Source organism: Lichenostomus cassidix, chromosome 6 (assembly GCF_008360975.1).
Source record: "Lichenostomus cassidix isolate B80296 chromosome 6, HeHo_3.0, whole genome shotgun sequence".
Classification (NCBI taxonomy): Eukaryota; Metazoa; Chordata; class Aves; order Passeriformes; family Meliphagidae; genus Lichenostomus; species Lichenostomus cassidix.
This window is the reverse complement of record NC_139487.1, coordinates 31,140,223-31,278,041: the sequence shown is the minus strand read 5'-3', so window position 1 is coordinate 31,278,041 and position 137,819 is coordinate 31,140,223. Positions and strand designations below refer to the sequence as shown.

The window sequence follows — 137,819 nt, the reverse complement described above, 5'->3', positions numbered from 1 at the left end:
TTGTAGCTACAGTGATAAATCAGGAGAAAGAAATCAAAATTAGTCATAGGAAGTAAGGTGTGTGAAGCAATCCTGCTAGCTGCCAGGGTGTCGATTCCTTGCGGAGGGGGAAAGCCGAGCAGAGCAGAGCCTGTCCCGAAGGGGTGCCACTGGCCTCACGCTGTCTCCTGCCACCAGCACGGCTCCATTCGCAGAGACTAAACCCTACTGCTGAGCCCACAGACAAGCACACCAAGTAGACTGAGGATAGATGAGAGTCCTGCAGGACACAGTCAGAGAACCTTGGGTTTGAAGGAATTTTTTTAGTAACCAGGTGCGTGTCTCGTTCATTTGCTTTGTTTGCTAGCAGGGAAGGTGAAGTATGCTCTAATTTCTGTGGCACAAGTGGGAAACAGTTCCCAGAATTACAGTGTAAGACAGTCATGTCCAACTGCAGTTCCTATTAGAGCAACACAAACCCTTTCCAGGTCAATGGCATGGTCTGAATGAAAAATGCCAGTTCTTATTTTTATTATCACAGGGACACACAAAAAATAATTAAAGATGAGGGCAAACAAAATACAAGTGACCTCTCCAAACACTATTGTCAAAAGTTTTAACTAACAGCTTTAATTTAGAAACAGCCCCTCTGATGTGACAGTCTGCATTTACAGCATGCTTACCTCGTTACACGGGGAAAGTTTACAAAGCTCGTTAAAAAATAATCAAATATTCAAGACCAGAGTTAGATGAAGTAAGGAATTTTGTTGCAATTGTCATTTCATTTATCCTCCTCTTTGCATTGTTATTTATACTTTTAGAATTTGACAGGAAGCTTCATCTTCTTTTCAGTCCACCTAAAATAAGATAATTATTGGAAGTCAGACTTCACATTCCAAAAACGAACTGAGTTAGCTTAGATTTTAGTGCCACAGATGGCATTAGTACAAACAGTCAAAGTCACCCTCTGAAATACATTTTGCTAAAGATTTTAAGTGTTCATGTCCAAATAATACATAGGAAACGTGCATGGAAGAGTGCACAGCCAACAGCTGCTTAAGGGAAAGATTAACAATTAGCAGAATTCCCTTAGAAACTGTAGTTTGTTCTTTCATATACTGGCTTCTCAAGGTGACAGTACACATCTAATGAGGACTCCAGTGGTTTAATTATCCTACTCATTTAAGTTTTTAAGAATATGTGTTGCTGTTAAAGAAATGGATGTGATTTTTCCCTCAGCATTTTTAATGTAGGTTCTTGTCAATTTAAGTTTTGTAGGTCTTCACGTACAACTACGTAAAAGATTGTTTCATACCAATTTATTTTCCATTAAGGGACTTTCAGGTGTAATTACAGGCAAAATGTACACTATGAAAGCTCAGGTTATACACACATTCTCCTGTCTATTGAGAGCAAGTCAGATCTTACTTTTAATTTTTACTGTATCTCTATTCTTTATGTACAGCTGGAGAAAGTATGACAATATCTAATGTCATATGGTGAGATCTATGTGAGCTGAACCTGCCTGCTAACAGGAGTTTATCAAACACTGTGTTTCTTAAAATTTCTGCACTTGGCCGTCTCCACCTGCAGGACAGAGCTCATACTGTTTTCTTGCCTCATGAAAACAAATGCAAAATACAAAGAGCAGCATTTGTATATCTGATTTTGGGAGAATGTTCATGTAAAAAGACTTAGCAGAACTATACAGTTGGAGTATTTCTGGATCATAACACTGAAGTTTTAAAAAAGAATAGGAATTTCATTGTTGAGGAGGGGGTTTACAGTTTACTACAACATTTCTGCCTAAATCTGTTGGTCAATTTGAAGATAAAACATCTTAGTTTCATGTGTCTTCTTACCGTGGGGAGTCAATTCCACTGTCTCCTGTATTGCTGTGATTTTCTGTCCCTTCAGAGTTCTTATGTTCTGGGATCACAGGGCATATATTCTTAAATAACAGATCTTTTTTTCCTGGAGAGTTTCTCACTTGTTTAATCTGCGAGCCCAAAGCACAGTGTGCTACTCCTTCTCCTTCGCCCACTTGATGGGTGAGGTTCTGCAAAGTGTCAGCATCAGAGTCAGCCTCATCAGCGTAGCAAAAATCTGCCACAGCTGAGCCCTTCCCACATTCAGCGAGGCCAGTTTCTTCATCCTTCCTGGGACCTTTCAGGAGAACCTGACTGTGCAACCAGCTTTCTTCTGTGAAGTCTGGGTTTGGATGCTCCTTTGAGCCATCTGTTGATTCTGCTAAGCTAGTGCTTCCTTTATACCCGTGCTCTCCAGAGTCACATTTATTTACTGTTGTCTTGTGCTGGGTAGGACAAATACTAACCTTACAGGCTTCTAGGGACACAGCTGCCCCCAGCGTTTGCACAGCTGTACTCCAGTCTTTTGTGTCTGAAAGGTGACATGGTGCATGGCCTTCAGAATTGTCATCCAAACATGACAAACTACAGGTGTCACTGTCCTGTCCTGTTTGGTACAGAAGATGGAAGTTATCAGTAAATCCGTTGCTTTCCAGCTTCATTGATCCAGGATGGCTGGCACAGTCATAGTTAAATATAAGTTCACCCTTTTTATCAGTCTTTTGTCTGTATTTCACACCCTTTTTTTGGACCAGGTTAACACTGGCAGTGTAATTTGAAAGATGGAGCTTTTGAAATTCATTTGCTGTTCTATCTAGCAGCTCGCATACAGTGTCAGCTTTGCATCTGCGATGCTCATCTTTCAGATAAAATGGAAATTTTGCATGTTCTTTGCACACACCACTATTTTCAATGTAGGAGCAAGGGGATTTTTTTTCCCCTGTTCTTCCGTAGACATTTTCTTCAGAAATATTACTCTCCAGAAAGTATTTACTTTTGTTATCTATTTGCAGATTACTGCCTTGTGGATAACTACCATTTTCACTTAAACTATCTTTCTTTAGTTGAAGGCCACACCTATTAGCATGGAGTAGGTTGTTTTGCTTAGCTTTGTCAGCCTCAGTTTCTGCAGCCAGCTGTTCGGTTTCACAGCCAAAGGGTCTGGAGGAGGCCAAGGACTGTGGCCTTTGGAAGGCCCTGACTTGCTTTTGAGTTCGGTACTTTAGCTGACTGTTAACAGCACCTTGGTACCCTCTTGCATGAAAGCTGCGAGGTCTCCATGGCAGACCCTGAAAGGGATTCTTAATCTGCTTCTTATATATCACATGGGATTCCACTGCTGCATCAGGTGGCTCTTGGTTTTTGATGGGCAGTGAAATGTTCTCTTCCAGTTTCACATTTTGGGATGTTAGCTTCTGTATGTCAGATTTCCTGCTGCTTCTGCTAATCTGCTTCTCTTTCTTTGATTTGGTTTTCCTGGTGTGTTTTGCTGTTTTACTTGGTGCCTTTTGAATATAATCCTTTGAAAGACTGTTTTGCCTGACTATTGGCACTTCAGCTGAGGTACCATTACTGGTGTATTTTTTCTCTTTACTGATATATTTTTTCTGCTCCTCAAACTTCTCCATTAATATTGTGTGTTTAATCAAATTATCAACTGTAAGAGTAGGGTTGATACGCTTGATGATTTCATGTTCAATATCACGTGGAATATTGTCTAAGTCATCTTCATCCCTGACTGGCCACTCCTGGGGAGGAAACTGGGCTGAAAAAGTGGAGTACTCCTTGTTGTGTTTTTCTTTTTTAGAAGCACTTCTCCATAAAAGGCCAATGCCAAACCATTTGCTTTTCAGTTTTGCCTTCACAGATGCCAGGGATTTGGTGGTGTCCCAGGAATGGTTCTCAGCAGATGTGGAGATCCCTTGAGTTTGAACTGGAGGCTTCAACTCACTGTGGCCTCTCTTTCCCTCTCCCTTAGACACATGGCTCATTACCTGCTGATGTCTTTGTTCACAGAGCATATTTTGGTCAGGGAAACAATGGCAGGATCTGCAACAGAATACTGTAGGAATATTTTCTTTTGCTAGGTCTGCACAGGGCTTAATGTTTACCAGGTAAGTGATGGAATGTGATGAGCAGCAACAACTGTCCTCCAGCAAGACCCTTCTGTTGTCTTCCGTGGCATCATTTGTGATAAAGTATGTGTTGGGAGTCACAGTGAAATACCCTTCTCCTGTATGATAGATTTTTCTTTCCTTAATTAGAGTGCCAAGGATATTATATAAGATATTGTGGGAGGGCATTGCAATACCTACAACAAAGAGACAGATATTTCAAATCAGAAATAAGTTTTCAAATAAAATGGGTGCTGCCCAAAAAATACCTCTCATACAACAGTCCTGAAGACAACTGACTATGAAATACCCAAAGCATTTAGATAAAGGCCAGCTGTGTCTCTGCTTGTCACTGCAGCACTGCTGAGAGAGAGCAAGGATGTTCTCTGTGTCTGTCAGGATGTGATATGCATGAGAGAGACCTTCTGCCAGGTACAAACCAAACAATGTCTTGTTCAAAGCATTTCCCTTCAGGCGTGTTATTTAACTGTGACTTTCATCACTCTCTCTGAAGCTTCTGGTCTAGTTTGGTCAGATGACACTTTATTATCTCACTGAGACTGGTATCAGCTACAGGTTTTCCCTCAAGTGTCACAGTCTCAAAGTCCTTAGTCTAGCCACAGCGGATCTCCTACCCACAGAAATAAAAACTTCCAGTGAGGTGAAAACGTAGCAAGAAATACCTTCAAGGCCCTACAAACTTTGAGAGTGCTGTTTCTGGCTGACCTCCAAATTCTACCTTGTGGTTATCTCAGTGCACTTATTGACTACAACACACTTCTGGCATGGTTCAGTGCCAGTTTGTGGGGCTCCGTTAATATTTTTCCCACTGGCTAAAATGCCTACCAGATCAGCCTATAATATTTGCAGAGCTGTAAGGTTAAGAGGACTCCAAAGAAGCAGCTCAGTATCAAACACAGCAGCCTCCTGAGAGGGCCATAATGAGCCTTTGCATAGTCTCAAACACACTCACACTTCAATATTGCAGATCCAGGGGAAATTGGACATTTTTCAGATGTATAGAAAACATTCAAGGGAGATGGCTGCCAACCCATCAGAATCACAGAATATTCTGAGTTAGAAGGGACCCACAAGGATCAAGTCCAACTCTTAAATGCATGGCCCATATGCAGATCAAACACACAACCTTCGCATTGTTAGCACCATGCTCTAACCAACTGAGCTGGAAGGGAAGGACTAAAGGTCACTTAGTGTAAATAATTCACTTTCAGGAAGGAAGGGGTTAGAATATGACCAATAAACCCGAATTTGAGGCTGGTTATATTTTTTTATAGCAAACACCAGATGTAGACTCCTACCCAGTCCCTTTGCAGTCAAAGTCAGCCATGTTCCTGTCTCTTAAAGAAGGAGTAAGAGTCTCTGTGATCTAACACACAGTCTATTTTATGCTGTTTCAATCTGGCACCTAAATACCATTTCTATGCTTTCCCACCCTCCAGAAAGAGCATGCTCTTAACGTGCTACTGCACTCAGTTCCCTCTTGTTCTCAAAGAGGATTTATGAAAATCTGTGAAAAGGATTACATTCAAGTCAATGTAGTAATACTCACAGATTGATGAGAAGTATGCACATTCATGTACTCTACCAGTTGCCTGCTAACTTACATTCCTTCACCTTGCCTGCTTTGCTTGTAAGCATTCAGTGATGCCTTGTCCAGTATCAGAAACTCAAGCTTGATGATACAGCCACTTTTTAAAGGAAGGAGAAACAAACGTGTTACCTGGATAATTTTTCACTAACTGCTCCATTAAAGTTTCCTGTGTGACCATCACATGATCTGCATTCATGTCTGATATGGTCCAGCATATTCCTTCTGCCAGAGGAACGGAGCGTGACTGCGAGAGAGGATTCATGAGAGCAGGGGTCACATCACCTCAAAGAAAAGAAAATTATTTGAATGGAGTAGTGTTTCATTTTTTCTATTAGCTGTGAAAGATTTCCACTGAAAATTTCCCTTATTCTCAGCTAATTTTCTTTGGCAAATTATTGGAAATATTCCTGAGGGGAGAGAAGTGGTGCTAGCATTTGTCAAGAGCCTTTGTAATGAAGGAAACAGAAGGTTGCCTTAAGCACATTAGTTTGTTTGGTATGAAATTCCAGCCAAAACCATCATTTAGATTAATAAACAGGGAGCTGAGAGAATTGTTTCTGATGACTGCTGACTTTTTAGATGATTACTAACATGTTAAACCATGCAGAACCTGTATTTCTCCAAGTAGCTAATGGGAAAAGGTCAACATTCAGCAGTCTAAGTACAAAATCTTTTCACCGAGTCAGAACAGAAGGAAAAAAAAAGACAAGTAATAGACTTTGCCCCTTGTCTAGCACATAAAATTGAATAGAAATGGTTAAATAACACTTTCAGACTGGGTTCTAGACCTAGAGATTATTTAGTATACCGGGCAGAGAGCAAAAATTCTTATTACAACTGCATGCTTTTTTTTGGCTATGTCAATATCTGTCCTGGCAAGAGACAAAAACATTGTCCCTGTTCTGCATGACAAAAGCATAAGTTTGGAGGGGCTGAGAGTGTGGCCCGGCTTCCCCAGTAACTCTGTAACCCCAGCACAGAGGGATGAAAAAGGTCTTAGTCCTTCAACTCTACACCTCTGTCCATAAAACACAGATAAACTCTGTCCTCTCCCCGTGCCAAGATGGCAAAGCCAGTAAGGACAAGCCCAGCAAGTACTTCTGACACAGTACCAGTGAATGATGTAGCTGAAATAAGTATTTTTCCCTGAAGCTGTTGATGACAAAGCACAAAGCAGGAACTCACCTGAGGTCTGTGCACCCAGTGAGACAACGACCGCATGCGCCTTCTAAGACAAGACAAAACAAAACAAACCCCCCTAAAAAACAACAAAAAACCCCCAACCCCAAAAAAACAAACAAAACCCCCCCCCTCCACCTTTCTTCTATTTTTTAAGTTAGACTAATGGTCTGTTCCCATGACCAGATAATGTTCTGTGCTACCCTATTCCTGCTGCACAGAAAGCCCCTGGCTATGCGCAGCTGCCAGAGCAGGGAGAAGGGATTCCTGGTTGCTTCACAAGGCACAACCCTGTGTTAAACTCTAACAGGAATTTTCCTGCAAGTAAAAAGTGACATTTTAGAATACGCAATGTTCACGTTTAACTAAACTGAAGTTGTCTATTGGATGACACTGTAACCCAATATTTATCCTCTTAGGCGGAAAACTACAACACAAACACTTCTCTGAGTAAATGAAATACACAACATTGCTTTGAAGAGCTTAAGTTGCTCTTGACCTTTGTTTTACAACTGCTGCTATATTCAACAAAAAGAACTCTGAAAAGAAAATCCTGGCATACAGTTTCCTGAGTGATGTTGCTAGGAAACTCCTTGCAGGTGCAGAAACCATTGCAAGCTTTCTTTTTCTATGGGAAAGGCCATCAGCATTCAGTAATGACTCTTGTGAATAGTTTGCTGTCTGAAGTCTCTGCTGTGGGCACACCGTGCTGCTGCCAATTTCACAATTTTTTCCTGCAGAGCACCAGACTGGTGAGGAGTAAAATACCAAATGTAATCAATATGTGTTCATTGTTTTTATTATTATCATCTTGCTGTGGTTGTCTGTATCTGTTCTGCAGCCTCAAATCCAGTGTGCCAATTCAGGGAAGGCCATTTCAGAATAATATTTAAAACAAAGCATTAAGCAAAAGCCAGCTTGATACTGAAGGAATTTAAAAAATCTTAAATCATGTTTGAACACAACTCTAAAATTATTGTTGCAGATCAATAGTGCACACATGCTAAAAACACAAATATTAGATATCATTCTCTCCTGACTTTGAAATAAAGTCCGAAATTGTGAAAGCAAGAATTAGATCATTGGCAACATTGACAAGCAATGTGGGTAAAGGCCCAGGCAGCACCCTATGAATGTCTATCAAGTTATTATTAAAAACTTTTTACAAACTTTGTAGATTTACTTCCCATAGCTAAATAAGTGTTGTCACCCTTCAAATGTTCTCCCAAATTTGTTGGAAATACATAAAAGCTGCCTCCCTTAGATTTGCACATGGAGCAGACGTAACAATTTGTGCAAGCAACGTCTCATAGGCCTGATGCAAAATCACCAGAACACCATGCTCATTAAAACTCCTTAGTATCTGTCCTTTTGCAGCTCAAAAACCCCTTGTAGAATCCCCTGCCCACTTCCCTACTCTACATAAATTTTATGACAATCATCTTCCTGCTTTCTTCATAGTCTTAGGAAGGACTGGTTTATACCTTTGTGCAGGGAATCTGTCAGCAGTCAAGGAATTCAGCTTCTCCCTTGATGGTTTTAATACAGCCCCATTGCCTTCCACACTCTGCAGGTCTTGCAAAACCATGTTAACTAAAGCCAATCTCGGCAGCTGGCCAGGGCTCAGACATTGTTATCCTCCAGTTTGCTTTACAGGTCTGTTCAAATTCTGCTCATTACCTGGACACCTAAAACCCAAGAATACCCTTTTTGGAGCACTTACCGATCACAGTGTGGGAAGTCATCTGTAATATGAGCATTGGGTAACAAAACTCAGCACACAGAAAAGCCTCTGAGTATTCTTGACTAGCACAAAGTGATTTTTGTTCAATCTCTGTAATGTGAGCATTATCATTTTTCACTGAGTTGTTTAACAATTGCAGAGGTTTTGCATCTTCAGCCTCTTCAGAAAAATTACATACAAGTTTTATCTGGGTCTGAAACCCAGGCTGATTCTGGGGAAGTGAACAGAGAGGCATTCGTTACAACAGTGCTCAATTTACTTCTTAAAAGTTCAGGTAAACTGTTTACAGAACAATAAAGGGCTAGGAGTAAATCCATTCCAGAAGAAAAAAACAAAACATCTGTTGAGGCAGAGAAGACACAACTTGTGGAAACAGAAGACTGATGTTTCTGTTTTGTAGTTGGGAGACTCTATCATGGAATGGATTATGCAAAAGATGCCCCAAAACCTGTGCCTCTGTGCATGAGAGCCTTGGCATATTTTATATAATTCACTTTTTGCAGAATTGTACCAGGAAGATCATAAGCAAGAGTAGTACTGCTACCAACTGCAAGGCTTCTGCTTTTCTACAGAGTAGAGTGCATCATGGTCACATTTTGTAGCAACAATCACATCACAATTAAAAAGAGTTTTAAGGAATAAAATGTTAATAAGAACATCATAGAAAGTTGGGAACTCTAGCAAAACCCTTTTTAAACATTAATGATTTTACAAGATGAGTTCTTATTAAAGAATAAAAATTCTATGTATATTACAAAGGCAGTTAAGATTAACATTTTCAATTTTAAGTATATAACAGAAAAACTCTATTTTGGCACAATTACTGTGTACTAGGTCCTGTTTTCAGAAATATCCTTTTACTGAAACAAAGAGTAAATAGTTCAATTAAATGAAACTATTAAGTCTTGTAATATGTTTAATCTATTACAGAACCAAGCAAAAGCTCTCAGGAACAGCAAACAGTATCTGTTGTTTGATTATTTTGTACAACTCTCAAAGAGAGAAACAAATGTCACTTTAAGGTCACCAACACTTCTTCAGCTGACATCAAAGAAGAAGCTGCAAACACATGAAAATGTCAGATTTCTGCACCGACTGATTCCTGCCAAGACAGACACTCCCAAATCAGGACAATTAGGTAAAGAGTGCCCTCCAGTTGGTCGCAATTTCTGGTTTTTACAGTTCCCAACTTTTGGTGATTAACTTATTCTTACTAAGTTCTTAATAACTATTTACTCCTTAAAACTTTGAAAGAATGATGCCACGCAACTTGATAAGAAATAACCCAAACAAAAACCAACCACTTTTTCTGCCTTCCCAGCAACACCCACAAACCTATTTCCAAACGCCAGTGTTATGAACTTTTGGAAATATGACCTCAGAGTCCTTTCTGAGGTTCCTAGCCAAGAGCCATCATAAAATCCTTACTCTAATCTTAGTGCTAGTTGCAACCCACAGTCATAATTTCTTTCACCAACTATTAGAAAACCCCACAAGCAGATATGGTGAAAACAAAGCAAGATTCAGAATGAACAGAAAAAGCTCTCTCCTGCAACCTCTTCCCAAATCCCTGGATAGGAGCAAGTCACACAGCAGATACCAGTGCATTCAGTGTCTGAGCACAGTGGGTAAGGTTTTACCATTGAAATGGGTATCTCTGACCCTCAAAGAGATGAACCCCTTCAACTCTTAGCAAGGCCACTGACTTGCCCACTTTGATGCTCCAAGAGCATCTTGGGAGTAGGTTTCAAGCTCCAGAGGTACTGCAAGCAAAACTGTATAAGTGCATCTACCTGTGGGGCTTTAACTGCATTACTGGCAGAAAAATTCAGCTGTGAGGAACAGCACTGCAGAAAATTATTTTTCATATACTGTAGCATGCTGATAGCTTTTAAGTCAATTCACGTATGCATGGAACATACACAGCACAGCTGATAGCAAGGAAGATCATCTTAAGCACTTCAGCATTCAGTGTCAGGCTTGGTCATAAACCACAGATTGATTCTAAAGAGTCATTGCAAGGAGATAAAAAATAATGCAAAATCAAACAGACCCAAGCAACTTGCCAAACAACAGAACAGGAATAAACAAGCCACTGGCAATGTCTCTGGCTCCTCTAACTGTCCCAAGGTGCTGTCCCAAGGTGCTGTCATCCACTGCTACAGGAATTCGACACAAGCACAGCTTTTCCACTTGGCCTCATCCAAAAAATGCCCTTAGCAACCCTGGTATTTCTCCACTAAAACTGCTCTGCCTTTTCCTTGCTTCCAGCTGTGCCTTCTCTTCTGCAATAAATCTCAGACATTCAAATAGCTCTTTAATATCCAAACTTTTCTTCTAAGGGGCAAGAAGTAATGGGGGTTGGTTAGGTACTTACCTGTACAGTGCAAGATTTATTATAAAAGGATCAGGATGAAGTTGTGCATTCCTATGCCTGTATAGCTAAAGGTCAGCTCCAATTGCTGCAATATCCCTGCTGCCTCCTTTGCCTGGAAGTGTGCTGTCACATAAAAGGCAGCCACAAAAAGTATGCAAAGGAATGCTTAGAAGTAGGATATACCTATGGTCATGTTTCCCTTCCCCGGAATGAACTGAAATTCACTTTGCACATTCCCTGGCTTCAGCTCACATATGCCCCACCCCGGGAAGTAATGTACTAGGCTTTCAGAGGAGCAGCACCCACAGAGTTGTTCAAAAGAGAGCATAGCTCCCTGCAGAGGTTTTCCAACAAATCGTGGATCAGGAGGACAGAGCTAATGACAGCTCACTCCCAGCAACACCTGTCCAAATCCCACCCTATGCAGAAGAAGCTGTCAGAGAGCTTGTGCAGTTGTAGCTTCTCTTGGACCCAGGCCCCTGGCTTGGAGTAAGGACAGGAGCCACCATTGCACAAGGCAGTGGAAGGAAGCAGGCCTCATATCTTGTTTTAGGACAACTCCCACTGCAAGGTTTTTCATTCAGCTGAGAACAAAACTTGAATGGTATAGGGGTAACTTCAGAGCTGCCTGGGAAGCCTGGGATATTGATGGATGTGCACAGCCACTTTTCCTTCCATTCTCCCTAAATGGATATCCAACTTTAAAGATGTTCCCTATGCTAGAAAATAAGTTTCTGCACCCTTTCGTTAGGCTGGAGTTTATGGTCCACAGGGAAAAACAAAACAAAACAAACCAGGTTTGAAATGAAAAGCAGCATCTTCACCACCACAAGAGGTCTCAGAGGAGTTGTTTGGACACTGCAGTTTAAACAGCACTAGTCTGGACTCGGGACTTCAGTGCGCAGTTCCCAGACCTGTCTCCATGGATTTAGTGCTTTAAAACACCCTTTTCATGTTTCAGTTAATCCAAATTTCAGTCAAAAGGATGTCACAGAAGACAAACAGAGCAACCAAGCAACTCCACTGTATTACAGAATACTTAGTAAATGTCTTTTCAAAAGCCAATTTAGCAGAACCCTTACAGTGAAGATACTGTGCTGTTGAATCCCACAGAGCAAGGTGAAGCCTCCAGTGGAAATTGCAGAGGTGTGCCTGTGGGATGTTGAAAATGCTGAACAATTTCGGGGGGGGGGAAATTAAATTATGTAGTTTATGAAGCACCTAAGGAATGGGGGCAAATTCAGCAGAGGGACACCACAACGGGCAAGCCTGGAATACCTGCCCTGGCAGCCACAGCTGAGGGAATGGCTCTTGTAGAACCTGGAGAAGAAATAGCCTTGGGGGGACCTGACAGCAGCCCCTTGAGAAGACAGACCCAGGCTCTGCACAGCAGTGTGTGGTGGGACACTGAAACACAACAGCGCCTGCTGGAACAGGAGAGGCTCAGACTGGCTATAGGGAAAACCTTTTCACCTTTAAGGACAGCACAGCTGTGCAGCAGTATGCCCAGAGAGCTTGTGCAGTCTCCAGCCCTGGGGAGTTCCCAAGCTGTGACTGAATAAAGCCCAGAGTAACGTGGTCTGACCCCACAGCTGACCCTGCTTTGAGCAGGAGGTAGGACAGGCTCCCAGGACTGAAAAAGCACAGCAGTCATCTGGTTTAGCTTCAGCTGGTACCTGTACCTCCCACAGCCACCCTCACCTCCCACCCGGACCACCCTGCTTTCCGTAACCCAATGCAAGGGCACTTTTGACCTCCATGAGCTGTGAAGTTTTCTGGGATTACACCAAGTTAAAGAAACAAGGTTACACTTTCCTCACACTGTTAATGAGGCCATGCCAAACAGCGTCCATGTGAGAAAACTACTGGTTTTCTCTTCAGCTCTCAAATAAATAGCTCCTGTATGCATAACTTTTTTTCCATAACTGAACTCCAGATGTATGAACTCCAGAGCTCATTGTTAGGGCTGCTGCTCCTCGCTGCAATGGAGTGGACATGTCCTAAAGCAAGATGGCAGTATAGAAAAAGCTAAAAGCAGCCTTGAAATGAAGTCTGATTCTGAAACCATATCAAAGGCCACAGCAGAAGCACTACTAATTAATGCAATTTATTTCATTAACTACAGGATATTAACACGCTATTGTCTTTTCTGACTGAGACATAAAAAATTAAGCCTGTTCAAATTACCCTCATCCTAAAAGGGCATTAAGGCAGTTAAGATCTGTTTCTCAGGATTTGAAGTGCAAGAATTCAAAATATTTAGGATACAGCACAGCTCAGCCTAGTTTCTTAAATCTTTTTCTCACTCAAAAGACAGAGGCAAGACCTTTGCTGCTGGAAGTCTTTAGCACCAAGAAATGCACAATACATACCAAGTTCTTCACAACTGATCTGGTTAGAGATTATTTTTTTAAAAAATCAGAGTAAATTAAGCTGAATAGGCTTATTATAAAAAATTACACACTTCTGTGTAATTGTTAAACAGTGTGATTAGAGACTACATGCTGGGGTGGTGTGAAAAAAATTGCATGCACAAATGCTTTTACAGATTACACCTTTCAGGTAATTAATTCAATCTGAGCAGATCTAGTAAAGGCATCAAGATTTTGAAGAACATGACAGGCCCCTGTACCTTGCTGCTGTGAGTTCAAGCAGTAGCTGGAATATAGCATTTAGGGCTGGTGCAATACACATTCCACTGAGAAAGGGGTTTTATAATACAGGATTAACACCTTAATATGAATTTTATATGGAAATGTATTGAATGTGCAGGGGTATAATCTCATGTGAAGTCAGTGGTAAGGGGCTGAATGCCAGCTAGAATTATGAAACAATGTCAGTTTTGCATAGTCGTGACACAGATAGAATTAAATTAGTAAGCAAATAACAGCAAGGTAGATAAAAAGCTCCTTCAAAGAGCACAGATATTTTCTTCCCTTTCTCCTCCTTAACATATATCAGCAGTCACCACTGGAACAACTGTGATAACTGGTAAAACCCAATTACAACAGAATATGCAAGCTAGTAAGTCCTGAATCAAGTACCCTACTGAAAATAACTTTTAATTTAATTTTTGACAATAAAACATTTAAAAACTCAAACTGTTCTTCATGTTTGGCAGCCTATACACAGCAGTGCAAAATAAAGCACCATTTTACGTCATCCGCTCTTTTCAGGCCTGATAAAAATAAAAAGGCACAGAACTCTAAATAATCCTAAACAGTTCAATGCAAAGCATGACCACATGCTGTGAGTTACACTTCACAGAAGCCAGCACCATTGAAATACAAAACTATTCTCCTTTGACTTGTAAACCTACATCCCTGTTTGTGGGACAGGATGAAAGACACTGGAAGAAAAGGACTCCAAAAGAAAGGAATCCCATGAGGCACATGCCCAGCCTCTTGCTGAGCTGCCATCCTCATTAAGGTTGTGTGTTCCTGTGTGTAACTACAGTGCCTGACAAACAATATCCACTCCAGAGTCATGACCTTTTGTAGGCCAAACAGAAATTTGCTACCCACAAGGCCATAATTTCGTCTGTAACTTCACTAGACATGCAGCAGAACCGTGCTGATATTGGCATTAACTGCTGTAAACAAATTTAAATTACTCAAGTAGAAACAAATCTGTCCTAAAAGCTTGCCAGGTAGATTTTGGATAACAATTTGTCTCTCATTTTAAGCAACGTTGAGAATTGCTAAGAAGTAGGAAATGCTCAAATACCCAGCTGCAGGTGGACCCCAGGTGTACCGGTGACACTTCAAAATTGTTCTTGAAAGCTGATTGAAACATGCAGAGAAGCTGATCCTGTGAGGACCTCCACAGCTAGGCAGCCAGCACCTGCTGAGCTCACGAAATAAGTTACACTTGGGAGTCATCACCCAGGAACAAATATAGTTCCCCAAAGCTAGGCCTGCTCTGAAAGGTGATTACTGCTCACAAATACAACAGAAATTTTGCTCCTTATTCCTCAAGCTGTTGCTGAACCTTTTCAGGAGATTCGATTCCATTGCTCTCCTACCAGAGGGATTCTGTTTGAATATCAAATCAGCTTCAGGGTCTTTCTCCCTATTTTTTTAGCTGCTTCTCTGAGCACTTCTCCTTATGTTCTATGGGAGGCTCAGAGAGGGAAAAGTGAGGAGCTAGACCTATCAGATTACTCTACAAATGCACAAACAAGAGCACAAAACAATTCCTTGTCTGATCTCATTCCAATTCATTAATTGGAATACCTCCAGCAAAAGCGTATAAAACCTGACACTTCACAGGAAAGTGTACTGTCCTTTCAATGTCACTCTTCGATAGGATATTTCCCAAGAGATATAAATTTCCAGCTCGCAGCAGAGACCTCATTGGAAAAGGTGACCAGCACATCACCTGTCCATAGGAAAGTCACTATCTGCATGCCCATCCCAGCTTCAGCCTAACTGGAAAGGGCAGTGCTTTCTTAGCTTTCCTCGTGAATAATTTGTAGCCCTGCAACAGAAATGCTGAACCGACAGCAAATTCAGCCTCTAAAGGCTAAGCAAAAATGTTTCAATTTGATATTTTCTCTTCTACTCGACAGGAACCACGAAGAGGGAGTCAGGCCGTTCAGGCACATGGAAAGTGATGCTGTGACAAGAGGAGGCAGGCTGGGATGAGAGAAACGAGCTGATGACGACCAAGGACGACAAGTAAGCAGCTGCTGAGATGCCTTCTCCTGGACTGTCACCCCCAGTTTATCTCTCCGAAGGCTCTGGAGGTCAGTGCGCTCAAATCGAGTGTTTGTATCTAATTTCAGATCAGAGTCCCCTACTTCTCTCATAGCAACAGCCCTGCATGCCTCCCCCCAGGCTGTACAAAAAAGGTGGGAGGGAGCAATTTGCCCCTCGTTTGGTGAACAATTGACTGAACAACTCAGCTAAGCACAGGAGATAGTCCACAGAGAGATGTTTGCATTTCCACAGAGTCTGCTCAGTTATCAGATCAAGAGGCAAAGTTTTTAAAATTAGCCCCTGCTTTACCCTCTCAGGGAAATTTTAATTGCTGTGATTTTCCCCTTTTCTTCCCCTCCGTCTCTCAAGGAGAATATAAAATCTATCCATTCCTGGGTGTGCCATGCACCCCATGAGATCCCATCAGAAGGGAGGAGAGAGACATTTTAGATTTTATTTGGGAATAAACACAGCAGCACAGATTGTGTTATTTATAAGATTTTGGGACTGAATTTTCCCTGTATTTGACTAAACTTCTGGTGACCAATATCAGCCAAGGTGTAATCTGTTAAGTAAAATCAGGATGTCCAGCGCCCCAGTCTGTTTCTCTAGAACAAATTTCATTTGAACTACTGGGATAAAGAGTAACAACGATCTGTGGGACCACACTGTCTTCTGATGACAAACAATAGCCAGGAAAGCTCCTAGAGAGAAGCAGTGAGGAGGAGTTCTGAGTGCCTAGGGCTTTAAACCCAGCATGCAACAGAGTCTGGAGCATGCCTATACCCCAGGATAATTCTTCACTGAAATGTAATTCGGCAAAATTAATGCTGCAGTGCTGCATGCCCGTTGCTTCTCACTTACTGCCCAGCAAACAAGCGATTGTGGATTTAAAAGGAAAAAACTCAAAAGAGTTGGCTAATTATTCTCATGAGCCTGAGAACTCATTCTCAACTCTATTTATGTACCACAGCCAAGGATAAAGATACTAGAGGCCAAGTGATTCCCATCTCTGACAGCTGGTACACCCAGATATTTGTGAAATTTTACCAAATGCTGCGGGAATTTGCAGACACTGCTTTTGCTACATGTGGAGGAAATGTTTCCTAAGAACCACATTGCTTGGTTCCCAAAATCCCAGCCTTTAGTCAGGAAGCATGATAAATCCAAGTGGCTCAAATTTCTCATTATTGCAAACAGTTACATGAGAGCAGGTATATTAAAAATGCAGTCATATCTCCCTTTATATAAAATAAAGACAGCAAATGTGATACCAGTAGCTTCATTTTTAAATACTGTCAATTCTTTAAAAAAACCCAAAACCCAAGAAAGCATTGTCCTTTGCATTTTAGTTGTCTGGCTTGCTACTTGCTTTTCTAGAGTAAAATATATATAAGAAATGGGAGGAAAATAATCCAGAGCAGAAAATGGCCATTATGATAACTTTCAGAAGAGAAGGCATAGAATACGTAATTTTTAATCAGAAAATTACCTAAATAAACACATTCAAATTGAAAATTTGTTTCAGTTAGGCTTCCAGAAATTGCAGTAAAATAATGAAAATGTCACTTCAACATTAATTGTCTAAAAAAGTGAAATTCACAAAGACAAGTGAGAAAAGTCTAACTTGTTAGAAACCTCTTTGGCTGTTACTGCAGCAATAGGCAGGACGATTATTAGGGAAATAATCTAATTAATTTACCGAAGTAATTTATATTTGTATTCAACCAGCCATGCTCTGCATCAGAAAAGAGGTTACTGGGAAGGAAGGAGGTAAAAACCAATGAAGTCAAGCTCTCTAAATCATCCCCAGGAGACCAGCAATAACGTATCATTTTTCATCAGTGATATATAACTTAAATATAGCAAGAGACAACCCAACGTACCTATAGCTGTTACAGATTTTTAGGTGGAGACCAGTAAACCAGTTTTCTTCCTTATAACACAGCTCCTGCATTGAGTTAAGAGGTCAGCAGGTTACTTGGTGATTAAGGAAAATGAACTCCAGCTGGAGCAGATGTTACCAGTTTGGTAAAGTTATCAGAGCGCCCAAGAAATGAAACTGAATGAAGAGATCAATTTTCTAGTTAGAAAATGGGGCTGCAACAGGGAGTGGCTATTCTATGCAAATTATTGGGAAAGAAGGGTAAATACCAGAAATAGAAAAAATAATTATGTGATTTAAGCGTAGGTAGTGTTAGGAATAAAGAGGTTGAGCTGACCAAGGATAACACAGAGTAGACATCCGAAATTTTCCTGTTACAAATTTTGAAACATATCATTAAGAATTCCTCAGGTCTTCCAAAAGTTGGCTTTTTTGGTTTTTTTGTTTTTTTTTTTTTTTTTGCTTAGAGAAAAGGTGCAGTTTTGAATTCTTTCTGGAAGAATGGCTAGTTAGCTTCAACAAAAAGCTTTCTGTGATCTAATTATATCCAGTCCTGCTTGAAATGAGGTAAAATGCACTTCTAACTTAAGCTGTAATTCATGCCTATACAGAGAGGATTGCAGAGCTACAGTCAGGGAAAAGTAACAATAAACCTCTCAAATAATGACAGCTATGAAAATCCCTGCTAACCTTAGCAAATCCAACTTAAAACAGATTGATTTGAACCTCACCAAGTACCTAGCAATTACTACAGGGCTGTACAGCTGAATGTCTCCACTGCAGCATCTTCTGGTCTTTGTTAGCTGCATTCTTGCTTTGATTGTTAATGCTTCCTGTCCTTTAGTCTTGGGAAAGTTAAAGCACAAAGCAGTTCACATCAAAACGTTAAAGCTGGTATCTGAGCTGCCACAAAGCAAAGACTGCACTGCTCAGGTATCACTTACCTGCAGTAGGATCCATAATTAGAACTTGGTACTCCTATAGTCACCTTCCACAGAGAGCAATCCTCATTTACCATGCCCAAACCACACAGAAAGTTGCAAGAACTACAGGAGTCGTGTGGTAATGTCTCCCTCTGCTAAAGATCCATCAGACGAACAGCCTTCCGGGATGCTCCACAGGACAAACCGACACAAGCCCCACGGGGCCAAGAGTAAAGGAGACTCCAGGATTAATGACCCCAGCATAAGGAAGTCTGCCCCCTTTCCAGCAACTGCAAACAGCAAAGGGATTTACTGACTGAAACCGACGCCCCGAGTGAAAACTGCAGAGCTGTGAGGCAGCAGTCAGTACCAGGAGCAGAAATTTAATCTGACCCTCCATTATCATGCTGGCAGGTGTACGCTGCAATCACATTTCAGAGGGCATTTCATGGCAAACTTGTATTAAGAACACTTGATAATCCAGCAGCCGTAATTCCTTTGTAGACCAAGCCCTTCATTGCAGCCTGGCCTCATTAGACTGCAGAGGTCGCTAGAACAGTCAATTGCATATGTACTAATTGCAAGTAGGAAATGAGAGTAAATATTTACCAGTATGATGTAGTTAAAATTAATGTGACTAATTAGATATTTAGAGTAGCAACTTGAACACGTGTGAGCCTGATTTCTTCTTAGAGTTTTCATCATGTCCACTCCTATAAATTTTTAGAAAAGGTTTAAAAGATCATTTTGTAGGGCTGGGGGGAGGGCGGTGTTTGGTTTTTGTTAGGTTTGGGGTTTTTTTTGTTTGTTTTGGTTTGTCTTTTTGTGAACGTTTCCAGAGGAACTAAGACTAAAAGTAGCTGCTGACTTCAGCCGGTCACATCCACATTAGGCAGCACAGTGACTTCCCCGGCAGGCAGCCGTCACCCCACCCACGGTGCCGTGTGCCCCCCACCTTTACCTTCTCCAGTAGCAGCACATCCTATAGCTCGTTCTCAGAGGAATCTTTGGGCTGACTCAATCCGTAACATCCAGCCCCAGCGTTTTTTCCATGCATCATCCTTTGCTTAAAACGTCCATGAAGAATGAAACTAATTTAGTCTTCCACTGGTTATGAATGCACTTTCCAATTTATTCAAGTATCAAGCTCCAGAGACATTATATCCAGCCACTTCTTCCAGGAAATATTACCTGCAGCAGAACACTGAAACCAACTGGCACACCCCTGCTTCCTACCACATTTTTCCTAAATGCCGAGTGCCCAGTCTACCTTGCAGTGGACTCACCAGGTCACCACTGACTTGGCTACAAACCAGGCTATCAGCAAACCCAGTTTGCCCCAGTGTCTGACTGATGGGGAGGCTGTGCCTTTGGAAAAAGCCTGTGGTGGTGATGCTTGCTCCCCACTTTTCCAGCAGCCTTTCTGCAGTATTTTTGCCTGCCAGGATTTACATGGCCAGTCACAAAATGCCACAGGCAGGAGTTAACCTACCCTGAGAGAGTGGTTTAGTACTTCCAGTTGATAAGGCGTCTGATGGCAGCTCAGGCTACTCTGCTTGACTCAGCCGGCAGCTCTGCTAGAAGAGGATTTCACCCTCAGGATCACACAGGCAGGCAGCAGCGCAGGTAAGAGTGTCAAGATGAAAGCAAACAAATTCCGTAGCACCCAAGGGCTCCAGCACTGGCTCTGTGCCACTGTCACTGTGGTCAACCTTGTCCCAGCTCCCCCCTCCTGTTCCTGCTACTCGTAGGTCCAGGGCAGGGCACTTTCCCTCCAGAAAATCCCACTCTGGGCTGGAGGAACCTGCCTCTACTTTGCACTAAAATTTCACAGAGACAAAAGACTCCCTCCCCCTTCTCCCTCAGGATTCAGGGCTCTTGCCCTGTCTCAGATTACACTTCCATGGAGTGGAGGGCTGGCAGAGCAGGCAAACGAGGCACCAGTGCAGATGCACAGGCCATGCTTTAGGCCTGCCCTTGCGCACTGGTCACAGTCACTCGCACAGCTCATTCCTATTTCTGCAGAGCTCTACATCCTCTCATTCACTGTGCTATATCCTTGACCGACAAGCTAAGGGCACAGCTTGCTTTAAAACCCGATGCTCACAGAGGGATCTAGTGTCCAGTTTGGTGCACTGTACATCATCTGCACAGCCATCTCTTCCCAACACCTATTCTGGGCTACTGCTACCTGAAAGTCACACTATACCAATTCTGCTTTTGTCCATGGATATTGTGTATTGTATGATCCCCACAAGTACCCTTTTGTGCTGTCCATCATTACATGCCCAAATCGCAAGACTGAAAATGCTGACTGCACATTACTTACAAGCATATTACTGGATCCCATGGATAGTCTGAGAATTTATAGATGTGCTGTCACCCATAGACATCCCAGTACTAATAGTCACCTATTTTTCCTCTCCTTGTTATAATGAAAACATCACCACTCCACCCTCCCCCCAAGAAAAACATAGTTACTAGCTTGATTTCAGAAAGAACACTAACGCAGAAAAATCAGGTTCAATAATTCAGGTTCAGGTAATCCGTATTTTCATGTTTAGTCACGTTATATAGGGCTTTCTTGTACCAGAGGAGATACTTGACAAGTGCAACATTTTCTCTATTTACAAATACCCTAAAGTTGCTTTGGGAAATCCCTCCCCAAGATTTTACAAATTGCAACATGAATATTTTAATAGTTACGTTTAGTGTTGTGTTTTTAATATAAGTATTTAACTCACCTGAACAGCACTTTGATAAAACAAGGCATTAGGAGACAAGCTGAAAAGTCTTTAACTGGAGATGTAGACTACCTCTTGTGAAACAACCAGGAGTCCTTCCAGATGCTTAAGAGTAGTTCTAAAATTCTCATTTCTTATTAGAGCAAAGCTGAAAGTGTAACAACCCCTCTACCCAGCATGGACTTGATACTTAAGAGAGAAAATTGCCTTCTCTCCTTTAACTTGTCCTCGGCAGACATGCCATGAACTGTTTCAAAGTGGAGGAGGTTGGCCTGTGAGACAAGTGGCTTGGGACCAGCATTGCAAGGTACTTCTATCTCCAGCTGCTCATTCCTACAACACATGTGGCAGCAATTCCTGCTTTTTTAGATGCTGATCTACTGGCTACCATCCAGCCCTGCTAAAAAGGGATCAAAAATGAAGGTTGCTATTCTCCAGCTGTCTCTGCCCCTTGCATGACAAAACAGGAATGCAACTGCATGACCCTGTGTCAGAAAAAAGATTTAAGCAATACAGGAAAAAAATCCAACTGACACTCAAACAAATCCTGTATACTACTAAAAAAGCTGCATGGAAATAATAAAGCAAATTAGTACTTGAAAAATATCTGCTGAAAAGCAGAGAGGAGAGTTCAGGCTGGGATCCTTTGCATTTTTTCCTCCTCCCCTCTCTTCCCTTCTACCCAGCTGTTTGTGATGAAACATGAACAGCAAATCAGTCAGCAGGATCCTTTCACTTGTGTCCCTCACTAGGCTGAGGGGAAAATATTGTGGGAATCAGTGTCCTGTCAAAACACCTGGCACTGGGAATGTCACCTTGGCTGGAATCCAGCTCAGGTAATTTACAAGAATAAATATCAAACTGCAGCATGCAACAAATGAATCTATCCAGTAGCATTATTCTTCTATCCTTTTAAAGAGAAGAACAATGAGAGCTGAACTAATATTTACCCAGATACAACACTGCAGCATTACTGCAGCATTATTAAATCACACCTGCAAAGGTACTGATTCTTTCACCTACAGTGGGGCACCTGATCCAAATCCTCACAACACTTAAAATTCACTTGTTAGAGACAATTAAAAACCAGCAGGATACAAGAAATCAAAAGCAGCATCACTTTTTCTAGAAAAGTCCAGGTATTAGATACCTAGAAATTCAAAAGCAACATTCCAAAACATAATTACACCACACACACACCATCAGGTGAGATTTGGTGTGTTTCCAAACTCTTAAATTTATAGTTTGTGTTGTGATGCTGTGGATTATATAGTGGATGAATAAATAAGGGAAATTTGTTTTACTTAGAAGCAATGTATTTTGTTATTAGAGCTTTTTACTGTAACAACTTTTGTGCAATACATCAATGAAACTCAGTACGCAGAAACATAAAAGCTTGCTGGAAAACACTGGAAGTTTTGATAGCTGAGTAGAAGTATCTATTATTTACAGAATTTTTACTGTCATGCTCCATGGCAATGCAAGTCCCAGCTGAATTTCTACTTGACCCATTTCTGCTTTCTGGAAGATACAAACATAAGTGTCGTGCCCGTGCTACCTACACATTTTGCAATCTATTGCTGTCCGTAAGACTCAGTCACTCAAAATGAATTATTATGTCTTTTGTATTTTTAAATATAAACTGCACTGAACAAATCCATTCAAGGTAAGAACCTGACCTGGGTACACAAACAGTACAGAGAAGGAAGAGAAAAAATGCATTTTGTGCACATTCCTGACAAAATTATTAGAGAAAGTTAACTGGGTTACACAAGTCAAAACAGATATTCACACAGCTCATTACTCAGCAGAAAGATGGACTGGAAGCCATTCCTCTCTCTCTCAGAGCAATCAAACATCAAAAAAGAAGTTGTGTTAAAGGACTAGGCTCTATAATGTTAGATACTGAATAAACTCAACTGTAAAAGCTGGATCTGTGGAAACCCCAGACAGAGAATTCCAACTTCTCCACTGCATAGTTCAGGGCACTCCAGACGGAGCCAGACGACATTGGAAAAACCAGCAACTGGGAAGCCATTCTGCAATCCAGGAGTCCTTTTGCAGCAGTGCCCAGGAGCTATGAGCACAGGCATCAAGCACTGGGTGAGTCAAGACAACACTGTGTGTCTTCATCATGGCACAACGTGCAGCAGTGCTGGCAGCAGCTCCATCTCCTGCATGCAATCCTCAGCACTACAGAAAGCTGGAAAAAACTCACTACTGGTCTACTTGTCCCTGTTTCTATATAGCAATGAAACTACAGATTTGTGCCTTTTCACTGCCTGAGCAAAAGCAAAGGGGCCTCAAGAGAGTCCATTTTATTGTAGGTCAGTTTGTATGTACCTGTATCACCTGCATCTTTCTTCCCAGCCTCACTGACAGACATTCACTCATCTGAGTATCACTTTTTAAGGGTTAAACTTATAATTTGCTCTCATCAGACAAAACACCAAAGGGGAGGGAAATAAATCTATGAACAGAGATCAGATTCCCTTTATGGAGCTGCTGTAGCAGGGCTTTCTCTACAGAACAAGGCAGTCCAAGGTTTACTACTTTCTGTAGAGCATCAGTGATGATTTAAGAAGTCCAATCAAATGGGATGCCAAGGCCAAGTACGACCCAGCTCAGGTTCACTTTTAGCAGCCTTTTGCCAGCAACTGGTACATAACAAATGACTCAGAAGTGCAAAGACCATGAGGTGGGAAATGTGAACATGAAATACAAAAACGTCATTCATAAATCAAATCTGACAAAAGATTGCTTCTCCAAACCTCCATTACTAATACTCTATTCAATTTTCCTAATAATTAGTTACATTTCTGGGAATATTACTCAGAAGCTTTAGCTAATACATGGCATCAGCATGGGTTATATACAGAACCTTGTGCTGTTTGCAACTCATGCAGCCTGTAAGAGGTGACTATTCTGCCTCAGATAATTTGTGCTTCAGGTGACTGGTCAAACTCTGTATAAGTTGTAAAACTTTTGCTTGGGTTTTTTTTTTTCCTTTATTCTTTACCCATTTAATTTCCTTTCCAACATAAATGCAGACTGTACATAGTATCTGAAACACTATTACATCAAAGCAATACAGAGAAAGATTACAATCATTCTAACAAATACCTTTTTTCTTAAATATTGTAAAAATCTGTATCACTCTAACAACTGTCTTACAGGGTCCCTCCCTGAAGAATGCAATGAGGCCTGCTTGTTGTAACAACTGCTTTCAGCTCAACGGTTTAAGGTGAAAGTACCCCAACAAAACATTTCAGACATTTCAGTGTGCCTAAAATGTCGTTATCTTGAATTCTAGGCTCATTTTCCTGTATGTTCACATGTAGTGCTGAAATTCAGGAACAAACAATTTCAGATGCAATTCTTTCAAGTCCATTTAAATAAATGGTGCTCAACGTCAAAAATTAAACATGCTGTCAACAATCTGTACAAAGGTAAAAGTGAAAAATATAATTTGATTACAAAAGAATTTTAACACCATCTGTACACCACAGATAATGCTTCTCATAAGATAAATTTATCACCATCCTCATTCACTCTGAGGTGTTATCTCCCAATTTTTAAAACATGTATTTTTTGTGTACTTATATACAATTAGTGTTTTTATAGTATTTCCTACTTGACTGTGAACAGTTCAGATATTATACAATGACTCAGCTGAGATCAATGAGGGGGAAGCTTATGCATGTTACTTTAATGAAAGATATTTCACTTGTCTAGCTCCAAAAGAGCTAAGAAAGGTAAGTGATAAAAGCACCAGCTTAGACTCTTTTGAACATAAATTCAGGCATTTTAATGTGTATCTCATTAAAGCTACATGAGTTTCCATGTAGGGTTATTCATACATATTATGGCACTTGGACTTTCCTAACAGGTATTTAGTTACCTAGGACATCTAGGCTAAAAAAGAAAACATCTGCTAAAATTAACCCTTTCTGTAAGAAAACACTGTCCCAACTTTCAAACCCCTTAATCTTCCTGAAAGTTGCACCAAAATACAACTGCTGGTATTTCACATGCTTTGAGTAAGTTGCCTCTGACAAGGATGTCACATTAACTTGTGAGTTTCGATCTCTAATGTTTTTTGAACACAAAGAAAGGCCATCTTACCCATTCTCAACAAACCAAGTTGTGTCCTGCTCCTTTGTAATTATAATATGCAGTATAGATACTTGTGGATCCATTCTTTTGTTGGACTAAAGTCTTAGCAGTAATTAGACACTTTAAGAAGTCAGTCCAAATTTAGTCCAAGGCAATATACACTGGCAGCTTTCTCTCCATGTAAGGCATTATTCTGACATCTACTGGCCTGGCATCCAACCATACATCTTAATACACTGCATTTGTTATTAGAAAGGAGTATATATATTAATCCAAAGATAAGAACAATTTAATGAACACAAATGACACACATTTAAAACAGGCCCATGTATTTTCATATAAATCTCACAACCTTACCAGTATTTTGGTAGGTTTCTATTGCTTTCTCAACTTATCTGAACTACTGTATATTATGCGGCTTTAATACAAGCAGCTTTGGGGAAGAAAGTTATATTTGGAAGGGGAAAAAAAAGTTGTGACAAGTGAAAACAAAAAAAAAATCCAAGAAGCTTTTTTAAAAAAAAATCTTTACTTGTAAAATTAAGCAGCATGCTATTTTGTGATTTATATTTGAATTTAAAAAGACTAATTAGACCGAAATAAAGACAAAAACCTAAAAATGGCAAGTCTATAAATAATGAAAATTTTGATTTCACTAGACTTCAATGAAAAACATTTGGTAATTAAATACTTGCTACTGTTCATTACGTTGATGAACTTTATTAGGGTTAAAACTATAACAAAGTTCATCCTAAAACTTTTTGCAATGCAAAATTATTTTCACTCAAGGAGTGTCTCAAATCGAATGCTAAGAATTACAAGCAATCTTCAGGAGTAGACACTCACATTCATAAAACTTTATACATCTTTTGGAACTAAGATATTTATACTACTAAAATCAAACATGCATCACTTCCCATACATTCTGGTATCATGATTTATATTACATTATGTAACACCATTCTTCTAAACAGCAGCAGTTTATCATACGTTTGCTCCATTTTCTTTGGATTTCTGATCTTTATCTTCAATCTTCACAATGTCCTTCAAAAGGAAAAAAGGGAGAAGATGACAGAATTGTAGAAATAGTATTTCTCACATGAACTGTAAAGCAGCATGAGACACAGATATTATTTGTTGTCAACTTTAAATACTGTATGAACTGGTATCCTACTCAGTTTACTTATAACCAAGTCCAGTATCTTCCTGAAAAAACTGAGGGGTAGAAATGCTCTGGAGCTTATGTGGTCTGCTTAAAACTCGTTTTACTGAGACACTCCCATATACTGAAATATTTGAATTCTGCCCTGCAAAAGTACTCCTCACCAGTCAAACAGAGGAGAGATTTGGACTGCTGGGGATGGACAAGATCAGGACAGGAAAACATTCAGATGGTTTGAGATCTACATTAATATTTATACCTTTTAAAAATCACTGAAGTCAGGAACATACGTTGCAAGTTAAGAAAAAAAAACACATTTAATCTGCTATCTTTAACTAATCAATCAAACACTAAGCCTCTTCTCTGTATATGTTAAGATACTGCTGCCCTGAATTCATGTCAGAATTGTTTATATTGAAGTGTTTGTTCCAAGAATTTAGTCTACAGAAGTTTGCATACAGTAATAAAAAAAGGAATTAAACAATTCTAACCTGTTTAAGAACACTCTGTATTTCATCCATAACAGTAGCTAAATTTTTGATTGTCTTATTCAGCTGACCCTCAAATTGCAATTTTTTATCATCCGAGGTCTTCAAATTTTCTTGCAGTTGGCCAAGGTCCTTTTTTACTTCTTTGAGCTCCGCAGATAGACTTTTGTTAGAATTCTCCAGTTGTAGTATAGTTTTTTCATCCTCATCTTATAGGAAGGGAAGAAATGAAAACGTCAAGTCCCTTGCAATGCTGTGTACTTTGCATCTTAATATTCTACTTATACACAACACTGTAATTCTAATTTATAAAGAACGTTAAAAACTGCATTGAATTACCATCTGATAGTGCTTAATTCTGACTACATTTGGAAGTCTTGCATTCAACCTGAATAAAATTTAGATCAGAAATATTACCCAAACTAGATTTATCTACTTAAGAAGTCTTGCATTCCTGTAAGCACTGCCTTGAAAGTAATGTCCCACCTGTCTTTTCTTCTAGTAGCTGCAGCTTTTGTTCTATCTCTGCCCGCACCCTTTCACTCTTCTCCAGCTTCTGTAGAAGGCTCCCAACATCCACCATGGCTCCGTTGTACACGATGAGCCCAACATTCTCCTCCACTGCTTTGGACTCCTGCTTTACTGTAGGCGACGGCAGCAGCAAGCGGTTTCCTGCATTGGATCAAGTAGCATCAGGAAAGAGTCAAAGTCATTCTCTAGTAACCAACCACAAAAACTTCTTGCAAGAACAGACACAGGTTCGTTTGCTGGTCTATCCCTCACATTTCCCTCCTTCCCCTTACCCCAGTTCTCCCCCCTGCCAAAAAGAAGCATCCTCTTTCAGAACATCATTCTGTACCTCTTTCCTGCAGTAATTTGTCTTCAAAACTCAGCCTCTGTTCTACTACCTACAGCTCTGATCCTCCTGACTCCAAAACTGATAACGAAAAATTATGTTCATCAATATTAAACATTAACCTCTCTCCTCTTTCCTGTTCCAAGATATTAAGATTAATGCTAGAGTTGCAAGAAGATGTGTTGTAAGCAAAATAGCTGTTACTTTTGAACTGCCAAAGATTTACTTTTCCAAACTTGCTCAATTAGTTTCTGCAAGAAATCAAGTACGTCAGAACTCTCATCATCATTCACATAGAAACAACTCTCTTGAAGTTTGCAGCATAAAGAAAACAAACAAACAACCACCTAACATATCTTCCTGTAGCTCTTCAGACTCTTCCTGGTTTTCTTCATCTTTAGAAGTATCTGTTAATCTTCTGTAAAAGCAAGATTCTCGAAGCACTACTTTATTCAGCAGCTTCTTGACCTACAACACAGCCATAGGAAGAAATAATGGTGTTATTTAAGACACAGACATCCTATTACATGAACAAGAATGGTTTAACTTGGAAAACTTAAAAGAAATTGCACAGTTTTTTGAACTTTAACACAATGGGGCCTGAAATACAAACAAACTTTTATTATTTTAGGAAAAGAATAAAAACACAAATATGGGACAAAAGCTACATATACAGTATGGCCATATTACGAATTGCAACCTTCACCTTTTCAATTCAAGACAATTTACACAAGATTAAACTATTATTTCATTGTAAACATTAAGTGGCTGCATAAAAATCAGAGATCAGGTATCTAAGGAAAGCCTTTAGAAGCTAAATTACATTTCTCCCACTTACAACATTCCTGAAATATTTCCAAGGGGTTTTTTAGTGCTATACAAAACCTGAGCACGTGACAGGTGCAGTCCAAGAGTGTACAGGATCTCCTCCATGTCCTTCTCCAATAGGTATCCACAATGACTTTGATCAAAATAAACAAAAGCCATCAGGAGATCCCTGTTAACAGTTACCATCTGGGTCTTGTCTTTCTCCTACAGAAAATTGATTATGGGATCATTACAGAGTTTAAACATCATTTCCTCAGAATCTACTAAAAAATACATAACCTTCTCCACAATTTTTTCTGTCCATTTTATCATTACTTTCAGTCAAGCAGTTAATATTACTAGCATTTACCAACTGATCACATTACTGAAGACTAATTTAAGCTATATAAAACAAGTAATCTTTCCATATGTAAAAGGAATACAGCACAATGGATAGTAATAGCTGGTAGACACAATTTCCTTTTGTTCATGCTAAGTGTAAAAAATGGTCATAGAATCAACCTAATTAGACAACAGGAAACATTCCTTCTCCCCTCAATCATTTACTTAACAGGGGTTTTCAAAGTGAAAAACAGGTCTTATAATGAAAATAAAGCTAAGCTCTAATTAGGACCTCTAACAAAGTCTATATAGTTGTTAAGAAAGGTGTTAATTACTTTGTCTTTAGATGCTCTCTCTTTGCAATGCTTATTTCCCTCTCTTCTGTCCTCCCGTTTGTTCATTTCCTCTTCATCTCGGTCTGCAAAACAGAAAGAAAATTCAACACAGCCGCAGCAAATGAATGTATAACCATTACCAGAATACATGTGGCCACTAGAAAAGTCCACATAAAGCCCCAAACATCTGCGATATACTTCCCTGAAAAATAATAAAAAATGCATTGAAGTGAGCCCTGTTAAATTCTGATTTTTCTCTAGCTTTATTTTAACATAAGCTGTTTATAATTTTTTCCCTGTGTTTGTTTCACACACAGGATAGAAGAACTGAAACAAATGCTAACTAGGCCAAAATGAGTTCTGCCAGCATCTCCATGTATTTAAGTGGTGTGCAGGAAATTACCACTCTTCTCCCTACTGAGGCTTGGCAGAGTCTGAACTCAGCTATGATAATTCTTATTCAAATTCAGTATTATTTACTCTTGAGTATTTCATATAATAAAAGCCATATAAACTATGTAATTAAAAGCGTGTGTTTGTACTCATGTTGGAGTGAGAGATTACTCTTCCTATGATTCAGATTCTCCACGAAATTACAGATCACATAGTTTATTAGATGTGAATTACAAATGGCAGGTTTTTTGTCTAAAGGTAGACAGTACAGTAAAACTAAACTGAAAGAGAGAAAGGGATATGACAACTGCTGGGATGGATTATGGCATGCAGCTCTGTACCTTATGTGCAAATTGGGTCAGAGAATCATGTGCTGAGTTCAGCTTTAAGCTCAACTTCCTTGTGAGGAAAACTTTGCAAAGAATTATGAATTACAATTAATTTTGGCTAATTTTACCAACCCTTTTCTGAGAACCAATTGCTTTCTCCTGCACCTCCATGGCTAGTGGGTTTTCTCAGCAACTCTTGACTGGGAATGGCAGAAGGACAGAATATGGGAATGAGCAGCACTGGCACTTAACAGACAAGTCCAGGCACTCTCACAGACAAATTATAAGCAAATAGGAGTTATTCTGGAAACCACAGATCAGCACCAATTTTTTAAAGCTGGTGCACTACTCTGCCAAAAATACAACTGAAAATGCTGGGACTGCAATATCCACACAGTTCAAACCTGCATTTCTAGCAAAAACTGTCCACAGAAAAGCTGCTACCCTGAAGTGCAAACCAAAAAGCACACAGGATGTCTTAAAACCTTTCTGAATCTCTGAGCAGGGAAAGAGCTGCTGTCACTGCCTGGAAAGTTCTCCAGACCCTTTCTGTATTTCTTCGGGCTAACACTACTCCACCCAAACAAAAACAAGCTTCTTGCAATATTGGATAAAGAGCACCCCACACTACATTCTGTCCTAGCAAAACCAGGATGACATTCCAGAACTGAGGAGTAGGAAGTTAGGCACGTAAAAGTGGTTTGGTTTTTCAGAGGTGCGGAATACTCACATCTCCTACTGACTTCAATGGGAGTTGCGAGTGGTCTGCATTCTGAAAAAAATAAAACCACTTCTATATGCATGCCTTACTTAGAGCACCACAGCTAGTTTATATTAACTATGTTCATACAATGCCTAGCATAACGGTACTTACATTTTATGTAGAACTGGTCAGAATTACTAAAATAGAATTAGTCTAATACTGCAGTTTGAAACTGTCTAGTTCCAGTGCGTTCTCCAGCTTGAAAGAACATAATCAGTGATGAAAAAAAAAAAATACAAAAGGTCACAAAATTCATAGTTCAAGATACCTTCATCTTCATCTTCAGCCTCTTCTGCCTCCAGTGGATCATATTCTTCTTGATTATTGTCATCTTCAGTTTCTTCTTCATCTTTAGAATCATCTTTCCTTTTATCTTCCCTCTGTAACAGAAGTTCCCGAATAATTATCTAGGCAGAATCAAAAGCCAACAAAGTAAAAACCATACTACCAGTCAGTCAAAATTGTCCTGTATTTATGCTTAGTCACTTAAGAACACAGATAGAAACCTACTGTGATACAGCTAAATGTTAGAATACTCCCAATGCACCCAGAAAAATTTTAAATTGCTGAACATAATTGAAGCATATTTAAATAGATCAAAAAGTCAAATCAATTAACTAAAATTAAAAGAGCTGAATTTTTGAAAGCAATAATGTAAAATTTAAATTGAAACACTTTAATATTGATCCCAACAGGATAGAACTGCATATGAGCTAACTGCAGACCTTCTTTTCATCTCTCTCTTCTTTTTTATCTTTATCATCTCCAGATTTTCTTCTCTTAGGTTTTGGTTCATCCGTTTCATCATCTTTTTCTTCTTTTTTTTCTTTTCTCTCATCTTTTTTGCTTTTTTTGTCCTTTTTGTCCTCTCTCTCTGGGAGAGAAATCAGTGCTTTGTAAATTCTGACACCAAAATCTCTCTGAAGCATTTCATTGAAGAGTTCTGCAAACAATGATACCTGCACATAAAGAAGAAAGGAAAGTGACAGAAAGTTTTAAAACATGTATTAAAAATGTATATAATTATGATAAAATAGCTATGAGGTGCCATGTTAGCAACTTTCACCAGATCAGACTTCTATGGAGTGTCATATTTCTTACTATCTGCTTTGAATATGGAAACCTTAAACAGCTTTACAAACTCCATTCCATATCTGAACACCTGTGTATTCCCCTCTGGACTCCATGCAGTGATTATATTGCTATTGTAACCCATGTACCAAAGACTTGACAATTTAAAATTTTTCACACAAAAATTAAAAAGAAACAAGAATGGCTAACTGTAAGTAGCACAGCTGAGTTACCTCAAAGGAATGTTCTTTATTATCTTCTAATCTGTAGTCCAGAAGAACACTTAGAGACATAATGCTGCAGTCAAACTTGCCACTCTTTGCTGCCCAGTTTGGGTGCACAATGATGGCTGGTTCATCCGGCAGGATATAGCGTCTCTCCCGCCGCTGACGTTCCAGTTCCTCTTGCCGTTTTCTTTCCTCTTCCTAAAAAGGGGCAAAAAAACCAACATAGAGCATATTTCAAAGCTCAAGGTTCAGCCTCTACATTAGTTTTTAGGCTTCACTGCTTTGAGGAAAGCAAAGAGTAGGCTGCTGAAAACAATGCACAACTGTACAGTACAGCAAGCTGTTTATTCCTTACAAAGGAAGAGAAAGGCTTCACACATCATCTCTCCAGAGATACCCAACACAGCTTTAACAGCCACCACATGACAATTTACATAACTCTTGATTATGGGAAATGCAATCTCCATAGATACACCTGATGCAAATGAAACAAAGGGTTACAAATGGTAAAATGCCACCAGCTTACTCATTGCCAACAGAGAAATACTAAATTCTCCCGACTACAAAAACAAGTCATGGCAGAGCTTTTGCTTTATAAAAATGCCAGCACAATTAAAGCTTCCTGCAATCCTAAAGAAAGCTGTGGCAAAAAACCTCAAGCTAGTTGAAGCCCATCCAAACTGTGGGAGAAGGCAGCAGCAGCTGACAGAATTAGCAAGCACATGGCCTTTATGCCTCAACAAGGCTTACAGAGATATATAAAATTTCCAATCATCCTATAAAGGCTAGCAGGTAACAGAAAAAGTCATGTTTAAAAGCAACTAACACACAATTCATTCTCCAGACATTTCTGCCCTTTTTCTGTGGTTGAGCTTTGGCCGTACTAAACAGGTCTTGTTTATCCTTTTGAAATAGCAAACCAGACTAAGTAGCACAGCAATTACCAACTACAAAACTGAGAAACTCCAATACACCGCAAGTATCCAAAAGCAAAAAATAAAGCTTCATAAGAAGGGAAAATAAACCCAAGCAAACCAACTGCCATGTGAAGAAGCTGAAGTGTGAGACACAGAGGCCAACACAACTAAGCAGCTGCTTTTTATGTAGGTTTAGGGAGTTAAGCTCTTTTTAAGTGTGTTCATTCATTCTTGAGCATGGTTTTTCTCACAGGTCTGGAATTTACTTTTCCTTACATTTAAGGTCTAACATTAATTCAGACACCCTTAATGCAGTTGCACATTTCAGCTGACTTGGCTGATATAAATAAATTCAAACTGCCCAAGGATTTCTTTCCAATTCAGCAGCTCAAGTTACAGCAAGAGGTCCCAGTACAGTCATCCCAGAACTACAAAATCCCAGCACAACCAGACACATTCCTCTACTTTTTATGCTTAGATATATTTATACAAATTTTTATATAGTATTTTATATATTTATGTATACTTGAGACTTAAATCAACTATTTCCAAGTCCTAACCTCTTTATCATCTTCAGATTTCCTATCCTCCTCCTCTTCCTCTTCTTTCTCAGACTTCTCTAGTTCCTTTTGCTCTTCTTTTTGTTCCTCTACTTTCAGCTGCTTTGTCAGGCGAGCTATCAGCTGAGATTTCAGTCCTTTAGAGCTAAGGGTTCGACTTTCTAATTCTTTGCGAAGGTCATTTACCTGGTAAATAAAAGCTCTGTGAGTGGTATCAGGCAGTGACATAACAAAACATTTGACTAGCAGAGGAAGTGAAGTAAAAATTAAGAATATTGAAAAGTCAACTCTATTTTTTAAACATGTGCTGAAAAACACTAATAGTTACGGATAAAAAAAATGTATTACATTTAAAGTGATATTTTCCACAAAAAAATTTCTGAGGAACTTTTCAGAGGCAGGGAAATGATTTTACTATAGTAAAATAGTTTAATATTATTATTCATTTTGGGGAAACTTTTTATCATGACCGACATATATTTGTACAATTATTGCCTTTTTAAATTATCATTTGAGCATTTTAGACCCCGCATTTTTTACTGCAATTAGTAATCTAGCAGATTACTGCAGAAATCTTATTTTCCAGTTAATGTATCATACGTGATATCCTTTAATTGTACAAAGTTCAAAAGTTCAGAATAGATTCAATTAGCTATATTCATTTACTACAATCAGGAGTCATTCCTGCATACTGCGGTATCACATCTAATACCTATACATTCAGCGAAACACCACTGAAGTCTTTTTTTTCTCAGTTAAGGAAACACACAGCTGCATTTCAAGTGATGTCTTAAAAGTGAAAATGTATGATGGAATCAGATTTTAAGAAGTATTTGTTACCTTCATCGTTTTTGGATCCAGTTTAGACCAGTGTGTAGGCGTAGAGATCTCTTTAGCTTCCCCATCATCCTTTTCCTCTTCATCCTGACAAAAAAAATTTAGAAATTATCCTTCAGAAAGCTTGAAAGCATTTCAGTTATTTTTTAAATTCTGTTGCTGATCTGTGCAAGGTCACAACTGTTTCAGATAGTCTTCTCCTAAAGTTATTATTTAGACAAGTTCACACACACATTCTACCACTTTATAAATGATCACAGTGCCACTCAGCCAATACAAGCCAGATCTGTGGAACACAAAAGGGTGATAAGCAACACCACAAAGGATATTGGGGTTACACAGACACTGCTGGTCTCCAGTAACCACACAGAGGGTGATCTTCCCCCCAGATTTTAAATCCTCCAAATTACTCTTTGTTCAGTCAGACCTTCCCTTATTCCAAGATGTTGATCAGCCACGTGGCCTGAAATTCAGATGTTTCAGACTAGTGTTTGTTCAATTTCAAGTATCACAATTAGAAATGGCCACAAGAGAGAATTTAGAAATTTCAGAAAATGGCAAAATGTTCAAAGACAGCTATTCATAAACTGATTCTCACTCAACAACTGGTCCCAGATTCCAGCAACTACATCTACGATAAAAAATTTTCTGCGCATCATAAGCACAATTTAATTCCGTTTGTGATATCAGCATACACATTTAAAGTTAGTGAACTAGCTGAAATAAAAATAAAAAGCAACATTCACTACACTGCTGAAAGCTGGTTTACCAGTCATTGTTACCAGTTATGTTCCTCCTATGTATGTATGTTGTGTAGTATGTGGTGTGCATTTTGTGCCTGTGTTCCTGTGCCTGTGAGAAGCAGAAATAGAAAAAGGGATTAGCGTTCAGTGCCTGTTCTCCATCAGCCTCCTTGCGTTCACCCTGAAGCTTCTCGACCAGCTGCTGCTTGTATCCTCGGGAGAGGGTTTCCCACTCTGAGCGGGTGGGAAGGCAATGCCAAACATCCGGGAAAAATAAAACCACTGTCTCCACATGAGCTGGAACTGTACGCCCCTTGTGGGTCTCCTCAGGGCGATGGTAGCGAATCTCTGCAAAACGGTACCTGTTGCAAGGGAAGAAGCATGTTGGAAAAAAAATTCTACAATACATTTTAAAGAGCCTAGATCACTTGTAGCACATCAAGTAAAGAAATTTTGCTGCAAGACCTTGAGGTTTGTCTAAAGAAAAAAATTATGGAAGCCATATTTTCTCTTTTGGAACGCTTGTAAAAAGGTATCGCAACTGAAATGGAGGAAAACCAACAAAATGCTTTTTGTACAACCTGTTGTTTAGCACACGTAGGTTTTATGTGCAAATAGAAGTTGTTGAAGCACTTCGAATTTAGCATGCAGTACACTTTCCTGGTACTGGTACAACTAAAGTGAGTGTTAACACAGGACAGAAACTCATCAAGAGAAAATATGGCTGTATAACAAACGGCTATTTATTTATAACAAAAGAACAATGAAATGAAGTTCTCTTGACGATCCTCTCCAGCTATGCACAAAATGAAAAATATTTTCAATGCACGTTCATTAAAAAAATTACAGTATAACATGTCAAAAATAAATCCAGAATTTTTAATTAGTTCTTAATGCAGTATTCAGCACAGTTGGCACCAATCAAGCTTATTACCAAACAGAACATCCTTGGAGTAGTTTACCTGAACTACCAAGAGCAGTTGACAAAGAAAAAAGGTTTTTCCAGCTTTTTTTTTTTTTCTTTTTAACTTCTGGTAACAGACAAGTATTTCTACAGTGCACTTGGCTTTGCAGTACAGTACTTACCATTGTGTGCACACACTTAAGTCAATCCCTGTAAGAGCCTTGCAACAACGAATAGCCGTCTTTATCAGCACGGAAGGGTCCTTTTCTGGATCAGGTCCATCCAGTGATGGGGACCAGTGTCCTCCAATAGCCATAGCTTCATCTTTGCCTTTCATACCCACTAAAAACTAGACAAAAAGAGTCTTCTGAATGTTCCCCTGCTAGGGGTAAAAAGTCATTTTCCCAAAGTGCAAAGAATATTTCATAGTATACACACTGAAATCCATGAGTAAACCGTCACATTATTTTGAAATCTGAAAATGAAAATCAGTCAAGAAAGAGTTCAGTTATTTTTTTCCACAGGTTATTTCAGCAATGGAATAGGTTTAAAACATCATCACTCATTCTTGCTTTCATGATTTTCCATCAAGTTCATTTATTAGTACAGGCTTGCTCCTTTGCAGTTAAAAGCTTTCTAACTCAAAAGACAGAGAGTAATTTAAATGGTGTCTTAACTCTGATACACATGTGCCTGCCTAAAAGCAATAAAAGAAAAGCTACAAAAGGTGAGACCACAAGAGCATCATACCTATAAATGAAAGTATTCCCATTTGCTGTAAGTTAGAATTAAAGTTGAAAACAAGTCTGTTCTGAAATACGACAGCACTTACAGCTTGTTTGGTTTAATGGTTACATTTCATTTAACAAAACAGCTGCTTAACTGTTGCTTCATGTGTACTCTCTTCACAGTTAAACCTTTACAAAACAAGAAAGTGCTTGTAAAAAACAGCTAACAAAGTTAATCGTTGGAGCTTAACGAAGTTGAACAAAGCAGTAAATGTGAAGCTCCTATAAACTGGAAAAAGAATTGACATATAAACTAAGTCTCTTCAGAGGGAAAATGAAACCATCGTTCATATGTCTACAAGCTCCTCTCTTATTGTCAAACATGGTAAAGCTCTATAACCAACCTTTACTGCCAAAAGTGTCTGGCAGTGAAGCATATTTACCTTTACAAGTCTAGCAGGATGCTGAAATCCATCACGAAGCTCTTGGGGATCTTCAGCCAGAGCACATGACTTGTGGTAGAGATCTTCCATGCTAGGACTGGCCATCAACATCACCTGTGGTGCAAGTCAGAGCAGTCTTGTGAACATCTTACTATGACTGGTAAACAATGACCACAATTTGCAAACACACATACCAAAATCTAACAAGGTTGCTCTATACCCTAAACAGGGTGTATGATAAAACAGGATGCTCCTTCTCAGTTACTATGTTTTGAAAGTCAACTTTCTAAAAGACAGCTCTTGCTCTGCACAAACAGACTGAAAAACCAGTATGGCTGATACTTGAGCCAAGGCTTTAAAGTTTTTGTACACAGAAGGGCAAGTAAGTTAAGTAAATAAGTAAGTTAAGTTATGTAATACTTCTAACACAGATTACCCTAAAAATCTGAGACCTATTTTAATTAGAGATCTCAAATAAAACAGGTTTTAAAAAAATGTTTTGATAATGGGATGTTTTATACATTCTGATTCTGCATATTTTGATATTCAGATAATCTCAATATACTTAAAAAAACCAATAAATATTGAGATAAATAGTAAAGAAGGAAAGAAAATACTACTAAACAGAATAACACAAACAGCATAGAAAGAATCCTTAAAGGAATAAAAAGGACTCCATTAACTATTCAAAATGAACTGCCTAAGAAATCATTCAGAGATCTTGCAGGAAGCTAGCCTTTTTTCCTATAATCACTGCAGCTGGGTGCAGAGAATGGAAGAGCCCTCAGTAAACAAGATTTAGGACAGCTCTAGTAACAGAAAAACAAACTGAATTTCAGTCATGATTCTTCAAGCACTACATACTAACTTTTTACCAAGAAGTTTAAAACACTGTATTTTGCTGAATTGGCTGTAGAATATTTTCAGTTCAATTACACTCACTTCTGCACCCTATTGTAAAAAACAATTTCTAATGCATAGACATATCAGTGAAAAAGCATACAAACCTTAGCGCTGTAGAGATGATCGGCATCAGGTGGATCAAGGACAGCAGCGTTCTTATCTATAGGATCTACTTCTCTATGCATTACATAGAAATTACAGTAGTTTCCCAGCTGAAATGGTCTAGACATAGGAAAAGCATCCACCCATGTAAACTGAGCATCAAAGAAATCGCTTGGGATATACAAGTTCTGGTAACGCCTCCTCAGCTCCATCATATCACAGCTACGGCTGAAAGAAACAGCAAAAAAAAGAACCATTAATAAAGTACATCATTAAGAGGTAAATTAATTGGCAACACAACCATTGTATATTTGATACTGTATGTATACTGCACATATAAAATCTCAAGAACACTATATTTGAATGTCATGGATGAAGTTTAAAAACAAATAACTATTAAATATTCTTCCAATTCAGGTGTCTGCATGTTAGGGAGAATTTTTTAAACAGGGTTATAAACCTATTTTGCAATAGCATTCCAAAATAATGCAGAACCTCAAACAAGTTTATCATACAAGGTTCTCAGCCATGACGTATTTGATCTTCCTTTAAAGTCAAGATTGTCATTCAACACCCATTTACACACATGGGCTGACATGGCTCACGGTAAGCTGTGTCCATGTTTACCTACAGTTCACTTTAATCATCTGGCACTATAAACATACCAGTCCAATGAAAACTTGGAAAACTGAACCGTGTAACGAGGAACAACGCGCCGGGGTCTTCGAGGTGACCTCTCCCTCTCTCGTCTGGGGGATCTCTCTCGGGAGCGTTTCCTCTGGGGAGATCTTTCCCGGGATCTACGTCTCTCTCGTTCTCTTTCACGACTTAAAAAACACATACAAAATACAAACATTTTTGCAGGTTGGTAACACAAAATGTTTTCTAGCATAACAGAAGCCAGAGCTATCAGAGATGACTCACAAAAAGGGGAGAAGTTTCCATACAGTCTCTTTACAAAAGGAACTGATTACAGAACTCCTTAATTTCAGCTAGACAAGAACTCTTCGCTAATTCCTAAGGCTAACACCACTTGTGGGTCTTGCTGACTCATTCTGGAGCAGGCAGCTCAGCTCTGGGAGAGGACAGGCCTTTATGGAATGCTTGGATCATAGTCTGGTCTACATACCTCCTGTCATCTTTTCGGTTTGGCATAGGGTCTCCACCTCGGTCATTCCTCCCAGAAAATCTGGATGGTGGGTCTAGTCTTCGAGCTGGTTGAGGCTGTGAAACCAGACGGACTGGGGGCTGTAACAAACCACCTGAAACAAGATGTACAGGATCAACACAGAACAGGGGGGCAACTATCTACACTTGGCAGACACCACTGCTTTACAGCTTTTTCACTTCTGTACATTTTCTAAACTAACTTGACAGTCAAATAAAACTGTTATTAACACCCACTCAAAGAAACTTCAGAGACCTGAACTTTTCTTCACTAATGCAAACTGAGACTCTAGTTAAGTGAAATTGGTTTAAAAGCATCTTAAGATGGAAGATAATATAACCTCAGCACAAAGAAGCTATCCTAGTAAATAGCAAAACCTTTCGGAAAACTAAATTAAGACAGATATACCACCTACTCATTGAACTGAAGGAAACTGAAATCTGAAACATCCATGAACAACTAGAAGCAGTTAGACTGTAGTAAGCATTTATACAAAACAACTCTACTTAGGTTCTTTTACGCTTGCTTTTACTGTGTTAAGACCAGTCCTAATATTATCAATTCTATTACTGATTCCTCAGCCACTCAAAGTTCAAGAGACTCTACAACCTGTGCTTCTGATTTGCCATGTTTGGGAGTGTTTCTTCTCTCAAAAAACAATCTGGCCAACCGAAATGAGTAAGCAGAGAAATAACAGCTTTAACAATACAGCTGCGTGAAACCTGATTCTGCGGAACACTGCAGAGGATACTGAAGGACTGCACTGCTATTAATACTTTCAACTCCCTAACTTGTCTGTGAAAGAACAAAAACTACATTGAATTCGCTTTCAGATGACAAAATCTTAACATGAACAGGAGTCCATGGGGATTTCACTAACCAGGTGATTCCTGAGCTACTGCCTTGCACATAGCTGCAGGAAGACGTATTCAGTCTGAAAACTGAATAGAGTCCCTTCCATACTATTTCAGCTATTACTTCAACCCTCTGATTAACAAGAAAATAACCATCACCCTCTAAGCATCAGAGCGACCCCGCCCAAAAGGTGTGCACTGAAGGAGCACCTTTCTGCTGTGGCTGCTGCAGTAATGGCTGAGGCTGTGTCTGAAGCAGAGGTGTGATTGAAGCTGCCGAGATCTGTGCCTGCAGCAGGGACTGTGGCTGTGGCTGCGCCTGGACCCCGAAGGCGGTTTGCTGAGCAATGGGCTGCAGGACGGCCGGTGGCGTCTTCAGCAGCGGCTGCGCTTGGGTCTGGTTCTGACAGCAAACACAGGTGAGTCGGGAGCAAGCTTAAACCAGAGTCAGGCACTGCCACTAGCTAACCCCACATACCTGGTTCGGAAGGGTCTGTATCCTTTGGGCATTCCATTTGAATGGCATATTAGGATTGTAAGTGGCTTCTACCAAAACTCTGTCACCCACCTGAGGCGTCTTTCCTTTAACAGCACTGCAAACATTGCAGAAAATGTACTGTGAGAGTCTTTTTTAGCTAGGTTTACATTTGCATGTTACATTTAAAGCAGACAGAAAGCAGGCAAAGTTCATTAATAAAAGCTTACAGGAAGAGCATCTATCCTCAAATTCACCAGAAGTACTACCTGCTTCAATTCAGGGTATGCACAGGAATTTAATAATCCCCAATGTCTTTGTCCCAAAGGCAAAAGCTCGCCAAACAGTATCCATTTAAGACAGGCAGACAGCAAGTTTTATGCTTTTTATCACCCACACATTCTACGATTTCCTATTATAAGGAGCTAATAACCTCTGAGTCTCCCAGCTTTGGGCTTTGTATTTAAAAAAAAATAAAAAATTTACATGAAGTACCTCAGACCTAGCATCTATTAACCTCTGACTTTCACTGTTGAATGAAAACAACAAACTAAGTGCAGGCCTTATCAGTGGAGTCACAGAATTAGCATGCAATCACCTAAACCTTTGATTTAGTGAGGGTATCCGAGTACATCTGCAGGCGACTGTTCACAGCTTACCTAAGCTGAAAAAAGACATCTTCATCCACGAAGCCAAATGTATCATGTAGCTTAGTCACCACACCAGTGAAGACACGCTGCTTTTGTGGCTGTGTTTGCTGCTGGCTGGAGCGGGGAGCTGGGTAGGACACAGTGATCTGTGCTGCCGGCTGGGGTGTGGACAGGCTGAGGCTGGTCGGGAGTGCGACTGCCGGCTGCAAGCAAACAAAGCCAACTCTAAATCTTGTAACTAACTGGCAGACTGACAGGGAACAGGTCCTTTAGCCATGGAGACAGCAGTTTAAAACGGCTTTTTAGCAAATAAGATAGACATTTTCAGATGGTGGAAGTTTTTTGTATTTTTTGTCGGGTTGTTGAGTTTTTTTGAAGATGACTTTTTTCTTACTTTGAATGAAGACTGGCTTTGTTTATCCTTCTTTTTGACAAGAGTCAGCTTCCCCCAAAAAATGCACCTTGTCCAGACAAAAAGCATGAAGACTGCATTATTGTCTACAGGTAACCCATACAGTGGGCTTGAAGAGGAGATAAATTCTCAGCTTTGTTAGGAATACAAGCTTAAGAGATCATTTTGCATTTATATCCAACCTGTAGTGTCAGAAGTCAGTAAAGGTTGAGGCCAACATGAACCCTTCCCTAACTCAACAGTTCACGTACTTGCCTTTTTAAAAAAGCAGAACACAGCAAGATACAGAAATCAGGTCAAACATTTTTACCTTTTTAAAACCTATTTAGAAGTTCAAGTGAAAATGGAACTAGAGCAATTTGCAGTGTGTTAAATGGCTGCATGTTTTAAACCTGTCAAGCTCAGGAAGGTTCTTTTTAAACCTCTTGATACACATACTGTTAACACAGAAAGTTAAATGCCTTCACAAAGAGGAGAAAGATTTTCCCCACTTGTTACTTACTACGAAACAACTGGACACTTGAAGTTCAAACAAAAAAAAAAATTTAAATATAATCAACACACATATTCCGTTCAAGATTGAGGAAAAGTGGTTGCTATTAACTTTTGAAACGAAGGCTATGCATATTTTAACATCTGGATAAAATAAACCTGTACCAATAAAATGTCCACTCATATTAGTTCATTTTATAGATTAAAATACGCAGGATGTCACAAATTTGCACTCTTGCATTATCTGTGTTTGGGGATGAAGACCAAACAATAAAACCAAACTAACCTGAGTTAAAAGGGTCTGCTGAGGTTGCTGCAACTTAAAATAAATAAAGTTATAAATTAATTTTATATGCTTAAGGAAATTGTACAATTTCAACTCCTCTTTACAATTAAGAGTTTTTGCTTAACCTGAGTCAGTTAGTTGTCCTTTGGGGCTTGGCCATTTCAGCAGTTTGCATATCTGTAAAACTGTGCTTGTGGGGTTAATTTTAAGATTGTATTGCCCAGGTTTATTCAGGAAGGAGAAATGCTAAATTTTTAACTGACAGTTAATAGCAATACCAAAAAAATTTTGGCAGCTGAAGCAGCTTAGGCATGTTATTCCCTTGTACATTTATTCTTTTTTAAAATCCTGTTAAGTTTGAAGAACATAATAAAAATCCAAAAGGGAACTTTTTTTGGACAGCATCTTTCCAGCAGTTAAAATACACGGCCCTGTTTGGAGCAAAGTTCAGCAGGAATCATTTACACATGGAATAGTATGTATTTTTAAAATTCATTTTTGCATGAAGGTAGGCAGGTTTCTGTTCTGCACACGTCTTTCCCAATTTATGAACTTCAAGTTCTCTTTCACTACACAAAATATTACTTAAGTTTCTTTAACGACTTCCCACATGAGGATCATTTTGGAGACAAATCCTACAAGACACACAACTGACATTAATTTTAAAGTTATTTGTGATGTACACAGTAAGAATCAGACAAACCTGTTGCTGTACACTATAGAGAGTCTGCTGAGGTTGTGAATATTGCTGAAACAGATAAAAGCAAAATATATCATAAACAGGAGAATTATTACCACAATAATACCAAATAAAAGTTATCTGTTTAGCAAGTTCTAGATAGAAACAGTAATTTAAAATTTTTAATTAAAAAGTCCCAAATAATATCAACATATATAATTTTCCTAACAAATATTCTGAGCCTTTAGAGTGGACCCTGATGATCTCTTTCTAGCTAAAGTCAGCAACTTTTGTTAAGCCTGACACTTAGGTATTTAGGGCACATGATGAAACCATGCAAAATACGGTAAAAGATATATATAGTGATGTGAGGTACTTGAGATTCTCAATTCAGATGCAGCAAAACTCGCTCTCCCGAAGGGCTTTCCACAGACAAAAATCAGCCCCTCCATAGCCAAAATTCCCACCTTCACAGACTAATTCAACTACTGCTAGCTATAAACCTAAAATCCCCCCACTGTTAGGACAGGTTGACAGTGCAACATCCACCATTTCCCATTCTCCTTTCCCTCTGGATCCTCTCTCTTTCCGCAGCTCGGGGAGCGCTGGCTGCCGCGCCTCCTTTACCTGCTGCAGGGCCGCGGCCGCGGCTGCCGCCTGCTGCTGGAGCGCCGCGGTCTGCGTCAGCTGGTAGTTGGTGGGGGTCTGCGTGGTCAGCCCGGCGGCTGCCAGCGCCGTCTGCTGCGTGTAGATGGTCGGGGAGGCTCCGAGCAGCGAGGGCTGCTGCACCCCCAGGGCAGCTGCGGAGGGAACACAACCCGTGAGCACTCGGAGCACCTCGGGCACCCCAGCTTACACGGGATACGGGGCGCGATGCTTTACTCCTGAGTCAAGCTCACCAAAGAGGGGAATCAAGTTCCAAAATGCAGGGTAAAGGATCACATCCCACTAGCTTCACTTCTAAATTCACCTACCAATAGTAAACCACAGTAGGGGCACAGAGACCATTAAATTTCCTTCTCTTGAGCTGCTCATGATTTTATAGCTCTGTAGCTGTCACCCCCACCTGCACCCACCACAACACACCCCCCTGTAATTTCTTCAAGGTAATTCAGGTTCTGGATGAGCCAAATGAAGATTACTGCTCTGGTCTGTAAGTTAATACATTTCATTCTATCTGAAAGCAAGAGAAATCTTTACTGTAACAGCAGCTATGAAACAGAGGCTTATGGAACGTGTTCTCTGAAATCACACAAGTTTTTGCTTCACTCAGTGCTGTCTTTGTCCCCTGTGAGCTGGAGTTGTAGAAGTGGGGGCTAGTGGAGAAGGAACAGCCTTGTAACAACAGAGAATTTAATCAGTCCCCAAGTATGAGGGGACTCAAGCTCTCTCTAGCTCTTAATAGGAAGGGCTTGTGCTGCCCAGACTCAAACTGCCTAGAAGGAAAGATTAGTTTATTTTATTGTCATACCAGCTTTTAATTCACCACAGAACATAAGCAAATCACAAGGAGCAGCTATGCACAGTCTATGCTTCTGAACAAGGTACGCTTGAGACTTACAGATGGAACTTTTAGGTGACAAAGAGCCCTGCAAAATGCAAATCTCAGCAAAAAACTGCAAAGGTATCTGGAAACCTGCTCCTTCTTCAACTGGACTTTTTAAAAAAGTTATCTGCAGCTGCATGCTCAAATATCACTTCATTAAGCTATCAGTCTAGTCCATATGTTTAAATAAAACCAAAGAGAAACTCAGCAGGGAAACATACTGCCAGCAAAACCAGGTCAGCCAGCCATCTTCAGAACTGAGCAACATTCAAGATGAACAGGGTTCTTCCCTCTTCCAAAGCCATTAAAGACACACAATGAAATGAAGAACAGATTTACAGTATTCCTGCAAAGTTTGTGCTCCACACTGTTCTTACTGATGCAAAATGAAGCTTTCATTCCTGATCCAGGGAGGCAGTAAAACATAGCTTCTTGTTGGTGACCATCACCATAACGCACACAAAAATGCTGCACCAAACTCAACAGGTCCTGAATGATGTAATCCTTTCTACCACACTGCCCTTTACAGCAGAGCTCCATCTTCACAAAAAGAGTTGATGGCACTGATCATCTTAAAATGTTGGCATGAAACAGGAAAGAAATACATAAGCAACAGCGAAAATAATTGCTATCACTATGATCTGTATCAAATATTGTCACATAAGCATTCCAGGAAGTAACAGTATTTTTAAAGTGAAATTAAGCATTCTGCAGTGTACAGCATTTAATTAACTTTTCTCTCCTGGAAAATTCCAACATTTGCATTTCTTTAGAAGCCAGCAAACAAAATCTGAGGCTTCTCTCATGACAGACCCTTCATTGTCTTGATCCTCTTGCCTCCTGCTTGATCATGAGCTTCAATTTAAATGTGCAGTTTGGACTATCCAGAAGCACACCCTCATCTGGAACCTCACCAACATCTCACACAGCACACCTTACACAGACCTTTAAATATAATTCAAAAGCTTTGCTGCTGTATCCTGGAACAACTTTCACTTTTTTTGGCTGCAATACTTTGCTGGCTCACTCAAGGCAAATAACCAATGCATTCATCTTTCTCCTCTTACTGCCACATACCGAGCAGAAATTCCCATTAGTGCAGAAACTCACTCTATGCTGTTACCTTTGAATCTGTGTGACTATGCCAGCTACTGTCACTCAGTCTGAAGTTCTCACCTAATGTTGTTCCAACAAAGGGGGATGAAGTTGGGAAGCATTACCAAAAGCAAATTTCACAAGCTTCCTCCTACTTTTTGCGCCAAGGGTACCCACAGAAATGCTTACTCCCAAAACCAGACCTTGGGATTATGCAGTTCTTCAGTTTCACTACAGCAAATTCCCTTTCAGCACAACCCAGAATTATCTCAAGCAATTCCCAGCCCATCCTAAGACCCTTATCCCATTTTGTCAACTAAGGAAAAACAAGAAACTTTTTTTTGCCATCTCTACTGTCACTTTTTTGAGCATTTAATATTAACTGGGTATTTGTCATCTGCAACACTGCACATCAAATTACTAAGAAAGGGCAAAGACAGCCAAGATCCCCTCGAAGGATAACACCTGTAGAAACAAGTTTTTCAAAGCTGTATCTTGTTCCCACTGATTTGCCCCGAAGTGTTCCAGGACTTTCATCTGACTACCTTTCATCTGTGTACTCATCTTGGCCAAACAGGCTCCAATTAATTAGGTAACTGAGTTTGCATTACTAGTTGAAAAAAAAAAGGAAAGAGGAAAAAAAAAGGAAAAATCCCACAGAAAAACAAGAGACAGAGAATGAATCACAGACTGAGTCTGGAATTGACATCTGACTGCCATATTATTATTACTGGCAACACGCATCTGCAGTGGCAGACAATAGCTTCTTAGGATTTGTAATGATCTCAATAAGTACAGTGATGGAGATGCCTTCCTTCAAATGCAGTGCAAACAAGCCCCACTGGCACCAAATACAGCATGGCACCGCCAGCTGAAAGGGCTCAGACAGAAACTGGAGGTCCTAGGCTGCAGCTCTGGTTAGCTAATAGACATTTCTGATGTAGCAAACGCAACAACAGCATTTAGTAGTCCCTCTTCTTACTTCTAAACCCTAAAGATCTTTAAAAATTAGGGAAACATCTTCAAAGTACATAGCTACATATGTGTCCTTGGTAAGTAATGGGTTTATTAGAATTACAGCAAATGAGTACCCTGTGCAGGGCTTGGGACACTTCTCAGAGTTGTAAGAAATGGTGAGATTGGGGCCTTGGGTTTTCAAGTTTTTCCAAGCTTAACACACTTGCAATAAAAACACACACAGCTTACTCCAAAAATACTCCTTTCAAAAGGCACACACTCGAAACCAGGCTCAGCGTATTTGTCATGGGACATCTGTTTACAGCAAGCCAGCAAACTGTGCACCAGCTACTACTATTCCTTAGCAGCCTGAGATCCACCACGTGCTCACCCTATTCTTACACACTGCTTTAGTCACCTCACAGGGCCACCAGCAATAACACTGAGCTCCATGCACTTCAGCTCTCATCAGCTGCACCGTTCTTCACTCCAGTGCAATTAAGTCTTGATACAGCAAAGATAACACCACCAATCAGGCAGAGCACAGCAAAGCCAGGAGTTCCCCTGCACTACTGTTCTGTGAAACTAGGCTTTTCATCATAACCCTGAAAACAGCACAGGGCAAGCACTGCGACACAAATCAAAGATGTGCCAAAAATGAAGAGCTAAAGAGGAGGAGGGAATCCTCCTCTGCAGGCATTTCAGGAGTTTGCACATCATTATGCAAGTTAAAAGTAATTTTCTGTAGTAGGCATGATTTAATTTATGCTTTAACAGTGCTTAACCACCATGGTGGGGGCTTTATTCTGGTTTTTAGTCTTGTGATGCCTAAAACCACGAGATGAGGAGTAGAGAAAAAGTCACTGTGTTACATGTAGGAGTTTCTCTTCACACATCGATCTTTGCTGACACCTGGAATTGCCCATCTCTCTTCTAATACCACAGACACAGAGAGTAATTAGTAAACCCTCCCAAAGGGATCACAGAACCCTTCATTACACAGCATGTCAGTCTACAACTAGTGTGTCACACCTTCTTAATTAAGAGCTTTAACTCATTTAGTTACTTGTTCACCAGGGATGGCCAAAAAAAAAATCCCCTCACCGAAACAATGAAAAACATAAACCCCCAACCCTGACATTGCCTTCTTCACAAATATCAAATTCCTTTTATAACAACATCACTCACTGCTTCTGACAGCTTGAAAAAAAATACGAATCATGTTGCCTGTGTTACAAAAATCAAGATCTCCTTCTCTCATACCCAAGCACCTCGATGCTTTGTATACTGACACTTGGAAAAAACCAGCTGGCATGCATAAATTTATGTAACAGCTTTGGCCAACCCTCTAAACGTATTTTTTCAAAATGAGTTTGCCAACACTGAGATTCACAAGGGTAATCCAATATGCACAATTTCTTGAGTGCAGGCACAGGTGAGGAGCAGTTCAGGCTGGTCAGCACACCTGAGCACAGACAGCACTTCTTCCTTAGGAAACAGCCTCTGGACAGCCACAGCTTCACGTTGGAAGAGGCAAGTTCAACCAGAAACACTGTTCTTCAGCTCCCAACAGTGCCAAAGAGCACTGCTTACCTTCCAAAAGATGCTCCCTGTGTTCTGTACTATAAATCAAAATAGCCAATTAAAAAAGCAGGGAACGAGTATGTACCAAAACAGCAGCTGGGCAGAAGAATCCCAGGGACTGGACTCAACAGTGCACACAAGGAGGAAAGAGGATGCAGACACAGTGACTGTGTATTGCAGTAGGAATAGGAAAGGACACTCCAACACAAAGAGGACACTACAAATACTAACGTGGAGCTAGCACAGGAGGAAGGCAAAAGTGCAACCAAATGTTATGCCTTTAATGGCTCTCACACTGGAGTCAGGTGCTGCCGGGTCAGATAAACACCTCAAAACCCCTGGAGATACTGCCCTCATTGAGCAGTTGAAAAATCTCTCCAGTGACTGATTTGGCCAGTCCTATCCCAGTTACATTTGCACTTCATTTAATTTAAGGAGGCTTTGAAGTAGGCTAGCCCAGGGCAGAGTCACAAGCATAGGAAAATGGGTAAGAAGTTGATGTATGCTCAATCCACTCCTACTCCAGGGCCCCATCCTGGTCCTACCTCAGCAAGCCTAAGATGACTGCCAGCTCCTCCCCTTGGCAGGTTTTGTGCAGCTTTTCCTCTGAAATAGGACATGGAGCTGATCCTTCACCTTCCACTGCTACTTCTGATGTATTAGTTGTCACATCAGCCAACATATCAAGAACAGTCCAGCCCAGATGCTCCCATTCTTTGACAGCTTCAATGTATCCCACAGTCCAAAATGAGAACCAAAGGCAAAGTTTGTCTCTCCCACATTCCCAACCCTCTCCAGCTCTTAGGGGATTTCTTACAGAAGGAGACAGTGCCATTTATATAAGGGAAGTGGGAGCTATTCAGAGAAACAGTGAAAAACTGCCTGTGGGCGGCTAGTTAGGTACAGCAACAGTTTAGGTAGGGAATGGAGCAGAATGGGCATGGGGGAAAAGGAAAAGGCACGCTGGGACAGAGTACTGGGAGGCACATGGTGGGTGGCCATTCCCTGAGGATACACAGTGTGATTGGATCAGTGCCCATGGGAAAAACTGGGAGACAGAAGATTCACTTCAGGAAAGAAAACTGAGTCAGGAGAGGAGAAAAACTCCCACCCCAGACATGCACCTCCAAAGAATGTCATACATTCCCAACCTTTGCTAGGCTCCCAGACACGAAGCCATGGACAAAGGAAGTGTGACATTGAACTTCATATCAAATGAGAACAACTACAGAAACCACACACATCCTGAACCCTCCAAGTGCCACAGCTTTGCTGAAGCCTCTTCACACTGCACAACGTAACTTCAGCATTTAATTAACAGTTTGTATTCAAGAAGAGCAAAAGGCACTCCAGAACTGGAAATGGATGCATCAAAATTCATCACGTACCAAGCTTCACATTCTTGCCTCAAACCTTTTCTGCTGTAAACCAACATGAAACATGAAAATGGAGCCAGGTAGGTTTTTAAATAGTGGCCTGCAATTAAATAACACTTCTTAGCTAAATCAAAGGAATCCCTCTACCTTATTAGGGCAATACCTCTGGTTATAAAGATTTTTAAATTCTAATTTAGCCTTTTATAAAAAATACCCCTTTCTCACCCAACTAACAAACTTCAGAGACCTTTCCGCTATGTGACGTATGTCTAATATATTAATAACAGCAAAGTAATTTGTAAACATTGATTTAGGCTACCCAAGAAATGAAACTCAGGCAGCACTTAAACAATCTGCAATGCCTAACTAGAGCTGATATTATTTAATCTAGAAGCACGTAATTTGATAAAAGAGAATTTGATTTACACTTCGTTGGATATGAGTAATTTGATATGTTATTTATTGACTGAAACAATCAATACAAATTCACCTGGGATTTTACTTACACCCCTTAGGAAAAACAAACAACAAACAAACCCAACAGGCAGTATTAGGCAGTGACTTTTAAAGTCTCTATTGTAGGAAAAAACTCCCAACTTAAACCACTTAAATCGACTTTAGATAAGTTAGTTAGTTAGCATGGTGCCACTCTGAAGTGCATACCCAAGTATGGAATCTCCACATCTACTAGATGTCAGGGTTCAAACACTGAGTGATGTGTAAACTGACCTGGCTGAGACACCGCAGTAGCTGTAAACTGAGTAGCCCAAGGGGGATTTTTCTGTCCTCCAAACTGAGCCATGGCAGAAGGTAGAATCTCCTGGGTGTCTATCTTCTGTAACTGCAATCTAGTAAAATAAAGCGCAGCTGCAATCTTTGGAAACACATACCGTCAGGCTATTTAAATTCTGCCCCCCCCCCGAAAAAAAAAAGCAGAAACAGAGAAAAAAAAGTACTGAAATATTCTTTTTACATCTCAAAGCCTGGTGGGCAACATGTGTCACATATGGGAAACACAGAAAGTTGTAAGGCAAGTTATTTTATTTTCCTAAGGCACAAGCTCCATCCCCCACCTCTTAACAATGGGACTAACGCGACTTTAAACGCAAAAATGTATTCCCATGTCCAGAAAGACTTAGGGAAAGGTGACTCCGCAGAACCAAGGATTTGTATTTATTTTTTGTTTTCTAGGGCTGCTCTGAGCCGCCGCGGGAAAGCGCTGCCGGCAGCACATCGCACGCGTTCCCCCGCGGCCCGTTTCCGTCTCCGCGCACAAGGGCACGGAGCCCCGGGAGCCCCGGGAACCACGCGAGCACGGCCGGGCCGCGCAGCAGCTCCGCCGCCTCCCTCCCGGCCCTCCCCCCGTGCCTCGGCCCGCGCCCGCCCGCGCCCGCCCGCCACCGGGATCCGTGAAAGCTCCTTTACCCCCTCGGCAGCCTCTGCTCCCGGCCGCGAGCCCGGGCCCCGCCGCCGGGCGGAAAGCGCTGCACGGGAGAAAGGCAAGGGGAGGCGGCGGCGGCGCCGGGCCGGGCGGGCGGGAAGCGGGGCCTTCCCGCCCCTTCCTCTTCCTCCTCGTCCTCCCGCCGCCCCCGGTGAGCACCTCGGGCGCGGCCCCGCGCTCCCCACCCCGCCCGGCTCGGCTCCGGGGCAGCCGCCGGACCCCGCGCGCCCCCGGCCCCTCGCGCCGCGCCCGCGGTACCTGCGCGGGACCGCGCCGCCGCCATCGCCGCCCGCCCCGGCCGCCCGCACCGCGCAGGCGCCAACGCCCCGCGCACACGTCACGCCTGCGACCGCGCGAGGCGGCGCGCGCCCGGCCCTGCCGCGTGCGGGGCCCGCGCGGCTGTGGGGAGGGGCTCCGCCGCCATCTTGGGCGAGGCGGGGCGGGCGGGGCGCGGCGCCGCCATCTTGCGGCGGGGATGGCCTGAGGGCGGCGCGGGACCGGCCCGGTGTGGAGCCTCTCGGGGAGCCTCTCGGGGTGCCCCCGGTCCCCCTGCCCCGCCGACGGCTCGGCACCGGTCACACACACCGCGCGGTGCCGTATCGCTGTAGGATATAGCAGCCCTCAGCCGCTCCCGGCCCCGATAGCCGGCTGTCCGCGCACAAACGTGCTGTGGGCGAGTCTGTGGGGCACACGGGGTCAGCTGAGGGCAAGGCACAGCAGGCGCACCAGAGACGCAGCAAAGCTCTTAAGATGCTTTGAAACGGAAATTGCAGTCAGGAGTCAGTGCAGTAAGTAGTTTGGTAGTTCTGGGCAAGAGTAATTTCCTTAGTCTGAGTTGGAAGGGACTCAGAAGGATCATCGAGTCCAGTTCATTGAGTGAGTGGCCAATTCATGTAGGCATTGATCGAACCCATGATCTTGGCCTTGTTACAAAAAGCTTTCCGTCCTATAAATAGTTTTTTACATGAGTTGGTTTTGAAGTGAAATAGACACATTAATTCCTAATGCGTCTTGAGAACAAGTCAGCAAGACACACTTCATAAATGAAAATAGGATTTTGAAGTGTTACATTGTCATTAAAACCAGAAGTTGGTGATATAATAAAATCCTGAGAAACGGCAACATCAAACTCACTCGCAGTGAGAGTGGGTTATGTTGTAGGACGGCGTCTAGATAAAGAAAATCATCAGGTGAAAGTTTCTGCTAGCTTTTGGTAGTTAATAATATATAAAGACAGATCTGCCTTCGCTGTTTAAAATATATTTCAAATTAGATGAGGGTTTAGATGTTTCACACTCACACACACAGTCCTTTTTAAGTCTACGCATTTTAAACTTTATCTCTTCCTGGCATAACTCCATCCAGCTCAGTCAGTTGACTAGAGCAGAGTCTGTACCCTTTAACCTGGAAATAAGATTAAATGTTAAAAACGTTGTGGGACCTTCTCCCACATTATAGGTGAAAAGGACAATCGCAAAATTGTATTGAAGGAGAAACTACTTATCAGTGAATATCAGAGTATTGTGAAGTAGCTCTGTTTGGCACTTTTCTGACCCAGGGCCTTTTTGTCAGAGGATAAAGGCGCTCAGAATTTCACAGGAACCACAATCCTGATTTTCTGTACCTCAGGTAGAACATTTAATGTACTTTCTCCTTTCCAGATACTTACTGCTACCACTACCTGGCAGATTTTGCCACTGTCATTTATAGTACATTAATGATTGCTTTTGAATTCTTTAGGTCTCTTTATCCTCTACTCAAGACAAACCACACTGTTTTTATGATAAACAGTTGTAATGGAAGTGAAAAAATGTGTGCACTTCTAGTCTTGTTTCTCAGAATAATTCTAGGCACCCTGACTACTTTTTAAATGCATTGGACAATTGAATCCAAAATTGATGAGGGGACAGAACTGTGAAATACATGAGATTTCTACAAGTTACCTTAAAATAATGAGGGGCAAAACCCATAAAGCATTTTGTTGCTTCTCGCTTTCTGGGTGGTTACAGGAGGTAAGAATATGCTGGGGATATTGTGGGGAGAAATTACAATTTTTAGAGTTTATAATCAAAGAACATCACACATATTTTCACACAGTCCATACATTTAACAAAATCAATTGGAAAAGCACAAAGAGAACTTAGTACCAGGAAATTCTACAGTTCAAATAGTGTATAATTTGGATCTCTGGCCTTTGCCTGGGAAATCCATTGAGTTCATCTGTGGCACCTTCCACAGTGCTGGACAGGCTCTGTCCTGAGAAGCAGAGACATAATGGCATTTGTCACTGAACAAATCTTTACTGTCTTCAAAGGGCTCCTGAGGTGTCTCAGAGCAGTAACTGTGTCACGAGCTCAGCACAAAGCACAAGAGTTTGCTGCAGGGGGTTTGCACTCAAAAAGGGATGACTAGGTGCCAGCTGCACATCACCTTAGTCGTTGCCTGTGGAAATATGTTCTGCCTTACAGCCCTGGAAAAGTGGAAGTGCATTTTTGTAAGAATGTTTTGTCTTTCTGTTGAAAATGAGAGAATGGTTAAGGCTGGTTGTAAGGAAATTTTAAGAACTGTGTGCTTTAGAGGGAAGTTCCTGTTGACTTACACTAGCACAAAGTGCTTCACCACTAATACATCTCCGTATATTATTGACATTGTGTAGAGAATTCAACACCATAATCAAGGCATTCTGACTGCACACCTGCAATAGAGTGTCCTTTACATGAAAAAAAATTAAACACCAAACAGTTGTCCCTGTACAGCAGCAACAGATCTACTGTGATATTCTCTTGCATTCTTGGTAGAATGAAACTAGTTTCAGGTATCTTAGATGTCTGCTATGAAAGAAAAATATAGAAGGAAATGTGGAAAAGGCTTATTTTTGGTCAGAAACACCACCCTCCCCCCCAAACTGATTTGATTCTATTGTGCATTTCAGGGACAGAATTGGAAGAAAAACTATGATCTTCTGATGAACATGCTTTTGACAACCTGTACTATTGATAAGACACAAAAATCAGTGTTTCATACCTAACGTGAAGCTGCTGGAAAAAAAATGAATAAAGATGCTATATCTGTTCAGCTAAATGCTAGTAATAGGGAGATAGTTATTTCACTCAATTTTGATGATGAAAAATCTTTCTTCCTCATATTCTTGTTGGAAATACATTTCTATGCATCCTGTTCAATTCCTGAATTAACTTTCAGATCTGTACATGTCACTACTGGAACCTCCTTTTTGGAGCTGTTGTGGGATTTTTTAATGTATTCTCTTCAGAAGGCCAGAAGAGATCATTCAGAGAGAGTGAGACACATTTTTACCTTTCTAGATATCCAGGAATGGTGGCAACAGTCCAGTTAATGGCTTTTTTTATGCTTAAATTGTAATACAAGTGCAGCATGTAAGCATCTAAGCAAATTATCATTGTTTTTTTTCTGCACAAAAATTTCTGTTGTAGTCCTCCTTTTGACTGAAGCCATAATGTACTTTACGCTTTCCCAAACATGTGATACAGTCAGTACTGAAGTTTAGAAATAAATATAAAAACCTGAAGTTTATTACATACTGCTATACCAAGTGTTTGACAAAAGTATTTCTGAACTGGTCAGAATACAAGAATACAGGAACAACGGCACAGAATTAAGTCAACCTGCTCAGGTTTAGCTGATCCCAAGTAACTTTTGTTTGTTTTTAAGAGTCCCAGGGTAAGGAGGGAAAAGCTTTTATGGTCTGCTGTATTGAAATTAAAATTAAATGCATTGAGAACAGACTTCTGACAAAGTTTAAAGGAGTAAAAATGTTGTAGCATAAATAAAATAATTACTTTGAAGGTAATAGATACCAGAAGCATAGAGAGAAATTTTCATCTTGATAAAAGGGATAAATTTTTTTTTAGTGAGAGCAACTGAGAGAGTCCCCATCACTGGAGGTTTTCCAGACACAACCAAGCAGGGTGCTAGAAAATCCCACCTAGGCTTCTTTTTCCACAAAAGGTGGGACTGGGTGACATTCTGAGGTCCCCAGTGATCTATGAACTTCACGTACAAAAAAAGAGATGGCATTCACATTGCCCAGGAACCACAAGAATAGTGGCCTTTTGTAAAGTCCTATGTTTTAAGGATTCCTTTTTTCTTACCCAATCTGACTTGCATGCAAATCGTCAGTATCTTCTGGAAGGCCCTATTTTAATAGGTGTATTGGGTTTGACTGCCACACAGAAAGAATTTCTCAGCTCTCTGCTTATAATTTTGGGGTAACTCAGCTATATGAAAGCCAGAGTGAAGGCACGTCTATAGACAGGCAATAAAGAAGAGCAATTAGAAGAAAAAGCCTGACCACCTTTAAAATCTTAGTTCCACTGCTTGAGAAGCAGGAGATGGAGAGCTGAGAACCCATTGCCCTTTCAGCACTACCCTCAGTGTTCAGCCTCTGCCCGTAACAGAGCACAGGCCTCTCTGGTCTGCAGGACAGCTGAGTGCAGAGGTACAGAGGTTTAACTCGCAGGCTGCCATGTACAGGAAGAACAGGGAACATCTGTGGCTAGCACAGGTTTTTCCCATGAGAAGTTTTCTTGTGTTTTGTAAATAAAGTTTGGATGTTGTTGGAACAGTGTCCCAGAACTTGGGCAGTGCAGGCCTTGCCAATCAGGCCTGGGGGAAGGCTTCTGACTGACCAATCTGGGTGACTTTTGAGAACTCTATATATGTGATGAAATCAAAACAATAAAGGTCATTCCTTCTTGCCACTGAGAACTGATGCATTCATGACTCTGCTAGCTGCTCAACAGCGACAGAACATCCTGAGAACTTCTATGTGCAACATGAGCCCCAAGTAAGGCCTCCTTCAGTGGGAGACAACAAAGGAGCATGACTAAAACTCTGATTTCTACTCTGTTTGCTCAGAGGCGATAGAAGTTGTGTATAAAAGGAACACTTATCTGTATTCTTTGGGGGTTCCAGAGCCTCAGGCACTTGACAGGCTGGCTGGTGAACACTCTACACACAACACTTCTGGGTTTGCTTTTTTTTAAAAAAATTTTTGAGTACCTACCTAGTAAGAGCTATGGCCTAAGGAGGATTGTTATGTTGTGACACCGCTGAACTACTTACTGCCCCTTACCCTCACAGAACAAGATAATTTAACAAGAATAGATGTTCTTTAATAACAAGAACAAGATAATAACAAGAACAAGATAATAACAAGAACAGATCAACAAATCCCACCCTTAAAATCTGGAGGAGCCTAACCCAGGTGACTCCTTACAAGGCTTTCTGCTATTGTGGAAGTGAGCTAGGGTCTAGCACAGAAGTGGTTGCTTGACAAAGCAGTGGATCAGTGCTTCATTTCCCTGAAGGGATTCTGCAAGTGAAGGGAGTCAAAGTCATCCTCATGCAAAAACAGTCTGTGTAAAAGAAAGTGGTCACAAGAAAGTGAACTGCAGACTTTTTACACTACAGGAAACAAAGGTTTTGCTGTTCTGAGCTGAAAACAAAGGCTAAGTCATGCCTCTAGCAGCAATTTAGGACTCCTTTAGCATCAAACAGCATAAAAGTATTACGTAGTTATGTTACAAATGGAGATGTACACATGGTATGGCGGGATTGTAAGCAATGTTTGGCCTGGTGTAAAAAGACATGCACATTTTCAAGAATTCGAGTGCTAAGAATTTTGCATATAGTAGTATATATCACAAAAGCAAAAGAGTATCCAGAAGTACACAGGCTGGACATGGAATTGGAGGCTCATCTTGGGAATTGTGTTCCAGCCAATGGTTATTGAAATAGTTTGGTTTGAATTTCCACATTTTAAATATTTTTTTAGTTTTTCTAAGATTAAAAACACAGATGGGTGTTTTATTTTTGCTGGTGTTTTATTGTAGACTATCTAGGCTGTTTCTTGAACCAAAACACTAACTGAAGCATTGCCTTGCTTGTGTTTAAATGACATTTGAATATGTTGCTTGTTCTGATACACAGAATGCACAGAAAGTCCAATATTTTGATGAATACCCTTTTGAATGTAAACTAATACTCTGTGTTAAGTATTAACTATTAACAACAGTAACCAGCATTAGCATTGTTGAACAGCATTCAAACCCTGACGTTCCATGTTCTATAGCAGCACAGGAGTACTACAGAAAACTTTTGACTGTAGCACCAGCAAAAACACTTGTTTTGCAGCTAATTAATTAACAATTAATACCATTTTAATAGGCATTGTAATCTAAAGCTTAAGAATTTAAAAGCAACCAACTGTACTACATCAATATCCTATTACCTTGTATAATAGGTATATAAGAAATCCAGGATATAAAAAAAAGCACTAAAGCGATCTCCAGATGTTAAACTCACTTTTGGCAACAGGGATGCCAGGGCAGGTAAATTTAGTTTAGTTTTGTTCCCAGAAGGTAGAGGCGAAGCTGTGTTTTAAAATCTTTATATGTAGTATACTCCATAACCTATGAGGAAATACAGTTCTGAGTGGAACACACTGCCTGGGGGGGAACGCAAAATGCAGTTGGCTGGCAGTACCTTAAAAGGACCTGGGAAACGTTTGTCATTGATTGCTCTTCCTCAGTAATGGCATTCTTGGGTCTGGTCCAAGTCTTGAAATGCCTTTTAAAATCCACATGCTTTCTTAAGATACCTATGCTGGGGATTCCTGACTCTAATAATGAACCCTGGAACATGTGACTGTGTCAGAAGACTTAACAGTACAGTTCAGAGATGGCCTGGGGCAGCTTGGGAGATGTTGCTCTAAAACCCCAGTAGTGATTATCTTTAAAAGAGCAGCAGCTTACATGGGAGGGTCAAAGCTTTCCTTTCAGATGATCACATCCACCTCCCAGGAATTAGAAGTACCATATCATACAACATAGCTTCCTTCCAGGGCATTAGTGAAGCCAGAGGAGAGCAGCATTTTTCTGCCCTCTAGGAGATTCCAGTTACCTGGAAAATCGTTTTTGCTTATTTTGATGCTGTATGTACTGGAGGAGGAAAAGAAGCAAATACAAACAAAGTTATAGTCCTCCTTTTCCTCAGATCTAAACAACAGGAATTCTGTTTAGTATTGTTGTTCTGCACTATAATGTCAGATAGCAAAGGAGGTTGAGGTCTGTCTTGAGAAAAAACCCCAACCATACCCTCTGCTCTGTAGCAAATAAAACCTGGACTGCTTCCAGCAGCTGGGAATTAAATGCCATAGTAAATGATTCCCATAAGCTTGCTCTGCCAGGCAGGTAGCAAATAGAGACACTGTGTAGATGTGTTCACAAACTGTTTTGTCTCTTTTAGTCAGAAGATGAAGTTCAGATTTTCTGGCTGTTTCTCTTGTGTGGGCTCAGTCAGTCCAGCCTGAAGCAGAGGCAGACTGGTAACAGGGACCAGATTTATGCCTGTCCCTTTCCAGTGCAGAAACCTCGTGACTTTTTGGGTGAACCCCCTGTAGTCCTATAGGTAATTAACAAATACACTTCTACACATGATGGTGGTTATTAGTAATAAGAGCAGGAAAGAAAAATTAGACGACTAAGTGCAAAATAGAAGTATAAAATTTATTTAAAACCACCCACAAAGTTTTGTGTAATCAGGAATGATACAATTTGTAATAGTCTTTTTAAAAACTCATGACAAGATTTAAAATATATTTTCAATTACAGTATTCATTTAGCCTTATTCAGTTAGGACAATAAAAAAAAAAAGAAAGTTTACGTTCTAAACAGATGAGACACACAAGAAAAATAGAACAGAACAGACAATTTCCACAACGACAATTTTTACATGTATGTTTCAATACTAGTATCAACATTTCAATGCATCTTGCTACATAAACATGAAATCATGTACAACAACTGCTTGCACCAAAAAACATAGCTTAATTAGATCTTTCAAGTAACATGCAGTCACAACTCACAAGTCTTCAAGTACTGCTGGTAAGGGTTCCCTTGTCTGCAAAGAAGATTTTAAGGTTCAGTTTCTCAGCTAGCATAACTCTGCCCAGCTCCACCAGTCTCAGGAAGCTACGCTCAGTTATACTAGGAAAGAATCAGGCCCCAAAAGTTTTTTGAGGAAAGAAGTAATTTTTGTATTTTCTCCTGTAAATACTGACACATAATGAAGTGCTTTTTCTTTCTGATTTTTTTCTCCCTGTACATCATCTTTTGCTTAAGAATGTTAATTTTATGTTCCAGATTTCAATACAGTAGGTTGGTAACTGGAAATAAAACCTCAAATTCGAAGTTGAAAAATAAATATCAAATGCATCCCAAGGAAAGAAAAAAAGAGAGAAAAGAAGAGAGGAGGAAAAAAATTCCCATGACCTTTCTTTCTTCTGCTTTGGCATTTTGTTAATCTTTTATCTTCCTAAAGCAAGAAGGAATTCATTAGCCATAGCATTTCAGTTACAGTGTGTCCTTACGTGTTAATGTTCTTTCTTAATGACAGCAAATTCCAATCAGTACTTGTGACCTGGCATGATATTGTCACATTATGAGGAGCTGTCTCTTACAAAGTGAACAAATAATTGTAGAATAATTAAGTGGTAAAGACTGAAATGTATGAATGTTTGCATTGGTTAGAACTGGATTTCTTTTAGCAGTACTGGGATATCCCATTTGTTCTTCTTGACTACAATTATTTTTTCATGTAGAGGACAAGAGACTGATGAAATTCAGCTGCTGCCTTTTGAGTTGCATGGATTAGACAGGCATTCACAAAGTTGGTACAAAATCTGTTCTAGTTAGGCTCTGCAGCATCACTGCAGTGTAAAATTTTAAGAAGGAAAATATATTTCCTTTTCCTCAAACTTTTTTTGAACGAGAAGTTTGCATTGCATTGCATAACTTCAATGAAGCGGGGCTGTTGTTTACATAAAACTTCCATGGGCAGCAAGGGGAACTCTGCAGGACTCAGGCATGCAGAGCAATGCCAGCATTTTCCCTGGCGAGCAGTACCACAGTCAGGGAAGGCAGAAAGTGTTGGCTTTTAGCTTTGTGTCCCCAAACTCACCAGAGTGTGACAACAGCACACAACACTGCACACTCTGCTGGGTGTGAAGTCAGGACAGAAGGGAGCTCAGTAGATTGTCACAACCCCAGTTTATATAATCAAGTAAAAGGGATCCAACTTATGATAAAGGGAAGCAAGTATTTTAAGAAACGTTACCAAAGCTTAAAAATAGTATTTTTGATGATTTTGTGGGATTTCTGAGCTGGCCATTACCTAGAGGTACAAACCTTTTACCACATTGTTGTTGAAGACAGCACTGGGCAAAGGATAGCCAATATAAGCAAATACTTAAAACCTGATAAAACCCAAGCTGGTCTCTTTTCAACCTGTATTTCTAAACTAACAACAACCTGGATGTTACTGGCCAGTATGTGCACAGTAGGGATACCATGAAATTGATTTCAGATGACTGTACAAATCAGTCATTTGGTAACTGTTTTGATTGATACTGACCTTTTATACTCTGATCAGTGTGATGGGACACTCCGAAGGATCTAAGCTGAAGTGACATCCATTTAAGGCTTCTTTATCCTTTCAATGCAATGCAAAGGGCAGTAGTATAAATAAGAACCAGGGCCTCTATTCTTATTTTAAGACAACTCCCAAACCCTAGACCCTTTTCCATTACAGTATAATAAAAATACAGATATACATGTAAAATATTCATCAGGTCACAAAACTTTCCACAACAGCATTAAAACATTCTGTGGCAACAACTGCACTACTGAACATCAAAACTAGCAGTTCCCTTGCTCCACTGCAACAGCACCTCTTTGTAATACAGTTCATCTGCTGTAACTGGTAACTCTCTAGATTAAGTGCCAAACTTGTCTGCCCTAAGGAATACAAGGAATGTGTGTAAGGTGTGCTAACTGTTGAAAACAGCACCATTGATCAGTCGCACCAGAGCAAGTCACCTTCATGTTATTTAGCACCCCAGTCTTGCATTCACTGCAAGTATGTTGTTGGAAGATTCTAGCATTTGAATGTGTGTGTGGAAAAATGTCATATATATAACGGCCCAGTAGAAGAAGAAAGGAAAATACACTGTCTGGAAGAGTTAAGGATACAGCATCAAGAAGCATCTTGTATCTTAAAACTGAAGCTAGCAGTACATGGTTAAACACCATGAGCAGTTGTTGGGATGATGGGGGAACTGGATTGGAAAAAGAATCCTAAAGTCTTTGTGTCTCAGAAAGACATAAAGAAACAGTGATGCTGACATTTCAATACCCTTTAATAAAAGGCAGTAACTACTTAATGATTTTCTGCTAAAGCTCTTTCAATTCCATTTTTTGCCAGAGGAAGAACAGCTTTTTTCCAAGCACTCCTAGGTTTGTTCAGGCATTTAACTTACATAATACTTGGTTATCTCACAGACTGTAACTGATCTAACCAGATGTAAATAAACACTGCTGCTCTTGCAATCATGCAGGAACTAAGCACAGCTGTTAAGAGTGACTCAAAAGACAAGAGGCCATTCCACAGAGATGCTACCAACATGAAAATATTCTGTTCTCTGAGAAGGGATGACTCGTCCTTCTCAGGGGATTGGTTCTCTAGTCTTGCAAAGTCTCTTTTGTTTGGCTACTTGCAGATATAAGAACAGATTGTAACAACTACATCAAAACAATGGACAATTAACCAGAAAACTGATTATTTTATTAAAAAGTAAGAAAACAGTGATTGTGACAGATAATGAATGAATTGTCCTTCTTCACTGGAATTAGAAAAAAGCCCACCCAGCTGTAATGTTTTAAGCTCTGTATGAGAGAACATGAAGTAAAGGCCCTAGAACTGTCACATATAGAATATAAGATCATGGAATCACAGACTGGTTTGGGTTGGAAGGAACCTTAAAGTTCACCTCGTTCCAACGCCCTGCCAGGGGCGGGGACACCTTCCACTACACCAGGCTGCTTCAAGCCCCATCCAACCTGGCCTGGGGGACTTCCAGGGATGGGGCACCTCCACAAGCCCTCTGGGCAGCCTCTTCCAGGTGACTGAAAGAAGTGGATTTTAGGGGGAGAGTCCCAAGGAAAATAGCTTCATATGATATTCCTGAGATGAAGATGGCTGGTTTCCATACTAAGCAGAACAGCATGCAGGGGGATTCATGGGCAGGCTGACAGCTGTGCTGTGCTGCTTAAGTTGAGTGCTGAAGCAGCTCTGCAAAGGGAAAAACTTTTGGAGTAGTTACAAGCATTGAAAGCGTCCAGCAGCAGATGACAAAATGGGCCAGCACAAACTGTGACCATAGATAACCACAGCTGATGATCCAGAAAGACCATGGAGTAAGAAAGGTGGCTGGAGCATCCAGTGTCACCTGTACAAAGTAGGAAGTGATACCTACTAATCAACACTAGCCAACGTGTTCTTCAGGGAAACAACACAGCAACATGTAGAATTAAGTCTTCATAATTTAGTCAAGTATGTGACAGTATTAAACAAAGTTTTGCCTATTCTCTAAAAGAACCAAAAATGTTTTAACAGGGAATAAACACAGCATATTTTCAACCACTTCTTAGAAGAAGTAATCTGTACATATCCTGGTGCCTGATCAGGTTCCACTATTAGAAATCCTTGGTCTTTCAGGAAACCTCAAATGTAAAACCCTTTCCTTTATAATTTTGTAGCAAGCAGCATGTAGACAACTGGTAAAGAATGACTAAACATCAGGTAATCCCAGAAGAGTCTGAAACCACTTCCTGAGCTGTTATAGTAATTAGCTACATCCCCACAACTTTTGACACTGGTCACTGTTTTAGATTCAAGGAGAATGTGTGTCACAGACTAAAAAAGTCTGTGACCAAAAGAAGTGTTAGTATAAAGAAGTACCCTGGCAACTACATATACATCAAAGGGTGAATCAAAAATCAATTGTACCTTCACAACTCTGCCTGTGACTTATGCTGTGCAAAGAAGATATTCCCTCCACACTTCCTCCTGCAAGTTAGATCAACACCTGATAAAGTAACACCAGAATTCTCAAATGTGATCTGAGTGTTCCTTATCTTTGTTACTTAAGACCAAATCTAACAGGTTTGAGACAGTTGGCTGACAGTTTTCACACAAGAAATGGAACACCTTTTTACGGAGTAGATGTCACAAAGACCTTAATCTGAATTTTAGTGACTACAATAGATCTGAAAGAGTTTGTCCCACACTGCCTGAATGTAACTGCTGTTGACACACACAAAGCATGGAAGTGGCCATGCAATTGAGCTTTTCATGTATCTGAGGACACAGCTATTTCCTTCTGATAACCTAGAATTGATAGGATTTCTATGGAAAACAACCACATATATGAATGGATTATAAACCTGATGACTGCTTGATAAATGGAGTTAATTTCAACATGAGAGAAGCTGCATGGGAAGTGAAAGAACAAGACTGACCTCTGAGTTGGCACAGACTTTGGTCAACTGTTGTCCATATCCATCCAGTTAAATATGGAAATTGTGAAAAAACTTAATGAATGAGCACTTAATGAATGAGCAGGGCTGCAGGAGTGTGAACAGGACCCAAATCTAACCCACCAAATTAAGTTAGTACTGCAATGAAATGTAAAAGGTCTTTAAAAAAACCCATACAGTTGTGTGTTACAAAGAATTTTAAGTACTGGACAAGTTGTTTACCCATGCTTAACAAAAAATATTGCTCAAGATACTACAGTTATTTCCTGTTCTACATCTAGAAAAGCACTGTCATAGGTATGACAAAGACTTTCACCAGCAGTTAAGATTCTTAAGTTAGCTTAGAAAGTCCTTAAAAAAATCTGAATGCAACTGTTAGGTTGGAAGCTGCAAGTATTTCTAAGTCCTTATAGAGCTTCTTGGATCTTGTGACTGAAGTATTTATACAAATATTTCTTTCTATTTCCTGCAATACAACAGCATGTGAAAATCCAGTAAATTCGCTGTTTCACTGGACACAACTGCAGTGACTCCCACAGGGAGTCAAACAGAACCAGTTCCTGCAACAAGCACTGCTCTTCCGCTCCATAGGGGAAGTGGAGTTGTGGTACTGGACTCAGTAGACAAAGGGATGAGACAACATTTCTTCTGGAAAGTCAGAGGTATCCTACATTGGATCATGACAGTTTTTGCTAGCATACTGTAAAAAATGATCCAAAGACAAGTACACCCTCTACCAGCCCACACTGGAATCCATGTGCTGGTTTTCCATCCAGAACATTGTCCCAGCTGATGGAAATCAAGTAAAACATGTGGGTCTGACCTACCCAGCTACCTTAACTTTAGATCCAGCTCCTGGTCTGGCTATCCCAGAAGGAATTAGTTAAGACATAAGAGCAAATTACAAGTGGTTGTGTGGGTGGCAAAGGAAAGAACAGACCCACAGAGTTGAAGATTTTAAGAGATAAATACTGTTATAAAATGATAACCGTACTGAAAACTATGCAATTTGTGAACAAGACTGATAACTATTCTGAAGTGTTACAAGAAATAGCACAGAGTTGTAAAACCAGTAAATAGTTGCATTTTCTATACTGCAGTACAGCAATAGAAAGCATCAGCTTCTCAAATCACAACCTGCCAGCATGTCCAGCAGGAAGTGGAAGTGGCCAACCTGCCTGGTAGGACATGTTGAAAAAGCAGTGACAGACAGTCAAGGAAAGAGCACCGTGGGTGATATGTTACTGTATCGATGATATATTTCTCTCATGTAAGTGATATTAATGAAGTAGTAACTGTGAGTTTAGCACCTATCAGTTAATAGCATTAATTATGTTAAGATACACATTTCTTTGTTAGAATTGCCATTTCAGAAAAAGGTAGACCTAGACCTGGCTACCTGTTTGAAGGGATCCTTTTAGATCTACCCTTCAGTGCCTCACTTCTTGGAGGGGAGCTGCTGGTTTTTCAATGGAACATTTTTATCTGAAGTTTCCAGTAAGTTAGATATGGGCATTTGTAGAAGATTCAAGTAACAATGATCCGCTTTAATGGTATGAACATTTTAAAACATAAAGAGATGGCCCTGTAACTTACTAGCTTTGTGTAGAAAATTTATCACATGGGAGTGCTCAATTACAGCATTATTGAAATGGAAGTTGTCAGGGCAATCAATGAAACCAATAAACAAATCTGTACATGGTATAGGACAAATACATAACTGGAACAGCTAGGGAATGTACAGTACTACTGACTGTATGGACAGCTGCAACTCTTGCTAATCTTCGGCTCACCAAAAATATACAAGTTTTAAAATGGAAATCTAAGGCACACAAAATACCATAATGATTTGATGTATACTGTATATTACATAGTCAATAAGCATAAAACTGCTGGTACAAAACAATGGCATAATATTGGTTCTGTTTTATCATTATTTACAATCCCTTCATATCCTCTCTATTTGAACTAATATTAAGCTTTGAACTAAAATTTGCAGCATACCCGGTTTTTACAAGTTTTACTTAAAATAGGTAAGATACAAAGAACTGGTTCAATTCCTCCATCCTCTGCCATCAATAGCTTTGTTAATTTGAACAGGAATCTGTAGAATTGAACCCAAGATCATTACATAGTGATGGCTACTTCAGATCTGGCTCCTGCAGACACTGCACATGGCTCCAGGAAAACAGTCTCATGGATCTACAGACGCACCAAAGGATTTGTAGCACCAAGGTCCTGACTGGTACTATGTGTTCAAAACTCCATTGATGTACTTTTCGTACCGAAACTGTAAATAGAGTTCTTGTACTTCAGCTTTTCAAGGAGAAAGCACCTTATCTGGGTTTTAAATAAAGCAGATCTAGATAGCTCATATTCCTCTATACAGCACCACTACAATATAGTATTATCAAGTATATTATTAGTATGTTTTCACACTGGAAAAGTGACTTCATTCTGCCTACAGGTTCCCCAGCCGGGGCGGGCACCAAGGCAGAAGGAAGGAACAGCTTTGTCCGTGGGCCTGATCCTGCAGCGCTCGGACCCCAGGGAAGTCCTGGCATCACTGCTCCTCCTGGCTCCAATGGGCTCGCATGGAAGAAGTTGCAGGATGAGGTCAGTCCTTAGCTAATGTCATTTGGTAATGTTTAAATAAATAAGTTTTAACAAGAAATACATAGGAGAGGAGAATCAGAAAGAAGAGTGGGATGCTACAGTATTTAAAAACAATGGAGTGTCTGGTTTTCTTCTGGTTTAGCAAATACTTGTCTCATGATATGTCACTTTCTCAACAGAAATGAAGAACATAAATTTCAAGGAAGGATACAACCCTTTCCATGTGAAATGTATAAATTGCTTCAAAAATTTACAAAATACTTTTGTAAAAAAACTGAACTCAAAGTTGGTGAATATTACACATAGGTTATTCTTTAAAAATTTGCTGTTAAATATTAGAAATTTGGTAGTTTTCCAACACTTCCTTTGTATTTTTCCCAAATTATTTTTTTATCAGAATAGACTAAGGCAACTCTAGGGGGTATTTTTTATCCCAAAACAATCTTACCCCTGAGGCATTAGGAACATTTGGTTGCCATGTTAACTTAGAATGCTGCAAACAAATGAGACGCATGCACTTATCGCTCAAAGAAACCGTAACAAATGCTGCCTTTAAAAAAACCAAGTAATATTCCTAACTCCCAATAGCAATACAACGTATTGACCAGACATCTCCTCATTTCATGTTTGTACACTCTCTTGAGAAAGAATAAAAAGGTTCTGCAATTCATAGCTGTTTGTTTATATGCAACATAAAATCTTCAATGAAAAAGGGCAAGTTAAAAACAACCATATATGCTATCAGCATACATCCTGCAGCTGTAACACTATGGAACTCTACACAGCAAGAATAAAATAATTTCTTCTGTAGAGTATGCACAAACCTTAGACAATATGATCCTTATACTATACTATTTCAAGTTAATTTTAAAAATAGAAAGTGCTTTTAAAATATATATTTACAGCTTAAAAACAACTTCCAGCCATCATTACCAGTAACTTCATTCTATACATAATGACAAATCTAAAGAACAAAATTCATTGGTTTTCTAAAAGATTTATCTGTAATTTGGACTATATAGCAATGGTTGGAAGTTGTTAAAGCAATGGCACCATGAAGTAATAATTCAGCTTATTTATTTTTAACTGTTTGATGTGGTTAAGCACCAAGAGCTGTGTAGAGCTATAACTTTATAACTTGATTTAACACCATAAAATGTGAACCTGTTAAAATCCCTATAAATGATTTTTGTAGTAAACAGACGATTTAAAGCACCAAAATATAAATTCCTAAAGGTAATAAACTGAATGATTCAATCAAGGTTAATAACCTAAACAAAATCTTTTTTAGAATGTATTAAAACTATACAACTTTTTTTTTTCTTTTTTGCTTAAAATGTGCTTGAGCACCACCAAATGTTAAAGTCACAGTTTAAGAAGAAATCCCCCCCCTTTGTTTTTACCTCAGCCTTAAAATGGTTGAGATGAGCAAATAGTAAACGACACCAGACTTGTTCTTTAACAGCACCTTAAAGAAACACCATGCAACGCTGCACCAGGAGGGGCACATGACACAGACACCTACGCCCAGTGGTTGTAGGGCCCTGCCACTCGTGTCAGGGCGTATGAAGATACTGTGATTACTTTATCCTTGGTTACTGTTAATGCTCTGCGGGATGGAATTTGGTTGAACTCGTTGTCTTCATAAAAAATATCTCTGTTTTCACTTGGTTGCTTTGCTTTCCTGTTGCTAGAGTTCAGTTCAGGATTCTCCGTTCCTAATCGCTCTGCTTCTTTTTCCTTTTCTTTCGCCCTCTCGGCCATCTTTGCTTCCCACATGGCTAAACCATGTTTTGGCTCATTTAAATTTTTGTGCTGGTAAAAAACTAAAGAAATTCTTGTGGGATGATTGCGGTTGGGTTTTTTAATTGGTGTGGTAGCATGGAGTTCACGTCTTGCACATTCAATCAAGATAGAACCATGAGAAGGTGCCACAGCAACCCCACCAATGTCATCATCCAAAAAATTGTGCTCGCTGTCTGACCACAATTCCTCAGCCTTTTCTTCAGAATCAGCCGGTTGTCCCAGTGCACTGCTTTGCTTTTCATCAACACAGTCAAAGTCACCCATTTGTCCTTGATGGGAGCTGCCCTTTTCTATGGGGCATCCATGGGAACAGTCAGCTTCGTTTCTGACGGCATCCTTTGCCGAAGAGCTTAGCGGTACTGATGAGTCACAAGAGCTGATCATCTCTGAGGAAGGAGAATTGTCCAACTGAAGTTGACAATTCTGTTTGTCTGGCTGATGTTCAAGTATAGTGGGCAGGGGGTCTCTGTGGGCTGGGGGGCCTGGAGCAGTGACCTCAGGAAGAATTGGTGGCACACCATTCACCTTATCGTTCAGCAGAATTCCAGTATAATCTTTGACCGACACATCAAAATTCTTGCAATTAACATAAGGTGGCACATGAGGTTGCTTGGTACTGCACTCAAAATACCCGTAGGGAACTGAAAAATCTTGTTGAATATTAGTCACTGCTGTTAGACCAGGCTTATGTGCGAGAGATGGATAAGGATGTAAACTATCCACCTTAAAGGGGGAGGAAGCTGTATACTGCTTTAATAAAGAGCAATTTTTAGTAGTGTTTGAAGTATGTTTCATGGCATAGAGGTGGTTGGAAGTCTCCACTTTTATTCCAGGTTTTAAAGCATCTGTTTTGTTCCCTAGAAGAAATGCACACCAAAATGTAAGTACTTCTCACTTAACTTACAGAATTATATTTTCATACTTGCTTTCTAACATGAAAAATGCACATGATGACTACAGATCTTTCAAAATGGTTACTTTTACTGTTTTAGGAATATCTCTATGACTGTAAGTGTGTGTATATATATAAAAAATAACCTTGCTCATTAACACCTTAACCGTTTCCAGTCAGGCTGCTGGCATATAAAATAGAAAGGTATTTCACAGAGGGATGAAGAAAATAAACATAAAATGAAATAACCACTGAATCCTGATTCACACAGCCCTGTCCTACAGAAACACTTCCCAGCAGTTGACTGCTGGCCTTCAGTTTTTACATAATTTATGAAATTCAGTCTGAAGTTCAGCCTGTGAATCAGTAAAAATTCTGAGTTGCCTTAATGCCACATTATGATCAAAGGAAAAAGCATGCTTATGGATATTGATCTTGTCCATCACAGCAAAAACAGTTACTGAATTACAATGAGTCATGCATTCCAATACTGTCTGAGAAATTGCCTTAAAAAAAGAAAAAAGCATCTGGCAACATGCTCCAGGTAAATCCATCCTTACAAAGCTGAGTCATGTGATTTGGCTATCTTCCATCTTTCCATCTAATTGCCTCACATTAATTATTTCAGATCTCCGTGCAGACATCCTTGTTCAGTTTCTGTCAGCTCCCTAATCAATTTCTCTAGCCATGGCTGCCTGCTGCTGGGCTTGGCTGGGGAACAGGCTCCTCACATGACTGATTCTCATCACGGGTAGGTTCAACCCAGAGTCCACAGGAGTAACAGGAAAGAATTCCATCAACTTTGATGGGCTTTGCATCATGCCCTGCAATGGCTTTACGTGTGTTTTTCTGGCAGACTGGCACCCCACTGATAGCTCTCGCTTACTCTCATTACAGACTGTCTCTGTCAGTGGTTCTTCTTTATTCCACAAATACACAGAATGGTTAATTGCTTTATCCAGTGCAGAAGCACTGTTCTTTCTTCTACTCTGTCTCCTAGTAATTTATAAATTAGCAATGAATTAAAAGTATTCCTCCAACAAGAAGGCAAAAAAGTCGAAGTAGGATAAATGACAGGCACAGCAGTTAGTATGCAAAAACTGAACACTGTAAGGGGACATAAGGAGGCCACATGAACTCTTTAAAAACCTGTTCTGTGAAATCAAACACAAAGCATTTAATGACATTGAGAACAGCCCCCACCCCAGACCAAGGCGTTTGCCCAAAAGATTTTAAACACAGTGTTTGAGAATTATTGTCCATCACCACAGAAGACCTGCATTCTGCAAAAATTATACATTGGTTACAGTGACTTATTCATGAGCCCCTAAAATGCAGAATATACAAGTACTTTATTTTAAAGGAGCTTTCCCCTCCCATCAGATGTGTAGGAGAACAGAGAATCAGAACAGACTAGCAGAATTTCCTATGTATCACTCACCTAAACAATGCAAAGTGTTGCCAAGATTTTCTGGGGCTTCAGTTTTCACTTTTACTGGTGTTGAATACTTTTTATCTATTAATGGCTGCTTTTCAGTCGAGGTCCTTCTTGTGTCTGGTTTCTTTTTCTTGGTAGCTCTGAGAGGCTCAGCCAACATTCGCACCTCTCTGGGGAACGCTGTGAGCACCTGTATGGCTCCGGCTTTTATCTTGGCTTCCAGGCCCTCTTCAGTGCCGAACTCATCTGTTTGTGAGATTTTGTAAAGAGGCAACACATGGAGCTGTTCATCGCTTGGAATCACCCCCACTCTCCGGTTATCTTCCTTTGTTAATGTACAGACCTGGCAGGAGCAGACCCAGTTACAAATAAACCATACACACAAAACACAAGTTACATAAACAGTCATCCTAGGCTGCATCGATTACTCGTATTTTATGGCCTCAATTTTATGGGGCTTTCAAATGCAAACATCTGACAAATATTTGTTTGATCTATGATGACACAAAAATTATTGGTACTGTAAGGTCAAGGCACATATCTTGGATGGGAAAGTGAAATACTCAGCTTACAGTATCCACAAATATATGCCAACCTTGGTAAATAATCTCAGCTGTAAACATACTGTAAATTCCTAAGCATTCAGATTATTTTAATACACAAATACATCTTTGATATTCAGACTCATTTTTAAGGATTACAAAATATGAAAAATTATTTTTGCATTGAACAAGAAGTTTCTAAGATCTGGAATTGGTTCTATGATTTGGAATTGGTTTTGGTTTTTGTTTTGGCTGGCAAATGAAAAAATCCCAAACTACCACAAACAGTCACTCATACTGCTCTATATTTTTAGCAAATCTCAGTTCTAACTCCCTCCCTCTCTCAACACTGTCTTAAATTAACACCTTGCTATAATTAACTCACAAGACCCAGGAAATTTTCTCTTAGGCCACTGCCCTCCTTCCTGTTATTTTATGTTGTGAGATCCTGGAGCCCAGAGGAGAGCACTCATTACATCCAGCTTGGTAAGGGCACATCAGAAACATCAAGAAATATTCAAACTTATTGCAATTGTTTTCTTATCAGAATTATAAATGCTGAAACTTTCCAGCACTCCTTGAGTTCCAGCTGTTACTAAACCTAACCCTTCCCCTTGAAAGGAGCGCTAACACTGGCACTATGATCCCTGGTGTCATTCCCCAGGGACAGCAACAGCTCTGTGTGCCTGAGCATGTGTACAAACATTCACTGTTTCATAGTTTTGTCACATCCCCAAGGGACTGCTACATGGCTCAAAAGCCATACATCAATATCATGGCTTCAGCAAGCTGCTATTTTACAGGAGATACTAACTACACACATAAGAGAATAGGAGCACCATCCAAGGATGAGATGATACCCCCTAAATGGAAGTGTATAATTCCATCACTGTGTAGGCTGAATCTGATGCCAATCATAAACAGCCAATCCAATTTCCCAGAATCTTGTCACCATGCCTAACATTCCAGGGGAGAAGAATGTTATTTTTTAGGGGGAGAAAAAAACCCAAACATTTTTTATCTTGAAGCACAGCTTTTGCATAAAGGCATCACACAATTATTTCTAGAAAAATAAAATTAAAGAACCACAGACTAAAAATCTTGAACCAAAAAGTTGGTGGCTAGGACTTTATCAATAGCTCTATGCAAAGCTTGGCAGTTGCAGAGCAGCAAAAGGAGGAAATCTGAGGGGCAGAGACAAGGAAGAAGAGCTTTTCAGGAGACAGTTGGAAGGGGTGGAGAGGGGGCTCTAGGGCAATTAGCAGCTGCTTGGTAGCGCTCACTGAGGTGCCGGCTCCATGCGTACTCACCTCCTCTGGGCAGCCTCTGCACTACGAGGGAGATTTAGAAAAAACAACAAATCGTTCCATGAGCAGCGATTGGCACCTTGGTTCCTGTGGACTTCTCCATCCCCGCGCTCCCACACACCCAAGCCCAGCAGTTATTCCTGCTCCCGCCTCTGCTGGGCACCAGCCAGTGGAAGCAGGGTCCACCTGAGGCTCTGCAAGGACCCTGCCACCTCCTCCCTGCATCCGGCTCCCCTCATTCCAACAGCAACATTTCACAACTCACAACAAAGACAATTCACTTTCTTCAAGTTCAATGAAATCCGGTTGAAATTGGCCAGCAGATGCCAAGTTATTCAGGAAGGGTGAGAGGATCAAACATATAGAGAGCACAATTACACATGACAGGTGTTCTCAGAAATCCCACTCTCCCCTTCTAAACAAAAGCAGTAAGAAAGTCAGCATGGAGAAGGCTGGCTCCCACTTGTTCTCATCAGAAATGGTCTTTTAGACTACCATGTCCAGCCTGTGTCTGGCCCATGTACTAGTTTGAAAACTGTCTTGAAGATTCAATCTGCAGTATTTATTATTTTGAATACTGAGACCCTCATCCAATTTACAATTATAAATTTCCATGCAAAAGTCAACACCCTCTTTGGAACAAGAAAGATCAAGAACTGCTTTGAGGAACTAAACAAGAAGAGGGCTGTAGTATACTGACAGAACTATGGTGAAAGTACTGCCAACTCCAGCACACCCCATATATTAAATACTGAGTTACAATACGTTTAAGGAAATTAATGTATATCCAAAATTGTATCCAGACCTAAAGACCTGTACACCTACAGCCTAAATATATACATATATGTATGCACTTTCAAGGTCAGTGCCCCCCTTAATGAATTTTACCATAAAAGTGAGGACTCAGTGGCAAATAGATAACTGAAAATTAGTGATATGGGAAAACCAACCATAAATTAAGGCTGTGCAGATAAGCTAAAAGCTTACAGCTAAAGGTGGTAATTCTCCAAATGAGAAGTACCTGTATTTAAAAAATACTCCAATATTCAAATCGGTGCAAAATATTCCATTAAGGAACTTAGAAAGAAGCTATTGCTGAGAAGTGAAAAGCAATATTTTCCATTGGTACTGACACTGCTGCAAACTGACCAAAATTAAGCACAAACATGAGAAAACCATCAAGTCTGTTAAAGGCCATTTACAGCATGAAGCTGCATATCCTGCTACTGTGCTTTTTCCAGAACACGCAGCTAAATCATCCTGGATGCTCAAAGGCCAAAGAAATGTTGGCCAAGTGGTTTGTTTAGGTTTCCAATGTGCTTGGTGATCAAACCCATTACCTGTTGTGGGTTTAGTGATGTCATGGTAAAAATTGCACGTTTATGAAACTTTATTATTATTCCCTTCTTTTAAACTTAAAATGCACCAGGAACTCTATGCAATCCCCGCCAGAGATCCATCTGTGGCCACACAGCTTCGAGGGTGTTATGCTGGGTCTCTTAACTGCCTATGTCCTCTTGAACCTTCTCATGTAGAAACGATGGAGCCTTTTCCACTGTGTTGTAAGAACAGATGTTTTACATAAAAGTTTCAGCAGGGCAGTCAAACAGCCTTTCTAAACCTGAGTGATGGAATCAGGTTTCTTACACACCCCTTTCCTGTGCAGCTGGAGAGCAGACTGGGTGCCACTGAGGATTTAGGTGCTGCTGCAGCCCTGCCTACCATTACACATAGAAACACCTTTGCTTTTGCTTTGCAGCCAGGACAAACCGTGTTCTGTTGGCCTCATCTACCCTGAACAAGTGTGTGCAGGTCAAAACCAGAGAAGGGAACCCCAAACACTTTCTTTTGCCCACTTCATGCCCCCCAGGCAGTGCCATCAGACAGGTGACACAGGTACAGCACAGCAACTGCTCTCTCGGAGCTTGCAGGTTAGCAGAGTGAATTTCTCACATTTCTCCATTCGTACAATATAAAAACCTAACAGAAATCCTTGCACCAATTGAAGCACCGGGTACTTGTGCAGCTCCCAAAGCGAGCCAGGGTGCAGAATGTGGGGTAACCATGCACAGATATCCTGTCAGCTACTGCAAAGGCCTGGAGCCACGTGCAATGGTGTGATGAGTTGTTCCTGCAGAAATACAGCCAGATATTTCAGTTTTCATCTGAATCAGGAAGAGTTTGTTGAGAGACTGCTGATTGACACTACTTAGTTCTACTGCCAGTAATAAATTACATGCTGTAGCTGCCCTTGAAGCATAGATTTATCCTCCTCCCCTTCTTCCCACTGTCTGCTGCAGTTTGTGTATCACCAGGGATTACACACAACTGCAGCTGGTCTCTCTCCTTCCTCAGCCCCAGCAACAAGGACCCTGTGCCCCCTTGGATGAGGAACACCCACATATAAGCTGCAGAACCAGCAAGCTCTTTGAGAGCCTTTTTGTCCCAGTCACTATTAAACCCCAAATATCAATGACTAAAATGGATTCCCATGGGTATGAAGGATGTGACCCTTCAGAGCTAATCTGATAAAGAAACAAAAGTACTTACGTTTCACAGACTCCCTCCATCAGTAACTATAAAGCTTTTATCTGTGTTGCTCCTTTACTTTCATATCCATAAGCAACATTCACCCTAACACTGCAGCTGTAACGTACATCAGTGGCCCTTAGGAGAACGTTAAGAGATGACAAAAGAGTCTACGTAAAAATGAATGGTATATTTACTGCCTTAAAGGTTCTTTAAAAACTTGATTTGTAGGTAGAAATTACTTTTGCTTCCTTCAGATAAACACATCAGTTTACATCTCTGTAGAATTGTCAAGTGTGTTCATTCTACTACAGAGCAAGCAGAGCACAGTACTGTTTGTTTTTAGCTTTCTACCCAAAAGCAGCTCTGCTAAATTCAGAGCTTGACTCTGCTAGCCAGGAACAATATTCAGCAACTCAGCTCTCCAGTGATAATTACCGTTTAATGGTAATCCTCAATTTGTGTAAATTAAGATGTAATATTCTCTCTGGTATCTACAGAGGGCATTTCCAAGACACTCCCACTGCTGACACAAACTTGACAGGCTGATTTATTTTCAGAGTCACATACAAACAGCACAGCTGATCAAACACACACACCGAGAAAAATACAAAAACGCTTTTCAATATATTCTTCTAAGTGTACAGTAAACTCATTCCTTATTATTAACCTCTTTTAAGTACTTTGCTGAATTTATGTCTGTGCCTGGTTTAAGTAATTTGAATAAATTCTGCTTTTCCTTTACTTTGGGTGTCCTGTGCAGCATTCCTATCATACTTGTGGTAAATGTGATTCCCCAACAACTGAGGGTAGCAAATGAAAAGGTGTCACACTGACAGAGCCAGCAGCATTTGCAATTACCAACTTAGCCTAGAAGAACTTTAGATTCTATAAATAAAGATTCTGAGTTGGAGTAAGGAGAAAGGGAAGAAATCTTAGTAACATTAACAAGGGCCAAGACAAGTACACCATGTACAGACTTTAAAATGTAAGGCGTGACAAGCAGTTAAAGAAAAACCAAACCAGTGAAAAACAGTGAAATCATGGATGCTGGAAGTTTTTAATGCAGTGCAAATTGATCTCACTCTGTTCATTACCACATTATCAGAAAGCAATCTATGTGAGAGCTGTCACCTCAGTTAGAATTGTACTTGCACTCAGTACATTTTGCAGACAAAATACATCAACAGTTATGTAAATAACCCCTCCATCATTATGATCAGTGATTTAAAAGAAGTCATCATGTATTTTGAACTAAGCAGGCAGCCACAAGGCAGCTTCTGGAACTAAACAGGAATGCAGGAGGTGCTGGTATCACATGTACTAATACCACATTTCCTATGGTATTACCAGACTTGGTTATAAGCCACAATTAACAACCCTACTTTTGATTGTCATGAAAATCTGGACTGCAGCAAGTCCTGCCACCCTGTTTGCAAAAAACCAACATTTTTTTCCTTTAGGCTTCCAGTTCATATGACTGTAACTGTACACAGACAGTGAACAGCAAACACTGTGTGTCCTGTCACCAAAGTCACTGCTTCTCACTGGGAAGGCTGCACAGAGATAACAAAGTAACTCCCAACTCCAATTCACCTTCATAATGTCCCAGTTCAAGCAGGTAAACTTGAGTGTTAATACTTACAGCTACTTGCCATTTAGAATAGTCCCTTGCTGCAAGTATACCAAAAGAAAGATAAATCCTATCTAAACAAAGAGAACACAGGTATGCAGTATTTATTTGTGAGTGAGCTACCTATGAAAACCAGATTCCAAGGCATAGTTTTCAGCAGTTATGATTTAGTCATGTACTGCAAAACTGCCAAATTTGGAAGAACTTGAGAGAAAGTGATAAGCTCTGGCCTATACAACGGCCTTCCACAAGTTATAACACTCCATGCTTCTGAGACTTGGAATTACTTGCAAGCAGACCATGTACAATCCATATAGTATCAACACCAGCAAGGATAATCTGAAGCTGAAATGACATCAGGTGATTACCAATAAATGCAGTTTAGAACTATTCCCCAATATATTCCTCAAAAAAAGTTTAACTGTCCCTCCAGGTGCTTCTGGCCATAACTTAGGACCTTTCTGGGATCCAAGATGGCAGAATGAGTACCAGACTCAGCTGCCATTTCATTTTGTCTTTAATTTAAGAGGTAATGGAGCATTTGACCTATTCTTTTCAGAACATCTGAACTAAATTTTATCAGATAGCAGATTGTGCAGTTTGTCTGACAAGGAGATCTCATTTTCAAGTTTAGAATGTTTAAGGGCATCAAATTCCTATGCTTCAGATGCAATTTTGCAATGTAGACTTCCAACACTAAGCAAAAATAAGAGTCTATTGAGGACTGACATTCCTGGTGGATTCCCAGACCTGCTTCCATATTTTAAAGGAACAGACATTTGCTCACCTTACAAGCACACAACTAACATGAAACAGTTGTACCAGTCATTGCTGTCACATACAAATGCTCAGTGTTAACTGCAGGTGTAAAAGCAACATTTTATTGAATCACAGCAACACAATAATTCAATTTGCATTTCCAAATTTTAAAAACCCCACATTTCTAGAGTTTTTAGCTAAAGATTTTAGATAGACTTTTTCCAGATATACATCCTTTGATAAATTACTCGTTACCTGCACTGCTGTACAAGAAGTCACCTTTGCTATTCAGAGCAGTGCAATGCTCCAACTGCTCAAAGAACACTGCCAGTTTTATCTTTTCTGCTTTGAGCTTGTCTTTCTTCAACACTATGGTCTTAATTTCTAGAAGATCACTTAATTAATTCCCAGCTAATTTTCTCACTGGCAATCCATCAAAGTATTTCATATAACAGCCACATCAATATGTGGATTTTCCTTTCATACTGAGATTTAAAGACCATAATAGTTGCCTGGCTCCACCATGATCTCATACTCTCTACTTTCAGGCCTAAAACTACATTAACATGAAGGCTGATAGGTGCCCAGTGCAATAAAGAATTAATTTAATGAGCCTGGACGAGGTAAGTTAGTAATGAAACAGTTTGCTTTCGCTCTTCCTCTACAGAGGTCTGTACAGCTTCTTGGTTAGACAATTTTTTGCCTTCAACATCAACCCTCTCCCATGAATAACTCATCTGCCCCCTGGCAAGGCCTTTCCAAAGGGCCTGGGTGTCTTTACAGAATGGAGGCATTTTGTAGGATCACTCCCATCCCCCTTTTGATCTGTTCTGCAATAAGATGAACTCATGTCCTCTGTAGACAGCAACAAATCTATGCAAATAACATATGGGCACTGATAAATGGCAACATGCAGTTAACTTTGTAGTAACTTCAAAACCTCTCTGCAAATGAACCCACAAGCAGCACTTAGAACTCACAGCAGTGCCAGTGAAGAGTACAAGTAAAAAGATGCTGTGTACATACCACAGTGCTCCCATTGTGCATGTTGTGTGTGTCCTTGTGGGCATGGGCACAGAAATCGATGCACGCGGTGACACCGGAGAAGGGCCGACCATCCTTGCAGCCCAGCCGGCAATCAGGGCCCATGTGCTCGTTTTCCACCTGAAAGGAAAATAATCTACAGGTACTTGGGACTGAAAACAAGTGGTTTGGAACCCCACAAGCCACCAGCAGCTTTGTGCCAGAATAAAGGCAGCCAGGTAGACTCAATGATTGGAAAGGACGTGTATTCCTGTAAAAAATGTAACACGTCTGGATGCCAATGAGATAATCAGGTCAGCCACAGTCAAAATGTCTTGAAATAGTGCAAACATTTTATTTACAGTATTATCTCTAAGCGTTTTTTACATGTGTCCAGCTCAAGGTGCTACTTGACCACCAGTTCAAATGAAGAGGTACAGTGCTTGCAAACCTGCCAAATGCACCAGGATTCATGGCACCAGCAAGGGCTGCATCTCCACCCAGGAACATGCTCTGGGCTGCTGCTTGGATTGAAATTGTGCCACTGCTCAGAGCTGGATGTCACAGACCTACCTGGTTCTGGAAAGCTTCTGGAGCAAGCTTCTTATAAACCGGAGCCACGTCTGTAGCTAATGTTTGCAAATTATTTTCAAGAAGTTCCTCCTGCAGGGAAAGGCAACATTCAGTGCTGCAGTTTGCTTTAAAAGAATCTCAGCCAGTTTAGAGATGCCCAATAGGTCAGCTTCCATCTCATATTTTATTAATCTGAATTCTGTTCAGCTGCCTTTGTCACTAACCATAAATGTCTACTTTTATATGATTAAACCATCAAAATTCTCAAACAGAAATCAGCCAAATAACAATAGAAGATACCTGCTAGGTCAAAGGAACCCAGCACACAGGAATTAATTTCTGCATCGTTTTCCATACACAGTCAAGGAGTGACGTATGTTCCACACAAAAACACAGAAGTAACATCCAGAGGAGCAAAATCATACCCCATGCTGAGTGGGGATGGAAGCCCAAGTCTTCTGTTAGTGTTTTGCTTATGGAGCCTTAGCCTATGTGGACACACCATATGAGAAACGCCTAATAGCATTTAACTTCAGCTGTTAGGTCTTCTCTGACAGGTACTTTTCTCATACTGCAGCAGAACTTCTAAGAGGAACATTTGCACCTCCAAAGAACAAAACAGTTACAAAACTCAAGACTTTACAGAAATAACTATTAGATTCGGAAATAATAATTTCCTTCCTTAGGCTAAGCCATATAAACCCATTATATTAGCTAGGTGGTATTCCATGGCAGTGTCACATTTAAGTCCTTATTTGCAGAAACAATCCCTAAATTCTTATCCTAAGTTTTTGCTTTTCCAGGAAAATCACCAACCAGCTAGGAAAGACTCCCTAACTTCTTTTCCTCCAAGGACCAGGCTTTGAGAGGTAACTGCAGCTTCAGTTTTGCATAGTGTATAGTGGCAAAAAATAACAGCTTGCTTCATCTTGTTTAAAAAAACTCAAACCCACTTATTACCACACACTGTAAACACCAACACACATAAACACCAGAAGGCTTCATTTTTCTCAATTTGATGTTACATTACAAGACCACGCTGTATTCTTAACTCATGCTAAACCTAATCTATCAGCTGTAAATGGCTACCACAAGATTTTCTGAACTGCATTGAAGGTAATGTATCCTTAATTATCCATCCTATTCAGAGGATACGTATCCTAGGAACCAATCTTACCTAGGTATATTACACCCTTAACCTCATCTCACTCCATCCAGTGCCTCCAAATCTTTCTGAACTACAAGCTTTTTCCCTAATTTGCTATACCTCCTAGATTTATGTCATCCTTAAAATCAACAATAGCCAATATTCAGCTAACAAAAAATCTGCTAGGAAAAAGAAATTTAAAAAAAAGGTCACCAGAGCCTGCTCTGCCCACAGATCTTTTGGAGCTGCATCACAGCCCCATATTTCATTTGCACACATGAAGGTTGCTGCCTCTGTTGGCTCCCCAGCTAATAAAAAGCATCAGAAACCCACAGAGGTAACACATGCACAGAATGCTCCATGCATAGCATTATACAGGGGGAGAACCTAAACACACAGGGAGTGGCAAAGGACAGAGAAGGAACGGGATCCCTAAAATGAAAGAAAGCTCAATAAATACATTTCTCTATAAACAGGAAGTTTATAAAACAAATTCCCTCTTGAGACAAGCGGAGCTGGTTTTGGCCTGTTGTGCCTTAGGCAGGTGTTCAGTGAGCAGGGGTGGAAGGGCAGTGTGTGCTCTGCTGTGCTGAGGCAGAAGCCCCCACTTGAGCCCTAATGAGGTTTGTGAATACCCACAGTGCAAGTGGACAGCATGACTCAGGGGAGACTGAGGGTTTGCATTTGTGCACATGTGCATGAGAAATGCTTCATGGACTCTTTTAGGACAAAAAGTCAGGAGATGGGAGGAATATTTACCTACAGTCAATAACTGACAACTCTCTATCAAGAAACAATGGAGGTTTCACACTGTGTGTACACAGAAGGATTACTGGCAGGGTAACCCCAACAGAGAACCTGGTACCTGAGTGCCCAATAGTGTCTCCAAATGTGTCAGATGTGCTAGGAAAGATGTAAGACTTTTTTTTATCTAGGAGTTCCGCAGGGAAGTGGGGTTACAGACCCCTACAGTCAGAACAAAAGGCACTTTGGAGTCACCCCGAGAAGTATCTGTTCACTGGGCAGTGGTTACCAGCTTACAATACCTTTATTCCTTCCTCATGGAAATATTTTCATTGTAAAAAACCAATGAGGTTGGATTTCTTTTTCTTAGAGGGTTGTTACTTCACAGAACCCTCACTATTTTTTGTGCTACCTCACCTTTATGGCATCACTACTAACACTCATAAGCAGAAATTACAGTATCATTTCACTGCACTGCATCTTAGTGTATTCATTCCTTCAAAACTATTTGAAAAACATGCTGTCCACAGGAAAAAAAAGCCAGTTTATTCTTGGTGACAGAGGGGAGCCCAGGCTGTCAGCTGGTCCTGCAGCAGTGGGAAAGCAGTGCAACTCCAAGGTACAACATTTTCTGTGCCAAGGCAAAAGGCCTGATTCCCTGAGCTACAGGCTTGGTCATTAGAAAAGTCTTTACTTACAAAGAATTAACATTTCACACAGAGTTACACAGTGAGCTAAATATGCATGAAGAAAAGCATTAAGACTAATATAAGGGTCTTTAAATACATAGTAATTATTCCAGTGACTGAAATCTCAGTGTCATTTGTTCTAAATACTGCAGTTAGAAAACTTTGTTGGGTGTGTGTCTGTGATAAGTTACACATGCATGTGTGAGAGAGAAGGAGCAGAGATCCAGAGATTCCACTTCTTGTTCTGAAAATTGAAAGAATAAGTCTTTTGAGGAAAAAAAGAAGTAATCTTACTTGTTTAGGGTCATCAGTGAGAAGCCTGAATTTCCTGGGGTTTTTGCTCCTGGCAAACTTACAGCCATTGAAATACATACTCCATGAACAGCCAAATGAGAATGATGCTCCACAAGTTTCTGGGTCAAGTCCTTGACATGCACAAGTACGACTACAAAAGGAAATAAAGACACATCAGGTCAGCTGGCAACACAGCTCTCAGGTCTGGGGTTTTTTGTAGGTCAATTCTCTTTGCTATTTCTTTTATAATACAGAGCATGAATTTTATGAAATTCATGGCTTAACCAGATACTTTCTGTTAAGAAAATACTCATGTGTAGAAGGCTGACTTTTCTACTCACAAGTAAAGTCTCAACTTTACCAACACCCAGTTTTGGGACATAAATATAACCACTCAGTTAGGGCTATATAAATACACCCATGCTTTCAGGTTGACTTCTCCAGTTGGATAACATTTTCAGCCAAGGAAACAGCCCTGCTATACAGATTACCCCAAATCCAATAGCTCTTGTGTTATGTGCAGCAGTACCATTAACTCCAAATTGATCTGACTTTCCAAGTGGATCCTTCATAAACACAAGCATCAGATTCAGGTCCTCACACAGCTGTGAGTATCTTAAATCTAGGCTACACAGAAATCAGCACCAAGGCAGCACTGCAGCTGCAATATATTCTCTCATCAATTAAACTAAATTCCTCTCAGAGGCACAGAGAAGAAGATCCTAGTTTTGAATGCTCAATCTCAGGTCTACTTCAGAAGGTGACAAACCGCCTTCCTGGCAGCTCTTTTGGCACAGCTGCGTGTGCACAGGGAATGCTGGCTGAGTTTGGGCAGCGTGCACAGAGCCAGGAGAGCGGCTCATCGCCACCCCTCACCTTGGGCATAGCACATACAACTCCCACCGAGAGCCTTTTCTCGAGGAAAAGCCAGGAACGAGGGGTGGCACTGAAATGACACGTGGTGGTTTGGAATTGGAGATGTATTAGCTGAACTACTGAACTGCCAAGAACACTGAATGGCTCGGCAGGGCAGGGACTCACTCTTCGTTGAGGGCGCAGCGGCGGCTGGTGGGACAGCCATACTTGCGCAGGCTCTGCGTCAGCTCCTTGTACAGCGTGTCTGCCAGCAGGTGGGGGATTCCCTCCCAGGCCAGGATCAGGATGACGATCACAGCCGTCTGGCAGTGGTGTCCTGCGCGCTGACGGACCAAGCACAGCAACTTCTCCTCATCGCTACTTCTTCGTATCACCTGCAAGAATCATTTGGATTACTCTGCTAAGCACAAGCATCACCTAATGAGCTGCTCTTCTCTGGGACAAGTCAGGCCTGGAAAAGCAAGAAATGCTGCTGCCCAGAAAGTGTCCATCTGCAAGCAGGACTGGGACAGCATCACACACTCATCTCTGGCGTAGAACATGATTTTGTGTTGCTTTTTTACCTGCAGAAGAAATAGCAGTACATTTTACAGGAGGAGTAGTATTTCAGGTGTTGTACACAAGCAATAAAGAAGATGCATTACAAGGAAAATAATCTGTAGAAGGACAACAGATTCCCTGAGAACCTAACGTTACCTTGAAAAAAGCTAGAAAACATAGTGCCAAACATTCCACTAAAGGCAGTGGTACAGGTACATGAAAACACTCCAAAAGCACACATAGGCAGGTGTTAGGATAGCTACCAGTGTTACAGATCAGTACCTAAGATGGTTCCCACCTTGCAAAGAAAGGTAAGAAGAAAATGATTAAATGGACTGCTCTTAGTGAGGAATGCAATGGGATTTTTCAGAACATATCCCTAGACTATCTGCATAAAAGTTCTTAGAGTGCTGAAGCTTTTACTAACCTCTGATATACAAAGCAATCTTGTCAGCCTTATTCCTCACACACAGACTAACCAGTATGGAACAGTAGAGTACACCACTGAATAAAAATGGGAAAAAATTACAGTCCCACTCCCACATATTTATGGTTTTGCCACAATCTGAGACAGATGCATTTAAGACCACCAAAAATGTTTTAAAGGTAATACAACATCGTCTTTGAAAACAGGTTTATTTATTCATCCAACACGTTTTAGCCAGCACAGCCTGTACAAAGCCTCCAGCAAAGGTGTCAACACTCCAGTGTGTAGCTTCAAACAGTGCAGGCGTGGCCCTCTCCGAGGCGGTAGAGGCTCTGTCCTCCTCAGCAGTGTCATACATAGGCTGGGGACCCATGTGGCTCTTGCTGTGTGCGCACAGCTCTGGCTGTGTGCGACGCCACTGCACTGCAGATCTCTGTGCCAGCTCTGTCACAATCTGCCTGCTCCAGGCATGCAGCCACTCACCCCTCTCCATCAGCAGAGCTCCCACAGATGACAGACAACATTACTGGGCCAGGTCTATGGAAACAGGAAGGCAACAGTTCACTTGCTCTTTGAATACCTCCAAATATCTGAGCATTCAGGCAAATTCCCTATTGGACTGATGTCAAAGCTTCCTTGCTGCCAGATGTGCATCTGTCATTCATATGTGACCCCCTAGCCTGATGACCTCTGAATACCTGAATCATTTGGACTCATTAAAAGCAGGAACCAAAGCACACTTGCAAGTCATCTGCAAATGAAAAGGTTTGCAACAGATGAACAGTTGGAGAGAGCTTCTGTGCAGGCTGAGCAGGAAGAAGCAAGCTTAAAGTTAATTTGTGTCAAGAGAGAAAGTATGGCCCTTCTAAAGTTAATCACACAGTCTTACAGTCAGCCTTAAGCTTAATGAGAATATGAGTATATGCCTCTGACAGACCATTCCTCAAAAGGAGTCATGGCTGTGACTCCCCAGCAGTTCAGTATGTTTTACAAAGAAAGAAAAAACACCCAACTCATTTACATTTGGGTGAGGTTTACAGAAATCAGTTACAGCTCATACATAGTACAGGTTATTTGTATCAGTGTGAGTATGTGAGTTTTACATTCCTGAGGCAGCACAGTCTCTTCGTCAGAAAACCAACTTCATTTTGTTACTCAGTGTGAAATTATGCTTTTACTCTTCTTTTTTACATCTTTTTTTTTTTTTATTTCTAGGCTGTAACTTCAAAAGCACAGTCTGGTACTGTACAACATCAGGTTGCCCTTCTTAAGTTCTTGTATAGCTCCAAACTGGAAACAGAGTCCAGGAAAAATGACAAGTGAACACAAAGAAAATTTATAGTTTTCTTTAAACCAAGACCACACTTTCCTGGAGTTAAATGTAGTTGGAATTTGCTTCATTATGTATACAGTAGAGAATCCAATACTCTTACTGGACCCCAAAACATTTTACAGTCCAATCACCTCTGAGGCCACAAAGGCAGTGAAGGGATTTATAAGTTGTCTGCATTTAATTTCTGTGGGTCATGCTCACCCGACTCTACAGCCACAGTGCTCTTGTCCTTCTGTTCGCAGAGCTCAGGCACTTCTCTCACCTGTTACAGTCTCAGAAGAGCACACTTGGCACCAGAGCAGGCCCGTGGCCAGGGACAGTGCAGCCAGAGCTGGAGCCATGCTGCTTTTCCACAGGAACTGATGATTCCATCCACATGCTACCCCTGACATTCTCAGAGAAATAATAAACAGAGTCTCTCTTCTATAATAATAATAAATCCACAGCAGTGTCGCACTCAATGTACAGAAAAGCAGTTTTGAGCAGGACAACTGAACCCTGGAGTGTTTCCTCAAGACTGGGAACAAAGCAGAAATCAGCTGGCAAACCTTGTGTCCAAAAGTTTTTGGTATTACTCATGACTTCTGTGATGTAGTTAACAACAGTGATAAAGTAAATAATTCAATGCTTTAGTTTGTGTAATTTTGGTCCCTAATGCATTTACAAGGCATGAGAAAGAAATCATTTGTTAAGTGGAGGAACTTAAAAGCTAGGTTTTCAGAATGGGAAAATAAAAACCTTTCCCCTGCAATTACTTTTCCACACAAGCTAACTAGGACTGACTGTCTGACTCACACTGAAAAAATAACATAATCAACAAAACAGACTTGTAAAAAGTTTGCGATGCATTATGTAACACTTAAACACAACAAGCAACAGCACAAGAGGAAACAGCCTCAAGTTGCCCCAAGGAAGGTTTAGATTGGATATTAGGAAAAATTTCTTCACAGAAGGCACTGTCAAGCCTTGGAAAAGGCTGCCCAGGGCAGTGGTGCAGTCACCATCCCTGGAGTGATTTAAAAAATGTGCAGATGTGTTTAGGGATGTGGTTTAGTGGTGGATTTGGCAGTGCTGGGTTAATGATGGGACTCAATGACCCTAGAGGGCTTTCCCAGCCTAAATGATTGTATGATGGCATGATCAGCTTCTTGAAAGCATGCAGGGCCAGAACACCCCTGAGCTCATTTCAGCAAGCACTCCATGTCATCAGTGCTAAGACTCCATCAAGACTCCCACATTAACAATGAATAATCTGTTTCAGCTGCATCACAGAACTTGTGGAAAGCAACAAAATGTAGCAAACTCCACCACAAAGCTCACCTGATACCCATTGGCCCTGCTGTGCACTCAATAACTGGGCTTGAAGTGACAGGCTACCCACCCCTCACCTGTGTGCAAATGTGACCTTGTCTAGAACAAACACTGAGATAGGACACAGCCCCTTCAGAGAGCTTCCCTGGAGCACACATACACATTTGGACACATAGTAGCAGTAGTATCATCCTTGTAGGTTGCTAATTTGGGCAGGATGCTGAGTTATTTTGAACGTTTTTAAACCCAAGTTTTGTCCATCCCTCTGCTGCTGCAGTTGTGCACTCACCACTACCATGTTCTGCATTCCTTCCTGGATACAGCTATCCAGGTGTCCTCGTTGATGTGTATATCCAAAGGAAAGCAGCAACTCAAGTGATTTATTTTATCGGCTAGTCCAGATACTCTCAAACAGCAGAACCTGAGAATATGAGCAAGCCTTCAAGGTGAGCCACAGCCAGGCAGCTCAGACACAATCAACAGCTCTTATGGCAACACACCACAGCTAAACCTCTGTTTCTACAAGCCACAAAGGCCTAAGCTTACCCAACTTTCTTACCAGAAAGCATGAGCCAGATGCTATGGCATATTTATTGAAGAGGTGCCATATGCAGCATAATTTGCTCCAGCAATCTAGCAAGTTATGGGATAAACAAGAGGAGAAGTTAAGATTTTACCCTTGCACAAAAGGATAGTGAATAGACAGAAAGGGATGCTAAAAATTGAAGAGTACAAGAATGAGGTCAGAGGAGCATACTGTCCAACCTTATCCTGGCCCTGAGAGTGACTTACAGCAGTTGCCTATGGATGAGCAGTGAAAAAGGCACTGGGATGTGGAGATGGTTCTCCACATCTAGGCACCTTCCACCCACCCACCAGCAGCTCAGGGAATGTACTCTCTCCTAGTTTTTCAAGGACTTGCTTTTTCTGCATTTCTCCACTCACTTCTAAATCTATGCAGTAATTTACCACCCACTACATTCCTAGGAAAGCTTAATTACAGATTACGTGAAAGAAAAAACCATTACCTTTCCTTCCTGTGGAGCTCGCTACCTGCCAGCGCCCTCTAGTTTTGATCCAGGATGAGACTGGGTAAGACATATTATATTGCTCTTCAGCTCTCCATGCCACTGGAGACTTGAGGGAGCACTGCTTTCTCCCCTGCCCTCCCTGCCAGCCTGGCCAGTCTGCACTTGCCTTTCCCAGTTCTGCTGTGCTTTCTGGAGCTGGGGAACCAGACCCAGCCAGTACCTCAGCCTGGGGGCAACACGCTTTCTCACAGAGGCAGAACTATGGTCTGTGTTTTCTTTGTTCCTCCCTGATAATTCTCATCAGTTTCTTTTGCTGTTTCTATCACAACTGAACAAGCTGATGTCTAATGAACCATTATCTCAAGCACTAACACCACCGTGTCCACCACTGTGTATGTGAAACTACAACACTGCTTTTTGTGGGACTTTGTCAAGTGAATTTTAGCTATTGTTTTAGTGGCCATTTGTTCTGACTTCCAAGTCCTTCCTGCTCTTCATGATGCCAGTCCCTCCTCTTCATTATCCTCAACAACTTCCTATCATCAGCAGTTTGGCACCTCTGTCTCCTATTTTTTTCAAATCATTTCTGAATGGTTTGCAATGAGCAGCACCAGTAAAGTTACACTATTAATAAAACCTGCTTCAGCTGTCCAAATGCTTGAGTTCTACTTCCTTGGCAGGAGCTCTAGAACAAGGAATAAGTACACTGTGAATAAAAATGTCCCAAGACATAAGCCAGTCTATCCAAATTAGCACGTACACCACTTATATAAGTAGCTAAGGGTCGGCCTGCAGAAGCTCAGTGCACCAGATGCTGAATTACCACATGGATGAGAAATTACTTTCCAATTACGATCACCAGAAGAGCTGTGTTAACGTTAACATGATAGGAACCAGACACCACTAGCAAAGAGTACAAAATTTTAACTGAGTTAAATACACTGCTACAAATTACTGGATAAATAAAACCCCAAAAACAACAGAACCAGCAAAAAGGTCCTTTTAGGTTTTTTTCACCTCCATGTGGTTCCACTGCAGTATTCCCTCCATGCCATTCTGAACTTCTTCAGTAAAATAAATTACGTCTCCTTTGCAGGGTATCAGTAATTGATTTGAAAGTGAGAACATATTTAACTGCTCCCTGTAATTTCCTGAAATAGGAAACTCATTTAGAACACTGTGGCTCCAGCTTTTCTAACCTTCAGATTTTGCTTCACTTACAGAATCCATGTATGGAGATCACCCCAGCACAGGACAAGACTCTGCTAAGTTACAATTCCCTAATAATCTACCAGTGCAAGGTGCTGTTTAAACCTGCAGCTGTTCTGGCAGGTGGTGCTGTGACAGACAGCAAGACAAATGGCCAAGCTTCTTGCAGAAGTGAGTCTGCCCTTCTTTTTCCTAATTCCCCCCATAACACAAATGAAACCACATTAAACTATTTTCTTACTGGAAAATGTTATATCCTTTTATTCTCAGCATGTCTAAGAAATGTTAAAATGGAAATAAGTTCCACTTTGCTGAATTATTTCTTCTCGTTGCTAGCAGACTACACCAAAGGAGTTAACTCTGAACAGCTGCTGTCAATCCAAACCTATGAAGTTCCTTAGCCATTTCTGCAGGAGTATCACTGATGTGCAATATCTGCAATTATCTGCAAACTCTTCTTTTCCAGTTGCTCCCAGCACCTGTGCTGCACTGGTTACAAATGACCAGATTGCAGCATAGACAGGGTAAGTGATTCTTCTGCAATCACACCAGCAGCACTGCAGAGGTGAGGACAAAATTCCCATTGCAGCTCCCAAAGCCCTTCCTCTCTTTACTCCCTCAAGCTTCCCCTTCTGTCAGGCTGCAGCCATAGTTTAATAGGAATGACCACTCAGTTTGCTCAGAGGTCACATTGCTTTAAATACAGCAATGGTAATACCAAAATTCTTGCTTTTTCATAATACTTGACCTTGTTTAACATAGCTTTCTCTTTCATTTTTACTTTATTACTTTTACTTCAAGAACAGTTTCACTTTGGATGATGTTACAAACATTTTTGTCCGAAATAAACTCCTCTAATTCTGTATTTAGCCAACAGTGAAAACAGTGCCTGCACTGATACACACACTAACATAATATGCTACAACACTATGGCAAAAAAGTGATCTTCTAATAAAACACTCTCCAAAAAAGTGAACAAAACCCCCACCAACCACCCTCTCCATCTGCTAAAATTAATCTCCTTGCAGACTTCTATGGAGAACATCACTGAATCAGAAAGACAGCTCAATAAATGAAATAAAAGCACAAAGTACAGTAGGCTGTTTAAAGTAGAATGGAACTGCACATCCTACTTAAACCTGTGTCTATGAGACAGTCAGTCCAGCAGAATTTACTGTAAAATCTTTTTCAAATATTTTTTTTAAATTTCCCACTCATGCTCCAAATAACAAAACAGCTTCACCATTCCCTGCCAAGCAGGGCTCTGCCAGAACTCCCGACCCCTTCACTGCCCAGCAGGACACAGAAAATAACCATCACACAGCCAGTTCCCTTTAAGAGACTACACATCTCTTCTAATACTAACAAGAACTGATAGAGAGCAAGCCAGAGCCAAAGTACTTTCTCCGTTTTCTCACCTTCTCAGTTCCCACTTCCAATGACTTTCTCAACTCAAACCAAACTAGCAAATTGAAAAAAAATCTTCCCTGCATCTATAGAACAGTTTATTGTTATTAATACTCACTCAGCACTTCACAAATGGTAGTTTCTGGCATTTAGTTACAAATTCCTATCAGTTAAGTGATCTAGAAGATCTTGATTATAACACTGGGATATCTAAGCATTACTTTAAAAACATTAGTCTTGGCTAACATCAGGTTTGTGTTTGTACAGGACTATAATGAGTATTCTTATCCATTTTTATTCCACCCCTATGTTTTTATTTTTTATACAGCCTACTAATAAACAGCCAAGATAAAGAAAATAAAGATCTGTCATGCTATAAATAAAAAAGAAATGCAAACAATACACAAATGAAAGAGTCTAAGAAACAACTTCCAAAAAGCATAAAAGCACCATAATGTTGTATTTTCAAAGAAATTAGAGCCAGGATTACAGAATCTAAAAGTTTAACAGATCATCCAACCATGTTAATAAAACCCCAAAACCCCAAAAAACCAAAAAAAAAAAGTAAATGAAAAAAGACAAATAAAAAACAAACAAAAAACCAAACAGAAATAAAACCCAAACAAAAACCAAATAACCCCCAAACCCCGCAAAAACTAACCAAACACAAACCAAAACAAACAAACCAAAAAAAAGCAAAAAAGAAAGCATTCAGAGAAGATAAGGCTCAGATGCTCACAAACAAACAAGAAGTTTGGAAAAATTCCCATGTCAGAAAAGCTTCACAGGGGACTTCACCCAAGGATTTTTTTTCCTGAAGTCAAAGCCCTGACAAAAATGGTTAGAGGACAATAGTAAGAAAACCCCAAACAAACAAAAAAACAAACAACCCCAAGCACTGTTCCCTCCCCCAAACAGCAGCAGTTAGTCAAGCTCAGATGATACCCACCAAAGAAACTCAAGGATGAAACAACTGAAGAATTAAATGTGATGTGCATTGTCTTCATTTTTAATACATTATTACCAGAGGGCCTGAAGATTCCCAAGAGGCCCCAGCTTTGTAAAAAGCTCCTGGAAGAAATCAGTGATCACATCCTGAAATCCTGGAAGATTTCAGTGATCACATCAGCCTGAAATCTGTTCAGGCAAGGCAGGGAGCACCCATGAAAGCTAATAACAGGGAGAGTTCAAACTTCTCAAGTCACAGCTCGATGTTTCTGTGGGTCTGTTTGCAGACAGAGATGGACTCTGAGTTGGGCATTACCATGCAGGAATGAGACTCTGGCACAGTGCTAGAAAGTGCTATGAAAATGTCAAATCACTGCTCTGCAACAGTGAAAAAGCAAAAACAACTGCAAGGAATTACTGGGAATGGAGCACAGGGCTGAAATCATCACTGCCAGCATTTTAACTCCCAGCATAAGAGAACAGGAAGGAAAGGGAGAAAAAGATGACAACATTTATGAAAGGCAACTGAACACAAAAACACTGCCTCCAGCTCAGGGAAGCCCAAAGCTGTGAATTGCTGGAAACAAAGTGAGTCTTCTGGGAGGCAAATGGCCTGCTCTTCCACCTTTGTGTTATTGATCAGCTGTGGAGACAATACTGGCAAAAAAACCCACCTTGTCCTGACCTAGAGGATTTTATCATTTCTTCTCTCCCATCTTTTTTCCAGAGTTGGAGCCTTAAAAATTACATTGCAACTCCAAATGAAGACAAAAGATAGCACTGATAGCGTAGGTGATCCAACTCAACATCCACTGAAACCAGGAGAAGGAACCCACAGGAAATGGATTTAATCCAAGAAACACTAAGACCCAAAGCTCAACCCCCTCTGAGGTCAGCGATGTGCTTTTGGCTTCAGTGCTGCAGGATGATGCCTACAGTGAGCTACTCATGAACCACTAACAAATTCATCAAACCTTGCACATAAATTGAGGTTAATTGTAATTTACCATCCCACAGAACAGGAGAAAACCAAACCACAACAGATCTGTTACCAGCTCAAGCTCTGAAGAAACAGGTGGGACCAGTGAGTCCAGTCACCACTGGCTGGTTATAGGGGATGCACAGTAACATGAAACTTCTCATTATACAAGTAGGTTACTAAGAGTGACAGGCCAGCCATTTCAGTACTTCAAAGCTTTTTTTTTTACATACTGTGAAACACTCTGATGACTTAGACAAAGCAAAACAGCAAAAGAAACCCAAAGAGAAAAGAAGGAAGAATACATTTACCCCAGCATATGTCCCAGAATGGTAAGTTATTTTCTGACTACACATTTGTCACCTACACCAATATCCACATATTTGGAATTGGTGGCAAAACTATTAATTCTATTTTGATATACAAATGTGACAACACAATTTGATGGGGAAAAGGAAAAACCCAGAGGTCAAGCACTGTTCCTGCTGCCTCATGCAGTGAAAACAATCACAAACACATCTTCCCAGTTCATGTGGGTGTCAGTCTGAAACCTATACATAGAACATGCACAAGGTTTCCAACTCCAGGCAGTATTTACTGAAAATCTTTAACTAATAAGAGTATTCTGGTTCATATCCAGAGCAGAAAAGTATCACCATAAAATGTGATACATAAAAAAAAATACAGAAGAGATTCTTATTATTAAAAGAGTGAAAGAGAAATAATTTTGCAAGTTTATGGCAATCTGAAATCTAAGGAAGAGAACATCAGCTCCTGTGGGCAAAAGGAGTCTGTCTTAGAAGATGTTTTAACATACTAGGTGCATGTTGGGAGTCACTTAAGAGAAAATAACTTAGGAGACAATCAGTGTTATGGAATGTAGTCACTAACAGAAGAATGTATGGACAGAGGTATTTTAGAAAGCCTCTTTTAATCTTAAAATGCTTCCAAATACACCAAAGAGATAAAATAGCCTAGTGGAAATAGGGAAAATTAATTGGGGGGGGGGAAAAGTGCAATGTGATCAACACAAGTTCCTTTTTTTATCCTATTTGCTTCAGCAGAACTCCATCCCGTTGCTTGCAGCAGCGAGTCCCTCAGGAGCCCTGAGGGCAAGAGTGTGTCCATCTGCAAAGCAGAACTGAGTCTGTTCCAAAGGACACTGGAAATGAGGAAGTCACAGTCTCTGTGCAGCTACAGAGCCTCATGGCTGCAAGTATCACAGAACACAGCAAACCTTTTTCAGATACTTTCAAACAAAATTCACTGTCAAGTTTCTTTGGTTTTAGCCAAAACCCAAATATGCTCCATAAAAGGAATAAAAGTAGCACTGCCCATGAAAAATTAATGCAACACACTAAAAACATCAACCCAAAATGTGGATTTTATGCAGGATTAAGCAGTTTTACAGAAGATGTCAGGCATTCCCTTCCCTCTCGTGTACTGAAGGGTCACATAGTAACTTGCAGTCACAAGCAGACTTGGAAAAACATTCTTCCTCTTTAGGTGTGAACTCAGACAAAAGAAAGTCACTGTGGCCTAGAACTTCAGTCAAATGAACATTAAAGTTGCCTCTCACAAACATTTTACAGACAGAAAGGTGAAAACCTAACTGGAGAGCAGGTCCCCATACCTTAAACCAGCCCTTTCCATAGGCATCCCAGTGCTCTCTGACTGTCCTGTTGCACACACCTGGGACACTTACAGCTATGCACAGACCACAAATCCTGCCATTCCTGTCTTATATAAAACACAGTATATTGATATTGGCAACAGAAAAATCAAGGTTAAGAGTTAGCTTTAAATATCTTCTTACTTTTAGCTGCTCACAACTGTTTCTATGGTAAAATTTTTAGCTCCTGTCCTCTGATAAAACCAAGTGTTTCATTTAGCTGAAACAGTGAGAAAAATCTTTCCATTCTTTTTGGGTCAGTTGTTTATGAAATTAGTTTTACAATTTTTTTTTCTTGGATACTGGGTTTGTTATTAAATATTATCTGAAGCACAAGCACACATGTAATTCCCTTCTGAAAAACAGTTTATGTATTGAGTATAAAGAACACATTTTAACTGTTCCAAGCACAAGCAATAAATGTTTAACATGCAAATTCACTCCCATAGAATATGCAATAACCTTATTTTGGCATGTAGTTACAAATACTACCCTACCAACTGTACAGTTATCTTCACAGCTTTTCCAATCAAGCCTGAAATTCCTAAATACAGCAATACATTTTTTTTTCTTTCAACAACCAAGTTCTTTTATTATTTTCCAAAACTCAGTTTACAAGATTTCCAGTCTACTTTTTACCTCCCTCTGATGTTTCAGCAAAGATAAAGGACAATCAATTCTTTCCAAGCTCTCTCCTGGAACTCATGTCTGTTACCTCATTTCCTGGCTCTTATGAAGCAATGCGAGACAAGACTTTGGTGAAAACTATCATCATAACATTTACATTTTCAAACACTGAGTTCAGTTCCTCAAAAATAGTAAAATGAACCGCTTGGCATATGAGAGTGAAATTCTTCCACTCTCTTTTCTTCAAGCAGTCATGCAACTGAGAAGGGTTTTTGAAAATGTTACAGGATAGTTTTCCAGCTCCCCCAAGCAACCATCCCTTCTTGTTTCTTTTTCACAATTCCTAGTGACATATTTCACAAGGCACTTTAACTTTCAGACACCGTCAGGGTGTTTTTATCCTTCTTCATCTCTGCTAGCTCTGTTAAGCCTGCCCCTTTCACACTCATTCAAACCACAGTATGTAACAGAGCACCACATGTTAAATTAAAATTTAAAAAAAAAAATTTAAACTTTTCCTTAGCTTCATGATTCAGGCAGACTTTCCAATCAATTAAGAATCAGATCTTCATTAAAGATCAGACTGTATTTGAGGACAAGGACTACACATCATTTGAAGCCACACAGAACAACTTTATTGATTTAACATAAAAACTTACCCACTTGGCAATTGGACACCCCTGAGAGCTTTTTCCTTCCTTTCCAGTATAAACCACTACCTCTATTCTTACTGCGCTTCCTTTTGCTCCATACCTGCATTAAAAAAAGTTCATGAGTAAAACAAACTACTGTAGACCACTTTAAAACAGGAAACATTTTCAATAAAAAAATAATAAATTTGTTTTTACTGAGAAGAAAAATGAAGTATTTATAAAGCAAAAAAAAAAAATTTATTTAAAACCCTACTTGCAAGAGTAGTTTTTGACATCTCTTTTGATAAACTTCTGTCACTAAGGAAATATTATCTGGGTAAGAAAATACATATAAAGCCTAGTGCAATCAGTCACTAGGTATGACCTTGTTCTTTCCAGTTTGCCACAGCTTCTTCACATGTAGGACACCAGAAAACCTTATTCTGCCAGCTGCTGATCCCTGTCCTTCCTATTGACTTCAAGGGCACCTCAGAACAACTGCACTTGAACTTCAACCCTGACATTGCAGGGGCTCAGGAAAGACACACAAGTTTGGAACTGAAGTGCTCCTGCTCTCCTCATGCACATCTGAACAAAAAAACACTTTACAAATGAGTACAGAAAAAGTTCAGCAAAACAAAGCTACATGCAGCACTTCATTTCTCAGAGCTCTAGTTCTTCCCTGTTTAGACAGTCAAAAACACTATGAGCATTAAACACTGAATTTTCCTCACCTGTTCTCCATAATTTCTCTCACAGCAGCAACACTTGGTCCTGTCCCAAGGTGTGTGTAATAGGGGCCTTCATCTTTTTCTATTATTTGCTCTGTAAGCAGGTAAAAAAAAACTACATTGACACACACAGAATTTATTTACCCCATTAAAAGTAATCTTAGAAACAGTTTACAGAAATGCCTTCCAAATTAAATTAGAACACATAAAATTTGACCCTGAAATATTATGAATAAAGAGTACGACAGGCTTTTCTCTTCAGACACATTGAGATCATTTTATACTTATTTCCTTCTATGGTTCTGCTAGAATTTTTGTTAATGTTATAAAGTAACCCTAATTATAGCAATATTTTACATTCTTTAAAATTTTCATCAGAGGAGCTGGCATGTATTGACTAAGTAAAATTCCCAATATCCTTGTTGGTAGTAACATTATTCATTCATTTGAGACAAAGGGGAATTGAGGGCAATAAAACAAATTAACTTATATACTACAGAACAGAAAACATAACCCAGGCCTCTTAAAGAAGCACTCTGTTGATTCAGAACATGAAAGCAAAGATAAAACAATCTGCCTGCGTACAATTTGTTGTGAAGGCTCTGCCTTGTCTTTCCATCTGGGTGCTTTGATAGTGTGGCAGCACAGCATGTCTCACACCCTCAGCCAAGCTGTTTGCACAACACTCCCCGCAGAGTTTGCTCTGACATCTCCTGCTGCAACAGAGTTACTCTACTAGTGGCCCCATCTCAGCTCCACCTGAGCTCTCCTCCATGGCACCAGAAGTGTCAGGAGCCTTGGTAATCTACTCTTCCAGGCCATCCCACAGCAGCCATCGGCACTGACAGTGACAGGAACAAGGCCACCCCCACCTGTGCTCTCCTGCGCCTCTAACAGATTTAGGCAACAATGACAATACACTGGGACATTGTTGCCCAGCCTGCTCAGGCACAGACCAGTTCCAGACCAGGAAAATCAGGGCCTGATAAAATGCAGACTTATCTGCATTACACATAAAGCACAAGTCAGCAATGGCAGAACAATGATCAGACAAACTGCCTTTCCTCCAGGTTTAAATTTAAGTGGAGGATTTAAACCTGCCAGCTGCAGTACAAAAATACTCAATTCTGCTGTGCTTTGCAGGCCTAAAGAACACCAAGCAAAAGTTACAAACGGGAAAGAATTTCCTCCTGTCTTCTAATGGTGAAACACTGATTCTTGTGCAACAGTTGTCACATACACCTCCTCACATTAAAAGAAGCACACCTCCATCTGAAACGCACAGGCAAAAGTTAGCAAAAACACTTACCAACACAGTCACAAGTTGGCAATTCAGATTGTCCTTTTTTGGTAGGTGTGTCTATTAAATTTTTTGTAGGGGTATCAAGAAACTTCATAGGTGATTCAAGGAAACTGCTGAGCGTGTTTTTTGCTGGGGAACACCCTGAGTCGCCTGTGCTCTGGGCGTGGTCAGTACCCAAACTGGTTGATGTCAGAACAGTCACCTCACCCACACACTCCATAGTCCTGAGAGCTTCAGCAGAACCTGCTACCTGGGCCCCACCACAGGGAATAGGCAGCACCTGGGACTTCGGATCTACCTGTTGTTTGACCTGCTGAACACAGGCTTTGTTTTCACTACACATTTCATTAGCTCTCAAGTTAGACTGATTAAAAGTTGGTGGCAAAGGATGCGCCTGACTGACATTTGCTGTTTGCTGTACCTGAGAATTACATTTTTCTGTAAACATCTGTAGGTTTTCAGTTGGTCTTTTCAACAAGGATGATGTTTTCAGCTGTGAAGCAGCCAGAGGATTACGGGAGGACAGGTTGCTGTGGTGGCTACGTACAACTTCATTTTTCAGTGGATCAGTGCCTAGTGGGTCACTGGAGCCTGCAGTTTTCATTTGCTCATTCACCACTTCACAGCCAAACAACCTGTCTTTTTTTTTCTCCTGCAGTGCCTCAGGTAAACATCTGTGGAATTTTATCTGTGCTTGTGGGAGAAATAATCTAGTTTTTTCTTGTGATGCTAAAGTATTATGACTGAGTGCTCTCTGTACTTTGGTTCTTGGAGATTTTTTTTCAGATGGAGCTATTCTGGAGTCCTGTGGCATGGTTTGACCAAGCTTGTGCAGTTTTGATGATATCCAAATGTCCTGCAATTCACTATGCTGGCATGACAACAGCTCTGGCTGGTTTTGATTATTGTGTTGATAGCGTGCTTCTTGAGGCTTCTTTTTGTGTCTTGGTTTCCATGGCACAGCATTTCCTTTCTTGTTTGTTGCTTGCTTTTGCTTTAACAGTAAGGAACTATAATTATGCCTAAAAAATACTGATTCTTTTTTCTGCAACACATCTTGGTTATATTTTGGCTGCCTCTCATGTGATATTAGATTAAGCAGTGATGTCTTTATGTTGTTCTGCTCTGGATTTGTCTGGTTCGATTCAATCAGAGCTGCAAGTTGAGTTAGTTGTGCAGCTACATCCTCTTCATCCTGGCTATGAATTCCTCCTTCTTTAATCAAAGAACTACCTCCCAATTTCAAATCATTACACGTTGGCTTTTGCTCTAACTGGCCAGGAGCTTCCAAGGTGTTCCCTGTTTGCTGGACATTACACGAAGCATTGCAATACCCTGCAATGGTGACTGGCTCATGAGCACCACTATTCTTGGAATCATATCCTGAAAATGATGTTGCGTCAGATGTTAAGTCAGATAAAGTTTTGGTATCTCTTGAGGATAACTGCAATTTATACATCTCCCCAGCCAGACTGGCAGGTTTATCACACAATTCAGACACTGAACTTTGGCCATTGTATAACACTGCCTTATTAGGGAGCTGCTGCTGCGAGTGAGCACAGTGAGCCAAGAGCTGTTGCTCATTCTGTAAGTAAGTGTCTTTGATTTCTTTTAATGCAGAGGATGTGAAGGAGGACGAGATATCCCTTTTAAAACTAGGGAGCAAGCTGGATGTTTCTCCTGTACATTCAATACTTTCAGTTTTAGCTGGTGAAGTTGTTTCTAAAGGAGCTTCAGACAACTGTGTTAAAGCTTCAATAGCTACAACCTGCTCCAGAGTTAAATTTCTGTTTTTAATCAGGGACAAGAAAGTAGGCTGGAGTGTACAATTCTCAGGCTGTGTCTCCACATTAGGTACTTTAAAGCCATCCTTCCCTGCCTGCAGCTCCTCAGGCAGTGGAGGACAACACAAGCTCTCTTGCAGATCCAAGATGGGACCTGTCTGCAAAACTGACTGATCAGAGTACTCAGAGATGCTGAAAGTGCAGTTTTCCTCTTTCATTAAAACATTTCCTTGGTTTTCTGGGTGAACACAGCCAGTGCCAGTTGTCAGAGTGCTTACTATGTTATTCAGATTGGTACCCTTAGGCCATTGCATGTGGGAGTTGCTCGTCAAATCCGTCCTTTCCTCTACAGATACATTTTTCAATGACGCAACTGCTTCTGGTGGTGAATAATGCAGGGTTTTTATGCCATTTTTGATGGTGTGTGCAAAGGGTTTTTTTGGCTCAGTGAACTGACTGGGAGAGGCTGCTCTTTCACTGTGGTCAGCGTGTTTCAAGTGTTCAGTGCCTGTCACAGCTCCATGGATGTCGCCGTTGATATGGACACCAAAAGATGGCTTCTCGTTATGTGCCCACTTCTCTGCTTCTAAGCCAGTCATTCTCTCTTTCTCCTTAGACTGCACATTTTCAATGGCTACTGCTTGGTTTGTCTTCACCCTGTATTTTTCACCATGACCACATATACTGCATTCCATGAGTTCTGGTCTGCGGCCATTTACTGGTTTGTTTTCTAAATTTGCCTATAAAATAATAATAAAAAACCTTGTTGTAACAGCTGTTCAAAACACATTAAAAATAAGAAGCTTCATATTTACAGCAATTAAACCCTACCTTTGACAGATACAAGGAATATCCTAATTAGGCACAGACATTGAAAAAGAAAACCCCAGAACGGGAACTTTGAAAATAACCTGAAGGCTAAAGATCCTATCCGCATTTATAGCTGTTTTTCCCCACTGTTGAGAGCAAAGGAAGAATTTGTGTAAATGTGGTGGCTGATGGTGAGAGACTAATGAAATGAGTAGTCAGATAAAGGGTCTTAGCATTCAGAAGTATATGTAAGGATTCCATTTTTAATTAATTTGCATAAGCACATAAAAAAAAAGGTTAAAAACTTTTGTTAAAAGCAAGAATGAAACCCAAAGGCTTAAACCACAGAAAGTTCAGCAGTAATTTGGCATAATTACATTAATTTGGCTAGACCAATAAACTGGCTAAACCAATACACGACTTGGTTGGACACTTTAGCTAAGCCTGAAAACCAGCCATTCATGCTTCAAGTCCTTAAAAAAATTACAAACCCCAAGCAGAAATGAACAGAAAGCCAATTCAGATCAGCTCACTTGGAAGTTACTCTTTAACAGCTGTTTAGCTTCTGTATTTAGATGGAAATTTCCAGGTTTCTCAACAGCATCTTGTGTAAGGTGTTCTAAACTGTATTTAAGTAAATGCTAAATTTTAGTATTTTGGTATATATGTTCTTCATCATCACTGATATTATACAATTCACATGGTTTAAACAATGTCAAAATCTAGACAGAGTTCAAATATTGTGTCCTGGAAAGAATATATAAATGGGCCTTAAGACAGTATTATGGATATGAAGTAAGGAGTTATGCAAAGCAAAAATTTAAAAAATTAAGGCAGAAACTTAGGCAGAAGCAGCAATAAAGGCAGGAATCCAATTTTTGTTATGCTAATAAAATTTTATTTCTATTTATATTAAAGTTCCTTTTAAAAAACAATTTAAAATCACAGTAGATAGTGCTAGTCCTTCATCTGATTGCAACATTTAAGAGTTCTTTAATCCCCTGTAACCTTAATTGGTACTTAAAAGAAAACCAGGACTGCCTTTCAAATCAGGTATCAGCAAAACAATGGGGTAATTAACCCCAAGTTGGTGGAGTACATCATAGCAGTGCCCAGAAAATACCACCCAGTATGAACCATTCAGTGATACCAGAGATGGTTCTGCAGTCATACCAACTAAAGAGTACAGACTTCTGAGAAAACTCAGGAAAAAATTCAAAATAGATTTATGATTAATTATAACCATCAAGATGGAATTGCCAGAAACCCCCAGGCAAAACAAGGCATGTGGAGCCTGCTCAATCTGGAGCTGTGGTCACCCTGCAATTGGTTCCCAGCTGATAAAACACAAAACCAGGAATCCATAGCATGTCCAAGACGTTATGAGAGGCATCATGAATTCTCCTAAAAATGTTACATAAAACCATATCCAGCACCTACGCTGCTAAGTCAAACCTACAGATACTGCATACAAAAAGACTCCTTATTTAATGTCTTTCCATTACACACAAAACCTGACTAATGGTCTGTGAGCTAGAGCTCCTCTGGATCCTGGTGATTTTCAGTGAATGATTCCCAGACCCAGGGGGTCACTGAGCACTTTCTAAGGGATCCATAAAAGCTTAACAGGTTACAGATTGTATTGCTAGCAGGAGTAAATGCATCACACAGGTCTCTGCAACTGTATCAGAAAATACTTTAAGGGCCCACCATAAAAGAGTAAAACCCCACAATTCAATACCTGTGCAAAAGCTGAATTTCAATTACCTTAACTTCAGGAAGAACTAGAATATGAAATTGTTCTTTCTTAGGCAAAAGTATACGTGATATCTCTACCAGTCCAGAAGTTTCCCAACCATGTAAAATTGTTATTAAAAATTATTTAATCAGACAATTAGGAGGCTCAGGATATAAAATCAGATAGATGAAAACTAATTCCCCATCACTTGCAACACAACACCACATTTGGTATTCCGTTCATCGTTAGAGAGATTGTTCACTACATTAAAAAAACTCATAACTTAAGTCTGGTAATTTGGGAGCAATAAGAGGCATAGGGAAGGAAGACGCTTCATCCACAATTAGCAGAGATGAGAAGATCTGACATAGAATCCACTGACAGCACTCAGTATAAAAGTGTCATCACAGTCCTCCCATCTAGATTGTTCCTCAATAAAATACTTCATCTGGCCAAAAAGCACTGCTACACTCAAAAATACTCAGGATATTCCCCAGCCTGCTAGTACAGCACAGATACAGTGCTGTGTCCCTGTAAGACACCAGTGATCCCAGCAGCAAAGGTGGAATTGCTTAAAAAAAAAATTATTCCTCATACTCCCTATTTCCCACTAACATTACTAGAAGCTGCCCACATGCAATGAGGAAGAAAAAAAAGCAGATGAATCATATCATTGGCATGAGTTAGTTCTTATTTTATTTTTCGACATGAAGATAAAATATTGTCATAAAATCAGACCTTATTGTTTTCATCAAACTCTGCCTTTTAAGCACTGTGTCGTGTTATCTCCTATTACCCAACTGAAATGGATCCTAAAAGATAGCTTTTCTTTTCCCTCACAAACAGAAAAGGCCTGTTAGGATGTGAAGTTAGTATTTCCCACCACAAAGAGAAATGCAGACACACTACCAGGGACAGAGCTCATTTGATTCTTGCCCTCAACCTAGGAGCAATCTATCTTCAAGTCCTGCCTGAATCTGGATGTGAAAAACCCAGGGAAAACTCCAGACAAGAATACCACAACCCCAGGCAACAGCATTAACATTCACAGGAGGGAAGCACGTAAGTCTGATCTGATCAATTTCTAAGGCTTTTACACAAGTGTAATGAAAAGTTGGAGAATAAACCAGATCAATACTAGTAATTTCCTCTCTCTCTCATCAAGGAGAGCTCTGCTCTGCCAGGAGACACGAGCCACTAACAAATCATACTCAAACTCAGGCTTTGCAGTAGTTTGTGCCATTAGGACAGGAACCACAGAGTCTGCTATGGCCATTGCTGTATTACTCAAACTTCAACCAGATATTATCTCATATATACGCATATTAGAATTCACTCTGTGAGCTAATGCTGCCAGCACACACAAACAGCCAGTTACAGTAAAACATCTGACATTCGGAAAAGAGTCACACTTACTAACAACTTCTAACACACAATGCCTCTGAGGTAATGCAGAATTCACCAATTCACAATCAAAATGCAATACTTAAGCTACCCTAAAGATATTTCCACACCTTCTGAACAACAGCAAGCAGGTCATCGGTGTGTGTCTCTCATTTCAAACCTCTATAGGTGGTAACAACACACACTGTACTAAGGACACCACCAGGACCAATTATTCCCATAAACAAGAAATAACAGATGATGCCCTGTCCAACTACTGATAACATGGCTCTACAAGCAAGTCATGATGACTAACCGGACTACTAAGGCCAAGTCCCCTAACCAGCCCCCCTTGTAAGATTCTGCCCAAGCCCTGTGAGAATACAGTGCCCAACAGATCAAACAATGCTTGCATCTCCTAGCTTATGCCACAAACTGGGATGACCCAAAAGACAGCTCTTCCCAGGTCACAACATTCATTAGCACAAGAGGATGAGTGGGTGAGAAGTGCTTGCAAGCTGCAGTGCCATGGGTAAGCCTGGATCCTGCCACTGTCTGCAGCCACACAGCCAGCTCCACGCACTCCCTCCAAGTTGGGACAGAGCTGGCAGCTCCTCACAGTTCCAATACCACAACCTAAGTTTTGTTTCAGAAAAACTGTTTGGAAAAAACCCCAAAAGTACTTCATCTAACATTCAACCTAGGTGTTTGATTCATGGTCCGACTGTCAGCTGTCACTGCCTCACCAAGACATAAGAAAGCACCAGCCAGCTGCTCAGCAGCAATTGACTCTTGTGGCATTTACTCCTGCTGTCTAGTGTCTGCTCCACAGGACATGCAGAAATTCAGTGGAGCCAAGGACTTGCACTGGACAGGACCAACATACAGGGATAAGGAGATAAGATATGGATAGAACAGGCAGCAGGGAGACAGCACAGGTATGGAGAAACAATTGCTTATGCTGAGTGCTAAGTAAGAAACCATACTCTGGTTAGAACAGAGGCAAATGTAAGGTGGTATGCTGTGGAAGCTATAGGTCACCTCCTGAATATGGCTACATTTGCATTTTGGTTGGTTGGTTAGGTTTTTTGGTTTGATTTTTTTTTTGTTGTTGTTTTGTTGTGTTTGGTTGGTTTGGGTTTTTTGTTGCTGTTTTTGTTTGTGTTTGTTTGGTTTTGTTTGGGGTTTTTTTTTGCATTAAAATAAAGGCAGATACAGTAATACATTTAAGAACAAACTTCTGTTTCAGATCACACAATATGTTTGACTACTGTAATGCAGACAGCAGCAACACGCTGGAGGTTGAGCAGGGTGTCCAAGCAGGCTCCCAAAAAAGAGAACAGCAGAGTAGGGGACAAGCTGCAAGCTGGGGCATATTCCCCATCAACCTCACCACAGGCATGAAGCAGTTAGCAGCACACTGCGTAACTGCAGACATGAAGGAGTCTCTCAGGGCACCACACTTCTACACTGGCTCAGCTAAGGCACATTTTCTATAGGTCTTAAAGCAGAGAAACAGATTTGGGACCTTTGTTAATGTAACACAGCCTGAATGTACAAGGTGTTTTGTTCTTCAAGAGAGCAGCATTCACAGATGGCACCAAGGAATAGGACAATTATGTTGGCAACATTATGTTGACAAGTTTTAGCACAGAAACTGGTTTACACAGAAACTCAGGCCCTGCAAATCTGGAGAAAGGAACCTGACCTGGGGCAGGACATCGATGCTTTCCTGGAGGGATCTCACACACTTCCAACTTCCCTGAGTATCAAACCACCCAGTCACCAACTTGAGCATCACACCAGGTAGCATTTCACACTGTATCTTACTACAGCTAAAAAGTCTGCTGTGGTTGCTTTTTTTCCGTATCTGTAGCCACAACAGCAAAGAACGTTCTCCAAACTACAGCTCAGCTCTCAGTTTCATCTCAATTTAATCTACACTTATAGCCTCTTTGCTATGTTCTTCAAACACAAGCCAGCTTTCCCTCCAGAAAAGCTCTCCTTATCTTCTCTTTCCAAGAGGAACTAGTGCATGACGGCCTTGAAGTCTTTACATCTTTGTTCTCTTCCTTTTCTCTCCTACATCATTACCAGGGCAGAGCCCTCCCACCCACCTTGTGTAACAACTTCAGTGAGACCACTAACGAAGAAGATCTAGGTTCTAAGCCCCTAAAGGATACACTTACTTACCAAAATAAACTACAGGATACTAATTTTGACTGCAAGGGTTTCAAATGGTGACTCCCATAGAATTCTATTTATTGGATTACTACTTGGAAATAGACTCTGTCAGCCACAAACTCCAATTATTGTTTCCATCAACTCCTGGCTCCATCTTGTAAAAGCTACAAACAGGATCAAGAAAAAACAGAGAATGAAGGATACCCCATTCTCCTACACAGGCATCCAAGAAATGGATTTGTTAAGGAAGAAAAACCCCCAAGCATTACAGTACTTTTTCTGACACAGAAGCAAACATAAACAAGCAGCTTGCTTGGTTGTTTTTGTTTTCTTTGGGTTTTGGGTTTGGTCTGGTTTGTTTTTTTACTGGTGTTTTGAATTACTCAATCATTTGTCTTCAACATTGAAACCAAGCACTCAAAGAGACCCTGGCAGCTCTGGAAAATATAGCACTCAATTAAGCCAAAAAGAAAAATGATACAATCAGCAGCAGTATGTATTCCCTAACAGAACTTTTCCCTAATGCGCTTTAGTGAAAAGGCAGAGATGAAAGAAATTCAGTCTCTGAATTTACCCACCCCAGCTAATGTCTCTTGTGGTTTACTCATTTATGAAACCATCAGCACAGTGTTAAGGAAGTGCTGCCTGGTCCTTCCCTGCAAATGGAGAATCATCACAGTGTTTGTAACAGGAGCTTCAGGGAGTAAATCACAGCCATGTGCAACATTCTTAGCAACGACCTGAAAGAGCAGTTAAATTAATACTTACAGAAAGGAGCAAGTAATTCAAAGACCAGACGTAGTCCTTCCTAAATTAAGCTGGCAAGCCAGGCTTTTCATCACTACTAAAGAGAAATTGTGTATTTAGCAAGAGACATGGGACTGCATTGACAAAAGGCAGGTTTCTACCTTGAAAGCAGTGCCTTCAAGGAGGACATTAACATGGTCAATTATCAACTGCACAGTAACTATAGAAACTCCTGGTGCAACTTTATGGCTCAAAGGGTTAGTGAGATTCTTGGGTGCATAAATAATAATGTAATTAGGAAAAGACTGGTTACTTTCTATCCTGTACTTGGCACTTTTGCACCTGCCAGCAGAATAAAGCATCCTGTTCTGGCATCCCCAATTCAAGCGACACATTGATATGCTGGAGAGGCCTTCGAGGACCACAAGAATGACAAAGGACTGAAACATCTTGAAGTGAAAGCCTCAAGTTCACTCTCTACTCACTCTGCAATTTACCAAAGAGAAAGAAAATTGAAAAGCCACAAACTCCTGCTCAGTTTATGTGGAAAAGAATGCTGATAACAGAGGGCTCCTTGTTCTAGTAGACAAAAGTAAAACAAGACTCAATGACTTTAAGCTAAGGCCAGAGAAGTCTAGCCTTCAACTATGGTGCACATTTTTGCAGCAAGACAGAGAAAGAGCAAAGAATTTTTTAAGCATCTTGTTAGGCATTTGGATGCACTTTTCATCCACGGGAGTTTTCAAATTCAAGTTCTTTGAGCTATTTTAAAAAAATTATGTTTAAGCCAAATGAAATGATACAGCCTTACAACCTCCCAGCACAAGAACCAGTGCTCATAATGATGTTTCCTGGGTTTACCACATGTGAACCAAACTGAGACAAGTTAATTTCTCATTGGGTTCAGTGCAGTAAAGATCCAAACTGCTAAGCTAACAATGTAAATTTCCACAGTTCCCATAACCTAACCAGGAAGATATTCAGCTCCTTAATTTAGGATCAAGGTTCAGTGCCCCACCACCTGCTGTACAACCAATTATATTACTTACAAGTTAGTACACATTGGTAGTTGCCCTCAGACCAGAACTGCTAAGGACACATGACACCATTCTAGCCTGGTTTTAAAGTTGGTGAAGAGCCACAAGACTAAAAGCAGTAACTAATACTCTTTAGAAATAGAAAAGACAGTGTCAGGTATGTCAGAAGAGCAGCTTATTTCAGATAAAAAAAAAAAAAAAGAAAAAAAAATTGAAATAGTCATGCTGATCACTTAAGGCACCAGGCTACAAGGCAGATTTTAATTTTTTTTCAGGATTTTGCATCTATGTTTTGGTTACTCTCATGAGGAAAAAAAGCCTAAAAAAATGCAAATTATGTTTCCTCTTCTGTCTTAAAGCTAGCACACCTATGGTTTAAATAAAGCTCAAAACAGAATTTGCACTGTAATTTCCACGTGCTCTTTACAGGAGTAGCAGTTTTCATTCCCATCCTGGAATAACAGCAATGTTGTTATGCAGTGGCACTGCAACAGTGGTGTTTGCTCTGCAGAATTCAGACAGTGATCATCTGTCACAGAAGTGAATGCTTTGCATTTATAAACACAGAGAAGTTTTTCATTTTATTCACAAGTCCAGCAAACCCCTTATTTTAGGAACATGAAATGTAGAGCCACATTTTACTATAGGGCACTAATTAAATTATAATGCAATATAGACATTAGCAACAAAATGCTGAGAAAGGAATTCAGTCAAGACACAAACCACTCAATTGTAGCCCAGCTTAAAAAAATCCTAGTATTCTAAAAGGCTTAATACTAAAGTTGTTAGGACAACAAGGATAGCCTTGTTGTATATAGCCTATATAGTAATTTGACATAAATTAATGAAAAGGGATTATTGTTAGTTGCTTATATGTAAATACTGGTTTCCTTTTTCTTTATATCAGTCAAGTTTCATGCATTTAACATTTAAAAAGAAAGCATGAATTCTTAACTCCCCAATGAAATACTAAAATTAGGAATTTATTTTAGTAGGAATCAGATCTCTTGGTCCCTGCTAAAGCAAGGCTCCTACTAATATCAATGGGAAAGTTTGCTGTCATAGTATCAGCTAAATTAATTTTCCCATAATCAGTAACACTAAACAAAAACCTTGGTATAACATGGCAGAAAGAAAAAAAACCACAGAAGTGAAAAATCTGCTGCCACCCAGGTAAGTTTAGGGCTTCTCAATGGTTTTCTCCCATATCAATTGCAAAAAGCAATAAACAAACTTGCTTAGCAATATGGTATCAGATCCTGAACAGGTAGTGCCCATTTTCAAAGCATTTTTTTAATATTACTGTCTATAAATGAATGTATGGACAGCAGCACAGTGAGAACAGATTACTGGAATTGGCAGAGCTTCGCAGTTATTTCAATGCCTGCATTACTTACAGCAAATACAAGTACTGAATAAAGCTCGTAATTCAGTAGTAAATTCAAACAATGTCAACAAAACAACATACCTGGAAGAGAAACCCAGTGTTTATTCTGTAATACTTAATACTGTAATACTAAATACTTAAGAACATCTAAACAATGTATCAATCAACACACCTATACAGCTGACCTTCATCTCCACATTTTCCTTCCTTTCCAGAAACTATGCCCCTTTAACTGGATATTTTAAGACATTTTTGATCATAAACACATTTTCTACCTTTTTCAAAGCTCCAACTCTAAATACAATAAAGTGGAAGGCCCTGCACTACAACACATCATGAGAGTGAAGACCTACAAATAAATAGTGATTCAAAACATGCAAGTCTCTTCAAAACCACTGTGATCAGGAGGGTCAGCCTGGCCTCACTCAACACTTCCCAGCCTCGATGTGCCTCTGCCTCCACCAAACCCTGAGTAGTGGCACTGTCCTCAACAACTGCTCTACTACAGCAACAAATGAGGTACAATAGAAAACCCTGCTCCTCTCCAAGGACAGTGTCCCTTTCTTCCTTTAACATTTTGGGGAGTTGTAGGGCAAAGAGCAGCACGATGGTGCTCCTGAGGAAGCGCAGGGACACGAGGAGAGGTTGATGGGAGAGGGAGCAGCACTGAAGTAAGTGAGCCTTGCAGGAACAGCATCTCTGCACCCCATGAAAAAGTCCACAGGCTTCAACTCCACCAGAAACTGAGTGGAAAAAATAAGGACTAGAAAATAACTAGAATAAGATTAATAATTTACAGATCACTTACAAAGGCTTTCTTTGTTAGAGCTCTGTTCAAAAACATCTACATACATGAGTAGTCATGACAGAACTGTACAAACAACATGCAAGTGCTTCATATGTTCATGAATGCGTTCACGTGGAAGTGCTGGGAAAGCTGCAAGGGCAAGTGTCCTGTGCTAAATCACAATCATAATCATGCCTGCTCATATCAAGTGGCTCCATGAGCCTATCCTATCAAGAGCAAAATAATTTAAAGATTTAATCCCATTTAGACAGATGCACATGCAGCTTGAAAAAGGTCAAAATCAGAACACTTCTTTCAAAAAGGATTTTAAAAATTCAGGTAAAAGCTAAGTTAACCCATAATTTTAGAAGTGAGATAATTCACTGATTTGTGTAGGATGCTCCGACACCAAAAGTAAGGTCTACCTATCAAAAGGAGGGAGCAAAAAGACAGGGAGTGAAAAAACAAGCAGAAACTTCCAATCAGTACTCAAAGCAATTTTAATTGATATTTACTGAAGAAAGATGCTCCAAGATGACAACGTTCATTTAAAAAATCCACAATAAATATGGTAAGTGCTTTCTGGACAACATTTTTTCCAACTTGTAGTGTGCCATTATTCCGTCTTTCTGTGTAAAATTCCACAGCAGTGCAATTCCATCCATTGACTTGCTCATATCTCAGTTTAAAGGGGAAAAAAGTAATAAAATTTAATTTCATCCAGCTAAATATTTTGGCAGATATTCTGCACTAAAAATATACACTATAATTTAGAATAAATGTTCAAAATCAGTTCAATCCTTGCTCACTCCAAGCATTATTGTGAACTTTAGCAGCTGCTTTCCTAAACCTTGTTAACACATGTATGACCTTGACCAAAAAAAAAACGAAGTGTATTTCTAGTTTCTTTGAGCAGCAAAATTAAAACTGCACCATAAAAAGGACAATAGCAGGTCTGCCAAGCCAACTTGATGTTTTAACATTGCCTTTTTTACAAGACTATGCTTTGTATGTGTGGAGGAGAAAAATTAAGTGGGTGCTCAATCAGCTATTTACAGCCTTAATGGAAATCAAACTTTTATGTTCCTAATATGATGTTTATAAACAACCCCAAAGTTCTACATACTGAGTCATCTCTGGCTTTTGGCTTGTCTTTAGCTGAGAGGATTTTACAGAGTGTGAGCAGGCACCGTTCGCACTTTGCTGGCGCCCTCAATCACCACTGCAGTGTTTATGTATAAACACGCAAGCAGAGGCAGAGAACAAAGACTGTGCAGGCAGCCACAAAACTCACTTATCACTGCATATGTAATTCTGGATTTCTCCCACAGTCTCTTCCCTATTTTTCCCCTCCCTTTTTTTCTTCTTTTGTTTTGTTGTTGCTCTGGGTTTTTTATCTCCATCAGGGCAACAAACACCCACAGCCACCCAAAAGTCAGCCTTGGCTTCAGAGAAGCCCCATGACAGCCCACGGATCATGCTTCTGTAGGTGTCTCCTGATCTGTGGGGAGGTTTCCTTACTGGTGCCACTGCAGCCTACATGTGCTAAGTGTAGAGCTCCCTGACAACACAATGCCATGCACAACTGTCCCACTCTTCTGAGCTCTGTATTCATGAACTTGGAAGTGACTGCAAACATTTACCCATCCTTAGGAAGAGGTACACTGCACTGCCCAAACTGAGCTGGAACGCCAGTTAAGTGGCATAAAAAGATGATGTTAAGTGAAGCACGGTGTATAATATGACTTTAGAAATGCAGGAAAATTACTTTTCAAGTATGAATCCCTTCTATATAGATTTTCCATTACCAGGAATAAAATTAAAGATGTGTCTGCTTAACTGGGAAAAGAACACAATATAAACCCTAAGGAAAACTAAGTATATTCCTTCCCTCATATTCATTACTTCAGTTTACAAAGACTCTTTCTTTAATGAGCACTTGCTTGCTAGAACTGATGAATATTTCAGATGTTCTTTCAAAATAAACATAGAGAACCTAATACAGTATTTATGACATGGATGAATTTCCTAAATGAATCCTCCCATAACCAGAAAGGAGCATTAAGATACAAGTGTGAAGAATCATAAACAATACGCAAAAGGTACAGTACAATAATGTGCATCTCTTTTAGTCTTTATATCTGTCCAACCCATTTTCAACTGGAAAGCATTGCTTATTTTCACCCTGCACAGAATTTGAGAATAAGTTGGTCCTAAGCAGTATAATTAGAAAGAACATGAGCGTCAAAGTAAATAAATGTGCACGTATCAACACTTAAAAGGGATAGGAAAAAACCAACACTCCATGTATTACTGGAAAAAAGTACTAAAAATACTCATTTAAGAAAGTTAACGATACTACCTGAAGAAAATAAAGGAAAAAAGGATGCATCCTGTTGAAATTTTGAAAATATCACTGGTCAGATGCCCTCAGGCACTACCACTCATAAAAATCAAATGCTGAAGTTACAATTCACCAGATAAGACAACACCACTTTACAGGGCTGTCTCACCAACAGCAGAAGCCAGGTTAGAGTCATATAACAATGTCACATTTCTAAAAATGCCCTAGTAACGAAGCTTGCAAATTATGCAGCTTTTACGTTTACTGCAGTTGACAGAGCTGCAATGAAACTTAAGACACCTGGCCTCCCTTCTCCCATCCAAAACCAAAGGCATTTCATGAGATACCTTCAGAGGTACCGTGCCTTATTAGGTGGGTGCAGTTAAACAAACTATTAGGAAATACACTTCAGCACCACAAAACGAAGATAAATACTAAAAAACACAAAGAACAGTACCAAAAACCAAAGAGAAATCACCTCAGAGTCAGTTCAGCAAAGGAAAAGTCAAACCAGAAATCAACCCAAGTCCAACGATTGACATGGATACTACATGCACACACAAAACCAGACAAGCCTTTCCATTCAAGAGCCAAGGGTGGAAAAAAGCTCTTCAGAAGGTTTTTTGGAAAGGAGAGGAATGACAGAATCATATTACATAGCAACCTGTTGGCCATCAAATCACAAACAGTGGCAAAATGAACTCAAGAGGAAAACCTCAAGAGTGGCTCACCGACTGTGAGCCACTACTACAGACAGACACCCAATACAAAGTACCTGTCTGGGACCAAAAAAAACACATTTTCCATACTTTGCCTGAACAGGCATCACACCAATTACACATTACAAACTGACTCATTTACAAACACTCCTTATTTTGCACGCTACTGTCAACAGCACAAAACAGAATGAGCAAATATTTCAAGTTTTAGCTACACCTATGTGCTAAGTTACAAAACGCTGCAGTAATTAAAATGAATAATTAAAATCATACCCACAACAATGAAAATGCTAATATTTTAATGGCTTAATTTATTTAATGCAAAAAAAAAAAGCATTTGCTAGTGTCACACAATTGCAATTAGTGTTAGCACACAGGTAGGTGGTTTGCACAACTACACCACATGAAAAGACAGACACCCTTGAGTCTGGACAAACATGCAAGTCAAATAGGGTTATTTGCTCCATACTTAATCTTAACTTTGTCTTACCAGAGTTTCTGCAATGTGTAAACATGACAACAAAACTGTTAAAAAATTGGGATGTTTTCAAGCAAAATTACACTACAGACCAGTCAGCATTTATCAAATAAAGTATGTCAAATAACTTCTGAAATTTTAGTACGGAAGCAACACTAAACCATCTTATATTACATTTAGCTGGTATAAGAGAATAGTTCAACAAAGTAAGTTTAACAACATCCATTTTGTACTCATTTTCACTAGCTTCATCTTACACATACCAACCATCTTACTTGCCCCATCCATCCTCCAACGTGTTAGTTTGCAACAACAGAAATAATGACTTATTTCTATTCAAAACGTTCTAAACATTAGCTGAAAGAAGCAATATCCATATACTGCCTCTAACTTAAAAAAACCCAAAAACCTACCAACAAACAAAACATTAGCCATAAGTGTGGCATTTCTGTACTTCGGCATAAAAACTAAACCATTGCCATTTGAAAGACCAATCTTCTGTTATCATGAAAGATAGCCATCTTAAAAGTGTGGAACGAAGTGTTACCACGTGAAACTGAAGGTTCTTGCAAGTTTACAAAATTTTCAGTTTCAGTTGAGGTATTCTAAAGTTTAAAGAAAGAGAGGAAATCAAAACTTCAGTAAAGTAAGTAAAAAAATTCCACTTTTGTTAACTTGGCTTGCAGTTTAACTTTGACTTCTCACATGAAACTTCAGATGCCATAAAATCGGTTTGCTAAAACCATTTAGCTGTTACCTTTGGAAGTATAAAACTAGGAACAGAAGAAATTAAAGGGAACCTTCAAAGCAAGGGAAGGCAAACTTTTGGTCTACAGACTTGTGCAGAAAGGTTCAAATCTGTCTACAACATGCTGGAGAGAAAGAGGGAAGAAAGGACATGTTCTGTGCTTTTAAAATTAGCTAATCTGCTGGATAGCTGGAAAGCGCCGCTACCCAGCGCTTAACCCTTTGCCTTCCTGGGCCCTAGGACTAGGAAATGCTGCTCGAAATGAGAGGGGAGAAATATCAAAGCGATCAGCGGTTACCTTAAAAACTCTTTGCTTCCTCCTCTGAGGCCTTTTGTTTTCTGTTAGGACCTAAAAAAACATCAAATTGCAGAATATAAGTTGTGGTCACAAAGGCAGGCGGACACCTCCGATTTTTATTATGGAACAGCGCTATTTCTGCAATACCCCGAGTGCTTTACGGGCGGCACTTGCGCGGGCCGGGGCGGCTCCCGGCGGCCCATCCGCCGCCCCCGGCGCCCCTCACATGGCGGGAGCCCCGCGCTGCCCCTCACGGCGGCGGCGCCCCTGCCCCGCCATCTTTGCTTCCTGCCGCAGCGGCGCCCGCGCGGCCGCGCGCCGCGTGCATCCCCGCGGGAGCGCGCAGCGCCCCGCAGCGCCCCCCCGCGGCCTGCCGCCCGAACAAAGGCGCTGCCGCGCGGCCGCCCGCAAGAGCCGGCACGGACTATCCGCGGAGCCGGCGCCGCCCCGCGCCCGCTCCCCGGGCACGGCCCGGGCGATACGGGGCACCCACCCGGGCACCGGGGCCGGGGTCGCTCGGCTCGGCGAGGGCTGCGATGAGACCGGGGTCAGGCGAGGACACGGTGCCCGCGCACGCGTGCGCACAGCGCCGTGCCCAGGGCGGCAGAGCCCCGACCCTCTCGGTGAGCGGCACCGGGCATGCAGCGTCGGGAACCGGCGGTCGTCGTGGGGCTCCGCACCCGGATCGTCGTGGAAAGAGCAGAAATCGCCGCTCACCTGGTGGAGGTGAGAGCCTGCCCTCGCCTGCTGTCCCGAGCCGAGGGGACGCGACGCTGCACCAGCCCCCTCCAAAATGTGAGCGCGGGGTGAGGAGCCCAGCGCCCACCGGGATCACCAGCCAGCGGACCCTGCCCTCCCAGCGCAGTCCCGCTGAAGACTCTCCCCTGTTTGCATCTATTCCTACAGCACACAACAGCAACAGAACCAATCTGCTGCTAACCGATTGCAATGGGAACTGGCCACCATACAAACATCGAGTGCAATTTTCCCACAACTCCACCTGCTTAAACGTTCATCCGGATGAAGGAGGACGGAGGGGTCACAGCTCTACCAGTTGTCACACCGAGCCCTCATAGATCACAGACACTCGCTAACTAGGGACAACAAACAAATAACAACGTATCTAACACTGCAGTCACCTAAGCATTCACTGAAAAGTTTTGCAGTTGACATCGAAATCAAAACGTTGGCCAGGGATTTATGCACTGAAGATAAAAACCGTTAAGAACATCTTTTCATCAGCTACAAACTGCAATCTGAAACTGCCTTCTTATACAGTGCTATACTATAATGTAATTCCTGTCTGCTTATTGGTGTGAATCAGTTAAAACAGAGGAAATGCTCAGACCGGGACACACAACTCATTCTGCAGAGCATCAATTAAGTCAGAGAAAGCTGTTGCCCATTTTTTGTTGTCTGATGCTACCTTGTATCTAAGCTCCTCATTTATTGCACCAGAGTGAGGTATTAAGCAGGATTTAGGATAAGGTAAAATAAAAATAATGATTTATAATTTTTTTCCCCCAAACACCGCAAGTCTGGCAAGGGTCTTTATGCATAACAAAAATGAGAGAGGTACATACAATTAGTGACCTGATTCTTCGTAGTTTTGGCTACTTAAGGTGCTTTACAGTACAGAAAAAACCCATATTTTGTTCGCTAAGAAACCTAAGACCCCATATTCTGATTTAGTCTTCAGATTGGTGCGTGCACTGGACAGCAGTTTTGGGTTTCCATGTTACTCAGGCACTTTCCCCTCATGGTAGGATGGGTCCTATGACACAATGAAGGAAAGAAATCTCTTCAAATAATTTTCCCATAAAAGCCTTAAGAACCAGCACAGAAAATAAGGAGCGGTGAGGAGGCAACTTGTTAAACATAGCCTCTGAAAATAACTGGAGCACAAACTAATCCATCTCACTGTAATTTAGGCAGCATTATAGTCCACACCCAGGATCACAGAGAATGGCAAAGTACTGTGAGTTGTAATTATTTTACACTCCCCCAGAGTGTGACTGTGTGTGTAAAATAAGAGCAAACTGCACAACGCCAACTCCCTGCCCCACATCTGCTGGGTTGGCCATATGCAGCTTTGCTCATCACACACACTACCAAACTCCTCTAGCTGTGTGCTATCCCCTAACAGAACTCTCAAGTATCATGCTCAGGAGTGGTTTTATGTGCTCTCATTTTAAAATTCAACTGGCTTAAATATTTCTGGAGTCTATTGTAAAATAAATACCACAAAGTCTAAATTTCTTGATTATAGCTAGGCCTGGCTGGAAAACAAGAATTCCATTTTGGTTTTATTTGAGATTTTGACACTTGGTTGTCCTCCAAAGCAGAGCAAACCTTTCAAAATTCAAGAGGAGACAGATGGGACGTGGGAGACCGAAGTTCAAGACTTTGGTCTGCATCAGGCCAAAAGCCCTTACCACCAACCTGTTCCAATAATTCTCATATCCTTTTTAAGTTTTAAACAGAAATTTCCTTTGAAGCCTTGAGAAACTTCCCTCAAAAGTAGTTGCATTAAGACAGATAGTATCTGTGAGAAGTTCCTGTTAAATCAGCGTTTTCCATTCAAGGAATGGCTTACTGGAAAGTTCCCAACCAACTTGAATTGCAGCATCCTTTTTTAATATGTCTGGGTTTTTCAGCTGTGTGTTAAAAACCCACAGACAAGGAGGCCCTCATTGTTATTTAATATTTTATGTTACTCAGATTACAGCCATTAAATAAGATGTCTCCAGACACCTTGGGCAACCCAAGTGAATTTACACTCAGTGACCTCATTTTTTTAGTCAGTTTGTTGACTACAGGTCCCACTGAACCTAGCTATTTAGTTCTGATAGGAATTAAAGCTCTCTCCAGCAGATGCTTTCAGCCCAAGAGGGCTCCCTGCCTAGGTGGGACCCAAAAGTGTAGGCACCCTGCCTTTCGAGGCCCTGCAGAAAGCAGCCTTTGGAGATGAGAGCTCCCCACACCGACAGCTCAGCAGCAGCTCCTAAGTTTATGGCCTTTTGGGCAAGAGGAGCTGTGGGGTCATGAACCCCTACAAGTTCAGCTCGGTAACCGGAGCTGCTGAGCCTGACAGCCCCCTGCGCCAGGGCAACAGCTCCCCCAGGAGCACGCTGGCAAGCTGAGAGCCGACTGAATCCCATCGGCCCTGCCAGAGCCCAGCGCAGCCAGCAGCTCCGGCCATGGCTGCGAGCACCCCGCAGGCAGTGCTTGCACCAGCACCGGGTGCTGCTCCACCTGCAACACCTGCCTGGCCAAAACGGGAATCTTTTTTCCATGGAGAAAAGAAAATAAACCATGAGCCACCTTCCCTATCCACATTCTGAAGCCTATAAAATCCTTGCCCCACACTGCAACTCATCAAGACAGCCCTGACAGTATGCAGAGCAATGGCAGCAAAGCAAACAACTTTTTGGAATTCAGTCTGCTTTTTGGAAACAAACAGCTGCGAAATAGCCTGCAGTAACTGCTATACTATTTCAGAAAACAGCAGTCCTTAAAGACAAAAATGTGGAAGCATCACACTTGCATGTGTGTAAGCTTCTCAAACTCTTCACTGTGAAGTATTGCTGCACTATTCATTCTGAGAGGGACAGCAACCCAAGATAAAGCCTTTTTCCTCTTCTTTTGAAACCTTGTTAACATTTTATTTACTGAGCTGCTCTTTCAAAAAAAATTCAATAAGCAAAAAAATGTTTTCCCTTATATATTTTAGGATTCTTCTTTATCAGCAGTACACCAAACAGGCACGATATGAATCCCTCACAAAGAGGGGCATTACATTCAACAGTATTGCTACACACAGGGAACTAGAGCCCACAATGCCTTATCCAGACTTTCATGATGTCACATCCCTGCAAAACCCATTACATTCAGGAAGGTACAGTATCACTGAAGGTTTATGTGGCTGTTATTTTTAAATTATATTTTTCAAGTCCAATATAGTTTTCAAATCTTTATCTGCATTATGTGTGAATTAATGGAAATAACAGTAACCTAACTAATGCCAGTTCCAAACATGCAACTGATATTTTCCCAAGGGCTAAGTGCTTGTGCACACGTGGGCATGGGTGTTGGAATATGCACTTCAGTTTACATTCATGGCTTCTACCAGCCAGAACTGTAGAAGTAACTCCCTGTAACTGCAAATCCATCTAAGTTCTTTAAGAAAACCAACACTTTCTTTCATAAGCAGCATGTATGGACTGCCAACCCTCACACTGACTATATAGCCCTTTAATGCACAGAGCTCTCACTGACTTCATAGGGACTTTTGCATTTTTTAGTCAGAATGGAAAGAAATAATTCCCTTAAAACACCAACATTTAAACTATGCTTCCTCAGAGCACGTCTATCCCCTACACCCTCCTCCCAGTGAATCACCTCCAAAAAATGCTTACATTCCACCAACATGAGAGAAAGAAGCATGACTCTTCTGAACAAGGAACACACTGAAGCCAACCTCATTTTGCTTGATTATTTATGTTCACTTTCTATACCATGGACAGAGACCTACAGTTTCGGGTTTTCCCCAGCTGCCTTCTATTTGAAACACATTCCTGTCACAGAAGTCCCAGTGCTACCAGTCTGTGAAAACACAACGGGATTCCCTGCAATCTTATCTAAAGGATAGCTGCTAAAGTGAGTGATAGCATTCCGCATCCCCCAACACCTTCCCCTGTATCTCAACATCTTTAAAGAGATCAGGTGACATTGTACAAATACTTTCCTCTCATTTTCTGAGAGCACAGTTTCTAGAGATTGAAAATGAGGCAAGGCTTCTTTCTAGGCATATCTGAAAATGCACCAGGTTTCGTTCAAATACAGTTTTATAAGAAAACACCTGACTTGTTCTTAAATGTCAGGAATTCTTCATTTCCTCCAAGCAGCACCCTGAAATTTCATATGAAATTTAACGAGAAATGAAGGAGGCCTCTGGTGCAGCTCCGAATGCATCATACAGAATGTGACCAGTCTGATGAAATAAAAGCACATCAAAATAAAAGCTGCCAAAGAAAAGAATAAAAACAAGGAATCTCTCATAAAGAAAGTAAAATGAGTGCCCAGAGAGGACAAAGGTGAAGGGGCAAAGCTAATCTGCAAAGAGAAGGTCAGGCTGAGCAACAAGAAAAGAAGTATGTTTAGCCTGGAAAACAAAGGTTGACAGAAAAGCTAGAGTGCTTCCTCTCACTGACCCTGCCAAAACCCTGTTTAAAACGTGGCTTTTAGATCACTTCCTACCTCAACTCCACAAATTCTCTCCCATGAGCTTTTCTTCAATCCCACTGACTAAATATACAAAAGGACAGTGTCACTACTCTTTTGCTGTAAAAATTCAGAAGTCTCTACCACCTTTATTATTTCAATATCTACCTTAAGTCACATTACAGCTGTCCCTCCCCCCCCCCTTTTTTTTTTAAGTGTATTTAGGAGTAGTTGAGACAGAAAGGTTTTTGAATTAATTCTGAGCCAAGCTACTTCCCTAAACATCATACCTTAAAATATACTTCCCCACAAAGGGGAATATATCATATCCCCTCACTGCTACAGGACTCTCCTTTCTGCTTGCCTGCCTCGAAACCAGAATGGACTTCTCTGCCAACCCTGGTAAGCACAGGGCAGAGCACTCAGAACAAGAGGTCTCCTGAGATCTCCTCAACTGAGATCTCCTCAGGAATTTCTACCTGCTGTAAGAACACACCATTTTAATAAAATTGCTCTTGAGAAAGGTTTTGCAGGTGGATTCTCCCCAGTGTGAACTCTTCCACACAGAGTACACACTGGTAGAGAGACCTGAACCTCAGTTTTCCACATCCCAAGGCAAATGTCCCAGTGATTTAACTACCAAGACAGCCTCTCCCCCTCTGTGGTTCAGATACTATTGGATCATATGAAGAGAACACTCCCAGCAGGACCTGGCAGTGCCGACTGTAACTCTGCAGCTAAGAGGTCAGTGAATTAAGTTGGGATGTGGGAAATCTATGTTCAACTCCCTACTTACCTGATTTAAAGCCTGATCTTGAACTGAAATCCCTCAGAAGGTCAGTGCTGTTATCACATGGGCATACAGACTGTCTTTTCCCCTCCTCTTTGTTCCAAAAGTAATGACCTGGGTTATAAAAGGCTGATGGATCAGAAAAATGAGTAAGAAACACAGAAAAAGAAAGTATGTACAGAGAATGTGATAAGAGACAAAGAGAGAAAGGAAGGAGAAGTGAAATGAGAGAAACAGAAGAGCAGACAATTAGAAAGGCAGAGAGATGCGAAAGGGGAAAATGCAGCTACAACTTGCTCCTGAAGTTTATAAATTGATTTCCACCTAATCTGTCATCACAAGCAAATTACTTTAACTGAACCGAAGAGTGAACAACCTGCCTTCCTTTGCTTTTAGCCCTAAGTATTTTGAAATACCAGCACTCTCCCTAGTAATTCACAGTCTCCTAAGACTACCCTCCATCTCCCTCCTCCCCACATTTTGTGCTTAAATCTTTCTCATTTCTTCACGCACTCTAATTAATCCATTGTTTTGGACAATATATCAATACCAGGGACACACCGTTAAAGGCATATTTACCTATGATTTTAGGGATTTACAAAGCAGGAACAAGACTAACTCCAGCTCAGTCTAACCTACACTTCTGTAGATGACAAGAGGAAGTTACTGTACAACCTGTTAGCACCAACAGTAACCCTGAACTCTCTAAAGCTGTAATGTGGCCAGCATTTCCCTTTGCAGAATTTACAGATACACCTCAAGCCTCAATAGAGTGACTTAATTTACAACTTCCTTGTCTTACCTCAAAAGGTAGCATGACTGGTGGTGGTGGCTTTTTCAGTTCTTCACATTTTCTCTTTTTACATATCCGGTGACTAGTTTTGCGCTTCCTGCAACAGCTGCATTCCTCACAATTTGTCTTCCGCAGACAGGGCTCACAGACTCCACAACGCCTTCGTTTCTTTTTCTCCAGCATAGGGAGCAAGGATGAATATGGAACAGGGTAATCACCAGCTGGATTTTTAAGAGAGGACGGCCCTGAGGCCTCAACTGCTTCAGTGCTGTTGCTCACGTTGTCCTGAACCAAATTCAAGCTTACTCCGACACTTCCCAGCTGTGATGAATAATCATTATGCTGCAGTCTTGAGTCAGCTGGCAAATCTGCATTTATGGCTTTTTCTGAGGCAAGAGCAGAGATTTCCATGCTTGAAGGCAACTCTGAAACAAAACCTGCAGAGAATTGTCCAGAGCTTTCAGCAGAGATTTTATCAACCGTGTTTTTTTCTAAATCTGAAGATAATGTGGGGACATATCCGGAATTTAAAATTAATGTCTCTGCATCAATACATTTAACAAGTTGTTCAATGTCCTCTACCCCAATATTGTTTAAAGAGGTATTGGAGACTGGTTCACATATTGTAAATATGTTCTTTGGGTCAAATTCTGAATTCTCTCTTGTACAGCTCAAATCTGAATTTGAATGAAATTCTTTGTGAATGGGTAAAAAATCCACAACCAGTTTCATGGGGTATTCTGCAAGTGAGCTTGCACCTTGAAAATGTAAAAGCAAATTTGATTCAGAGGCAGCTAAAGAACTGGAATTTAAACCAAAGTCTTTATTCTCAGATTCCAAATCCCAACCTGCCTTCAAGCAGGACTCTGCAAGTGACCTTGCACCTTCTAATAAATGTTCTTGTGAGTTAAACTCAGAGGTAACTAGAGGTGCAGAATCCAAGACTTGCTCTTCCCTAGGTAGCACCATGTCCAACTCTGCTCCAATGCGGGATTTGGCAAGTGTGACTGACTCCATCAGTACTGCTGAGCTGAGGTCTGAGGTATCAACAGAGCTAGAGTCAGGTTCTGTACTGTTAGGCACCACATTGAAGGGAGTCTCTGCATGCACCTTTGAGTTTGATTCAGAGGCAATTACAGTGTCAGAAGATGATGAAAGCACCAGCATAGCATGTTCAACAAATGCTTCAGCCAAAATACCTGTATCAAGATTACTGGGTATCTGCTCACAGAGCAGGTCTTCATGCTTAGAGCTCACCTCTGAAGCTTCTGTACCATCATCAGTTACCTGACTGTTTGAAATAGTGTAATCTGTTTCAGGTATTTGTACCCCCTTGTCCTGACTGGCACATGGGATAACAGGCTCTTCACCTGCACTACACAGACAGCCTTCTACAGGCAGAACAGCTAACTCATTTTGTGTTAAATCTTCTTGTAAAGCTATTTCGCCTGTTTCATCATTTTTCTCTTCTACTACTGCCACTGCTTCTTGTTCATGTTCTTCCTTTGTTTCTAGCCTTTTTTGTGCTGCAGCTTTCCTGGGTTTTGCAATTATTGGAGTTTGGGACAATCGACGAGAGAAGGATCGGTTACGGAGAGACATTGTAAAGCCATGGATGTCAAAAGAATCCTGGTTGTGAAAGAGGATATTGTCAGCTTTCTCCAAACTCACCCAAGATGCTCCAGACAAGGCTCTGGTTACATTGCTCCTAAGAAGTCTACCTGAAGAGCTCATGATTGGTTTCTTTTCTTGCTGTTTTTTCTTAGTATCTTTTTCTTGCACTGCTTTTTTCCCTTTTCCAGAACTAACAGATTTCGTGGCAGTCTTCGTGGGTTTTTTCCTCAGTTGGCTAGATTTCTTTTTGCTCTGGTTAGTTTTCCTTTTGCCTAACTCTTCTTTTTTGGCTGATCTGGAAGGCCTTGCATGGTGAGCCATGTCTGCGGAGCAGGAGGAATGTTAACAGAAGAGATGGAAAAAAATCATGAGCTCTTGAGAGACCTCTTCAATAGAAAACTGCATACTCCCATTGCTGCTTTCTGTGCTGATACAATGCCAACTCTGAAATAGAAAAACATACAAAACAGCATTAATATAATTCTAATTAATAAAAGGTGCACATACATTAAACTGACCATTTTAATATTTAAATATACAGAAGTAGAATTAGAAATAGCAGTATTGGGTGTTAGGTTCAATTAGCACAAAAGTTTTGAAAACATTAGTATGCTACAAAACAAAAAGCTTGCCTAGAGGCCTGTAACACAAATAAAGAAGCAAACTAAGCTCAAATGACCAGGCAACATCACATTTATTATTTATTTACTATTTCTTTTCACATATTTATTATTTATTTCAGTTCTAAAAAGTCTGAGTTTTCTCAATTTTATTAACAGTTCATTAACCAATGAACTTCCCTGGAGTAAGGGGAGATCATATTTATCAGTGTAAGGACATTCAGGAAAGAAAGAACAAAGCTGAGTTTATTTTGTGTGTGTGTACTCAGTAGGTCATCACCAGGGCATCTCTCATTCTTCACCACCCACTGGTAGCCCACCATGGTACATTTCCAGCTAAAATGGGAGAAGTAACTAGCTTCCCAAAGACATCAATTTTGGTATTACAGGGAAACTGGACCAGGGAAGAATTGGTCTTTCTCAGTGTTATCTTCCAGAATACCATCACAGCACACTGTACATTCCAAGTCTTGATTCCATACTTTCTACCTATATCAGATGTTTTATGCATGGCAGTTGTCTTTCCTTTATCACTACGACAATACATTTACCCTCAAAAAAACCCACCATGCATCTCTCCCAAGCTTTTGTCCCCAAACACAACTGCAACCCACAGGTCCCCCAGCTCCCCAAACAACTGAATCATCTCAAAAGACACAACAGATTTCTCATGCTCCAAATCAATTTCCCTCAAGGCAGGTTGGGGTTTTTTAAAAGACAGCAATTCTCACAAGTACATATTTTTAACCACATAGTCCTTTTAAAGTACTGGTTGAAGGCTCTGAAAAGTTTATTTAGATGTTTGAATAGATCAGGTGGGTAGACAAGGGCAGCCTAAAAATGGGAACAGGCAGAGCCAGAGGCTCTATAGTCTCCAGCAGGAGGGTGGTTTCCCTTCACCATCATTCCTTTCAATTCCTTAAGCCCAAATCAAGTCATCTCCAGGCCATCTGCACCTCATCGATGGGAAGAGGCCAAGAAAAAGGAAAACAAGAAATATCGGGATGATGTCTAAAATCCTGACCTCAAATGGAAGTAAAAGAAAGGGATCTTGACTCCTAAAGGAAACAGAAGAGGAAAGAGTGCTACCAGGTTTCTGACACCACCACTCCCTCTTATGACCTCGATCCCCACCTTGAAGCCAACAGGGTGATCTCATGGAGGCTGCACTTCCCCACAGCCTGGTCTGAGCTCTGCCGAAGGTGAGAAGAGCTATGCTAATGCAGCCCAAACAGCACTGCACCAACTGGAGCTCATTATCCTGCCAAGGGGATGGGCTAGCACAGCAAACACACATGGCCTCTGTGTGGGGCCACCAGCTAGCTGCTCCCCAAAGCAGAACACTGGCCAGCATGTTTCTGGCCAGCTGTCTTGTCACAGCCTTGGGCAGGCTGCCCAGTGGCCACAGCACCCACCAAAGCTAACAGTAACTCCCCAAACTCTTTTTGAGTAGCTCATTTAAAGCATTTTGTAGCCTGGCTCTTGTTGATTCAGCTGTAGTAAGCCAACTGATCCTCTGTACTACAATATATAAACCACATACCTTATCCAAACATGATGTGATTATCTTGTATCACAACATCTTACGTATCAGATGAACATGATTACTGAGACAGCAGGTTTTTTCACACACAAATACCATTTAGAGCCTTGTACTCCTGTACAAGACAATGCTAAACACCCTTCTCAGGTCAGGTCAGAAAACAGTGCCCATCAAACACACAATAAACAAGCTGAAAAGCATCTGTCCTCAATCACAGCAACACATCCAACCTGGAGAGACTACACAGACACATGGAATTGTTTGTAGTTGCAGGTGAAGCTTCAAAGGCCACAGAAGAGACCTGAACAGCCCCCACAGAAGCACTCTGTAAAAGCTGGGTCAGACACTGAAATGGCAAAACAAAGACAACACTGAAGTGAAGGTAATTCAAGTACTCTCCTCCCGCTACTCTTCCCTGGAGACCCACGGGGGAAGGGAGACATGGCCATTAGGAGTCACTCCACGAATCAAAGAGGGCATCAGCATCACATCAGCAGGTCCATGAAATAGTTGTTGGCAGCCTGCAAAAAGCCTCCCCAGTTTCCTGAGCTTCTGACAGAGACTGGGCTCCTCATTCCAAAGGATGGCCTGGTGGGCTGCAAAACCAGCTGGAAGCAAGCAGCAGGCACAGCAGTAGCCATTAGCAGAGGAGCTACGTAACAGGGGCAGGAGAGGAAATGTGAGTTACTTTCAGAGCCTATGGCCAGCAGGGCAAGGAAGAAAGCAAGCACTCAACAAAGGCCAGGCAATATGAGAATGTGTGAGTCAGGAGGGGAACTGAAGAGATAAAGTCCTTTCTCTTTATCAGTGCTGAAACAGAAGCAGAATAGCCAGAGAATACAGGAGGTTTGGAGTAGAAATAGCAATTGAATTTTTGAGAATACCGAATGGGTGCAACACTTTGCTCATATTGCTTCTCTACATAAGCAGTTGTTGCTGTTATTGTGGAAGTTAAGGAAGCATGACCACCAAAATTATCAAAAGTTTAATTTATAAAAATTTGGTAATTTTTTAAAATCATTACTACAATTACATGATAATATGTCTTTACCTGCATTTGGACGAAGGAGGTGAAGGAGGGCAAGTTTAAATTAGATATTAGGAAGAAATTCCTCCCTAGTGAGGCCCTGGCACAGGTTAACCAGAGAATCTGTGGCTGCCCCATCCCTCAAAGTGTCCAAGGCCCGGTTGGATGGGGCTTGGAGCAATTTGGTCTAGTGGAAGGAGTCCCTGCCCATGGCCGAGGATTGGAATGAGTTGATTTTTAAACTCCCTTCCCACTCAAACCATTCTGTGATTGCATGATTTGAAAACTGCAAAATACTTGCTTTAGGACTGAAGAGGCAAAATCACCCTGGGCTTCTTTCATTGGTTGGTTTTGCCCATTTTTAAATTTTTTTTTATTCTGTTAATACAGAGAAACACACCAGTCTGGCAAGAATGTACATAACTATCAATGCCAAAGCATTGCTTCTCTTCAGGGCCAAAATAAGAGAGGCTATGAACAGAGTGGTTCAAGACTTCCCTTTTTCTTGCTAAAAAAAGAATGCCGATATTTGTAGGAAATTGCCTGACTTCAAATGCTGCATTATAAAAGAAGGCAAAGGCTTTGTCTGACTCAGATGACAACACAGGGGCACAAGAACAGCAACACTTTTATCCATTTTGTCTCAGTTTTGTCACTGGAGTGATCTTGGGTTTTTCAGAAGAAATCTGAATATACCCCAAAAGGAAATTTTTAAGGGGTGGGAGGTTATTGCTTGACTTTCATTATCTTTGTCTGGGACCTGACCTGCAAGGTGACTGTATGCTTTTGGGGAAAGTGCTGGTCAACAAAAGATCTCTGCTTCCCTTACAGAAAGCCCCTAGTCTTGCATACTAGTCTGCCACAGCCACCTTAACTTCTAGCTAAAATCTAACATTTTAAATAACACATCCAGTAAGTTACATTGCTATTTTTTGTCTCCTCTTCCTCAGTTAGGACCAGAATACTAGGTAGCTGCAAGCTTGGTATTCAAGTGTTGTTCTCTGTGACACTAGGAAATATTTTACCTTCCCTTTTATCTTTAAAGCAGTGGCAAGGACTGTTGATATCTGCAGCAGTTGCAAATCATCTAATGTCACTTCTTAAGGACAACAAATGGCTTTATTACATTGGTCAGATTTCATAGCAAGTAATTAACTCAATTTCCAAAACATCTACATGGACTCAACGGGACTATAAAACATAAACCTAGTGGGGCAATATAATAACTTTTCTATCACCCTAGCGAGGAACAAACTTACTTCAATGCTTTCTTCTGAAAGCCAAACCAGGTGAGACCTGCCACACCCTCCCTCACAGGGCAGCACAGGCATCTCTAGGATGTAAAACAGGTAATAGGTGACAGGAGGGTTTTCACGGAACTGCTCTAGATAATACTAGTGCATCATGAAGTTGCCTATTACTTGAGCCAACTTACCTCTTCTAATTCATGTGCAAAGCTCAAAGCTGGTTTTAAGGCCAGCTGCTTAAGTTTTGTTCATTCATGGTAATAAACCTGGAACAATTCCACTGACTGCTATAATCCTCAACAAATACTGCTAAAAAAAGCTAATAAAAGGGTAAATCTTTTAGTTCTGTCTTGGTCAAAATTCCAAACAATTAAAATGAGAATTCTGTCTACAAAGTAATTAAGAATTTTAACCCCATATTGGCAGAATGTGTCCAGGGAAAAACACAAGAACAAAAACCCCAAACAAACAAACAAAAAACCCCTAAACAAACCTACCCACAATGTTTCACTTTACACAAATGTGTAAAAAAAAATAAAGAAAGTTTTTATTCTAGAGACAGTATCAAGATTCTGTTACATAACCTGATTCTTGTTGGAAGATGGCAGGGGAAAAAATATATTAGATATGTCCTCATAACAAATGGCGGCAGCTTTTTTATGGTGCCATGAAAGATGGCAAGTGACCCCTGAACAAACAGAGCTATATAGTGAAAAGAAATGACACAGCTAGAGTCCCTAGTTATACCACTCACCTGGTTTCACTACAGCCAGATGTATTTATTAAATACATTTTGTTTCAGTGTTTAGGTATCTTTTAAAAAGTCCCTTGAGATTTGCTCACAGGGGAAACAAGTTCTGGAATCTTCAATAGAAGCCACTTAATAATACACAGGTCCCAAGCAATAAGGGCTGCAATGTGACTAAGAAGTTGTCACACAAGCTTAGATGCACAACTTAGAATTGAAAAACACCTCATCTACCGGTAGCAAATGTTGTAGAGGAAGATGCAACAGACACCGGAGAAGGCAGACATTAAAAAAATCTGACCCTCAGGTGCAAAAGTCATCTGCGTATTCTTCCCAGATGCACCAAAGCTAACCTGCTTTCCAATTTGGCTTAGTTCCCTGCATCTACTCATTGCTCTGTAGAACACTTTTTATATTAAAAGAAGGGAAATGGGTTAGGAGGAGGGAATCAGCTTTAATTTTTCCTTTCCGCCTTCTTTAATCCTTGAATACACATTTGGCTTTGGTTAAGAAACAAAAATGAAACTTTTCATCATGAGTTATTTCATACACAGCCTTGTACAGAGGCCTCCCCACTCCATTTTCCTACATACAGGTTTTCTGCTTTACGTTACAGGACTACGCCACTCTTAAGGCAACCAGATATATTTCATCGACATATATTAAGCTTTGACTTAAGCCAACATTTTCCAGCAGCATGCGAATGTCAGACAGGCACTGCAGGATGCCACCTCAGCTTCTCAGAGACAGAGGAACATAAAGCACAATCCTTTACTCATTCATCAGCAACACAGGATGATGCTGAGCAGACCAAGCACCAAAGCCTTCATCCTAAATTTTTGTCCTTGCTGGCCCCGGAAGGCCACCTCTGTGTTTGGAGGATAAGGTAGGGCTGCCACCCCGCTGTGTAAGGAGCTGCAGGCTGCTGTGAAATAGGCACACTCCATTAATTTAGCAAGATATCCATGGTTAGCATTTTGCATTGTCATGACTTCATGCACCTTGGAGCCTGCATAGTAAGTCACACAGATAAAAAAATACCACCAAAAAAACCCCCGCCCAGTTTAGGGAAAGCTTTATTAGAATAATTAGAAAAAAAAAGAAAAAAATACAAGTGTGTAGAAGTGTGGCAAGGAACCACACATGCCTAAACCACAAACCAGATTAAGCCTCAGACAAACAACTGGAACCAAAAATCCATTGAGAAGACTCACATCACATGTGCAAGTATCCTGCCTTCAGCCAGGCAGGAGTACAGGCTTACTTTAATCTCTGTGCAGTGCAGCCCAACACTGACCTTCACGGGGGAATGCTAAAAAGTAAAAAGATACCAAGTAATTTCTAAAGTCTCACAAATAAGAGACCCATCCACCAGAACACACCAGGTACTTTCGAATACAAATAAAAAACCAAGCAAAACAAACAAAACACCCTAGCTAATCATATGCCTCTCTAATTCTGCATTTATGCTGTTTAAAACACTATGTTTCTTTTTGATACTATGACTCCATTCTTCAAGGGGTTTGCCTTTTCTTAAAAATAACAACAAAACCACAAAACAACCCCACCACCATTAACTGAATCACCTTATCTCAAACTCAGCTAAAAGAAGGGGGAGGCGGAGGGAAGAACCTTCAGGCAAAGATTAAGCCTGGAAAATTTCAGCCTCAACGGTGTTTTGAAATTTTAAGTATCTGAAAACAGAAAGCAGGATGGAAGTGCTTAGGCCAGCTTTAACAGTCACGGGTACCATGCCAGTCATAATAAAACACTATCAGAGAAGATTTTGAATTACTACACAGTGAAGAATTAGACCTTACAGAAACTGTAAATATCAAAGTTCCTTGGTACATCTCACCTTGAATTCTTCCCCAATTACTTGCTTTGCAGAACCCAGCCTTCCCTAGTCTCCTCCAAGGACAACAAACGCCTCTTTATCTTGAGGGACTGAACCTCATCCTTAGAGGAACCACCACCACCCCTTGTGCTAGCTGAGCAACTGCCTCTGAAAAGCATAAACCAGCTTTCTCCACGTTTGCAGTTACGGTCCACCAGGCTACCTGCCCAGACCAAGACTAAATGCTAAGTTTTCCTTGTTTGTGTTGACTGACATAATAAAAACAGGGTGATTAAACCACAGAATAGCCTTCTGCCTCTCCACAAAAGTACCTCAAAAAGAACTGAGCACAGCTGGGAAAAACTATTATTATTTGGAAGATTATTATTATTATTATTACTATTACTACTACGATTGTTTTCACACGTTTTCCCATTGTCTTTAAAATGCAAAGAGACACCTCTGCCCTAAAAATCTCGGTCGTGTTTAAATATGTAATGCTGCGATCTTTGCCCATTTTGCACTATAATTTCTAGAATAAGAGCTCTTCAGCCAGATCCATGCTGGTGCAGCCACCCTGGCCAGCTTGTTTACGGGAGTCGACTCCCACCACATTACTCAAGGGTATGTACTGAGATTGGTGCGCTCATGCCCTGCTCCAGATGCCCGCTGCACATTCTCCTCTCCTCCTTAAAGGAGCAGCAATCTCACCACGTTGCTAAATAGGCCGAGATCCAAGCGATGTAGACTACGTTGCTCTTTAAATATCTTCGGGGTGCAGCAGGATAGGCTGGCTCAGTGCAGGACGGGCTGGGCACACAACTGGCGCGTCTCCTTTGACTACAGCTGCGCCAGGTCCCTTCGCAAAGCCAGCCTGTTCCGCTGCTCGCTCCTCGGGCGCCAGCAGCCATACCTTTGTCAGGTTTGCTGGTCCTGCTTCCCAGCAGGCCGCCTCGTCCCTTCTCCTTACCCATTCGGCGAACCACATCTTTCTTCCCTAGTTCTATCACGAACATGGCAGGGAGCATTGCCGCCAGCACCAAGCCTCCAGTCGCCGTAAGACCACCACCTCTTCTCCCCCAGCTCCAAGAGCAGCTAAACGCCCAGGAGCACCCCGGGGACTACAGCCCTACAGGGCTCTGGTTCCTTCAGTGCAGGCAGGCAGACCCCAAGGGGGGAAGGGAAGGGGCAGGCAGGGCCCTCCTGGGGGGGAGGCAGCGGCTCCTCGTGGCCCAGCCCCGCCGCTGGCCGTGCCCCCCCAACGCCGGGAGCCCTCCCCGGGGCTGCAGACAATGGGGCCGAGCCCAGCGACGGCGCTGAGGACCCGCAGCGCCCATCCCAACGCGCCCGGCTTCTCCCGTGGCAAAGGCGGGGAGCCACCCCCGGATGCTCCCCCCGGCTCCGCACACCAGCGGCACCTCCACGGGGTGATGCTGCACAGCCCTGGCTCGCCTGTTTTACCGGGGAGCGGGGCTGGGCTGCGGGGTTTTTCCGCCTGGCTGGGGACCTCTGTGGCCGGGCAGGGTCCCTTTTAATTGTTCCCTTGCCCTCCACGCAGGCTGCAGGCAGTTTCTCTTGCCTGGCGGGTTTTTGCAGGCAGGCTCTGGCTGCTGCAGCTCAAACACGCTCCAGCACAGCCAGGGAGACCGGACTTTTTCGCTTTTTCAGCCAACAAACTGCGTTTTGCATTTGAATAACCCCCAGCCTGCCTTCCTCCCCGCCTCGGAACGGCCCGAGCCGCGGGGCTCTGAGCCTGGCCGCGGCGGTGCCTCTGCCTCCCCCTCCCCACACCACCCTAGCTCAACTTTGCAACCAGCCAAGGGGATAAGCGAGAGGGGAAGGAGTGGAAAAACAGAGGGATAAAAAAGAAAAAAAGGTGGGAATTCGAGAGCAGAAGCCCCCGCCGTGGTCCCGTTCCCCCCTCCCCCCGCCCGCAGCAGCCCCGGGACCCGTCCCGCACACGTACCAGGGCTGCGGCGCGGCGATGTTGGCATGGCTCGGAGCGGGGAGCGGCGCGGGTCACGGCCCGGGCCCCCACGGGCGGGCGGCTCCCATGGCGCGATGAGCCAGGGCGCGGAGAGGAGCCCCGGGCCGCGAAACGTGCTCCGTGCTCTCGGCAGCGGCGGCGTCGCCCCTGGCCGGACCCTCCGGGAGGGAGCGGGGAGGGGGCGGCTCGGCGGGGCGCTCGCCGCACCGAGCCCTCCCGGCAGGCGGCAAAACGCGCCCTGGATCCCCGCGGCCGGAGCGGGATTCGCCGCCCCCCACACCCCACCCACGCCCCCGCGCTCCGGGGTGACCCGGCGCGGCCCCGGGCACGGCGAACGTGGCGGCGGTGCCCCCACGGCTGCCCACGAGAGCCGCCGTCGGCGTGCCAGGCTGCTAACGCCGGGGGTTATTTAACAAGAACAAAATAAATAAAATGACGGTAATAAGAGAAAAGGCAAATTATCCCGTTACTTGCGGAGGCTGCGGTTTGACGCCGCATACCTCCCGCTCAGCCAAGGTGATGGCACTATAAAATCATCTTTCTCCTTTTTAGCCCGGAGGAGGGAAAGCCTGGTCAACCGTGACGGGCGAGGGGGTCGCCGGGGGCCAAACCCCCTTCCCCTTACACGTGCCATCCATGAGGGCTCTCAAACACCAGCGTCCGTCAGGGCCTGACCATCCCACGCGTGGAGCAAACACGCCCAGAAGCGTGGGGGAGATGCTGGCCGAGAAGGAAGATCTGCTGAGCCACCCTCTCCCTCCTGCAAGGAGGTAAAATATAATGAGCCTTGCTCTTTCCCCATCCCCCACCTCATCCATTAAGAGCTGATGATGATGTTTGCTGCTCCTTCCCAGAGGGAAATGCGTGAATAAAATATTACAGTAAGGGGAAGAGTCAATCCACCCTTCTTCCACCTCTCATTATCACCACAGCCTTTTGTGAAAAGCAGGCCACCAAATCTAACACCTCTTCAGACTGAAAAACAGATGTTGGAAATGGGATCTGTGAAACAATATACCAAGCAGTACGTTTTTAGCAAGGCTTCATTATTATTAAGTCTGTAGCTGTAATATAGAGAACTTCGTGTGAACCAACCCAGTCAAACGCAAGCCTGCAGAGAGGCTTTTCTACTGCACACAAGGGAGTAGTACTATCCACATCAATTCCTAAAGATGCTTTAAATGCCAACATTTTGCTGGTTAAACTCACACGTGATAAAGGAGAAGCAGTTGCACAAATCTGCACAACTCCTGGTCAATGCGGCTCTTCAGTGGCAGTGGTTAGGTAGCCTATCACCAATTTGTACCTCCGTCCTCTTCCCACCCACCCTACATGTCTTTGCAGTGAGAGAAGAGTACAGTCTGGAAATCTTAGCCAAGCTCACAGACACTTCAGATGAAACAAGGCAAAACCTACACCACAGACACCTGAATTTTGAACAGTTACCATCAGTGGCAAGGAGCTCTAGAAATGCATAAGTTCTCTCTGCTGGGTGTAACCATACCATATCCTCCTCAGGGCTGGATATCAAGACCTATGTCATTCCAAAGATTTGTCCTGCTAGAAGATGAGGTACCACAAGCTATTTTTATAAGATAAAATAACAGGCGTTTTGAGAGGTGAAATAACTATTGCTCTCAAACTGTTGCACACAGCAGAATTTGAAGGAACTGGAACTTGATGATAAAACCCCACATAATCAGAATATGTTTCTTGAGAAGATGGCAATAAGTTGGAAGTTGTGGTTTGAATAAAAGGCAGAGCAAGAAATGCAACAAGCAATGAGGATTAAGGTTTATTTATAATAAGCAGGTTAACAGGAGCACCCAAGCATCAACATGCACAATCACAGCTCCATTAAAAACATGCTAAAGGCTAGAAAACAACTAAGAATTGTTTATTTCCACACCTACAGACTTATGTGCTCATGGTCTGAGGCCTTTCATCCTGGGAAGCAAGTAGCACCAGTAGGTCACAATTTTTTCTGGCAACAGTAAAATATTCAGCTTACCAAGACAAGCTGAGTATAAATGTTTAGAAAAAGATCTCACAGTAATGACTGTCTGGGCAACAAAACGGTGGATGAAATGCATTCACTAAAATGCAAAGTAAGGCACATGGAGGGAAATGTGGGCATCACAGCCTCTGACTTCCCCTACCATTGAAAATAGAGATCCTAGTAGTGTGACAGGAGTGAGGCTGTTCTGTGTGCTCCAGTGGAGTCTTAGAGATCATTACAAAAGAAGGGGAGAACTGAACAGGAAACAGCCCTACACCATCATTACTTAGTCCAGATCTATTATCCACTTACATCTTGAATATAACATGCAGTGCTGATTTGCTTAAAAGGTGCAAAGAGACACTTGAAAGACACAAAAGAACATAGTAAGTGTGCCCTAAAGCACATGGAGCCATTAAATGCACCTATATTTCCACCCCAGAAAGGCAACAACCTGGATGAAATCCCAACCAATATACTATAAAAACAAAAATGGCATGGAAAGTAATATCAGAGAGAGATACCCATTCACTCAGTAAGTGCTTAGAGAAAAAATGACTGTTTCTCTAAGGTAGAGGAATTCAAGGCAATATATCAAACATGTAATCAGAACATAGCAATTTCTTTATGCAACATATTGTCAAACCACAGAAGTCATTGCTACAGCTCACTGAAGAGGCAAAAATCTTTAGAGGTGTTTTTTTTAAGCACAATTAATGGAAGAAAGTTTAACCAAAACCACACAATACAGAAGTACTATTTTAGGTATACATTACTTAAAGCTGAAAGAGTGGATTAAGTGCCCTGGATGCTACCCAAGCCTCCTCTCCTGTGTATGTACTACTTATTATTGTTCTAAGTTTTAAGCTGGTGGACCTTTGGCCATCCTATCCCTATCCTATTACCCAGAATAAAATGCAAGTTCACACCTACCTGCGGAATGAACAAAACTGAATAACACTGTACAAAGTAATAAAGTGCACAAACCTGTAAGTGGCTCTGCATTGCAGGTGGCTCAAGCAAAATGTGAGGGCAGCTACTCCTGGAGAGAGGGAGCCCCGCACAACAGCCAGCAGGACAAGGACCTCACTAGCCAGCACCCAGCCCCACTGTACACACACAGGGTAAACAGAACAGGTCCAGGGGCAGCATCTGCATTCAGGCACAAGGTCAGGTAACAGAACAGCTTCCAGGAGATGAGGTAGGTCTGAGGCTGAGCTAAGAACTCAAGCTGCAGGTCGGGAGAGCCACAAGGAAGGAAAATTACATATAACCTAAGTGAACATTAAACACAGTCTGTGCAGACTAAAAAGGACCAAGTCTAAATCAAGGCCCTAATGAAACAGAGGCTGTAGTTTAGTCAGGGTCGAGCTTAAATAGAGCTCCTGGGCCCACGGGCAAAGGATGTGGGTGGAGACTCTAGATGCAGCTGGTCAGGTCCATTAAGAGCTATTAGTGTCCTCAGGGCCTCAACCCTGGAAACAGAACTATTCAGGTATGCTGTCCCTAAGTTAGTCCTGCAGAGTCATCTGGATCAGACCTCTGGAACAGGCACAGCACCAGTCCAAGCTAAGAAAAGTTAGACTAATGCTGAACTTAAGCCCTTCACAAACCAAAAGCCTTAAGAATTACACTGCAGAGACACCTAAGCTGCTTTTTAAAGGACAGATTTCATCTAACCAGGCCTATCCTAGCTAGCCCTGCTTCTCTTGTAGTGGAAACATGATACTGAAATATTAGAGCTGCCTGTGTGATTACACAACATGGATTACAGCTTCTATTTTCTACCAAAGTGTCCCTCCTATTTATTAGCTCAAACTTCAGCATGACTAAGTGACCTGCTCACAGCCTAGATGTGACCTAGGAACCCGTGTGCCACACTGGTGTGTGGTGCTGTGCCTGTGAACCCAGCTGAACACAGGCCAAACACTGTTAATGCCTTTGGATTTGTAATACAGATGATCAGATAAAGCACCCACAGCATTGTTAGTTGGCACTAGCTGAAAGGGAAAAGTCTTGAACAACATGAGTTTAATGCAGAAACTCTTGAATTCTAATGGTTGTTTTGACAATGGCTTCCTCATTTAGTCTTTCTTGGCCCTCGTTCTGTAGATAGTATCTACCTGCCTGATTGGCACTGAAAACACGTTAACATTTGTAGACATGCTGAACACAGATACTTTAAGCGTTAAAACCATTTTTTGTGAAATAAGGCCAGAAGGGACTATGATTTCATCTTCTGATGCCCATTCTACAGGCCCATTGCATTTATTCCAGGTATTTCCTGACACATGTTCCTGACCTGCAGTGGACAGCGGTTTGCTGCCAGTTTCTATTTTCATTAGAAATTTTGGTCCTTACTTTACTGCATGATTTTGCATGAGTAATATAAAGCATGACAGCAGAATGATTGCGTGCTGCCTTGCTGGTAAACACTGCATCTGGGGAAATGTGGCTAATTGTGCATATACAGACCCAACAGTTTTGGATGCTTCAAGTCTACTGCACTTTTGCAATAGGCCATGTGATACAGAGGTCACATAGGGCACACCTTTTCTTGGTACCTGAAAGGAAGGAGTCTGCTTAGCCAGAGAAATTTGGCATCAACTGTATTTGCAGACTCACTAATGAGAATATTTCTGTTCCTTAGACTTCACTAACAGAGTGTGGGTAGGGACTGTCAGGGTGCTGAGGGTGTCAACAAGGCTTAATGGCCCTGACCAGACTCACCTGGGGCCTCCACCCACACACCTGATTCGTGGGCCCAGGAACTCCATATAAGCTCAGGCCTGGCTAAGCAATCGTTCCCTGTCTGAGCTATAGTACGTGGGCTTGTTTTGGGTGTTGGTTCTAGTCTCGTTTAATGTCTGGACTTGGTTTCCAGATGACTCTCAGGGTTGATTCCAGTCTTGTTTTGGGCTTATTTTCTGTTTCTTTCTTGCTTCTCTGGGTGTACTATAGGCCTGCTTTGTACCCTCTCTGAGGCTGGAGCCGGTTCTGCTGCAGGACTGCACCCTATTGGTGAAGATCCTTCCTGTGCTGTGGTCATTTTGGCTCCTTGCTCACCTCACTTCAGGGAGAAGCACTTCTCTGTCTCGTTGACAGAGATAAAGAGAGCTCAAGATAGCATAGTGCCAAGGAACAGAGGTTTGCAACAGTATTTATAACCTGCAAGCTGTGATTTTTGTGGCAGAAGAAGAATGAGTCTCCTGTGGGGAAAGTTATGTACTTCTGATTACTTTAGATGTGGTTTGGGGCAAATGAACAGGCAACTAGATAGATGTTACTTGAGATCACTAATTAGTAAAGACCAGCAGCAAGTCTAAAGACTTAAAAAGCTTACAGTCCTGAGGCATGACACCTGAGGGTAATGTGTGCAACTATCCCAAAATAGGGCTTTCTGTATGTCAGCATTTTAAGAGCACTGAAAATAATCTTTTCAGCAACCACTACTATGAGGATAACTTACCTAACTTGAGTGTTAACAATCTATTTTAATTGATATACATTCAAAGTATGCTTAGAAAACTAACCATATTTAACAACAAAAAATTCAATACTAAATTACAACAATTAATAAAACTACCTATTTGATTTTTGTCCCTTCAAATTTGCAGCTCTGCTCTTGAGTATTGTAATTTCTATGTCCTCCCCTGCTGATTGTTGATTTACCGGGGAAAGATGACATAGTGTCACACGGGTGTAACCTGAATGACATTAAAATTGCTGATGACTTTCAAGAATAGGTCATAAAAGAGATGTCACCAGAGAAATTCTGTAAAAGGTGTAAACAAAGTAAAAAGATGATGTGACAGCAGGGAGGATGTTAAGATTTGAAGGTGCAAATGAACTAGAGGCTAATGAAAAAACCAGAACTCAAGAGCATTTTATACCAGTAAGTATTTAAAAAACCCCAACAGAGCTATGCACATAAAGCTTATTGCTGAATTCCTTTGTGTGTTAGTATATCTATACAAGATGTTCTGTTTAGTTTTGCAATGCAAGTTTTTCACTGCTTTCCTAAACAGTATGCACACATGGGGCACATTTCCCTAAATTATGAGTGTTGACAAAGTATCTTCTGGAAATATCCTGCCTGTAGCTAAGAGAAGTAACAGCCCATCTATGTGATTATTGATTTTTCTAGTCTGTGGTGAAACTCTAGAAACTTGATGACTTTCAGCTGTTAGTGCAGTTGCAATACTTTTCTGTGTGAAATCAGTAAATTAGGTTTCTACAGCTGGAGCTGTTAACACAGTATGGTTGCTGTGGTGGAAGGAGGTTTTTCCTAAGCAGAAGCTCAAAAGAATACAAACTGGGTGGAGAAAATGGCATCAACGATCACTATAAAATTTGCTTCAATAACTCACAAAAGAGTTGCCTTTCCATTAGAGACTTAAAAATCAGGGTGACTTCAACAACAGCAAAAATTTTGCAGTTATATTAAAAGATATAAAAAGTCTTGAGAGTTTTTGGCTCTAAAGGACTTATTCCATGCTTTCTAGAAGAAATCTGTCCACCTTTGCTTTTTTTTTTTAATTATTGGAAAAAATTAGTATTGTAACAGCTATTTCCCAAATACATAAATGATGATAGAACAGAGCAAAATGAAGCTTTCCTGATTCTGAAGCTAGCTTAATTTTAACAAATGTAATCTATAAAAGGGAAAAATGAGTAATTTCTGTGGAAGGCAATATGATACAACCAGGAAGCAAAAAGTTCTGGTAATTTGTTTGGAAAGTGGTTCCTGTTACTTGTGCAAGCACTGAGATCTGTATGACTGTTTTCTTCGTGTTGGAAGAGTAACTTTCAAAAAAGGCATATTTCTGATATACTTGAAACACAGGTCAAGATACAAGAGGCAAAAAGTATATGAGGAATAGGTAACTGCAGAAATGTGAGAATAAATCTGACACCATGAGCTTTCTCACCAGATGTCACCAAGTATCAGGCGTGCTTTCTCGCCTTGCTCCATGCACCAATATTCAGAGGGTGCACTTTTGTTTTTTTGTTTTTCCAGGAGCTGAAGACAAAATTTCAAATGCCTCCTAGAAAGTCCTCTTGAATACACACTGTATTCAAGAGACATTGCAGAAAACCTAAAAATTTGTCCAAAATGTTGACAGCTGCAGAATGATACTGTGTTTGACCTTTCTGATTCTAAAACCGCTGATTTTTTTTTTCTCCAGTATGTTTCCCTTTCTGATGCATTTTGAAACTTGCATTTAAATCATCATCCTGAGTATTTTTTTTTCTGGGTATGAAACCATAATTGTAGACAAAAGAAAAACTGATGTTCTAGCACGAAGTTTAAGTAGCTATTCAAATAGTTAAAAAGAAGTCGATG

The 137,819-nt window shown here is 41.0% G+C and overlaps 3 protein-coding genes, 2 long non-coding RNA genes and 1 other non-coding gene across 20 annotated transcripts; 2 read left to right on the top strand and 4 right to left on the bottom strand.

Moving 5' to 3' along the window:
* Window positions 1-486: 486 nt before the first annotated feature.
* STOX1 (storkhead box 1) lies at window positions 487-18,696 on the bottom strand. 8 transcript variants are annotated; one of them, XM_085064314.1, is made up of 5 exons: window positions 18,403-18,696; window positions 17,460-17,635; window positions 5,703-5,795; window positions 1,842-4,158; window positions 487-836 (listed from the first exon to the last, which is right to left on the bottom strand). In XM_085064314.1, exons 3-5 carry the CDS (start codon window positions 5,767-5,769, stop codon window positions 797-799), a joined length of 2,424 nt encoding a protein of 807 aa, XP_084920440.1. In that variant the 5' UTR covers window positions 5,770-5,795; window positions 17,460-17,635; window positions 18,403-18,696; the 3' UTR covers window positions 487-796. The 8 variants fall into 8 exon arrangements, with proteins under 8 accessions (XP_084920440.1, XP_084920441.1, XP_084920444.1 ...); XM_085064315.1 differs by having other exon boundaries at window positions 17,460-18,696; XM_085064318.1 differs by lacking the exon at window positions 5,703-5,795 and having other exon boundaries at window positions 18,403-18,695.
* A 5,423-nt stretch (window positions 18,697-24,119) lies between these two features.
* CCAR1 (cell division cycle and apoptosis regulator 1) lies at window positions 24,120-51,516 on the bottom strand. Of its 5 annotated transcripts, none has more exons than XM_085064304.1 (26): window positions 51,425-51,516; window positions 50,455-50,573; window positions 43,795-43,967; window positions 43,192-43,236; window positions 42,489-42,521; window positions 41,308-41,501; window positions 40,652-40,766; window positions 40,384-40,576; window positions 39,281-39,413; window positions 38,817-38,978; window positions 38,154-38,379; window positions 37,147-37,260; window positions 36,158-36,324; window positions 35,223-35,433; window positions 34,332-34,415; window positions 33,492-33,677; window positions 32,021-32,212; window positions 31,442-31,675; window positions 30,985-31,096; window positions 30,684-30,725; window positions 29,232-29,314; window positions 28,633-28,779; window positions 28,095-28,215; window positions 27,378-27,563; window positions 26,895-27,100; window positions 24,120-26,285 (listed from the first exon to the last, which is right to left on the bottom strand). In XM_085064304.1, exons 2-26 carry the CDS (start codon window positions 50,525-50,527, stop codon window positions 26,226-26,228), a joined length of 3,492 nt encoding a protein of 1,163 aa, XP_084920430.1. In that variant the 5' UTR covers window positions 50,528-50,573; window positions 51,425-51,516; the 3' UTR covers window positions 24,120-26,225. The 5 variants fall into 5 exon arrangements, with proteins under 5 accessions (XP_084920430.1, XP_084920431.1, XP_084920434.1 ...); XM_085064305.1 differs by having other exon boundaries at window positions 42,489-42,515; XM_085064308.1 differs by lacking the exon at window positions 51,425-51,516 and adding an exon at window positions 51,151-51,307.
* On the bottom strand, window positions 36,476-36,539 carry LOC146435600 (small nucleolar RNA SNORD98). Its single transcript, XR_014853244.1, has one exon. It is a non-coding gene; the product is annotated as a small nucleolar RNA SNORD98 (small nucleolar RNA).
* LOC146435598 (uncharacterized) lies at window positions 51,476-75,456 on the top strand. 2 transcript variants are annotated; one of them, XR_014853029.1, is made up of 5 exons: window positions 51,476-51,954; window positions 66,050-66,198; window positions 68,838-68,884; window positions 69,525-69,647; window positions 70,473-75,456. It is a non-coding gene; the product is annotated as an uncharacterized LOC146435598 (long non-coding RNA). The 2 variants fall into 2 exon arrangements; XR_014853030.1 differs by lacking the exon at window positions 69,525-69,647 and having other exon boundaries at window positions 51,483-51,954.
* Window positions 58,693-135,960, bottom strand: TET1 (tet methylcytosine dioxygenase 1). 3 transcript variants are annotated; one of them, XM_085064301.1, is made up of 12 exons: window positions 133,460-135,960; window positions 119,860-121,908; window positions 113,045-113,095; window positions 96,607-99,124; window positions 95,301-95,391; window positions 94,594-94,687; window positions 82,616-82,824; window positions 81,575-81,725; window positions 78,701-78,790; window positions 78,131-78,268; window positions 70,338-70,677; window positions 58,693-68,861 (listed from the first exon to the last, which is right to left on the bottom strand). In XM_085064301.1, exons 2-12 carry the CDS (start codon window positions 121,783-121,785, stop codon window positions 67,720-67,722), a joined length of 6,750 nt encoding a protein of 2,249 aa, XP_084920427.1. In that variant the 5' UTR covers window positions 121,786-121,908; window positions 133,460-135,960; the 3' UTR covers window positions 58,693-67,719. The 3 variants fall into 3 exon arrangements, with proteins under 3 accessions (XP_084920427.1, XP_084920428.1, XP_084920429.1); XM_085064302.1 differs by lacking the exon at window positions 133,460-135,960 and adding an exon at window positions 123,109-123,184; XM_085064303.1 differs by lacking the exon at window positions 113,045-113,095.
* Window positions 82,819-109,176, top strand: LOC146435597 (uncharacterized). The gene is made up of 5 exons (XR_014853031.1): window positions 82,819-86,507; window positions 88,316-88,472; window positions 88,641-88,825; window positions 101,779-103,253; window positions 107,957-109,176. It is a non-coding gene; the product is annotated as an uncharacterized LOC146435597 (long non-coding RNA).
* Window positions 135,961-137,819: the final 1,859 nt, after the last annotated feature.

What these genes read in the sequence shown, in the direction of transcription:
- CCAR1 (XM_085064304.1), bottom strand. Translation starts at nt 50,527, where the DNA reads ATGGCTCAGTTTGGAGGACAGAAAAATCCCCCTTGGGCTACTCAGTTT. An exon ending in GCAGCAGCCACAGCAGAAAG is followed by an intron (nt 39,414 to 40,383) that starts GTGCTCCTTCAG and finishes ATCTTGTTTCAG; the next exon opens with GTGGTTTGTTACAGCCCCCA. An exon ending in ATCCTGCTAGACTTGTAAAG is followed by an intron (nt 36,325 to 37,146) that starts GTAAATATGCTT and finishes CTTTTTGTCTAG; the next exon opens with TTTTTAGTGGGTATGAAAGG.
- STOX1 (XM_085064312.1), bottom strand. Translation starts at nt 5,835, where the DNA reads ATGAATCCTCTCTCGCAGTCACGCTCCGTTCCTCTGGCAGAAGGAATA. An exon ending in GTTAGTGAAAAATTATCCAG is followed by an intron (nt 4,159 to 5,702) that starts GTAACACGTTTG and finishes TCTTTGTTGTAG; the next exon opens with GTATTGCAATGCCCTCCCAC. An exon ending in AGTGGAATTGACTCCCCACG is followed by an intron (nt 837 to 1,841) that starts GTAAGAAGACAC and finishes ATCTTATTTTAG; the next exon opens with GTGGACTGAAAAGAAGATGA.
- TET1 (XM_085064301.1), bottom strand. Translation starts at nt 121,785, where the DNA reads ATGGCTCACCATGCAAGGCCTTCCAGATCAGCCAAAAAAGAAGAGTTA. An exon ending in AGAGAAATTATGGAGAACAG is followed by an intron (nt 94,688 to 95,300) that starts GTGAGGAAAATT and finishes TTTTTAATGCAG; the next exon opens with GTATGGAGCAAAAGGAAGCG. An exon ending in TCACTGATGACCCTAAACAA is followed by an intron (nt 78,791 to 81,574) that starts GTAAGATTACTT and finishes CTTTCCCTGCAG; the next exon opens with GAGGAACTTCTTGAAAATAA.